Raw genomic sequence first — 144,179 nt, forward strand, 5'->3', positions numbered from 1 at the left:
TATCCTTTTCAAATACGGCCTAAATATGAGGACCAGAAAGAGGGCGAGAGTCGAACTTTCATTGTGAGTGCATATAACGAATAATAAGGCATCATGCAAGTAATATGTGAGACTTCGATCGCTTCTTGGAATAGTTTGATGTGGAAAAACGAGATAGTAACGGAGGATAGTACAAGCATTCTGCATGCATGGTGTCACGAGCCTACTTTGCAATTACAATACGTAAAGAGGACCGTGTGGCACTTGCTAGTAGGCCAGTCAGCCAAGTGAGTACCTTGCAAAGAACAATGAAAGTCATACGATATTAAAATGGTGTAAGCGACAAGCAAAAACACAATTATATAAATGTTGGGCAACCACGATGAACAAATGAATAATCGAAAGGAAAAATCAAGAAGCAATCTCATGAGGCACATATGATTGAATAATTCCTCTTTTATTGATGGTAAGACGTGAAGGGAGACAAAAGTACATGTGCTTACCTATACTAGTTTCGTAGTCCAAACTATGCCGACTAGGAACCCCTCCCTAAAGAGCATAATGAGCTTAAATGGCCAAGGCAGTGGGAAACATGTACTTGGCTGAGGAGACTAAATGCTAAATAAAATAAAATACATAATTTGTAAATGACCAAAACACCTTTAGCACACAAGCAACCAACCAAAGGCTTAATGACTGCCTTGGTCTTGAAGTCTTCAATCTTCTGCGTGAACTTCTTATTTAGGGCTTCAGCATTCTCCCAACTGGTCTCTTCATCTCCTAGACCCTTCCACTTGACAAGAAACTGCTAGCGCGGGCTGTCTGACACTTTGATCACTCTCTTTGCAAGGATCTCCTCCACTTCTTTTAGCTTGGGTGGTCAGATGTCGACATGCTCTCGAATAGGCTGGTTTCGTGCTTGATCTTCAAGGTCTGGCTAGTTCGGCTTGAGGTTGCTAACATGGAAGACGATGTGAACTCTCATTCAGGCTGGAATGTCGACTTTGTAAGAACACTTCCCCACTTTAGAGATGACAGGGAGTGGTCCTTCATACTTCCTGAATAATCGCTTGTCTCTGGAGAGTAGGAACCCGAGTTGTTCCGGGAGTAACTTGACAAGTACCATGTCCCCAGCTTTGAACTTTCTAGGCGGCCTTGATCTGTCCACTTCTTCATTCGCCTTGCCACTTTCTCCAGATAGGCTTGAGCAATATCTGCATTGGTCTTCCACTCTTTTGTGAAGTTGAAAGCATGGGGATTATCCCTTTGTAAACTTCTTGCACGGTATGAGGCAAGAGAGGCTGTTGACCAGTGACAACTTCGAAAGAACTCTTGTTGGTGAACGAGCACTTCTTTGAGTTGAAACAAAATTGTGCAACATCTAGCAACTGCGCCCAATTCTGTTGATTGGCATGAACGAAATAGCGCAAGTACTCCTCTAGCATCCTGTTGAATCTTTCTGTTTGTCCATTGGTCTGCGGGTGATAACTCGAAGATATGTTGAGCTCGGAACCAAGCAGCTTGAATAGCCAGGTCCAGAATGTCCCAGTGAACCTGGTGTCCCAATCACTAACAATGTTCTGAGGTACACCCCAATACTTCACAACATGCTTGAAGAAGAGGCTTGCTCTATCTTTTGCCGAGCAATACTTTGGGGTTGGCACAAAGGTGGCATACTTTGAAAACCTGTCAACCACAACAATGATGCCTGATAAGTCTCCCACTTTTTGGAGGTTAGTAATGAAGTCAAGGGAGGCACTCTCCCATGGGAGAGTCGGAATAGACAATGGTTCCAACAGCTTGGAACCTTGCTGATAAGTTAGGCATGTCTTAGTGTACTCTGTGACATTGCCTCGCATCTTAGGCCAATAGTAACCCTGTTTTATAAGCTAAGTGTGTAGGTTCTCTGCCAGCCAGGGTGATCTGCCCACAAGGTGTCATGATATTCCTTCATGAGCATCCTTCATAGTCCATCATCTCGCGTAACAAAAACTCGTCTTCCTATTGTCATCAACATGCCATCTTCCATCAAAAATCGACGATTCTTCCCTTCTTTCACCATTTTTATAAGGGATTGTGCCACAGGATCTTTCTCCAAACTCTTCTTGATACGCTGCCTAATGTTTATGGCAATGACACTACCAGACAAAGTGGACAGCAGGTGGCAAGGTCGGCCTTGCGGCTTAGAGCATCTGCAACTTGGTTAGTGCGACCAACCTTGTGTTCGAACTGAAAGTCAAATTCTACCAGAAACTCTTGCCATCGAGCTTTCTTCGAAGTTAACTTTGGCTGGGTCAAGAAGTGGTTGACGGTAGAATTGTCTATTTTCAAAAGGAACTTCAACCCCAACAAATAGTGTCGCCAAGTCATCAAACAATGAATCACGGCTAGCAACTCCTTCTTTTGGACCGTATACTTCCTCTCAGCTTCTGAGAGTTTATGACTTTCATAAGCAATAGGATGCCCCTATTGTAGTAAGACTCCCCTTAAAGTGAAGTCAAAAGCACCTATATGTACTTCAAAAGGTTGGTTCAAGTCAGGTAGGGCGAGCACCGGATCTTCCATCACAGCCTTCTTCAAATCTTGAAAGGCATTCTCACAATCACTACTCCAATCCCATGTTACTCCCTTCTTTAAGAGCTCAGTTAAGGGGGTTGTCTTCGTTGAGTAGTTCTCAATGAAACGTCAGTAGTAATTAGCCATCCCAACAAAAGAGCGCAACTCTTTCACATTATTGGGTATTGCAACTCCTTTATGACTTCCACTTTCTCGATGTCCATCCTGATTCCATCCCTTTCAATAACGTGACCCAGAAACTTGATGGTCACCTACACGAAGGAACACTTCTCGCACTTGACATACAGTTGATTATCTCACAACTGTTGGAATACAAGCTTCAAATGCTTTACATGCTCTTCCAAGGTAGAGTTGTACACCACAATGTCATCCAGATACACCACCATGAACTTGTCCAAGTAGTCATGGAAGACTTGGTTCATCAAAGTGCAGAATGTTGCTAGCGCTTTGGTCAACCCGAATGGAATTGCTTAAATTCAAAGGTGCCGTAACAGGTGACGCACGCGGTCTTGGGTTTACCACCTTTAGCATGCGAACTTGATAGTACCCCGAGCAAAGGTCTAGCTTGATGAAGTACTTGGCACCACTAAGTTGGTCAAACATATCCGCTATCAGGGGAATCGGGTACTTGTTGCACACTGTGACTTTGTTAATTAAGAGCCTGATAGTCCATAGATAATCTCCAGTTTCCATCATGCTTCTTTTGGAATAGCACTGGCATATCGAAGGTGGCCTTGGATGGCTTAATGAACCATGCCTTGAGTAGGTCTTCGAGCTGCTTTCTAACTTCTGCCAGTTCTGGGGGAGCCATCCTATAAGGTGCCTTTGCAGGAGGTTTGGCCCCCTGAAGCAGTTCAATCTCATGGTCCACACTCCTCCTTGGAGGTAATTCCTTGGGAAATTCGGGCCGTATCACATCTTCATAGCTCTCCAACACCCCCTCGATCTCCTTCGGAATCACTTCCCTTTTAATCTCATCCCTCACCAGGGGAACTGCTACATAAGTGGGCTCATGGTGCTTCACGCCTTTCTTGAACTGGAGGGCAGACAAGAGATGAGATTCGCTTGGTTGCTCGATTCTTACTGGAACCACACCCGGCCTTTCTCCCATAATGAGCAAATGTTGGGCGTTAGGAATGGGAATATCTTTGTTCGCCAACAAGAACTTCATCCCCAATATGACATCGAAGTCGTCCATTTGAACAACTACAAGGTCGGCCTTTCCTCGCCAATGATCCAACTTGAGAGGTACCCCTCGGGATATTCCAGTTGTGGGAGAGACCTTGGAGTTCACAGCTTTCATGTGGGTGAGCCAACGTTCTTCTCCAGCTTCAGCCCCAGCCTTCGTGCTTCAGTCTCCAACACAAAGTTGTGAGTGACCCCCGTGTCAATTATTATGCTCTTGACAACCTTCCCATTAATACTACCATCCACGAAGATCAAGCCCTTGGCCTAGGCCTTCTTGGGTGATTGTGGTTGCTTTTCCACTGCACCCAGGAATCTCAAAGCTCCCATGTGACCAAGTTCTTCCTCTGGCTCTTGCTGGTCCTTCATTTCTTTCAATTGAATATGAGCCTGTAGGGCAGACAGAGCCTTCTTGTGAGGACACTTGTTCACTCTATGAGGTCCTCTGCACAAGAAACAAGATAATGGTTTCGGAGTATAGCTTGAGAGATTAAAAGGTTAAGGGGTGAAGACCCTTGTCGAGGCAGTATGCTTGGACGTTGCTGTGTCCCTCGCATTAGCTGTTCTCCTATCCCCTTCTCCTGAGTTGGAAAACTTGGACTCCCTTCCCCCACTCCTACTATGTCCAAGCCTAGTATTTTTGTTGACATTTGCATTCGAAAAAGACTGAGTCTTCCTAGTAGAGTTCTCTTCGAATGTGTAGTCTGTCAACCTTTTAGCTACAACTTGAGTGGGTGCCATGTCTTGGACCCTCTGTCGTTGGAGTTATGTCCATGCCCATGGCTTTAAACCTTCAAGGAAATAGAACAACCTATCATTCTCTGACATGTCCGGGATGTCGAGCATGAGCACAGAGAACTTGTTCACAAAGTCCCCAATGTTGTTGGTGTGCTTGAGCTCTCTCAGTTGCCATCTGGCAATGGATTCCACATTCTGGGGGAAGAATTGAGTTTTGAGCTCCTTCTTCAGATCCTCCCATGTGTCAACGATGCATACCCCTATTTGGATATCATTTGTACTTAGTTCTCCATCACAGTTTAGCATCTCCCGACAAATACATTGTCACCATGTTCACCTTCATCTTTTCTGAGTCTGGCTTCATTGCTTAGAAGTATTGGTCCATGTCAAATATGAAATTTTCAAGCTCCTTGACATCTCGCGACCCTCCAAAATCTTGAGGTTCTAGTATCTTCACCTTCCTGTAGTCCATCATAGGTTGGTTTCTCATCGCATGGATGGTGAGGTTGAGCTTGGTATTCATCTCCACCAGCTCGTTCTTGAAAGCATCAATGGTGGCTCGGACATCTTCTGCCATAGTATTCACTGTCACCTAGAGTGTATCAAGAGCATCACTCATTGTCCCCATTTGCTCATTCAGAACATGAGTTTCTTCTTCATTTCTCTCCTTTCCACTTCCGCTTCCTCGAGCTTTTGATTTTTCAAGGGTCACAGCTCTGTCCTTCAGACTTTCCATCTCAATCACCTGCATTGCCATACCTTCTACGTCGACACGATCCAGCATGGCAGTGATATCAATCAATCTGTCATATACCCCCACAAGTTATCTAAGTTGTTGGTCATACCAATCGAATCGTTGTTGGCGCAGTCATCGTAGCAAGTGTCTTGAGCCGAGTTGGCTCTGATACCAACTGTCACGGGCCTACTTTGCAATGCGCAAAGAGGACCGTGCAGCACTTGCTGGTAGGCAAGTCAGCCAAGTGAGTACCTTGCAAGGAATAATAAAAGTCACACGATATTAAAATGGTGCAGGCGACAAGCAAGAACACAATTATATAAGCACAAATGATTGAATAATTCCTCTTTTATTGATGGTAAGATGTGAAGGGAGGTAAAAGTTCATGTGCTTACCTATACTTATTCTGTAGTCCAAACTATGCCGACTAGAAACCCCTCCCTAAAGAGCATAACAGGATTAAATGGCGAAGGCAGTGGGAAACATGCACTTGACCGAGGAGACTAAATGCTAAATAAAATAAAATAAATAATTATAAATTACCAAAACACCCCTAGCACACAAGCAACCAACCAAATTAAGGCTAACTAATGACACTGGACAAGGTTGCTTGCGGCATTACAAGTGCGCCCCCTAACACATAGTCAGTCAGCCAGCTTTCAACCGGTGAATTAGTTTTCGAGCACTGAACAAAACCACCGTCACACTATGCATATGTAGACAGTCATGGCCGAAGACCGAAGTTGTTACTTTAATGAGGATGCTATATGATACATCACCCTCGCATTTTGTTCCGGCAGTACGTCCAAACAATACTCCAAACTAATTTCAATAGAGAATGCATGTGTACTAGGGTTTCAATCAAGTCACTGGTCGATTTTGAACTCTTGAACAATTTCGTTAGTAGATTGATCTACTACCAAGGATCGAATACCTACTCTGATGCATACTTAAATCTCAACCTCTTTGCTTTAAGGTTTAGGCTTAGGCACTTCGAGTTTTACTATATTTTACGAAAAACCAAGCTGAGAAATGTGGCTAAATCAATGGCGAATTAGTAACATATAGCACCGCCAGCTAGATCCAGAATAGCTTTACTGCTCATGAAGCAGCGAAAGCACAAAACCATGGGATTTGTAATTTAGCAAGATCAAAATGGGACCTGTAACTCTGTAAGGCTAATTGATCAAACGAAAACCACCACAGAATCGAAGCTATGTTTTGGTTGCTAGCTAGCTGGCAAACTATAAGCCTTATATTGCTCTTTTTTCACAAAAATGGTCGTGTGTGTTTCAGCCTCATCTGGAAATCAACATCTAAACAGACCCAGCAAGTTGGCATGTCGAGCATAAACCCGCAAGAGTCCTATTCACACACACACGATCTACCACGATCTACTTTCTTCGATATGAGTTTGTCCAACCCATGCATGCTTATACAAAAGCTAGATGTTTGATGTCTATCTATTAGGGCCCATATGATATCAATTGTTTTGGCTTATTTCTAATCAGGTAGTTAATATGGAAATGAGCAAGTTTTATCCATTGTCAGCGTGCAAGGCATTACGTCCCCTTTTTCAAATACGGCCTAAATATGAAGACTAGGAAGAGGGCGAACCATTAGGTCACGTCCATCTCTCTCATATGCAAACATGTGCCTTGTTATGGCTAGTTTCAAGTTAACATTAACCACCAAGCGCTCGTGTGGAAATGACATGAGTTGGACCCAGATGCTCTTCCCAACAATACGATATTTATCTGTCTGGGGGACCAAATTGGGTTTTATCTTATAATTTTGAGTTGTAAGAGTCATAAGAACAAAGGGCCTATGAGTTTTGGGCCCTTCAAACTCCATTGAGATTCCTTCACTTTCTGTTGGTCTACATGATCCCTGTAATGCTTCAATCACTGCCCAACAGAATGTTGGTCTGTAGGCACCCTTGTTGGGGCTCACGTAACTTCAACAAAATCAACCGAGCAAAGTAACGGGGCCATTGATAGAGTCTTTCTAAATAGATCCGGCAAATATCTAAATAAATCTAACAATAAAAAAAAAAGTCATTTAATTTCCAGTTTTACCCCATATTGTCCATATTGCACCCAACACAGAAAGCAAACATCCTCCACTCCTCATCCCCACTACCTCTTCATCAGATTTCTCCGACCTCCAACCTTAATATTTCCCTAATTCGTCTGATGCAATTCTCAATTCCTTTAGTTATTATAGATTCTTTTTCTTTTTTCAATTGTCCAACTGAGAATTTATATATCCATCAAGAAAACCAAGTTCTTTCTAGGATGGTTCATCTAAATGTAGAATTTTCATTTAGATATTGAGGATTTCAACTATTGGAACACTGGGTCATGGGTTTCTTGTCCAGCAGAAGTGATCATATCCTGCTGGGTTATGAGACAAATTGAAGACTCTAACCTGCAAGCGCTGTAATCCAGATTCAAAGCCTTATTACTTGAGATTTAAGCTCCGGCCGAAATCGCCGATATCGTGATTCGATTGTACATTGTAGAGAACGAGAAATAATGAGTAATTGAAAAAGGCATGTTCTTCCCCACAAGGAACTCTCTTGATCTTCTCTTACATTAAGAAAAGCAACCAAACATTTTAGAATTTCCAGAATCGGGATTTGAGTCAATGATTTGATCTAATGTGAGAGAAATTGGAACCTGAGAGAGATATCAGTGTTGGGTTTTCTAAGGATAAAGTTGGAAATTTAAGGGTAAATTTTTTACTGCTGGGTGTATAAAGAGATTTGCTGGGTATATTTAGCTAGGGCTGGGATTTAGAACCGTAAAATCGGAGGAATCGAACCGAAAGTGTCAATTCGGTTCGGTTCTACAACATATGTGTTAGCATTTTTCTCGGTTCGGTCCCTTGCGATGTCTACTCGGTTCGGTTCCGGTGCTTGATTTTAAAACCTCCTTAGAACTGAAATACAGATGTCAGTGTATAATTGGATAATAAGGCTAAGCTTATTTCTGTAAAATAGACCCTTTCTCATGTGATCAGGCACTTCCAAATGCGATCAGAACCTTCCGTCTTATGTCATAATCTCCTATCCATTCGATCAAAACCCTAAAAATTATCTCTTCCCGAGTTTCCTCAAACTCTCATTCTCTCACAGTCTCAGTCTCCATCCTAGACGACTCTCGCTCTCTCAGTAATCCTATGATCAAAACCCAGACGAGCGAGACGACCTCCCTCAAAGTCTGGAACCCAGAAACATGCATGATTTAGTAGATCCTCTGCGTCTTCGATTTGTGTTTGCCATGGCTCAAGCCTCAATATAAGCTTTGTGTTGGCCATTGCATCTTCGATCCATCTTCGATTTGTGTTGGCCATGGCTCAATGCCTCAATGTAAGCTTTCATTTTTCTCTCATCGGTCTGCAATTTCAATACATGACTCTTTGCCCGTGAAATCTAACCACTTTTTCGTTTTTGTTTGAACCCAGTCCTGCAGTGAGTGCAGCTGTGCAGTCCAGCGACTTTAGCCTCTGATTTCTTCCCATGAGCACTTCGAGTGAAATTGGTAAGCTCCAGAGTCCATGAATATTGTTGATCGATTAATCTGCCTTTAGTATTCCATTTCTGCATTCAGAACTGCTTGGTTTATTGCTAAATAATACATTGTTATTCCATTGTTTTGGATCTGTTGTTGACTGAGGTCTTTGTATTGGTTTAGGTAATGAAGCTCTAGTCTTTGTATTGGTTTATTACTTAAGCATCTTATGTGAAGTATATAAATAGTCAAGAAAGGACATTAACTTCTTCAGAAGCTACTTATGTGAAGTATATAAATAGTATAGGGAGATTACCAATCTGCAACTTTCGTTGAAAACTGGTAGTTGTGTAGCAAATATACCCAAAACCAAAGACTTATTATTGACCTCTTGTTGATTATCAATGAGAAAGCCAACAACCAAAAGGAGAAAATAAAATGTTTATATTCACTCGAACAGTTATGTTTGGTTTTCCTAGCCTCGTCCCCCTAACACTACCTTCTATTTCTGTATTTAAGGGAGTTACGACAGTAGCTTTTGGTCTTTCTCTTCGACAATGTCCACACCACAATAATCCTTGCTCATCTCTCTCATTTTATCTCTGTATGGTGCAATTATACATTTGCTTTCGGGTTAAATTATATAACTTTGATTTGATCTTAAGCATTCAATTATACTATAGAAAATACAAGAAATAGAATCAATCAATTTATTAATCAATATATATCTCGTGTGCGAAGAGACTGTACTAGGCTAAATGAACAAGTAATTTAGACTGCAACTGCATTTATATACTTAATTAAAGCCATGGGATTAAGTCTCCCTTGTATATTCTTCCATACTATCACATATACAAGATTCATATATATATATATATATATATATATATATATATATATATATATATATAGGACAAAATACTGTTTACTCCCTATAATTATAGGGAGTCGACGTTTCAGTCCCTGACATTTCAATTTCACCTAAAAACTCCCTAAACTTTCTAACTTCACCCAATTGGTCCTTGCCGTCAATTCTCCGTCAAAATCTCTGTTAAATTGCTGACGTGGCATCCCTTACACACCGAAATGTCTATTATACCCTCACTTTTTTCTTTTCTTTTATATTTATTTTTTCTCTCTCTTTTTTTTCCTTTTTTCTTTTTACCTAAGCTGGAACTCTCCTCCTCTGTTTATCTCTATGTTCTTCTTCCAAAAACGAACCCAGCTCTCTCTCCATCTCCAGACATTCAATGAAGAAGAGAAAGATTCAAAACTCAAAAAAAAACAAAAAGGGTAGAGAGAGAGAGGAGAAGAGTGGTCAGATTATCTTTCTTCAACATGATCAGCCTCCATTAACTTCTCATATATTTCCACATCTGCCTCTCCAGATCCTCCATTGTTTTTACAGCCTAACTTTCATAGCTGCTAATCCACAACCCAGAGAATCATGACAATCAAAACCACTATAAGCCAGAACATATAATCCACAACCCAGAAAATCATGAAAATCAAAACCACTGTAAGCCAGAACATATAATCCACAACCCAGAAAATCATGAGAATCAAATTCAATTTCTACACTCGAATTCGAAGCTTATAGTGTGGACACAAAAGTCGAAAAGGGTATTCACCCAACTGAGAAATAACATCAAATCTGCAAAGGGGTGATACCCTTCTTCTCAAATGATCATGACCAGAACTTCGGAGCCCCGAAAGCCCAGGACTTTGAGAACATCTTCGGCGGCTCGGCCATGTTTTCCAGCAATTCTGCCAGCTCCGAAGCTTTCAATTTGGATTCCATGTATGGTGAGCCCACTGATTCAGCCTCCAAGGTCGCCGATTCCGACCCAGTTTTTAACAAGCCGGTTTTTGATGATGCCGGACGGCGACACCATGCCAGCAAATCCCGCCGCCGAAGCTCTGACCAGACGACCCCGTAGGCCTTGATCCTGGTGATGGCTGCCACAAAGATCGTCGTCAGGTTCCCCACCACCTCCTCAGAAACCTCCATTTGGTTTGAGAAAACAAAACAGAATACAGAACACAGATCGATGATTTGTTACCTGGGTTTGGATTCCTTTACTAGTGTGGAGGTTTTGGCCAGTACTAGTGTGGAGGTTGAATTGATGGAGAGAAAGCTGTGTTCGTTTTTGGAAGGACGGAGATAAACGGAGGATGAGAGAGCTGGAAGGAGAATAGGGAAAAAGAAAAAAAAAAAAAAAAAAAGAACAAAAAGAGAGAAAAAATAAATATAAAAGAAAAGAAAAAAGTGAGGGTATAATAGACATTTCGACATGTAAGGGATGCCACGTCAGCAATTTAACAGAGAATTTGACGGAAAATTGACGGCAATGACTAATTGGGTGAAATTAGAAAGTTTAGGGAGTTTTTAGGTGAAATTGAAATATGAGGGACTGAAACGTCGACTCCCTATAAGTATAGGGAGTAAACAGTATTTTGTCCATATATATATATATATATATATATATATATATATGAGATTAAACTTATTTGGTTTTCAGGTCAAGTTTGTTCTTTAGCTTGAGTTAGTTTTGTCTATAATAGAAAACTAAGTAAAGATGGTTTAATATGATTTTAAGAAGATGACTGTTGTTCCCAGTGGGAAGGCTAGGACTTCATTGATATTATCATATCTTACACCAACTTCATTGGCTCTGCCATTTTTTTTTTGTAACTATTGACATAGTTCATACTTTTAACAACTGTTTGGATTTTTCTTACAGATTGCTTCATGCTTATTACCTTGGAGATCTACTACCATGTCGGAAGCATCTGCTAGCTCCTCTGACCAATCCACTTCCAATTCTGAACCATCCGCTTGCAATGAAATTGTGGTTGCAAGCAACAACCCTGAAACAACTCAGCAAGCAGCCAACAACACTGTTCCAAAATTGAGTAAACCATGGAAAGCTTCTACAGCTCGAAGCTCTGCTGCCAAGAGAAAAAGAGGAGAGAAGAAGAAAAGCAAGCAAAGGTCGGACGTGTGGGATCACTTCACGAAGAAGGATCATCCTTTAATTGAGATAGTCAATGGAGTAGAGAAAGTGGTTGGCCATACTAAGAGAGCTCAATGTAAGTATTGTACGATTCATTTAGCATGCAATTCATATGAAAATGGTACATCATCTCTTAGGAAACACATTGAGATAGTATGTAAGAAATACCCTGTAGAGTTAATGTAGAATCCGGCCAATAGGTTTTGACTAGTGATGGAAGAAGAGGTCAGAGTAGTTTGGTTAGTGTAAATTGGTCACAAGACAATTGTGTGGAAGCTGCAACTCATATGATAACTGTTGATGAGCTACCATTTAATTTCATTGAAAAACCGGGGTTTAATTATTTTTGCAGTGTTGTTGTACCATTGTTTAAAGTCCCATGTAGGAAAGTCATAGTCAAAACCTTTCTAGGCATGTATGATGCTAAGAAGGAGGAGTTGAGGAGGGAATTGAAGTCTCATTGTGTTTGTTTGACAACATACACTTGGACTTCTTGTCAGAATATAAACTACATGGTGGTTACTGCCCATTTTATTGATCGGGGATGGCAGATGCACAAAAGAGTGCTTGCTTTTTGTGTCGTTCCAAACCACCAAGGTGTAACCATAGGAAAAATCTTAGAGAAGTGTTTGATTGATTGGTCAATAGAGAAGGTTTTAACAATTTCTGTTGACAATGCCTCTGCCAACAAGCATGCAATTGATTATGTTAGGAAGAAAATGTGCAATTGGGACATAAAACCGATTTGTAGCGGTAAGTTTATGCATGTGAGATGTTTGGCTCACATTGTAAACCTAATTGTGAGGAGTGGACTGAATATGATGGAGATGTCAGTTGCTAGCATAAGGAATGCTGTGAGATATGTTAGAAGTTCGGGTGCAAGGTTAGATGAATTTAAAAGTTGTGTAGAGCAGGAGAAAGTTGAATGCAATAAGATTTGCATCTTAGATGTTCCAACAAGGTGGAATTCCACCTTTCTTATGTTGGAAACAACTTTGGAGTTGAAAAAAGCATTTGATAGATTGAAGGATGAGGAGGATTCAAGGTACAAAAGCTACTTTGATGAAGATGAGGAAGTTGAAGATGATGATGAAACTGAAAATCAGAGTAAGAAGAAAGTGTCTCTAAAAAGGGTAGGGCCACCAAGTGATGTTGATCAATGCAGCAGTTTTTGTGAAGTTCTTAAAAGTCTTCTACGATGTGACCCTTAATGTTAGTGCTTCACTTACCCCCATTGTACATAAGGCATTCCATGATATTGTTACTATTGAAGCAGAACTTGAAGATCTCAGTTCTATTAGGGTAGGGCCTGATTCAAGTGAAGCAGACAAAGTCTTGTACGACATGGCAGTCAAGATGAAGGCCAAGTATTCCAAGTATTTTGGGAACTTAGATGACATGAACCAACTCTTCCTAGTTGCTTTGGTCTTAGATCCTAGGTATAAATTGAGAAACATTAGTTGGTTGTGTGAAACAATGTTGAATTTGTGTGATTGGGAGATCAAGAAGAAATGTGATGAAGTAAAGCAGCTTGTGGTAGACTTGTGTGACTTGTATGGGCAGTCTAATGGTTCTCATAGTGGACAAACCAAGGCTAAAGGTAAAGGTCCAATTACTAGTGATATAGCTACTAGTAAGACTAGAAATAGAGCAAGGATTCTTAGTGGGAAGAGGGTTGTTATGCAATAAGATTGGAATAGGCAGCTTGAACAAAATAACGATGTTGTGGTTGGACATGAAGTTGATAAATATTTGCTGGACCCTATAGAAAAACCTGCTGAAAATGATGATTGGAAGATTTTGGATTGGTGGAAGCTGAATGGAGGTAAATATCCCAACTTACAATCATTGGCTAGAGATATATTAGTCATACAAGTGTCCACAGTTGCAAGTGAGTCAAGTTTCACCACGGGGAAAAGGGTAATAGATCCATACAGAAGCTCTTTAACCCAAAAAAGTTGAAAAACTGATATGTCTTCAAAATTGGTTGAAGGCTGATGCCATTATGGGGTTGGAGTACATTCCAACTATAGAGGAAATGGAGACATATGAGCAGATTGAAGCTGGTATGCGTTTTTGGTGTTTTTAGTTTACTGTTTTTGAATCTGGTACAAGCAATTAGTTTCAAAATCTATGTGATTTATTGTTTTGAGTTTTGACATTGTGCAGACCATGAAAAAAAGGAAAGAGAGAAAGCTGAGAAGGCCAACAACATTACTGCTGCATCTGGATCTGCACCAAGTGTCCGAGTAACCAAGAGTTCTGAAGCTTTGGCTTCAGCCCCTACAACCAAGAAGATAAAGCAGAAAAAATGATCCAATTCACTCAACAATCAAGGCTGCATAAAGGTCTGAACATTTTTACTTCATTTGAAGTTCAATTTTTTTTATTTTTTAAATTATCCTATATCATTGACTGCAGATTTGTAATTTTCTATGTAGATTTAGTATTGATGGAAGGCTGGAAGCCTTGTTGCATTGAGGGAGAGGAAGGCATGCTGGAAATATGTTTGTAGTTGTGCACTGATGAACTATTTCAACTTTAGGTTATTTGTTTCAGTTTGAGACTTTGAATAGCTCAGTTTCAGACTTTCATTATTTTAGTTTGCTGCAAATTGACGCAGCTGCAATGTTCAAATTGGACAGTCTATTCACTCTATTGTTTATTTTTATTTGCTGCAATTTGCTGGGAATGTGTGTTATTGCAGACTTACAGCTTTGCATTGTTCTGTAATCTGCTATTTTGCAGATTTTGAGTTTGTAGTTGTATAGTTTGCAGGAAATTGCTTATTTCAATTTGTAGTTGTATTGCTGGAAATTGCTTGAGTGTTGAGTGTTTGACAGTTTGAGAGTTTTGAGTATTTGATGGTTTAATGCTTTCATCAGTTTCATCTTCATGCTTTGACAGTTTGGGAGTTTGCAGGAAATTGATTATTTGCTATGTTGATGTTGATTGTTGAATATGTAGATTGTAGATAATGTTGAGTTTGAATGATTGAATAGATTGTGCAATATTAAATCATTTGAATGTATGTATGGAAATCAGGAAAACTGGAAACTAGAAACTGCTGAAAACTGAAAAGCAGTGTTTTTATATGGAAAAACTGAGGAACCGAGTTTGGAACCGATCTGAGATTGGAACGGAAAAACCGAGCTAGGAACCGAACTGATATTGGAACCGAAAAATCGAAAAACCGACCCGAGAATGGTCGGTTCGGTTCTATATCGGTTCTTAATAATAAAAACATCAAATCCGAACCGATGATCACTTGTCGGTTCCGATTCCGGATTCACTACTTGAAACTGGAGAATCGACCCGAGGCCAGCCCTACATTTAGCAAAACCCCCATTAATATAAGCCCAAATTTCCACAAATTTTCTGGGACTGAAGTAAAGATTTCCCAAATTTGTTAATTGGTTTCTTAATTTCTTTCAAGAAACCTACTCTGTACATTTAATATCTAAAGCAATAGCAATGCATTGTTTGATCTAAATGCTAGCACATGTGTTAAAATAAATTATAAGATTAAGTGAATAATAAATTACGTACATTAAAATGTATCAGATACACTAAATAATTTTCCATAATCAATAAAAAGTTTTCATTTATGACCACAAAATTATGAGAATAAACTCTTGAATTAGCTTATCCACTTTAAAACTCCATAAACTGCTAGCACCACATTCTATTTTAGACTCTAGATCTCTAAGTCACTCAACTCAAATGAATTGTAGGCACTGACGAGTATTCCAGTTTGCTTTAAAAGTTCATACTTAAGAAAACGCTATGCAAACCCAATTGTACACAATATAGAGAGAAGTCTAGATAAGAAGAGTTTAACATATTGCTGCTTAGCTTGGGAGATGAGGATGAGAGAGTTTTACGATTTGACTGGGATATAGGGATGTCAATGCAAACTTCAGTATTATTTTGATCTGGTTTGAGGGTATGTGGGGTAGGCAGAATCGTGTTAAGAATAATGGTTCATTGCTTCACTTAATCATTGTATCCAGCTCACGAGGAAAAGAAAAACCAAAGCTCAATAATCTTCACCAGGTGTGTGTTTGATTAGCTCACGTACTTCCCTCTCGATAATGTTAATTTATCTCCTACATCCAATCCTATTATATCAAATCCAAAGTTGAAGACCCTTTGAGCTGTTAAATCTGAGATCGATGTTTATAAAGGGAAAGTGGTGCTGTGCTAGTCATGGAAAACATGTCAAACCAGTAATCATAGACGCTGAAAAAATACAGAGAATTTAGGGTTTAAGGGTCTGGTGGAGATGAAATCCAATTCTTCAAGCATTGCCTAAACATGAAGATATTTTGGCATTGCTTTATTCAGAAGCAAGATTAGTGTTCTAGTTTGACCTTTATCTTAGAACGAATGGAAAGCCATGGATTTAGGATAAACCACACCGACTTTGTTTTACTTTAATCATTCTATTAGTCTATTACAAACCAAATTTGGATTGCCCTTTCATTCCAAATGTACCAGACAATTAGGCATGTAATGTCACATGATAGTTAATCGGAACTAATCCTCATTTCCGGGACGCCGTAATAGACTTTACCAATGCATAAAGAATATCAAGGGATGTTGAGCTGTTGACCATATAGTACGATTTTATGCATATAGCCATATAGGGAGTGTAATTTTGATGACACAAACAACTACTCCCTTTTTGATACACAAGCAAGGAGATCATAAAACCGTGGGTTGCCACCTGCCGGAAATTACGAATCCATGAATTAGTTCTTGATCTTTTTGACGAGATAAGATTTTTGTTTGCTTAATTATAATGTGCATTCCTTTTTAAGTAGTTTGTTAAACTCATCATCTTAGTCTATACATTTTTCATCAGTATCATTTTTTATTCCTACTTATTTTTTTTCTTTTTGGGTGACGGGGGTCCTAATATATTAAGTTAAGCTAAAAAAAAATAAAAAAAGAAGGATATATATTACAATAGTGGCTGAACTAAAATTTGAACAAGATTAAGTGATGGCGAATTTTCATCCTCATTTTTTTTATTAGTAGAAACATTAATAAACAACTGATAGTGCAAATTAATGTACAAAACTTTTAATGTTTTGTACTTTGAGATTTGGTTAGTTTAGGCTAGTATTCATTTTCTTAAACATGCGAGCAGTATTAAAATTAGTGTTATATGCTAGGGATCTGTTTCCCATGCCAATTAGGCTGAATAGGCAAAGGCATGTTTATACTTTGGGAGCTTTAGGTCTGGTGTATGTAATATCTTGACATTGACTCAATGAATTTGTGAATATATCTATGGATATTTCTTCCCCTAACAAAAAACTTAGTGAAGTCGTGAATATATCTATAGATATTTTTTTCGGGTGAATATATCTATGGATATTTCTTTACCTAACAAAATGTACAAAACTTAGATAAGTAACTGATAATGTTATGAGTAAGAATGTATAATAATTCGTGAGTCAAACTCAGAACCTTCTGCTTACAAAATCACTAATGTTACTGGACCAAATGGTAATGGGCTTGCGATTCCTTACTAGCTTTCTAGTTTGCTTTTGTACAAATAAGGTTTCATCATTGCTTTGTTTTGGTTTCTACAGTGTTATTTGAGAAATTCTTACATACAGTCTCTCGTGCACGTCAAATACTCATGTAGTGGTGAAACCCACAAGGTATGTGGCCGACGTCTTTGTAATTGGGCGCTGTAGTCCATATACATGAAATTCTTAGTATTATACAGTTGCATTTGTTAATAGAATCAAGTGCTACTTATTCATTAGAATGATCAAATCACAGATAATTTCTTTTAAGGTCATTTGATGGACTTTCTTCTATTTAAATTCGAAAAATTGCTATACCAATCAATAGCTTAAGACAATAACTTCTCATATATCACAATACATGTTTCCGGAGAATACATGTAGGAAACAAATACATGCATAAAAAATATCGAGGTTAATTTTTTGTCTGTGTTACCATCAATTATCTAGTTTTACGAACATAATAAGAATATTTTGATCTAAATTCGATTCATTTGAAATTTGACCTTATCGTTAATTTTTATTATGAAACCATTTATCTCAAAATTTGAAAGACTTAACAAAGAATTGGTCAAATTGAAACTGATTAGCCAGGATTTGAAGGTGATTTAGCTTAATTACTCATATTTTTCCTAATGTTAGTTACCCTTGCCATTTGCCAATATCCATTATTGCTGTCCCAGTTCAATCAATATGTAAGTTCTGTACTAGATCCCCACCTTTCCATCGTCCCTTCCCTCTCTTGCAGAATCGTACTCCTACATTTCCAGTTACCTGACACACCGTCCTTCCCCTTCCCTCCTCCGTAGCTCCATTATCATGCCCAGTCAACCATCACCGATCACAAAGTACGCACATCTAACGGCCACAAACCCTCCAACGCTTTCATTTCTTCAATCACAAGCCACCCATTTCTTCTTCCCCTCTCTACCCTATCGATCAGTAAGTGACCAAGTGCCCGCTGGTTCCCCAGAACTGGAAGCCCTGAATTTACCAAACTAACCTCTTCGTATTGTCACTATCGCTATGGTGCAGAGCCAGTCCACCGCACTCATTATTTTTTTTTTTTTTCCTTTCACCAAATGAGAATTCCCCATCACACTCTCCCCCCAACTTAGTTAGTGCCTCCCACTCCCTCTCTTTCTCTCTCTAAACTCTGAAAATTGAATAACAGTTTCTTGTTTTCTTTCCCAGAATTATAAAACACAGTTCCTCCCTCTCCTTTCTCTATTTTATATGCCTGAACCTCCACAACAGAATATAACAGCATTCAATACACACCAAAGGGTAAACGCTTTTCCTCATACACATACACCCCAAAACCAAAACACCACCAATTTCCCAAGGTACCATTTGGGTACCTATCTCTTCTCTTCTCCTCACAAAACCCAGATTGAAGAAAACACAAAAGGGTTACAGAAAAGTAAAGAAACAAAACCCAATTTCTAATGGGTGGTGGTTGTGGTTGGAGAAGTAGTAGTAGTAGTAATAGTTTCTGTTATGTCTGTCTTCTAGTTGTGACTCTGTTTTGCGGCGCGGTTTTCCGGCAGAGCCTATCAGATCCGAGCGACGAGGCATGTCTAACCCACCTGAGCCAATCCCTCCAAGACCCGAACCACTCGTTGCAGAACTGGACCAAATCCACCTTCGCCAACCCATGTAGCGGCTTCACCTCTTATCTCCAAGGCGCCACCTGCAACAATGGCCGAATCTACAAGCTCTCTCTCACCAACCTCTCTCTGCGCGGCTCCATCACACCTTTTCTCGCCAATTGCACCAATCTCCAGTCCCTCGATTTGTCTTCGAACTTCATCGCTGGCCCAATCCCGCCTGAGCTACAGTCCCTGGTTAACCTCGCCGTCCTTAACCTCTCGTCGAACAGGTTATCCGGCCCGATTCCGCCGCAGCTCACATTGTGTGCTTACCTCAACGTCATCGACCTCCACCAGAACCTTCTCACCGGCACGATTCCCCAGCAGCTGGGTCTGCTCGTGAGGCTCTCGGCGTTTGACGTCAGCAACAACAAGCTTTCGGGTCCGATTCCGAGTTCTCTGGGCAACCGGAGCGGGAGCCTGCCGAGATTCAATGCGACGTCGTTTGCCGGGAACAAGGACCTTTATGGGTACCCTTTGCCGCCTATGAAAACCAAAGGGCTTTCGGTTCTGGCCATTGTTGGGATCGGATTGGGGAGTGGGTTAGCGAGCTTGGTGCTTAGCTTCACTGGGGTTTGTATATGGCTGAAAATCACAGAAAGGAAGATGGCTCTTGAAGAAGGCAAGATCACCCAGCTCATGCCTGATTATTGAAGACCCTAAACAAATCCCATTCAAGGCATTCAATTCTTCAGCTTCTATTGGGTTAGTTAGTTTCTGTCTCTGTTAATTTTGATGGGTTTTTTTTCGGGATCAATTTGCTTAGTTTGGTTTATCCTCTTTAACCATTTTGGGTCACTTTTTCCTTTTCTGGTTTGAATATCTCTATAACCTTTTCTCAACAATGTATGTATAAACCCCCCAATTCAAAACACGAATGCTTCTTCAGTCAAATTAGTGCAGCAGCTACCTCTATAATCTCTATTTTTCTTTCTTTCCCCTCCTCTGAGCCTCAATGATGTAATGTAATATGTAACCGAGATAATATAATGGAATTCTCATTCCTCTCTGAGTCTCTGTGTTGCTTTTGCTTCATTTTTACGCTACTCCATGGTATTGAAACTCCAATATCCGGAACCAAAATTGCAAAATAGCAAACTCTCGAGTACCCTAGGAAACCCCATATCTGACAAGTTTGCAATGGCCGTGAGGCTCTCTGTGCCTGTGTGTGTTAAGTGGGGAGAAAATTTGGGGCTATTGGGTTGGAGCAAATGCACCGTGCAATTTTGTCAGGCAGTGAGCTAAAATACGGTAAGCAAGTTATAATATAATGGGAGCTTAGGTTTCACTTGGTTTTGGAGGTCTAGTGCTTGGCCACTGTGAGCTGGTAGGAGACCAACAAAACCACATGGTATGGACATTGTCGACACATGTGAGCCTGTGAAAGCTTTTAATATGGTGATCACCTCTGCTCTGCCTAGGCCAACATTCTGCGCAACCTTGCTCCTCATTCTACTTGGGTTTTGAGTCTCACCACTTCATGTTACTACAAAAGTTAACAGTGCATAACATTCGAAACAAAACTAAGGGCACACTTGTTAGAGTGGATAATATGTTAAGAGTTAGAGCAGGAGTGACACACTAAGAGTGTGAATAACGAGTTGTAGGAGTGACCCACTAAGATTGTGAATAACGAGTGGTTTCGTCTGACGAACCAATTAATCAATCTCGTGGATGCAATACTTAAAATTTTGCATTTTGGGTATGAAAATTTAATAACAACCCTTTTCCCAAAGTTTAGTAATATTTCCCCAACTTGTATTGATGATTATGATTAGCTAACATGTATATATGTAGTGTGCAGTGGTTCACATTATTGCGGCTTGTGAGCTACTTGGGTATATTTTGTAGGATCCAAGCTCCTTTTGTCCCCACCCAATCAATTTTTGTGTGCTTATTTTACCACCGTAAACGTGGGTCTAGAGACTTTAGGATCCTAGCTAGTTTGGGATCTTTAAGCCCCTACCTAGGATTCAAGTTTGTTTGGCTTAGTTTTGAGTTTAAATTAATGACATTAAGATACTCGTAGATTTGTTTGTTGTGGAAGCTTTGCCTGTATCTATGTGCCACAAGGCCTAGATCCTTGTAAAGGATGAATTTTTATTCGAGTAAAGCTCTCCTCTCTTGCTAACCACTTATGGGTTTAGGGGCATAACGTGAATGAATCCAATTTCTTAAGCAACAAAGATGATTAGAATTTTGAGGAAAAGGAACTTTGCCTCCCATGGTTATACTCCATCATGATCAGAATTGTACAAGAGAGGCACATGTTTTGTGTCCAAAGAGGATTAATGACATGTTTGGTACTGCTTTTAAGTAGAGTAAAAAGCACTTTCACATAGGCTAAAGCTTTTTCTTTGCTAGGGAAAACAAATAAAATAGTTACAGAACAGTTTTAGTTGTCTGAAGACACAGTTGGTATGATTTTAGAAGCGATGTTAAGTGCTTTTAGATGAATACGTGTCAAAATATTAAGACTTCAATCTGCTAATGATAATATAAGCATGGGATCCAGCCACTGAAAAGAAGTATATTTGTCTAATATGTAAAATTTAAAACACATTTAAATTTGATCAGCTCGACCAAATTAGACAAAGATCCGAGACAAACATGATTGAATATTTGTCTTCAAGAATCATCATCATCATCAAAGGATGTCAAATTCATCTACATTATACCAAGACTTGTCAGTGTCTAATCAAATTATCAAAGACCACCTGATCTAATGGCTGTAACCCCATACAATCACTTTCTTCTTCATCTTCTTCTTCTTCTTCGCTTTCAATTTACACCGAAAGCAGAGCATGGTCAAATGAGCTTTCATTTCCCCCCATCAACTTGGTCCTCCGAGAATGGCATGCATTTCATCATGGTGGTTGGGCCCCTTCTCTCCCCCATTCAGGTTGTGCAATTGAGTAGGGGTTTTGATTTCTTCTCCAAAACAAAGTTGATGCATGCTCATCACTCGGGGAGTCAAGCTTGGACCAGTAGTCACAAGGGATATGTGTTTTGCCATCAATGTTTCTGCATGCTGCAAGCCTGCAACTTCGAACTGGTTCATTACCGGCAGAAGTCAGTGCGGCTTGGCTTGGACCCCACTTTGCGACAATGGACGCCATGGTAATACTGTAACAGTAGTAGAGGCTTTTGCATGAATTGACTGAAATGGTATATTCCGTAGTGTGTTGTGACTCGTTAGTAAGTATAGTTGTAAATAAGCTCCTCAGTCAACTTTGAGCTCAATATTTTGTTCGATAGCAAAATGGAGCCGAGTTTGAACTATCGTATACGGAACTTGTAAAAATTTGTGAACAACTCGTGTATCTTTAAGTTTGTAACCAACTCGTTTGCAAAATTTTAGCTAACAATAGTCAAATTTTTAAAAAATTAGTTAAAATATTAAAAACTTAGTTTCATTTATTTTGCCCATAGGGTTAGCCTAGTGGTAAGAGTGGGTCAGTGGGGTTGAGAATTGAGGTTTTTTATTTTTTTAATTTTTTTTTAGAGAAAGTTGAGAATAGAGTTAGAACTATGTAAGATTTGGGGTTCGATTCCCCTCTAATGTAACAAAAAATATAGCTGACATATGTAACTTGATCACTTTAGTATTCACCTCAACTCATTTACACCATGTTATTTATTTATTTATTTTATTTTTTGTGAAGAGGAAAATTTTATGTTCGTAATTATGGCCTAGATATATCTATAAATTACGCGTGACACAAAAAAGCGGTTTCATTGGAAAACTAACGCCTAGTTTGAATCATAAGCAACTGTAGCTTTTAATTTGTGAAAATTGTCTTTACCAATTTCTATAAGCAATAACTTAATAATATAACTTTTGAAATAAGTTGTTTTATTAAATTCTACCACACACTTTTTACTACTTAATTTATAAGTTAAGCAGCTTTTTTGACACACTATAAGCTATGCCAAACTGTGAAACTAACCTCTTGAAAAAAGAGGTGAAGATTGGAGCCAACACAATCCCTTGAACAATGAGGTTAAACATATGACTCTCTCTGGACAAATAGTCCATTGACCATTTGGGCATTATCTTGCCACAAGTATGGGGTTTGGATTATCTTTGATTGAATCCTTGAAGTTGGGTCACTTGGAGCCCAATTTAAACTGTGTTAAAGTCCAGAACCCCTTAAACCCTTTGTTTATAAACCCTGACCCATGAACCTACTGGGTGTGGATAGTGGATACGTGTCACTGGGCTTAGGTCTTCAACGAGCCAATAGATTCATTAGATTGGACTATGCGTCCCACGAGTCTGCTAGCACAGCTAAACTGAAAACATGAAAAACCTTGTTGAATGACTTGAATTCATCGATGGAGACTCATAGGCATTGCTTCCACTGTAATCAAAATTGCTTGCTCGATCTTTCAGTCTTCCATGTTGATGATACCCATCTCGATTGTTTTTGGTTTATAGGGCATATTATATTCCAAGCAAATGCAATTGGACTTGGCTCCAAAATCGTTTGAGGCATCAACGAAGAAGGAATGATCTCTCCCAAGATGGTGGTTCTACAGGGAATATTCTTGGAGTCTAGCACGTTGCAGTAGAACGATTTACTTCAGCTCTTTTCTGTTGGTTCCCTAGAACAACAAGGGCAATTGTATTTACATTTCACATGCCTTATAAACAAGAAAGAACACGAATATCTTTAACATAGAAGACGGAATGATAGAGCGACATTTCAATTTCAATTGTACGGTTGTCCTTCAAAACTCATCTACCTTCGTAGAATTAAACTGCTGAAATTGTTATATCATCACATTGTTATATGTAGTTTTAGTTTTTTAATGATCTGCCTCTATCTGTTTAGCTAGGTTGAAGGCTCGTTTTGAAGCTAACCGAAAGGACGTAGGTAACAAACTTATGTGGTTGAATGTATTCCGAGTCTTATGTTGAAACATGATGAGGTTCTGACTTCTGAGCAAGAAGTCCAGAGCTCCTCACCTGTGTGGTGTGCCTGATTATCTAGTGGACTAGAAAGCTAGCAAGAGAGTTATGTTAGAGATGCATTGGGAATCAACAACCCTGCTCACCACCGCCATTGTTGATTCAAGAAAAAAATTCAAGAAAGATAAGGACGTACTCCCTCTAGTCTCCCATGATCAGGTATACTCTAGCTAGCTTCTTCCCTTATTTCTTCATGATGCAGGTATTATGCTTCATGCCAATAGGCAGAGACTGGAAGTAGTTGCTATGGGTCTGTTATAATCTAATGCCAAGGACCCAAGGAAGGAAAAGAAGGCAATGACAACCATAAGAAAAAGAGGCAGAGTACCTAACTTAATCGATTTATCTCATCCATGTATTGTATAAACGGAAGGTTATCAAACGCCTTCCTGAATTTTTCATCAATTTATAGCTCAAGTTAGTATCTGGTTCTTAAAATAGCTGATGTTTTATGCAACGACTAACTTCTGAAACAAAGATGAGGTACAAAACAATGAGACAGATCGAGAAATCATCACATTACCAAACCTATGTGGACAGGGTCGTCGTTCGTCAAATGGTGGCCGTTCACGCAGAAAACCAATTTGGAACCTGTATGATAGTCATTTTTAGCTATTCATTTTTATTTTTTCTTTTGTATTTTTCTTCAAGCATTATGACCAATGTTTTAAAACGCTGAAGGCGTACCCGAGGCGTTTTCGGGAGAGCCTTGCAGCCTTGAGGCATAAGGCGCATAAGGCGTAAGCCTTTCGTATAAATCACATATATGCATGTAATTTCTACTCTTATACATACCACATCAAGAGTAACCAAAATAACATTACTAATGGTCATTCACTCACAATAAATTAAGTACTAGAAGCATATGATTCAACAAAATTACCAACATAAAATGAAATCAAGCATGATCTCATTGTTGTCCCCACTAGTACGTAGTAGTACTAGAACTCATTGTTACCTGCATTATAACATAGCATCCTAGCAATTACATATAGTATACGACTGCTATTGCACAAAATCATGCAATCTGCCAAAAATCACAACATTACTAACCGAGCAGCATATCAATTAACAGTTAACACTCAATTATTGTGAAATATGGTACTGGACTCTACTGGTATTATATAATTGGTATCATACACAAGAGACGATCAATATCTTCCTGCTGCTATCAATTAACAGTTTAACACTCAAATTCCCACTGTGCAGCTTACCAAAAGAAAAGAAAAAATCTCCTATTTTGATCTCTCTCCCCTGCAGCTCAAAATGAGTACTTGACTCATACACAAGAGACAATCACTCAATTAACACAATCATATAGCTAATCATATATCAATTAACACGAGATAATCAGATAGCTACTCGGCCTCAATATAGTAAACCCAGTTCAGCCCATCTCAATATCTTCCAGCTGCTATTTCAAAAGATGACTGAGAACAGAGCATCCAAAAAGGATGCTGGAGAAGAATCCCATCCTTAACAGGATCCTTCAAACCCCATTTTTAAGCTACTCACTCCCCGAGCCTTCACCCAATAAAAAAAGATGAAGTCTTTACTCAAAACTCAAACTGAATCCAACAAAATCTAAATCAATTCCAATGGGAACCCAAAATCTGCAAAATTGACAGTAACCCACAAACAAGAATATCTAAAAGTAGAAAAATCTGCAAAATTGAGTAATTGACAGTAACCCACAAACTCTTGCAACCAAATTAATGGGTTGCTGGACATATATGATTGTCTAGACAAGAACAACTCAAACCCAAGTAAATATAGACGGGAAATCGGGAATCATACCTTCAGAAGTTCAAATGGCCTGTTCCAAATCGACCTCCAATCAAGCTCAAATTGACTGCTGCGTAGAGAGGGGCAGAGGGCTGAAATCGGGCTGAAATCAAACTCCTAACTCGAACTCCTAACTCGAACTCTGGGTTAGGGACTTAGGGATCGAATTTACGAACAGAGAGGGGCAGAGGGCTGAAATCGGGGTTGAAATCGAATTTGGGGTAGCAGTCGCGACCTAGACAGCGTTTAAACTCATTCTATTTCAAAACGACGTCACTTCACTTTTTTCTGCGCGTACGCCTTTCGCGCCTTGGAGGAAGCCTTTCGCGCCTTTCACGCCTTGGAGAACGCCTCACCAGCGTCGTCGCCTAGCCCCTGACGCACACTCATTTTCAGTCCAGAAAATCGCTTTTGGCGCCTCAGGCGCGCTTTTTAATTCATTGATTATGACAAGTTGTCCAGACTCAAACTTAGGACCAGTCTGGGAACGGTTAAACACCTGGATCAATTAATTGTCATAACACTCTTCTTTCTCAAAAATATTGTCAGTGGCAGCAGCCATGGCCCATGGGGTATATGCATTTGAGGTCAATCAATATGAAAAGCCACACCCATGGCCGGTAGCTAGTATTGAAAAACCTCACCCCCCCTGCTGCAACTGTAGGTTATAAGTGAAGATCCACGTATCCACGTGTATGACTGTTCGCCAAAGTGTCAGTTTTTGAATGCCAATAGTTGCTTTTTTTGCAGAGAGATTCTTAGATAGGGTAGCTGTATCACGTGGCGGTAAGGCTGTCCAATCAGGACTTTGCATAGAGTGTTTTGGGTACATTGTTTTATTAAAAGAGGGTTAATTTCGGGAGAAAATTAGCTTTAAACCCAATTTTACAATGATTTATTAGGTTAAACTCAATCACTTTTTCTTTTCAATCTACACCCAATCCACATTCCTTACTAAGTAGATTGTTCAATTAATACAATCTTCATCCACTTTTGTGTTCCCATTGTACCCTTTAATAGTTTGTAGAAAGTCGTATGGAAAGAGTTAATCATATGGCTTAATTCGTGCATGCTTTGATTTCAATTTTTTTTTTAAAACTTTTATATATAGCACCATGATTTCAAAGTATAGAGATACTAGTTCATGTTCCTTAAGACCAAAAGAAAGAAGTTAGATAGGGTTAATTCCTGTTTACCCAGAAATCACATGTATTGTGCCCACTTACACCAACAAGTTTGTATTGTGCCCATTTACACAAATCTTAGGGGAAAAGACCGATAGGGGTAGTCTTTTCTAAACTAGTGCCTAATATGTTCTATGCTGACTTTTGGGTTTAACCTTTGCTTTTTCTTTAAAAAAACTGCTCACACTTTTGAGAAAAACAAAACTAGCCTTCAACATGCCCAAGTTTTTCACCTAACGGCTTCCTGCCTAACGGTTACTTTAACAAGCGGAATCACTGCTGCTTGCTTCGATCTTAAGCTGAGTTCCTTTTTTCTTAGAAAAAGGAAGTCTAAGCCTAAAAGATAGTACAGGAATAAGGCAAAACAAAAAATTTAAAACATAATTCACAAGGTGGATGAGCTATCTGAAATTATTTATTCAAACATAATTTACAGTCTACAGTTCAGAGCCTCATTCTCAGGTAAACAACTAAGAAGCTGTTTAGCTATTCATAAAGATGATGTACAAATACTTACTTGAAACAACGAAAGCACACTTCTTTCACACTAGACAGGAAGGAAAGAGCACACTGCAACTATGGCTTTCTTATTTCTTGAGAGAATATTCTTCTTCTCAAGTTTCTAATCTAAGACTGATATTGATATTTTTCGAATCTAGAACTGATATGGAAATTTTCGAATGCCTTCTAAGGGAAGCTAAAGCTCCTTATATAGGGAGCGGAACTCAAACTAGAATTCCAAACAACAAAATGTACAGAATGACTCCGTGATTTCCTGCTTTCCAGAGTGCTCCTGCTGGTGGAGGTCGGACGGGGAAAAGCAGATTCCTCTTGGTGAAATGTTTTTCACCTTTCTTTTCTGAAAAGCAAAAGTAGTTTCTGGGAAAGATCCAAAAGTACTTTCGGTGCTTTCTACACCTGCTGCTTCACATGTTCTCGTCTGTTTCTGAATTGTGACCAAGGACAAACGAGTCGTTATCTGGCTGGGCCATACGAGCAGTTATTGCATTGTCTTCGACATCTGTATCAACATACATCTTGTAGTGGTTGTCTGTTTCAAGCTTTTCAACCCACTGTAAGCATGCCAGTGTCGAGTCTATCTCATTTCTTGTGAGAGATAGGAAAAGGTTACTGCTGACTACGTCAGGATGATCGTACGCAGTGATAATTGTTTTTTCTCCTGCTGCCAGGAAAGTATTCTTGGTATCTTCAGAGATGATCTTCTTGATGTACTCTAGTGGCATGGCCTTCATCCATGGAATGCTTGAATTTGGCTGGCCATTGTAAGCAACACAGGCGGGCTGAAGATATCTTCTTTGAATGATTCTTACATAATGATACGGGGAAATATATTCAACTTCACCGTTCGTTTTCTGAATCCATTCTGGCGGGGTGGATCTGAACTTCAGTCTCAGCATACAGTCATTTTTTCTAACATTCTTGACTGTGTTGACAATGATAGGGGCAGTCCCTTGAGATCATCATTTGTTTTAGTCCATAGGTTATGGACAAAACCATTTTCAACAAGCCAAAGCTTGTGTTCTTGAGGATGTTCACTCTGAACATTGACTAAGTATCTTCCAACATAGGGTCCTGCAATAATGAAGAGAGTTGGAGGAATACAGGCCTCAGAATTATGCCTTCCTATCAGATTATGGAATTCAAACCATTCTGATTCTTTTAGTGCTATGATAGGAACTCTAGCACTTTCTGGATCTTCAAGGAAGTGAATTTTTTCATTTCTAACAGCACTTTGCTGCATATGAACTTCTTCAAACAGTGGTCTACCATTTTCATGGAGCTCTTCTGCTAATGCAAACAGAGCTGGGAACATGATGCCACTGTTTCTTTCTTGAAAGGCGAATAAGATGTTATCTAGGATTGCCTTCTGGTGATAAGCAAGTCTCCTGCCAGTTCTGAACACATGATGATCAAATGTTTGAAGTTCATAATTAAAAACATTTATTACTCCAGTTGGAGTTGGTTTGCTTTTTGGCAAAGCAACAGCCATCAAAGGTCTTGAAGAGCCTTTACCGTCTACCGTTTGAGACGGGCTAGTCAATCTTTTACCCTGGGATTGATCAGTTGAAGCTAGTCCTTTTGGACCTAGCAGGAATCTTTTGAGGATTTTCTCTTTAGGATCCTCATTAGGTTCATGTTCTTTCCCAGGTTTTCTGCTTCTGGGATTACGACCTTCGTCGTCATCTTTTCGGCTGAACATGGCCAGTTATCTGGTTAAGACGTCTGGAAGATAGTTCTTGTTTCCTGCAATTAATTCAACAATATAATCATATTGGTTAAGAAACAATTGACAGTTGGCTAATCTTCCTCTATCAGCAGCTTCATCAAGTTTAAAATTTTTGAAATTCTTTACTCTAGCACAATCGGTGTGGACAGTAAAGGGTTTTCCAAGAAAAGCTGGAGAATTAAAAATTGTTTTCTTGACAGCCAAAATTTCTTTTTCCCCTGTGGGATAATTTAGTTCTGCAGGGCTGAACTTGCCACTACAAAATTTACAGATCTTTTCAATGTTGGTTCCTGGAGTTTTTGCCAAAACAACACCGGACCAATAATTATCACTCGCATCTGTTTGGAGGATAATTTCATCATTTTCCTCTGGTTGTTGTAGAGGAGGGAGGTTTTTGCAGAGATTTTTTATTTGCTTCACAATTTTTTCATCATTTGCAGTGAAGTTCCATTTTCTTTTGGAACTTGTTTTAGGAGATAACATTGCTGTTAGTCCTGAGATTTTGGGAATGAAATCTCTCCCATAGTTTATACTCTTAAGAATCTCTCTAGACTCTTAGCATAAGGAATTCTATCTGAGAACTTCCAGATTTTCTCAAGGATGTGAGGTTGGAGTTTTATCACTCCATTCTTGATGTTTATTCCTAGGAAATCTACTTCATCGAGGATAAAGAATATTTTCTTTTCTCCTAGGATAATTCCATGCTGAACTATCATCTTTACAACCTCATGGAGGTGTTTCATGTGTTCTTATCTGTTTTTGGAGAAGACAAGGATGTCATCAATATAGACGACACAGAAGTCAGCCACATGCTTGAAGATGTTGTCCATCTTTCTTTGGAAAATTGAAGGGGCTTGTTGTGGACCAAAATGCATTACTAACCATTCGTAATGGCCTTGTGGTGTTCCGAATGTAGTGAGAGGAACACTCTCAGGATGCATCTTGACTTGCCAAAAACCTGACTTTGCATCGAATTTTGAAAAGACTTTAGCTCCTCTGAGCTGGTTGATCAGTACTCTTACTTGAGCAATTTGATAACCGTCGTTGACAGTCTTCTTGTTGACATCTCTGTAGTCAATCACCATTCTAGCTTTTCCTCTTAGGTTTTCTGCATGATTTCTCACGTAGAATGCTGGAGCATGATGAGGGCTAGTGGAGGGTTGAATTAATCTCTTGTTCAGGAGATCTTCAATATCTTTTCTGAATTCTTTTTGGTCTTCCTCTTTGTACTGAGGAATAGCTTTGACATGACAGATGACATTCATATCATGTAATCTTAATTCACAGACCACTGGATCTTTTTCCCAAAACTTCTGAGGGTCTACATCGATATTCTGCTCGAGTAGTTTCTTGATTTTGTCAAGAGTGAGAATTTTCTGAGACTCAAGCTTGTTCTGAAAGTGCTTGAGGTTATGTTCATGAATGAAACTAGCTTCTTCATCTGTGCTAGTTGTTTCTTTTTCTTCTTCTTCTTCAGAAGATGATTCTTCAACAAGTAGTTCTTCTTGTTGTTTGATTTGGAGGATGGTTTCAAATTTGGGTTTGTAGGGGGTAAGATCACCACTATTCTGTTGCGATCTCTGATATTGTGTAGTAAAGTTTGGACCTACTACACTTTTGGCCTGAGTAAGCCTGTCCGCCCAGAACACCCGTTCTCCTTTTGTGAAGCCTATCGCTTCTTCATCCTGGATAAATCTCTGTTGGAGAATAAAATCATTTCCCAACAAGAAATCTGATCCTTGGCCTTCAGATTGCCAAACATTGTGGATGATAAATGTTCCTCCACCAATGGTGATATGAACATTTTTTGCTACTTTATTCATGGTGAGATGGCTTCCATCAAATGTAACACCAGTAGCTGTTCTTTTTTTATCTTCTTTCCAGAGTTCTTCTGGAATTGCAAATCTCTTTGCAACAGTAAATTCTGATCCATTATCTACAAATGCATGTAGATGATATTTTTATGATCAAGGAATTTGAGTCCAATCTCTATGTAGTTACTGTATCTACTAGTAGAGACGACTTTCGATTGTTATAGCTCATTTTCTTGAGCTTGTTCCTGAGGTATGAATGGTTTACATTCTTTTGGAACATTTTCTGGTATTTCAACCAGTTCAATAGTTGCATCGAGTTTTTCTTCCTCGATTTGTTCAATAACTGTATCGAGTTTTTCTTCCTCGATTTTTTCTTCCTTTTTTGAAGAAGAGGGTTCCATAGTTTCTAATTCTTTCTCTTTTTTCTCAGAGAAATATTCTTCATATTCTTGTTCTACCAATTAGCTAACAAGGCCATTCTTGATCTTTCTTCTTGCTTCAGCTATGAAGCATTCTTTGTAATAAGTCTTTTTTGACTTTTCACAGAACATAGGAAGTCCATTCTTTTCATGACATAAGCAGTAGTCACAAACGAATGTACCAGGGCTTACCCGATAAGAAGACGTTATTGCCTCTGTCTTACTTTCTTCCCAGTTTTTGACATGTAGAACATTCATATGTCTAGGTTCGAAGTACTCTACTTCAGAATCTATTTATGAATCAGATGATTCTTCTTCATCAGACCAGGCAGAGTAAACTGACTTGTCATCATTTTCATCATCAAAATAGGCTATTTCGTAGCCCTTCATGTTTGCTATTTCTACTATAGGCTCATATTCTTCAAATAGAGTTTTAGTAAATCTTTTACCCTTTTCCGGGCATTCATTGGCATAGTGCCCCTCGGCTTTACATAACCAGCATCTGCAAGCTTTCTTGCCTGGTTGAGTATTCTGATGGTTGACTCTGTTATTCTTCTTTTTCTTGAAGAATTTCTTTTTAGGATCTTCATCCTGTTGTTTCTTGTAGTTGGAACTTTTCTTGAATTTCCAATCTCTTTTCTTATTACTCTTTTTGAATTTTTTCGAGTAATATTTTTCTTTTCTTTTTCTGTGGACTTGGATTCATGACATCCCCAGTTGGTAGGCATATCCAGTATTCCATAACAGAAATTTTCAACTCCTTTGAGTTGTTTCCTGGCCATCTTAGCTCTAAGATTGGCTTTTCATTGCTCTTTCAGTAATTGCCTAATTCTGTCGGCAATTCCTCCAACTGAAAATTTTTCAATTGGTTTTTCAGCTATGCTTTCTCTCATAGCTGTTCTCCATGGTTCAGGGAGTTTCCTGTGCAATAGGTTAACTAGATCAATATTTTCTAGTTCTCCGATTGTACAATAATATTCTTGAAATTCATTCAAGTATTCTTCAAAATATCTCATGTCACAGATTTTGAGAGCATAGATATTTGATTTGACCGTTTCTTTAGCCTTCTCACTCAGATTTGAGAGATCTCTACAGAACTGATCGTATAGGGGTATTGCAAAATCATACGGAGATTTTGAATTTTTTATCTCTTCGAGCCAGTCTTTCCCTCTGGCAGTCTCTTTGAAAGAGAAGTAACATTTTTTTGCTACTCCGGTGAGAGTAGTTTCATAGTACACCTGAAGATCTGGTGCTTCAAATTTTCCAAGGGTTAGAGCAGAAGCCATCATCAGGCTATCAACCCATTAGTCAAGAGTTTTTCTCTTGTCTAGAGCTTTGTCTAGATTTAGCCAGATACCATGAGTGGAAATTGGTATTATGGGTATATTGTCCTCTGGGACAAATCTTTGAGAATTTCTTTCTCCATTTTTGCCCGTAGGGGCTTTCTGTAAAGGGAGTTTTACTTTTCCCTTTTCTCTTGTGATGAAAGTTTTGGAGTTTTCTCCTTCTTCCTTTTCAATATCCTGATAGAGAATGAGTTTTCTTTCCTTTCCAGTTCGAAAATTTTCATTTCTTCGATTAGTTTTTCTAATCATTCAGGATTTTAGCAAGATTCTGCTTCTTCATAAAGATCATAGAGCTTTTGTGCTCTAAGCATATTGACTGGTCTGTTCAGATCAGCTTCTAACTCTTCTTCAGTGATGGACTCTGATGATTCTTCAGAGTATTTTGTACCACTAACACTAGCTTCTCTAGTGTTGTAGCATCTTTTGAGAAGATTGTTGTTTATCCTGACATTTTCAGGACAGACGTCACTTTTTCTGTGATCGTCGAATTTTAGATTGATATCTCCAGTCTTTCTGCTTTCATAAATTGCCACTTAGGCATTTTCTGCTGGTTTTTTCGGACCAGATAATTTCCATTCAATAGGAAAAGTTACTTCATTCCAAATAACCTTGTGAATCTGTTGTGAATGATTCTTTTGGCTGGTGAGGAAACCAGTAGTGAGACCTGGGATATTTGATATCCTGATTTTGGGTTCCACCGTGGTACTCATCAGTTTATAGTATGTTCTGTATACTATAGCCAATTCTTACATATCTTTTTTCATTGATATGCCATTTGTCTTGACTCTCAGTCGTAGACAGTGAGCTGCATATTTCAAGCTAGTTGAGAAATTTGGGAAGCAGTTGAAATAAGCCACTTGATTACATAAAGATGCCTCAAGGGTTCCCAACAGACTAGCTTGAAAATCTGTTAGTCTATTGTCTTGGAGGACACATAGAACTGAACAGTTTATGCCTTCTCGAGCAAGAAGTTTTATGCCTACTTGGACTGCTCCAATATGCATAAATTGATAATTTTTTGCTTTTGCTCAGGCAACTTCTGCAGGAGTGATCATCAGTATATCGGTTTCTCCTGTTGTGGAGGAGGTTGTAAATTCCAATAATTTGAAGTGATGGCTATCCAACACATCAAATTTTCCCCTTTTGTAGATTTGTTTAAAATCTAGCTTTGGAATTGTAGAGATTTTTTACCTCCTGTTCAATTTCGTTGAATTCGAATTCTTCAGCATTGAGGAGTTGTACTCCTTTCTTTTTTCCGAAGATGCTCATCATTTTGACATCTTTTTTTCTTCTTTCGGGTTTTCATACCGAATACTAGTTTGACTAGTAGATGGTCCAAGAAAAATCATGTTTGGAACAGGATTCTTCTCAGGTTTTTCTAATGGTTTAAATCCATTAGCTTTCTTTGATTTTACTGTAGGCCCTTTCTTGTCCTTCAGTATACTTTTCATAGAATCCAGCATTTTTTGCTGTTCATTGATTTTTCTACTAACACTTGTTAGCTTTTCTTCTTCCGTTTTTGGAAGTTCCTTGATATAATCTATTTTGTTTTCCAATTTTTCTAATCGGTAGATTATAGCAGGTAATTTTTCTAGATGATCTTGACATCTAGATAATTCTTTTAGCAAGATCTGATGTTTCTCATCAGAGGATTTTAGTAGAGAATTCAATTTCTCTAATATTAAATCAGACATTGTCCCCATTGGGGGATTCCCCTTTTGAGCTATTTTACAAGCTCTGATACCAGTGATTTGCGGATCTAACCAATGCTCAAATAATCAAGAGGTTTTTGTTCCTCTTTAAGAGTATATAAGAGATCTTCGATATCTTGTTCAACTCTACAGATTCTAGTCTGAATTCTATAGATGATATCCCAATAATCGGGAGCTCTTCTGTTGAGATTATCTCTAAAAGTTTTTAACTTTCTCAACTTTTCTTTTTCTTTTTTCAGTTCTTTGCTAGTACTATTACAAATAGCAATTAACTCAAGTCTATCAGCGATCGGAATTATGAATAGTGAAATTTTAACTGCTTACCTTTGAATGTAGAGGATGAATTATAGCTGCAATTATAGTCTAGACAAATAAATTCAAGATGGGCCCACCACACTTTATCAAAAATAATAAAGATGTAAAAAGAAAGAAAAAGATGATGGAGAGGGGTATTAGTGGGATGAATAGTGAGTGGTTTTGAAAAGTAGGAAGAAAAAGTGGAAAGTTTTGTGTGAGTGGGAATAAAAATAAGTTGGTGGGGTGTATGGGGAGTATATTGCTAGATTTGGGGTGTATGAGAATTTTCCCTAAGAAAAATTTCAAATTATTGTTGTGAACTTGTATATCACCTATGCATTCGTGATCATATTCTCTTTTTAATTTTTGGCCTTCAAAAGTGTGGTATCTACTAATAAGGTATGTTATTCATTAGATTTAGTTTTTTCAAATCTTTTCTTTTTTCATCATTTTGCCCTAAATCTTGTAGTAAACTGGTAAAGTATCTTGTTCTTAGTTTGAACTTTTCCTTTTGTATATTGTCATATTAATTTGATGGTTGTTCATTCCCAATTGTTACCAAATAGATAGGTGTATGCATATAGGGATAAGTTAGAGATTCAACCTAAAAAATATGGTCAAATCGCAATGATCTATAGAATACCTAAGAAAGAGGTTGATGTGAAAAATAAATCATAGGTTGATATGAAAATTCCTATAAGTAAGGTTAGTTAAACATACGCGTCTAATCTTTAGGTTGTAATTAGGAAAAAAAAATTCTATTAGCTAGGTTAAATTTACCTTTAAGTCAAGTTGCAAGTAAATGCATGGATGAAAAATATAAATCTAGTGTTGAGTTGCAAAACACAATAGATAAGAACAACTAATACTAAATAGTTGAGTTTCAGAACACAAAATCTACCTTTAAAATAGAAAGTTTAAATTGCCAAAAAGTAAATTCTAAATTCATTTAAATCTATAAAACATTTGAGTTAAAAAAATGTGCAAAGATAAACTCCATAATTCTAGCTATAATGATGAGTAGAAGAAAAATTGATGGAATAATGGGACTAATAAAAAAATCTACAATTAAGGTATTTAAAGAGGACGTTAATCTTGCTAGTTTTTTTTTTTTTTGAAATAGAAGGTTCATATTATTAGATGACCAGCCAACAAGCCAGAGTCTAACATACACTTAAAGACAGAAAAATGGCGAGGTAACAACCAATCCCTTATCTAAGTAATGTAAACTCATTACAAGTCAATTTGAGCCCGCTTTGTAAAGTGAACCTATAAACAAAGAACAACTCCGTGTCTTCTAGGGCAACATCATTGACTAGCATTCTCATTAGCCAGGCGCGCAATTGCGGTACCAAAAGAGAGCCACTTCCTAGCAAACAAATATGAGCAATTCCTTATCCATAAGCCGCTTGAAAAAGTGCCAAACTTATTCTAGATAATTACCAACTCCCGAAGCAGTCCTGATCCGAAAACGATTGATCTTAATCAAAACAAAGGAAAAAAAAAAGGGCTCTGCCACCCCCCAACAACCACCACAGGCCCGATCCAATAGAAAAGGAAAAGGGATGACCCACATCTCCAGGCCTAACCCAACCCTAGTGTGAAATTAGGAGTTCCGGCCACGAAACACGGAGACGCAGACCAGACGACTCCAGCCTCACCACCCAAGCCCCTCCCTCCCAGATCGGCATGCAGAAAATCGTCGGAAGAGCAGCGACCCGTCACCAATCCGGCGGTAGGCCCCTGTCTTCCACCATCGCAAGAAACCTGGACCTCGACCGGGACTTAAGCGACGATCAGACTACCTCCCTGAAGAAACAGCCCGCCGCCTTTCTCAAATGCTGCAACGCCGGTGAAGTCGCTATGACCGCAGACCCCGACACGATCGCCCCCCTCTGATCGCTCTAATCCAGAACCACCTAGACGCCGCCTATCCCAGCACCGTTCGAACTGGTTTAGGAATGAGGCCCCCAAGCAGAAGCTTCTCGCCGCAAACAAGATCGACGCTTGAGTACTTGCCCCCGCCGCCGTACCCTGCCACACCACGATCGCCGCCTTGTCATATGGAAGTGCATCGCCGCCTCGTCGAAACTGAGTTTCGAAAACCCTAGGTCGCTCCGAGAAGCTCGGAGACGCCTTGCTTACTTTTAGAGGCTTGTTTTGTTCATTGAGGGAAGTTCTATTTTTTGTTAATCTTGCTAGTTGACTTATGTTTATCAGATTTAAATAGTGACAATATGTGTAATTTTCAGAAAAAAAAAAAGGCAATATTTTATCTTAGTTGGCATAATTGGGTGTAGATTGAAAAAAAAAAAAATTGATGGGTTTTTCCACTAAATTTTATAGAAATTGGGTCTATAATGAATTTCCCCTAATTTCGGAATATGCGTATTACATTATTCAGCAACCGACACATTGATACGTCGGTGTATGTCATACATCGGTGTTTGATAAAAGTTTTTGTATTACATTATTCATCAATCGACACAGTGGTAAACCAGTTTAGGTGGAAGACCATAACTCCTTTCCCTACCTGGTGAATACATCAAATGACAATCTTCTATATCTGAGATACGCATTTTTGAGCAACAGCGTAACTTCTTCTTCCAAACTTATCTCCTCCATGCGAACCATATGAGAATGGACCATTACAATTAAACTAAAAGCTTCAGTGCCAACAGCCATGGGGCATCTGCTTTTGAGGTCAATCAATATGAAAAGCCACACTCTATGGCCGGTAGCTGGTATTGAAAAACCTCACCCCCCCTGCTGCAACTGTAGGTTATATGTGAAGATCCATGTATCCACGTGTATGGCTGTTCGCCAAGTGTCAGTTTTTGAATGCCAATAATTGCTTTACCAGATTTTTTTTTTCCAGAGAGATTCTTAGGTAGGGCAACCATACCACGTGGCGGTAGGGCTGCCAATCAGAACCTTGCAGAGGGTGCTTTGGGCATATTACTTTATTAAAAGAGGGCCAATTTCGGGATATGTGTATTACATTATTCAGTAACCGACACAGTGATACGTCGGTGTTTGATAAAAGTTTTTGTATTACATTATTCACCAACCGACACAGTGATAGATCATTTCCGGTGGAAGACTATAACTCCTTTCCCTACCTGGTGAATACATCAAATGACAGTCTTCTATATCTAAGACACGCATTTTTGAGCAAAAGGCTCTAATAATATATCTCCTCCACTCAAACCATATGAGAATGGACCATTACAATTAAACTGAGGCCTCGTTTGGTTCACGGAAATGAAAGTAATTCATTTGTCTTTCCCATGGGAAGGGAAATGAAATTTCCCAATAACTTTTCATTCCGATGTTTAGTAACGTAAGGAAAGTTATCAGGAAAGTTGTTAAAAGTTTGTCAATAATGTAATAAAATAATATGTTGTGAGTAATAAATGCAAGGAAAGAAGAGGGGAAAGTGATTCCTTTGAGATTTGGAAGGAACCACTTTCCCCCTTATTTTCCCTTCATTCAGAAAATGATTTCCTTTCCTTTTGCATCCCAAACGCATGAAAGAAATAAGTTCCTTATGCTTCCTTTCCACCAACCAAATGTGGCCTGAAAGCTTCAGTGCCAACAGCCATAAGGCATATCAATATGAAAAGACACACCCATGGCCTGTAGCTAGTACTGAAAAACCTCACCCCCTACTGCAACTGTAGGTTATATGTGAAGATCCACGTATCCACGTGTATGGTTGTTCGCCAAGTGTCAGTTTTTCAGTTTTTGAATGCCAATAATTGCTTTACCAGATTTTTTTTGTAGAGAGATTCTTAGGTAGGGTAGCTGTATCACGTGGCGGTAGGGTTGTCCAATCAGAACCTTGCAGGGAGTGTTTTGGGTATATTGCTTTATTAAAAGAGGGCTAATTTTGGAATATGCAAAATTCTTTCTTAATTTTGATTGAGCTGCCTTACCGCCACGTGGTAAGGCAGTTCCTACATAAGAATTTCTCTTTTTTCTGAAGACATTTTGAAATCGTATTAGAGTGTAATGAAATTGAAAAGACAAGTTTGCTCACTTAAAGGACAGTTTTAAGAGACCGTGAGGAACAAATGCATCTCAACCACAAGTATTAAATATAAAAGCAGAAATTATAACAACTTAAAACTGTGCATTTATTTTCAGCCATCAGATTCATTTATCATTTACAATCCTTAAAAATTGTCCCTCAAATGAATAGACCTAATTGAAAAGATAGGTGAAAATGAAACAAAACCCAAAGTAGAAAGTAAACATTTTGGAACTTTTTGTTTTTGTTTTTGAAAAGGATATTTTGGAACTATTTAGCGTCTACACTGCGGCTCAGTAATAACAACGGAGAATCAGGTAGATGTCTTAAATACACCATAACTGTGATCATTAAGAAGAAGACAACCCCCCAACCAACTGGTAAAATGCAACTACAAAAGCCAATCTTCCAGACCCATCTTCCACCACAACCAAGCTCACAGCTTTTTGCTCAGATCCATCTCCATTACCATAAACCTCACCTTCCCACAATCTCTCTCTGCTTCCATAAACCCACATCAACAACACCCGAAAGCTCTACCAGTTCCAGCTGCATTCCAACAGAAACAGATAGCAGAACCAAACAGGGACATCTTTCTTCTTCTTCCTCATCTGGGTCTTGTAATTCATCGATTAATTCAATGATGGCGACAATGGTGGCGATCGATCCGTATGTTGTGTGGACGTTCTTTGCTTCTTTATTGGGTTTTCTTCTTCTCTCCCTTCTCCGCCGACGTAATTACGGTAATGCCACTGCCGAGGACAAGGGAATGGTTAAAAACAAGAACAAGACGACCGAGAATCATGTTTCTGAAGAATGTGTGAAGAGCTCTGGCAACGGAGACTTCCGGCAGGAGTTCGGCTCCGGAACTGACGTCATCATCGTTGGCGCCGGTGTTGCTGGCGCTGCTCTTGCACACACCCTTGGCAAGGTAATAAAAATTTAAATTCACTTTTTTTTTTCTTCAGTAAATGGTTTGCTTCAAGATGGTTTTTTTTTTTTTGGTCACATCTCAGATGGGTTGCTTGTTTTGAATGATTGAAGTCATGAATTTGGCATGGTCAGTTTTATCAAATTGTTTGTTAGCTTTCTTGAGGTTGTGGGTTTGATTGTTTCTCTTTGGAAAGTTGATGACGCAAGTTCAATGATTGTAGAGGAGTCTAAATCGTCTACTTCACAAAAATGAAATTTGGTCTGTACAAGTATGGTTAAAGTTTGCACACGTAAAACAAAAGCAGTGGCATATGAATACTTGGGAGTTTGGGTTTCTAGCTTTGTACATCAGTGTCGTTTGTTCCACAAGTTATTTACATGTTATTTAGCATTGAGGTCCCTTTGAGAGAGATATTCATGTAGAGTTAGTGTGGAAGCTTACTTGATCTTGTGCTGATCTCAGGAGGGAAGACGTGTTCGTGTGATTGAAAGAGACTTGACAGAGCCGGATCGAATTGTTGGCGAACTTCTCCAGCCTGGGGGATACCTGAAGCTGATTGACTTGGGACTTGAAGGTAAGGAAAGCTAGTATTTATGAATTTTGTATGCTAGTTCTTATATATTACATAGCCCAATTGAAATGCCAAGAATGTAGCATGGTTTTGGTTGTGAAACACATACTAACATATATGAGCGTTGGCTTCAGATTGTGTTGAGGAAATCGATGCTCAGCGAGTTCTTGGATATGCTCTTTTTAAGGATGGGAAGAATACTAAACTGTCCTATCCCCTGGAACAGTTCCACTCAGATGTGGCGGGTAGAAGTTTCCACAATGGGCGATTCATACAGAGGATGAGAGAAAAAGCTGCTACTCTTCCCAAGTAATGTTTCTTGCCTCCATGTTTGAATAATCCCACTTTTTATTCTGTTACATTATCTGAGTTTTTCAATAAGGTTCAACTTTTATGCCACAACCCTTTTTAGATGTTCTCTTGTGCTAGAAAATTCTTGATCTCCTTGTAGGCTTGTATCCTTATGTGTTCAATGTATATTTCCAGTGTACAACTGGAGCAAGGTACAGTCACATCCCTGCTTGAAGAAAATGGGACAATTACGGGGGTTCAGTACAAAACTAAGGATGGTCAAGAACTTCAAGCTCATGCTCCTCTTACAATTGTCTGCGATGGTTGCTTCTCAAATCTGCGACGCACTCTTTGTAAGCCTCAGGTAAAGTTTCCTCTTTCAACTCTTAGACTCTCTTACTTGGTCTGATTAGGATGTACTTGCAGAAACAGTTGACCAATTTGTTTTTTCATCTCCCAGCATCACGACATTTAAGCTTGACTGACACTCCAATGTGCTAAATTTGTATCATAACTTTGCTCTGACTTTACACTGACAGATAATATCAATCTCATGACAGGTAGAAGTGCCCTCTTGTTTTGTGGGATTAATTTTGGAAAATTGTGAACTCCCATTTGCAAATCACGGGCATGTTATTCTTGCTGATCCATCTCCAATCCTGTTTTACCAAATCAGTAGTACAGAGGTCCGCTGTTTGGTTGATGTGCCTGGCCAGAAAGTACCTCCCATCACTAATGGAGCAATGGCTAACTATTTGAAGAATGTGGTAGCTCCACAGGTACTTAAGTTTTTTGAAATTGCAGTGCTTAAATTTAAAATACGGAAGCATGTTGCTTGATCCTATTGTACTGAAAGCAGTTACCTCAGTATGAAACTTTGGTTGCCATTCTATTACCTGCAATTAATTTATTTTGCTTCTTTTTCACCTGAGCCTGCTTCTTCTATTTTGGATTAATCAAGAAAATGTCTGTTTCAGCTTCCACCTGAACTTCACGATCCCTTCATAGCTGCAATTGACAAAGGAAGTATTAGAACTATGCCGAATAGAAGCATGCCAGCCAATCCGCAGCCAACTCCTGGAGCCCTTTTAATGGGTGATGCTTTCAATATGCGTCATCCTTTAACTGGTGGAGGAATGACTGTGGCACTATCGGACATTGTTATACTCAGGGATCTTCTTAAACCATTACGTGACATAAATGATGCTTCTTCATTGTGCAACTACCTAGAATCCTTTTATACCTTGCGCAAGGTAACCTGTGTTGCCATTCTTGTATTTCTTAATTATCTGTGGTATCATTGACAATGCGACTGTCTTGGGCTTTCTCTGTGATTGAAAGTAAATTTTTAGTGCAAGTATTTATATTAATCAAAAGAACTACATGAATATATACAGTTGAGTAATGTTCAAGGAAGAGTAGTTCGTGATGAGATTCTGTTTGCTCTTTTCACATTACTCATCAACTGATATTTGATGTTGCTTTTGCAGCCAGTTGCATCTACAATAAACACCTTGGCAGGTGCCCTATACAAGGTGTTCTCTGCCTCCCCTGACCAAGCAAGGAAGGAGATGCGCCAAGCATGCTTTGACTATCTGAGCCTTGGAGGTGCCTGTTCAACTGGACCAGTGGCTCTGCTCTCTGGTCTAAATCCTCGCCCGCTGAGTTTAGTTCTCCATTTTTTTGCTGTTGCGATATATGGTGTTGGACGTTTGCTTCTACCATTTCCTTCACCGAAACGCATGTGGATTGGAGTGAGATTAATCTGGGTGGGTTTTTCTGCAATTAATTTTCCTGAATTTCATTATCATCACCATAATTCTATACCAATACATTTCCAAGTGAAAATAAACTTCCTAAAGAGCTATCTTATTGAGAATGAATTGAATTGTTCTCTGTAATTCTTAATGAAGATCTTGTTCTTTCTTTTCTCAGAGCGCAGTACGCATAATATTTCCCATCATCAAGGCAGAAGGTGTGAGACAGATGTTCTTTCCTGCTACTATTCCAGCTTGTCATAGGGCTCCTCCTGCTAACTGAGATGCGAACAATAATATCCAAGAATAAGTCGATCTTCAGACTTGTTATTTTCAGGAGTCGAGAAATATCAGCTTCTACCTGCAACATTCTTTATTGATGATAGTTTCCTGTTGTATCTATTCTATTGATATAGGACTGTTCTCTTCAGTGTATGAACAATCATTCATGTAAAACTCCAAGTGTGTATATCTTGTAGTGCACAGTGTTGGAAAAGAATATAAACACGAAGTAATATATGGGTTAGATAAATGCATTGAAACTGCATATATATACTTCTTTCTTAAACTTCCATGTCCAGCACTCGCACTGTTATGTAGTAGCTAAATAGAAAAAAAAAATCCAAATATTTATTTATTTTTTGTTCAGAAAAATAGACAAAGATTATTGAAAAACAAAATATCAATATGGTCAGAAAATTATTGCCGACAGATACACATGGCCATCCTTTCGCAACTATTGAAGGGAGATCATAGATAGCTGATCTTATAGAGAAAATCTTAGGTGGGAGTTTCCCACCACGTGGCTTTAAGGCTCTCTAATTAAAAATCAGAATTTTTTTTCCTACTTTTCCGAAACTGCCTCTGCTTTTTAAATGTACAATATCCAAAAGACTTCCCTGCTGGGTGTTAGCCAAATAGTCACCCTCAAGTATAAGGGGTACATGGAATAGTATAGGGATTTAAGAAATGTTGTCGAACCCACGAGAATTGGATTCATTTTACTAGCTAGGGTGTGAACCTAATGAGAGCTATAATACGCAAATGTACAATCACAAACCTAAATTCATAAGGAAATCTAGGCTCATGGTGAGTATGTGCAAGATGGAGTAGTGATTTGATTTTGGTTTTTGAAGAAAGTTTTGAATCGAAAACAACTAGATGCTCAAATGTAAACTAAATTACTCTAAACTAAACTAGTGATCAAATTGATGAAAGTTAGGATTTAGATTGTCTACCACTAACCTCCCTTGTAAGTATTGATGCATTTCTATATAAATGATGCTAAATTAATTAACCAATTTCTCTCATTGCATCCCTCTCAGGTATGACAAGGGACATGCTCATTTTGTGATATCAAGCAACACCTCTCAGGTGTAGTACTTAACTACTTAAGTCATGCATTTCAATCCGGTTAGGTATCTAGTGCATTACCCTAAGTGCATAAAGTTTGGAGATGAAGAAATCATGCAAACCAACCAAGCTTGTCTCTAAGTGATTGTAATTCACAACCCCTACATGCACACCTAGTGTGCTTTCATGCTTTAACATTTAAAGGTTACCAATCTCTAAACATTATATCATGACATAGCAAACACACATACTCAAAGTGATAAAGTCTAAGCATATGCATTCAACTCTTGAACGAGCATGTAGACATGTTAAAGAAAATTGCATAACATCATATTATAGCATCAATCCATACAAGATTGGCTAGGGCTTTCAACTCTAGCCCCAACAAAGTAACTACTCACTCATATTCATACAAATTAACACCAAATCTAAAATACATCAAGGAAAATTAAGGAGTTTAAGGAAAGAGTGAACTAGTTGAAGCATGACAAATTGATGACTAGCTCCTCCATGGTTTTCCTTCTTCAATGCCCTTAGATCCTCCTTGATGGTGGAATGAATGTTGATGTTGATGATGAATGGAATGATGATGAAGCAAGGTTCTAAAAAACGCTAGGCGCTAGTTGAGCGGTGATCCAAGAGACTAGCGCCTAGGGGCCTAGGTGGTTTTTAATTTTTTAATTTTTAATTATTTTTATGACATATAAATATATAAATAAATATATTTAAAGTCCAACAATTAATTAAAACTAGTCCTACTTTATAAAAAATAAATCCTCCGTCTAATTTAACCGGACTTCTCCTCTATAATTAGGCCTTACCTCCCTTGGCCCACCAAATAATCAGAACTTCCCATCTTCCCATCTTCCCATCTCCCCGAAAAAGCAAAAGTCAACACATCACTTCTCTCTCTCTCTCTCTCTCTCTCTCTCTCATGTTCTTCCTGGAAAGCTCAAACCTTTGCAGTGCCATCTTTCAATTTCCAATCCCCAACGCCATCCCAGTAGCCTACCCAACACCCCTTATCACAATTAAAACAAAACCCAATCCATATTCACTTTCCCTCATCATAAAGTTTCAATCTTTGCATTGCTCTATTTGAAATTTCAAAAACCCAGAAACCAAAATCAAATCCCAATTTGTATTTCTTCTTTTCTGTGTTGCACAATTCAGCAAAGTTTTGATTTTGTTATCACGGTGTTTCTGGAAGATTGAAGATTGACCACCGTCAGTTCAGCTTGGTGTCACCGTCGAAGAGAGAAAAGGCATCCATGTGGCCATGCTGGAGAGAGAGAGAGAGAAAGAGGAGAGAGGGAGATAGGCGAGGTTTAATCATTGACCGCCCAGCGCCCAGTCAGACTCGCCCAGTCCGCCCAGGAACCGCTTAGACCGTCTAGGCGGCCGACTTTCAACCCCCCGCCTAGCTCGATCGACTAGGCCATAATCAGAACGGCATGGAGCCGCCTAGCACTCACTGCCTAGGCCGTTTTTTAGAACCTTGTGATGAAGATATGATGCTTCTTTGGCTAAGTTTGAGTGGTAGTGATGGAGTTTATGGTGGTGGAAGATGGTAGTTGTGGTGGTGGTGATGGAGGTTGAGGAGTATGGATATTATGTGTTTGGATTTTGGGAGGTGGATATGGAGGTTTTATGAAGGAGATGAAGAGAGAAAAAAAAATGTAATGGAATGGAATGGTTGATCCTTAAGAGTGTGATGAAAGGATGCTTATATAGAGAAGAGAGAGAGGAGTAAAATGATGAATGGAAGCAAAAGGGAGCTGCTCAAGCATTGTAAGAAACATGGAGATGGAGTATGAGAGTGATAATAGATCCTAAAAACAAGGGAAAATAGTATGGAAGAGATGGAGTAAAAAGAGGGAAGTAATTATGAGATATTAGAGTGTAGAGTAGAAAAATATGACTAAAGAGAAGAGAGGAACAGCTAGCTCTCTTTATTGTGCATGGGAATCATGAATTTGAAGAGTGTTAGGGTGGTTTTGGGTCACCAAAGTCAATGACAAGAATGGAGAGAACCCTATGCACCATGCTTATTATCCAAATGATAATATGATGGATTAATCTTATCATAATCTTGTAGGATTCTTCTAGAGCTCTCCTTGAGAAATACAGCAACATAACCTTCCAAAAATACATAACAAATCCGTCCAAAATGGATTCTTGGCCAAGTTACCCTTATTCAATCAACTAGGATTCATTTTCTGCTTCTGAAAATTTATTCAATTGAATCTTCACTGAGACTTCGGAATTGGCCTTTGATTTCTTCATATCAAATGTTTTTCAATAAGTGTAGATCATCCTGGTAAAATTTCAGAGCTTAGTTCACTGTGGTTTGGCCGGAAATGCTACCGGAATCCGTAAAGGTCAGATTTTACAGTTTTCGTCTTTTAGTCAGAAACTTGGACCGATCTTTTGAAGGCCTTACACTCCGAACTAGCTCTTGCACTCTTCATAAGAAATGATCCTTAAGATGTCTAGAATGGATATGAAAAGTTTCAACTCATTTAGAGTTCGTTTGGTCAGGCTTCCGCCTCTCATTCCTTGTCTAGCTCGCTTTCTCTTAGCCGGAGTATGAAAATGTGCTAAGGTTGACTTTTTAGTGCATTTCCATGCTTCTCCATCATTTCCTAGCATGATAAGGAAAACATAATAAATATATATAAATAAACACAAAAGTTAAGAGAAAGTACAAGATTAGGGGAATAATGGAATTGGATTAGTCAACATTAAATTGAACTTTGAACAAGTAATTTTCATGTTTTAAGGCACAAATATGTATATGAATTATGGTCCAACACTGGGCAGTGATTGGTCTGACGCACCACGTGGCTGTGTGGGTGCCCCACGCAAGTCTTTCTTGATCTCTTAATAGCAATAACAGGCAAACAAGCTTCCATAAGAGTAAGTCCACCCATTGAGGTTGGCAAGTCAATACTATTCGCTGCTTTTTGCCTTTCATTTCCACCATATAGGTTGCCATGTCAGATACTGTTCACAAAAGGTCACCGAATGTCAGTTGGCAGGTCAAGAAATTGACCCAGAAAGTGATCCAGAGTGACCTTTTGTGAACAGTATCTGACCTGCCAACCAAAATGATGAAAATAAAAGGCAAAAACCAGTGAATAGTATTGACCTGCCAACCTCAACGGGTGGACTTACTCTAATGGAACACAGCTGCATTCCCAGAGAGGGATCTGTAATACGTTGCGTAAGTCGAAGATGCTGATGACAATGGTGGTCTGCACCTTCTTTGCCTCTATGTTAGGTTTCCTTCTCTGTGTTCTCCGTCGCCGCGATTATGGTAATGCCATAGCCAAAGAGAAGGAAAATTTAAAAGGCAAGTATCATGATTCAGAAGAATGCGTGAAGGGCTCCAGCACAGACGTAATCATCGTTGGTGCCGGTGTTGCTGGCGCAGCTCTTGCACGCCCACACTCTTGGCAAGGTTAGAAAACAAAAATGCAACTTCTACTTCAGGAACCATTTCCTTGATTTTGCTTTGCTATATAGAGGGTTGCTTTTTAGTTATTATGCGTACTTTCTTTGTGTTGTGTACAACTGATTGAACTTTTCAAGGGGTTCTACTTCAGTATTGTTTGTTACACAAGTTATCTACATTTTATGTATCAGTGATCTCCTTTCAAGAGATATTCATGTGGAAACTATTTTATCCTGCTAATCTTAGGATGGAAGACGTGTTCATGTCATTGAAAAAGACTTGAGAGAGCCGAATCGAATTGTTGGTGAATATCTCCAGCCTGGGGAATACCTGAAGTTAGTTGAATTGGGTCTTCAAGGTAATGAAATTAAGCTATATTCAAACTTATGTACTTCACTTCTATACATACATAATTTGGCCCCATTGAAATGCCTAAGATCTTGCAAGGTTTTGTTGTTGACAAAGCTCTCTCTATATCGTCAAGACTCAAGAAATAGTTGGGTGTGACTATTAAAGATCCTAGCTGTAAGTATCGGTTTTGGTTCTGATTTTTGAAACTAACCAGAACATATACAAGCATTGGCTTCAGATTGCATTGATGAAATTGATGCTCAGCGAGTATTTGTATATGCTCTTTTTAAGGATGGGAAGAGCAGTAAGCTGTCCTATCCCTTGGAACAGTTCCACTCAGATGTGGCGGGTAGAGGTTTCCACAATGGGCCATTCATACAGAGGATGAGAGCAAAAGTTGCTACTCTTCCCAAGTAATGCTTCTTCCCTAGGCCTCCTCATTTGAATGATCCCTTCTTTTTACTGTTAAATTATCTTAATTGTTTTCTCTTTTTCTTTTTTCAAGTAAGGTTAGACTTTTTTCGTGCCACAATCTTTCTTAGGTGTTATCTTGTGCTAGAAAATATATTCGATCTTGATCCCCTTGCGTCCTTATGTGTTCAAAGTTTATTAATTCTCAGTGTACAGCTGGAGCAAGCTAGGTACAGTCACATCCCTGGCCTGCTTGAAGAAAATGGAACAATTAAGAGGGTTCAATACAAAAATAAGGATGGTCAAGCATTTAAATCTCATGCTGCTCTTAACCATTGTTTGTGATGGTTGCTCTTCAAATCTGCGCCGTACTCTTTGCAAGTCTCAGGTATAGTTGCTTTCTTGAACTCTGCAACTCTTCCTTGGTCTCATTACAAGAAAAGCACTTAAACCATTTGTTTTCGTAATATATCACCCAGCCAGCGTCACAAGAATTATGAGTTGACTTACCATTCAATTATCTTGCACTAGTAACACTAGTACACTACCATTTCCATTGAGTTTTCCTCCACACTATACATTATTACATTGACATAGCTAATATCGATCACTCCTCTTTTTAACAGGTAGAAGTGCACACTTGTTTTGTGGGATTAGTTTTGGATAACTGTAAACTACCATTTACAAATCACGGGCATGTTATAATAGCCGATCCATCTCCTATCGTGTTTTATCCAATCAGGAGTGCAGAGTTCCGTTGTTTGGTTGATGTGCCTTGCCAAAAAGTACCTCCATTGCTAATGGTGAAATGGCCAAGTATTTGAAGAATGTGGTAGCTCCATATGTTTCTCTTTCTCTCTCTCTCTCTCTTTTTTTATAGAAATTGCTGCTAGACTTAAAATTTCAAAATATTAAAGCACTTGCATCATTTGAATCTTTGCCTTGTAATTTTTCGCCTGCTTCTTCTATTGTTAATTAATCAAAAAAGTTATGTCTATTTCAGCTTCCGCCTCAGCTTCATGATGCTTTCATATTCGCTATTGACAAAGCCACAAAGGAAATATTAGAACTATGCCGAATAGAAGCATGCCAGCCAATCCACAGCCTACTTCCGGAGCTCTTCTAATCGGTGATGCTTTCAATATGCGTCATGCTTGCACTGGTGGAGGAATGACTGTGGCACGCTGTCTGATATTGTTGTATTGAGGGATCTTCTTAAGCCATTGCATGACCTAAACGATGCATCTTCATTATGCAAATACCTAGAATCCTTTTATACCTTACGCAAGGTAAGCTGTGTTGCTATGCAGGTATCTGTTTATTATAAGTGACAATGTGATTGTGAGTAGATCAACTTTCCAGGTAGACAAAGGAGAACATTTCTGATGTGATTGTTTCCATCTTAGGCTTTAGATGTGACCCAAAGACAATAATATTTGGTACAAGTAGTGTGTGTGTATATATATATATATATATATATATATATATATATATATATATATATATATAAGAAGGATCGATATGAACATGAAATGTATACAACACGTGCAATTGAGTAATGTTTTAGGAAACAATGCTTGTATTGGAGGAGGGAGGATTCAGTACACCGACGTGCACTTGCACCGACATAAATGGATGATTAGATTATATTAAATACACTCTTAGGTTATTAATAAAAATATTAATTATAAATATTAAGGGTTGAGATCATCTTATAAGTGTTGGATCATTTGCACCGTCGGTGCATAGAATGAGGTGCTCTTTCCACATTACATACTAGCTATTCGTTAGCTGATATATGATGTTAATTACTTTTGCAGCCAATTGCTTGTACAATAAATACCTTGGCATGCAGAAGCCCTGTACAACACCGACTCTCCTGATCAAGCAAGGAAGGAGATGCGCCAAGCATGTTTTGACTATCTATGCCTTGGAGGTGTCTTTTCAACCGGACCAGTGGCTTTGCTCTCTGGTCTAAATCCTCGCCCGCTGAGTTTACTCTTCCATTTTTTTTTCTGTAGCGATATATGGTGTTGGCAGTTTGCTCCTACCATTTCCTTCACCGAAACGCATGTGGGTTGGAGCAAAATTATTTTGGGTGGGTTTCTCTGCCCCTTAATTTACCTTCATCTCATTGTTTTCACAATAATTCTATAGAATGTAAAACCATTTGGTTAGCTCCTAGCAAGTACAATACGTTTCAAAGTGAAAGCTGAACTTTCAGCAGCATTCAGTCCCCACATTGAACTGATGTCTCTAATTCTTAATGAGGAGCTTATTATTTCTTTTCTCAGAGCGCATCCGGCTAATATTTCTCGAAATTTTCTTAGGTATCCGGGTGTTTGCCATACATCTATTTTGTTAAATATTTTGAACCATTGGATTAGTAATATATCTAATGGTCCAAGATATTTAAAATTTGGTATTCTGTTTTTTTTTTTTTTAAGGAAGTAGGTCAGTCCTTTCATTATAATTCAGCAAGCAATACAAAAACGAAACACCCCTATGGGGTCAATAGAAAGAAACATTCCTTAGAACCTCCTGAAACTCTATTCTAAAAGAATAAAATCCCAAAAAAATCCCGAGTACACCCACCTTTTGGTAAATTCACGCACTTTGATTCTAACAAAAACCTAGAAACCTCGAAACTTACATAAAATGATTCCAACTAAGGCACTGGTTTTTGCGACCCAAAACAAAAATTAAATAGCACTATGGGCCATAGAGACCCAATCCATCCAACCCCCTAGCAAAAGGGTAATCCAGCTCGCTTGAAACCCTAGACCAGTGTGCCTAAAACCTAAGGGTCACAAACCAGTTCAAGGCCCAGCAGGCCCAAAGAGTAGGGTACACCAAAGCCCAAACCCCTTGAGCCCATATGTGTTCTTCCACCCAACAACCACCAGATACGCCGTCGCCGATACCAGTAGAGGGGAACACCCCACAACTGCCGCCGCCAGCCCACCACATCATTCCTGGGCGACCAAGACGGATCTTCACTTCCCCCACCAACTTGCAGCAGAAGCCACTCCCGACCCTGAAGTCGACAGCCGGCTCCGATCCCGATCCCGATCCTGATCTCAAAAGACGATCCCAATCTCCGGCCAGCCGCCAAGGATACGAACTTCGCCATAGATGCAGCAGTTCCTCGAACCGAGGCCAGTCCCGCCGAAATCCACCATGAGCGTCGTTTCCCTTTTCCGATCCCCACTGAAATCCAACAAAAGCATCTGGAATACCAGCCACCAACCCATCCACCACGACATCAACCTCCAATAGGATCTCTTGGTTGACGACAGAAGAAGAAATAGAAGCCCCAGACCAAGGCGGCTTCCCATCTGAATAATCAAGAACAGCAAACAGTAAGAACAATAGAGCCACAAGGCTAAAGATGACCGTGGCCATCAAGTTTTGGGAATTTTGGGAGTTTTGTCAACAAAGAAAGGCTGCCTAGTAACCCTAGCAGAGCGCTAGGTCGATGGTTAGTCTACTTGACATAGACGAACCCTTGGTAATCTGTTTAGTCCTTAACTAATTACTATTAGTCAAATAGTATTTATTACTAATTAATTTTATCATTAGTCAATTAATGTTTGATTATCAATTAATAGTTACACTATTGACAATTACGTTTTTTCCTTATTAAAAATAAAAGACTTCTAATCTAGGCTCACAGAATTAATATTAATTAAATAGTCTTTGTTACTAATTAATTATAGCATTAGTAGTTTCCTTAACCAAATATAATTCTTTTTACATACATTTTACGACAATCACAACAATTAATGTAAAAATAGATAATCTTTGTTTTAGATGTAGTAACTACTTCACGTACAACTTGTTATTACTGTTTTGTGAACTAATTTACAAATGTTACCACCATGTGTTATCATATAGGTAAACCATTATATTTTGACTAAAAGTACATATGTTCTCATTGGTGTAATGAAGTTCTCCCTTGTGTAATTTAAGTAATATATTGTGTAATTTCCATTGTCGAAGTTGTAATTACTTTCAATCGACGTAATCTACCACAAACTACAACAATTTATGTAAAAAGGATAATTTTTGTTCTAATTGTAATAATTACTCCATCTACAACCTATTTATTAGTTTATGAACAATTTAACAAGTGTGACAAAAAATTTGTTGTCAGAGTGATAAGTCTTTATGTTTTTATCATTAATGAAATGATTACTTCAATGTGTATACATTTTACCACAATCCACGTCAATTGATGTAAAAAGGGTCATTTTTGTTTTATTTGTAGTAATTACTCCACCTAAACTAATGTACTAGTTTGTGGACAATTTAACAAGTGTGACAACAAATTTGTTGTCGGAGTGGTAAATCTTTATGTTTTTATAATTAATGAAATTATAGTTGTACAAATTGTTGAAAAAAATTTGAAAAAAAATCATCTAGAATGCGCCTCCACGTGCTTGTAACCTCATTTTTGGTTTTTCTTCTCCGTCCAGCGGCACGTCCTAGCGACTTTGTCGTCGGACGGGACCGGTTGTTGTGCGGCTTTCTTGGCTGCTAGTGTGGTTGGTGCTAGGACTTTGGGTCTGGACTCCAGTTAAGAATGGGAACGGTAACTTGTGATGACCAGAAGCGAGCACAGAGTCGATGGTGGTGGACGGGGTTGAAAGAAGGAGGCAGGCCGCCTACACTGCAACGCAGCGCTGAGGCTCGATGGAGTAGTGGGCGGCTCGGCGAAGGGAAGATGGGGTCGGAATTCTTTCTGCCCTGGGGAGATCGATCCGATCTGAGTCCATCGGTGGTGCCCTACCAGATTTGGTTTCAGGCCAACGATGGTCGGCATCTCAGGTTCGGCTAGTCGTTTGGCTTTAACTGCGGTGCTTTGATGACTGTAAGGGCTCAATGGGCGAATGGGGGTGGTAGTGCGACGGTGGGGATGCGGCAGGGGCTCGTTTGGGCCGGGTGGAGCCTTCCCATATTCTTGGACGAATCTTGGGCCTGGGTTCTGCTGTTGGGCCCAATCTGGGATGTGTTGCACTTTGTTTTCAGGTTTTTTGTTTGTTTAATTCTAGTTTATTTTACGCTTTCAATAAGTCCCAAACACTGTATGGTTTGGAGATGTGGGCTCTGTCCCGGCTTGCGTACCTTGTGTGCCATGTTTGCTCTAGAAAGGCGGTGAGTTCCTTACTTTGTCAAATGGTCGCAGCATCCTAGTGGTAGAATGAAACTTAGGGTCACCGGATTATATTTCTGATGACAACATACTGAGAAAGATGATAATATTAGTAACTTATGGCTCCGTGTGAGCATTGTCTTTCTGGTTTGTCACCACAATTCTAAAGCGAATGGAGTAGCCTATAGTGCACTCTTCGCAAAATGGTGCATGTTAGAATGCATTTGCTTAGGTGAGACGCCTATTATTATCTCAGGTAATTCTCCTGATGCTTATTGTAATTTGTGGTTAAGGCACTATGTCCTCCCCATGTATTCTATGCTTTCATTAATGGACAAGGCGTAAGGGCAGCCGCACCAGCCCTTTTTTTCAAAAAAAAAAAAAAAATTAATGAAATTATTACTACAATGAGTCAATGACTAAACATTTTACCACAATCCACAACAATTGATGTAAAAGTGGTCACTTTTGTTTTATTTGTAGTAATTACTTCAAAAACTATAATATTTACAAGATTATCAACTATTTTACAATTCTGACAACATTTGTGTTGTGAACATGGTAAAATTAATATTAGAGCAAAAGATATGTAAGTACTCAGTATTGTAAGGAGGTTCTCCAGTTGATAATCAATGTTATCCATTTGATAAAAGTTGTCCAACTATGATATTTACATCTTTGATCACTCAATTACAATAACCACAATAAGTATGGTCATGAGTCGTAATTTTAGTTTTACTAGGTGTAATTTATTATTTTGACATTATTTATTACTTATTTTTTAACAATATTACATCTCAAAAAAGAATGTGTTGTTAATATTGTAAATTTTATTTTTTAAAATGACACATGTCAACATTTAAGTGGGTAACTTGTTAACCAGTTCAATATGTTTCCACTATATTAATTTATTAAAAATAAAAAAATAAGGGTATGACATACATCAAGGTACCCTAGACAACCCCAATATTTCCCATAATCAAAGCAGAAGGAGTGAAACAGATGTTCTTTCCTGCAATTATTGCAGCTTTATATAGAGCTCCTCCAGCTGACTGAGAATTTTCAGATTTGTTGCTGTCAAGTACTCAAGTATATACAAGGCAAACCAGCTGTATGCAGCTTCACTCTTTGGATGATGGATAAAGAGGAAATTCCCATAGTATTTTATATAATTAATTGCACAATCATTTTTATTGTTTATACCATTGGCCAATCACACAATTGTAGTACCAATAGAAAGCCACTTCCAAGCAAACAAATAGGACCACCTTCTTATCCATAAGCCGCTTGAAAAAGTTGCCAATCTTATTTTAGATAATTACTAACTTCCTTAGCAGTCATGATCTAAAAACGATTGGTTTGGGACCATATATCGACCAAACTACCTAAGAAGGTTTACCTCTTAACCCAGGCCCACCTTCATCACTAAATGATAAATGAGAGGGTGGCAAAGCACCTTCCTTAATTACAACCGCACAAAAAGAGCCTAACAACTCAAATTTGAGCTCAGGCTTAAAGGCCCAAACCCAAACCCAAACCTTAGCAAAGTGGGCAGAAACCCTAATCCTCTTTTACCAAGCCATCATTGCCGTTGACCAGCTTTTTGGCGGCCAGTGTCACACCCCAATTTTTAAACACAATAAAAATCGATATGTAATCCCATAATTATACATGATGGTTCAGCCATCAATACAAAATACCTGAAAACCTTTTTCCTTTTAAACCAAGTACATACTGATGCCTTGAACTAGGGCTGTCAATTCCGACACAAAACAATAATACGACTCGAAACCCACACGAAATAAAGCGGGTTGAACCCGCACGATTAAAAGGCGGGTTGGCTATGGGTCCACCCTCCATGACCCATTTAATAAATGGGTTGGCCACGAGGTCAACCCCCAAACACGAAGTGAATCCGTATAACTAAATTATGCTATACTTCTTGAGATTTTGGACATTGGGAGTATTTGATCATAGGATTAGACAATTTGAAATATTTTGCTTTATAATTATTGGATAATTATATATAATTATTTATATTCTTCGTCTTGTGGAGTTTTTAGCGAATTTAGTTAAATGGGTCGCATTGTTAACCTTTAAATTGATCATTTTGTCTAACACGACATGACCTATTTATTAAATGGGTTAAGCGGGTTGGAAACAGATTACCCATTTAATAAATAGGTTGGGTTTTGAGTTTAAATATTTGACACGATTATTAAATGGGTTGGGTTTGGGTTTGTCTCTTTCAACTTGACAAATACCTTGACCCGATACGAACCCAACCCGACACGACCCATTGACAGCGCTACCATGAACCCACTATGTCAATATAGACTCACTCAGCAGAGTCAACAATTACACAAGTTTACGAATTAAATTGCCACAACAAAATAATAAGTAAATGCTCCTCAGAGCTACTACAACGGGAGTCTTAAGTCTTAACAACATTAAAGTCACAAAATTAGCTTCCTACCGTAAAGCTGCTTCTTTGGAATATAAGGCTTTCTCTACCTTCTTGGAACAAACTCAGCAGCTTTAGCTACTTCTGGATTAAACCCAGTTTCCAAAATTGCACAGTTCAGTTTTATTAGTCTTTGATTTGCTCCCGAAGGAACCATTGCCTGTCTTTAGAGGGATTTTGATTTTTTTAATGAACTGGAATTGTTCAAAATCCCATATGGTCAAAGCCATGAAATTTAAGAACGAAACTTTTACAAAAAAAGCATTATTTATGTTGTGAAAATTTAAGCATTAGCATTCAAGATTGGAACTTGGGCAGCATTGAAATTTTTCTATCAAATCAGAATGGAGGAAGCCTTGAATTATTGAACAATATTAGAAATTGAGTTCGATAGTGGCTTGGATGGTTTTGTTACACTAGATTGATATGATGATTTTGTTTTCTAGTAATTTTTAATTATCCTATTGCCTTTGGTCAAATGTAGCTGGTGCTGCTGCAATATCAAATGGGATAGCTGAGAGTGATGTGTTGAAATCATTGTCTCAAATCATTGATCCAGACTTCGGGACAGACATCGTCTCGTGTGGATTTGTGAAAGACCTGCAAATCAATGAGGCTTTGGGAGATGTCATTTAGAGCATTATGTGAAGATTTTCAATGACAAACATTAAAAAAGATGTCCTTACCAGATATATTGATTTTTCATCTCAGGTTTTAGTTCTCCTTTTGGAACAAGTAGGGTTTATTGCAGCTGATGTCGGAGACTGGAAGCTATGGAAGTATGTGGACGAAGCTTAGTTTAGGCCTGGGCCGCCCATCAATTCGGTGTGTGTTAGGGGAAAATTAGTGAATGCAGATCAAAATTTACAAGGTTTGCTTATATCACTCACACTTCAGCATTAGAAATATCTTTTTTTCGATTTTACTATCTAGCTTTTCACATGGATTCGATAATATGTTTTACACTAGAGAAAAAAAAAAAGGAAACAAATGTATCTTTACACTTGGATGAAAATGTTTTAGCAATGTATTGACAAGAGGATTTTTTGTTGTTGAACAAAGCGGTGGTTTTATGTTTGGAAGATTAGGCAAGTCCTGTACTTAATATAAATCGAAGGCTCTAGGAGAAATAAAAAAATGGTGAAAAATATGTTGTTTTGGTAAGATATGTGGGACTTATGTTAAATGTAAACATGCAGAGACGTGTAAGTGGATGTTGGTCGAAAGCTGTCTAAGCTGGCTTTAGGAAGTGAAACCAAGATGTGAGCGTGTGGGGCCTTTGATAGTTGCTGGGCTTCCAAATGAATTTGCACATTCAAGAGAGTTGCAGATCCCAATCGACCTTACTTTAATTAATTACCAGGTTTGCCTACTGCATTTCTAGATGGATTGAGTATGCTTTAATAAGCTTCAAGGATGGATGTACTTGGAAGCATTCATAACGAACCTTGTAATAATCCGGATGTTATTATAATTGCTTATAATGGCCTATGTTTACCTTTCCTCTTTTTATTGAAATTAAAACCCACTCACTAGCTATTGAACTTGAGGGAACCGTTTGGTGAACTATCCTGGCTTATTTCATTCTCCTTGATTAGATGCGTTTTGACCTTCAATATCTGATTTAACAGCTCTACTGAGAAAATAAGTTTGTGAATCTGATAACCATGGTGTTCAAGTACTGGTTCTGTTGTTTTAATTTACTGCACAATTTTTATCAAGCATAACAAATTCATATCTTTGTTTGTAGTCTTATAGAATTAAGGAGTAAAAATTTATTTTCAATTTAGGAGTACCCTCCTGGTGTTGTGCTTGTACCTATGGGAAGCAGGACAAGAAAACCTTTTCATACAACAAACCTGGTTGTTTTTGCACCTAAAAATGTTCCAAATGATTCTGGAAAGAATGGTTTTATCGCGTGTGGAGATGCGTTGATAGTGGATCCTGGGTGTCAGTCTAAATTCCATGAAGAGGTATGGCATGTTAGTTTTCTCTGTTGCGCCTGGAAAATGGTTTATTTTTAGCCATCTTTTACCAGGTCTGTTTAAGAGAAGAAACTCTTGTAAAAGAATTAGTGGTACAGATTTTATTGTGATAGTAGGTTTTGCTAAAACTAGAACTAGCTTTATTTTTCATCTGTTACAATTTCTACAAATTCTGTATAGAGTGCTTACCAGTTTAGTCTTAATATATATCGTTTTTCTTTCTGTATTATCAGCTCAGACAAATTGTAGCTGCTTTGCCGAGAAAGTTAATTGTGTTTGTTACAATGTATTTTCTAATCTTAGGTACATGATCCTAGCATTGACTGGTGAGAAAGGGTATAATTGAATTGCAGTGTTTCTGTTTTGGCATATGTACCCCTCAGTGAACTATTGATCCATATGCAGCTGGAACTACAGAAAGAGAGCAAAAAGCTCCTACAGAAACTTCTAAAGCTAGACTCCAATGAGGCCATGAGAGCAGCAAAGCTAGACTCCTTAAGTAAATTTCTCAATGTATATTGCTAGGAGAGTAGTATTAGATGTACTCCTTTTGTAGATGAAAGATTACATTTGCACAATCTATTTTGGTGCATGATGTGGATTATAACAATTTTGTTCTATATATTGATCAACTACTGTTAATTTGATCATTTTTTATTTCAGTTTCAGCATATACAATGCATTGAATCATTCTATTAGGACAACAATAACCACACAAAAACTGTCGTATGTGCACAATAGTCACAATGACCCAAAAATAAAAACTGTCATCTGAATGCAAAATAGATAATGGATACTTTGAAAAACTGTCGTCTGAATGAAAGTCACACAACGAGCATAAAATAAAGCGACCTCTGAATTGCAATCACACAACAGTTTCTAAAGTCGCCCGACGTCTGAAGAATAGTCACGCAACAGCTAATGCTGTCGACAGGTTGCCGGAATGCTGCCGATCCCTTCATATGACGGTTCCCTACAATCGACCTTCATCAGATGGCACCTCAATATACGACGGTCAGCCTCCATATCAGACGACAGTTTTTGCCTGTCGTCTGTTTCAATTTCTGTAGTAGTGACTGTGATCAAACTCAAGAAATAAATATATTGCATTTTAAAATATTATAACCAAAATTCCAACACATTCGACATCAAATTTTACTTATTTCAGCGAGCTTACAGACTATGCAAATGTTTAACGCCACCATTTCTTAGTAGTGCCTCCTCCTCCACCATTGTTGCTTGACAACACCCAAATACTCACCAATCACCATCGACGTTTTGATGTTTGCTAACAAACCCAGCACCACCAACGACAACGTTCTATCCCTTGTGTCACCGGTGGTTGTTGACAACATCAAACCTGCCCTAACACCTACCAGTCGCTGTGCGCCGTTTCTCACCGCGTCTCCTATAGATTAGCAACTAAAGAACAAAGCGCGACTTCACTCACCGCCATTATTGCAGATCAGAGGGTGACTTCACTCACCGCCTTGCGCTGTGATCAAGGAAGCTACCACTATCATGGATTATCATTCGGTTTTCCCATCACCCGCTTCTGGCAAGAGCCGCTCTCTACTTGCAAATCAAACCTTGCATACCCAATACCTTTTAGCCGCCCTCTGTGTGATCAGACCTGACCCGAATTAGTATGGGTATCCTTCCCCGCAATCATACTACGAAAGGCCTTACGACTCCAACACTGGAGGTTAGCTTTCTCTCGAAATTCCAACTTAGAATCTAGGAGTTCTTGATCTATCGATCCAATATAACAGGGAGGTTGGTTTAGTGGGTGTTCGAAAAAAAAAATCAGCTTTGGAGGGCTAAAGACACACCACGAAGTACGGCTGGATTCGGTTGAATACTTGAATGCCAAGCATGATTATCAACAACCGGCTACCGACCGATCGAGGTCGGTTTCTCAAATTTGCAATCAAAACCTAACCGCCGGAGGCTGTTGCCGACGAATCGGTATATCAGAATTTCGGTTGGAGATCGGTACGCCGGAGGATAGCCTGATCTGGAATCGAAAGATGAAGACGCAAGCCTGATTGGTGTTCTATAGAGGAACAACTCAAGATTTTTACTTCTTGGATTTTGAGAATTGGGGATTTTGGGGTTTTAAATCCAAAACAAGTAGTAGAAGTAGAGGGAGAGGAGGGAGACGAAGAAAGAAATGAAGTCTACCAAGTCCCAGAAGAAAGAAGACGAAGAGAGAAGAGGAAGAAAGGGAAGAGAGAATTCGCAATCTGCCAGAGTTCCTAAAATAGAAAACGATGGTTTCTCAAAAGATGAGAAACGATGAATGCTTACGTTTTGTTTTAATTTGATAGTAGGAACTACAATAAATAAAAAATTTGTGCTTACAATAGTAAGAGCAAGAGTTGCTCAAGTGGTTGGGATAAGAGGTTGTGTGTTAGAGGTTCAAGGTTCGAACCTTGCCTCTTACCGTTTTGTTTTAATTTGATAGTAGGAACTAAGAGACAATAAATATAAAATTTGTGCTTAAAATAGTAAGAAAACGAGCTGCTCTAGTGGTTGGGAGCATATTTGGTATACATATTCGGTATATATATGCATACGGTCAGTACGGTATATCGACGGTATGCGTATATTCATACCGCAGCTGAGCCGAAGAGGCAGCTTCAGTACAGCTCAGGTGAGCCGAATTTCGGTAGGCCGATGTTTCGGCCCAAAACTGGTTCGAAACTCGGCTGGTTCGGTTGCTTCGGCCCAAATTACCAGCCCTACCGCAAAGCATGGAGAGAAAATCTCCACTTAGAGGGGGGAGGCTGGCGTCGGCCGCCATAAGAGAAAACCAAAGCTAGGGCTAGTTGATTAATCAAATTTAATTAATGCCATTAAATCCTGTAGTGGAAATGCTTTTTTTTGCATAAGAGCATCTTTAGCAAACTCTCTATTTTGACTCTTTAGGTATTTTAGAAAGCATATTTAACTTTTTATCAATTTTAACAGCTGCATCAGCCTCCTAAGTGGCTCTCCATTTTAACTTTTAAATATCTCACTTCTAAATATAGAGAGTGCGATGAGATTCTCTATTATTTTTATTAATTTAAAACTTTTTTTTTTCAAGTTATTCTATGTAACTTTTTTTTTTGAATAAATTCTTTGTAATTTATAAATGCATTTAGATTATTTCTTATTCTATTAATAAATAATATAAATTAAAAACTAGCTAAAATAGAGAGAGAACTGATTTAGACATATTTTAAAAGTGGCTAGTCAAAATGACTTTTTAATTATTTTGTCTTAAAATTTAACTAAAAATTGTCTAACATTTGCTCTAAGATATTATTCAGGAACTAATGTTTGATGTCCTGTTGCATCGACATATAAATACCATTGCAGGTGCCCTATACAAGGTGTTCTCTGCATCCCCCAATTCTTGGCTATGTAAGCCTTGGAGGTGTCTTTTCAACCGGACTGATGGCGTCGCTCTCTGGTCTAAACCCTCGCCCGCTGAGTTTAGTTCTCCATTTAATTCCTGTAGCAATATATGGTGTTGGTCGTTTGCTACTACCATTTCCTTCACCGAAACGCATATGGCTTGGAGCAAGATTAATTTGGGTAGGGATTTCTTCTCCTTAATTTTCCTTGATATGGTGACCTGCTATGATTTCTAGATAGAAGCACAAATTTCATCAGTTTTTTCACAATAATTCTATAGTGTGAAACCATTTGGTTAATTTCTGGTAAGTTTGAGGCTTTGAGCAGTTATCTTACTGAGCAGAGCCAATGAGACTTTAAGAACACTAAACATGAATGGAAGTAGGTTCTCTAACTCTTCACGAAGAGCTTTGTTGTGGTTTTTTCCAGAGTGCATCAGGAATAATATTTCCCATCATGAAGGCTGAAGGAGTGAGACGGATGTTTTTTCCTGCAACTATTCCAACTTATCATCTTCAATCTTTTCTGAGAATGAATTAAGTTAATTTCAATCCTATTGTATCTGATTACTCTTACAGTTAGTTCTATCGATTCAGGAATGTTCTCGATGTATCAACAACTATTCGTGTAAAACTCAACATTCGTACGTCTTATAGTGGCCATTTCCAGAGAAAATAAAAGCTGAGTAATATATGTGAAAGATTTGTATTGAAATTGCAATATTTCTTTGTTACTTTCCATGTCCAGCCTCTACAGGTGAATTTCACTCCTACAGTCCTACATGGTTTTATGAATTAATCCAACTGCATCCAGGTGTCTTCGCCTTCCCAGTTGCGTTCATTAATTCTCTCACATTAGCTGCTTCTTCCCATTGACCAGCGGCTGCGTATATACTTGCCAAAAGCACATATACTGATGGATTATTTTGTTCAGTTTCAAGGAGATATCCAGCAACTATTCTTCCTAGTCTTAAATTACCATGTGATGCACAGGAACTAATTAGTGTCCACCAAATATTTGGATGTGCTTCAATTTCCTTGCTGTTTATCACTGTTTCCGCCTCATCAAGGTACCCGGCACGACCTAGAAGGTCAACTATACAAGAAAAATGATCCACTTCTGGCATAAAGCCGTAATTACTAATCATGGAATTGAAAATTCGTGTACCATCATCAACTAAACCGGCATGACTGCAAGCGGAAAGAACTGCAGTGAAGGTTGCCTGGTCTGGTGTGATGGAAGACAAGTCTTGCATCGCCTCAAAACAATCAACAGCTTCCTTTCCTTTCCCATGTTGTGCATAAGCTGATATCAGGGCATTCCAGGAGACTAAATCCTTTTCATTCATTGCTTCAAACACTCTTACCGACCAATCTAAAACCCCGCATTTAGCATACATCGTAATGAGGGCATTACCTAAGCACAGTTGTTGAGAAAACCCAAATTTGAGAATGTAGGCATGAACTGGTTTTCCATCTCTCAAGGATGTTATGCTTGCACACATGCTTACAATTATACTCAGGGTACACACATCTGGACTGAGTTCTGACACAAGCAGCTCATGAAATTGCTCTAACCCTTCATTTACCATTCCGTTCAACAGGAATCCAGAAATAATAGCATTCCAGGTGATCAAATTTTTGTATTTGATATCTTGGAATGTCTGATAGGCTAGATTCATCTGACCCTGCCTAGCATATGCAGAAACCATTGCATTCAAAACTTGGATTTTAAGGATAAGCCCATTTTTGTGTGCAACAGCCTGAATCATTTGCATGGTCTCAATATACTCAGAGCTTGCCAACAAACTTCCATAAGTAAACTCATCTGGTTTCTCTCCTTCCCTCTGCATTTGCAGATAGACCAAAACGGCTGATTCACTGTCATTCACTTGAGCATAAGTCGAGATCATGGCATTCCATGATATAAGATCCTTCTCTTCCAATGTCTGAAAAACCAGGTAAGCCGCTTGCCAATCCCCACAACCAGAAAACATGGTAATTGCTGCATTGCCCACAGCAGTGAAAGCTTCAAAACCCAACTTAATCGCCTGCGCATGTACATGGTTAGCAACTCTTGCAGCTGAACATGAGCTCATGACACTCACAAAAGTCAGCTCAGTAGGCCTAAGACACGCCTCTTGCATCCCTTTGAACATTGTCAAAGCCTCTTCATCTCTTCCCACACCCACCAAACCATCAATCATCACATTAAAAGTAATCTGATCATACACCCCATCTTCTGCTTCTTCAAACACCTCAAATGCCTCCGCAACACTTGCGCATTTAAAATACATAGTAAGCAGAGCGTTCACAACAGAAGCTCTTCCCAAAAACCCGGTTCTAATCACTAAACAATGCACCTGCCTCCCAAATCCCAGCGACTCCAAACAACACAAACTCAACACACTAGCAACACTAAAATTATCATGCTTAACACCCATCCTATGCATTTCACAAAACAAACTAAAAGCAACCTCCTCATCCCCATTCTCCGCGCACCCGGTAATCATCGCATTCCAAATCGCCACATTACCCTTCTGAGGCATTTTATCGAACACCTCACATGCATAGTCCACATGCCCCAATTTAACACAAGCCGACAGCAGCGTCGTCCACGAATAAACATCTGGGTCTGCAATCTCATCAAACACCCATCTCACAGCATTCAAATCTTCCGCTTTCGCATAAAGCGAGAGCAGCGGATTGGCCACGTGAGGAAAGGCTTTGAGGCCGGACCGGACGGCGTTGCCGTGAAGTTGGGTGCCGAAAACAATGTCGCGTAACTTCGCGCAGGCGGTGACGGCCGCCGAGACCGTGTAGTGGTCTGGTCTAAGTGACTCGGATGAATGGATTTGGGTGAAAAGCTGGAGTGTCTCTGCGTAACAATGCGAGCGATTAAGCTTAACAAGCCTCTGGTTCACCTTGAAGATTTCAGCGGCGGATTCAGTTATACTTGTTAAGGCTTCTCTGCAGAAGTTGAACTTCATCGCTCATTTTTCCTCTTCAAATTCATGTTACTACAGAGCATTTGAGTTTTTTTTTTTTTTTTTTTAAGAAGAAAAAATTGCATATTATTAAGCAATTTAGATAGGTACACTATATATAAATATATCGGATAGCTAATATGATCTATTCATTACTCTAATTTAAAATGCAGAAAACAAAAGTACTATTTAACTAAATTGTTTAGGATATATGTGGCCTTTATGTACAAATAACTGTAGGAAAGAAGTAGAAAAATGTCGTCGCTTCTTTTATTATAATAATTGTAATTCAACGTAGAAATAAATTAGATAATGAAAAAATAACAATGTAAAAAGTATAGCGGTAACAACAGAAGAAGACAGTACAAATTTGCGAAGGCAGGCAGCTTCATATTAGAGGAAGATTCCCAAGCATCGAAATCAAATACCAAAAACCATACAGACATCTGACTAGGTTGAAGAAGACTCTCCCGCCATGGTCTAAAATTATAAATAAGATCCAACGACGTCGTTTACTCCTGTGAGAATAATACCAAAACGCACCGTTTGGCTCTTTCTTCTCCATTGATACGAAAACCTTGAGGTTAGGCTAGAGACTAGAGAGTGAGAGACGTAAAATGCGAAGGTTGTATCAGAAATCGATCTTTCTCTACACCAAACCCAATCTCTCAATTTCAATTTCGTCCAATCCAAACAGCCCCTTACACCTCTTTCACACAGTTCACAAACCCACCAAACAAACCAACCATGTATCCACCGAACGAAGATCAGGTCTCGGGTTGGTCCGTCTCGAAACCGACCCGGAACCAAACCCAGACGACCCGACCCACTGCGAGTTCGCCGCCGACGTGGAGAAGATATACAGAATATTGCGCAAATTCCACTCCCGGGTCCCCAAATTAGAGCTCGCTCTACATCAATCCGGCGTCGTTTTGCGCTCCGGCTTAACCGAGCGAGTGCTGAACCGGTGCGGCGACGCCGGGAATTTAGGGTACAGGTTCTTCGTCTGGGCCTCGCAGCAGCCCAATTACAGACCCAGCTACGATGTGTACAAAGCCATGATCAAGTCCCTAAGCAAAATGCGGCAATTCGGCGCCGTTTGGGCTCTGCTTGAGGAGATGAGGAGAGAAAATCAGGAGCTAATTACTGTGGAAATGTTTGTGGTTTTGATGCGGCGTTTCGCTTCGGCGAGGATGGTGAAGAAAGCAGTGGAGGTGCTCGATGAAATGCCCAAGTACGGGTGCGAGGCGGATGAGTATGCTTTTGGGTGCTTGCTTGATGCTCTGTGTAAAAATGGGAGTGTGAAAGAAGCGGCGAGTTTGTTTGAGGATATGAGAGTTAGGTTCAAGCCTAGTATTAGGCATTTTACTTCTTTGTTGTATGGGTGGTGTAGAGCAGGGAAGCTTATGGAGGCGAAACATGTGTTGGTGCAGATGAGGGAGGGAGGGTTCGAGCCGGATATTGTGGTGTATAACAATTTGCTTGGTGGGTATGCTCAGGCTGGGAAGATGGCTGATGCGTATGAGCTGTTGAAGGAGATGAGGAGGAAGGGTTGTGAGCCCAATGCGGCTTCTTATACGACTGTGATCCAGGCGCTTTGCGGGCAGGAGAAGATGGAGGAGGCGATGAGGGTGTTTGTGGAGATGGAGAGGAGTGGTTGTGAGGCTGATGTTGTTACTTATACTACTTTGATTGGTGGGTTTTGTAAGTGGGGGAAGATTGTGAGGAGTTATGAGATTTTGGAGAGTATGGTACAGAGAGGGTTTACGCCCAGTCAGATGACTTACTTGCAGATTATGTTGGCTCATGAGAAGAAGGAAGACTTGGAGGAGTGTGTGGAATTAATGGGGGAGATGAGGAAGATTGGTTGCATGCCTGATCTTGGTATTTACAACACGGTGATTCGGTTGGCTTGCAAATTGGGGGAGGTGAAAGAAGGCGTTCGGCTTTGGAATGAAATGGAAGAAGCTGGGTTTTCTCCGGGGCTTGACACCTTTGTCATTATGATTCATGGGTTTCTCGGGCAAGGTTGTTTGATCGAAGCTTGTGATTACTTCAAAGAAATGGTTGGCAGAGGCCTTCTATCTGGGCCACAATATGGTACCTTGAAGGAGTTAATGAATGCTTTGTTGAGAGATGAGAAGCTAGAAATGGCTAAAGATGTTTGGAGTTGCATTGTGACCAAAGGGTGTGAGCTTAATGTGTATGCATGGACAATTTGGATTCATGCACTGTTTTCAAAGGGGCATGTGAAAGAGGCTTGCTCATACTGCTTGGACATGATGGAGGCAGATGTAATGCCACAGCCGGATACTTTTGCGAAGCTCATGCGTGGTTTAAAGAAACTTTATAACAGACAGATTGCTGCTGAGATCACAGAGAAGGTGAGGCAGATGGCTGCAGATAGAAAGATCACTTTCAAGATGTATAAAAGACGCGGAGAGAGGGACTTGAACGAAAAAGTTAAGGAGAAGAAGGACGGGGGAAGGAAACGGAGGGCTCGAAAACGGCAATGGCCTAGTAAAGCTAAAGCCTTATAGTTTGAATGGGAAAGCTGTGAAACAATTGACTTCAGTATGCAGGTTCCGGAGAAGAGGAGGCATCATTAACATGAAAATGGCTTCCGGTTCTGCTATGATGTGTATTTCATTCGAGAAATGGCCTACAAGATTCAAGCGTATGTGTGGAAACAGTGGCCTATTCAACTATGAGGTGCAGATAGTATCCCAAGTTCTTTAAAGGGAGAAATGAGTTGAGCGCCTTCATGTTTAAGTTTGTATGAAGGCATAATGAGGTTTCTTGGTCCGGCTTGATTTATAAAAGAAGCTGTATTTGCTAAACTCATGACTCCATCATTCGATAACTTCTTCTCCCATTGAATCCTGCATTTCGCCTCTGAGAATGTGATTGAATCCCTGTTCAATACAAATCACACAAAGAATTAATAGTTAATTACAAATATTTTCTTTTTTATGATACAAAAAATGAACTCACAGAACAAAGAAAAATTACAACTGAAAACCCCTTAATACAACATTAGTTCCTCAATTCTTATTGGATTCCTATTTTTGACCTCCAATTCTTTTATTTTTATAAAAAAAATTGTTGAAGGGAGTCCACATCATGTGTGCCTCTTCAAACTAGGGTTTTAATCGTAGAATTGTAATAGGAGAAGGTTCTAGATTCATAGTTATGATCGGATTCTATTACCTTTCATGTACTCTGTAACTCTCTATATAAATTAGTTTGGGATGGTGGTCAATTCAACCCCATGCATACAGTGACCTGGTCTATGCATTTGTTACATGAGTATCAGCGGTTCCATCCTCGTAGAGAAGTGGGGAGGGACAATAGGAGGATGACGACAAAATGGGTCTACCCTCCTCGAGGCCGACTAAAGATCAATGTGGATGGGGCATTCCGGGGTAATACTGAGGCTGGTGGTGTTGGGGTGGTGGTCCGTGATGAGCGGGGCAGGTTCAAGGGAGCATGGTCCTGATCCATCTCTAATCTATGCTCAGCTTACCATAGTGAAGCAGAGGCCTGCAGAGTGGGCTTACTGTTGGCTATTCGCCAGGGTTGGAGACAGGTTGAGTTTGAAAGTGATTGTTCCACCCTTGTTGAGGCTCTTAACAATCAAGGGGAGGACAATTCTGAGGTAAGTCGTATTCTAGACGATTGTAGAGAGTTTATGCAAGCTTTTGATTTTATTAGAATACGTCATATCTTTCGTGAAGCAAACAATGTGGCCCATAGGTTGGCACATTTTGCTAGCTTTGATCGTGTTGTGGATCTCTCTTTAGCGGAGGCTCCTGATTTTTTACAGGATGTCCTTTATGAAGACAATTGTAACGCAACTATGCATGCTCGGGGTATAGGTATTACGTCCCCCCGATGCGGCAAAATTTAAATAATAATAATATGGGCGTGGGGATGAGCCCCCCAGCCTGACTGGGTTCCAAACCCCTTTACTCAAAAAAAAAAAAAAAGGCTCCTATTATCAATAATAGAACACAATTCTCTATGCAATTCCAATTCTCTATAACATGTTATCAGCACGAGTCCTAACCCTAGCAAAAAAATAATTAAAAAAAAACCTAAAATCCCCTAATCACCAAAACTGCCAAAAACCCTACCTACAGTCCTAGCCGCAAGCCTCCTGCCGCAGCTCTCAACCCTAGCCGCCTGCGCCACTGCCTGCACTGCTGCCGCATCCTCCTCCTGCTACCGCAAGCCCTGCAGCCCATGTAGCCCTGCTTTCCTGCGCTGCAACTCCTACCGCAAGCACCTAGCCCGTGCTAGCCATCATCCTTACTGCTGCCCTGTACGCGGCCCTCGCTCCCTGCCGTGCCCGCTCACCCTAGCGACCAACCTCGAAGCCTCCGCAGCCTGCTGCTGCTGCCTACGTCCATGCACACCACCTGCTGCTGCCTACGTCCATGCACACCACCTGCTGCTGCTGTTGCCAATCGCAGAAGCTGCCACTTATTGCTGCTATCCCAAAACACGCCTGCTCCAACACGCGCATGTCCTCAAGCCCCAAATCATCACGTATGTTTTTGTAATTAAAGTTGCTGCTTTCTTGTATTTTAAATTCCTTTTATTTTCTGCAGAATTTTGAAATATATGAACATGGTTATGAGTATTTAACAAAGCAGAATTGTGGTGATTCACGCTTAACGAACTAAGAGCGTTCGTAACTAATAAACTAAGAGTGTTCATAATTAAACGAACTAAGAGCGTTCATAATCAATGAACTAAGAGCGTTCATAATATTCAAACTAAGAGCGTCCGCATTGTGACCATATTAAAACATCATTGTTTGGTCTAATCCAAATATTCTTGGAAATTGATTTCTTGGTAGCATAGCTCGGAAATCTTATTTTAATTTTTGTGGAAGTTTAGCTCCGAAACTAATATATCTTCTCTTCTTATTTTTAGGATGTCAAATGAACCTAGACTCGACTTTCCCATGCTTGACTCAACAGGCTCGGATTACCATAGCTGGGTAACCGATGTTGAGAACCAGCTCACTTCAAAGGGAATATTACCCATAATCCAGGAACCTAACCCGGATCTCGTGTTCACACGAACACCTACAAAGCATGCTCAAGCAGTTACCTTGATGCGACGTCATATGGACAAAGCACTCAGATTGGAGTATATGTCGATCAAGGATGCAAGAGAGCTATGGGTAGCACTAGAAGAGCGCTTTGGAAATGTCCAAGATTCCCTCCTCCCTGACTTGAAGGTTCAATGGAACAATCTGCTTTGCTGACTTTAAGTCTGTTGCTAAATATAATTCAAAATCTCTTCGCCTACAATCCATGTTGAGATTTTGTGGACAACCTGTCACAGAGCAAGAGATAATTGAGAAAACTCTCTCCACCTTACCCGTTTCAGCCATTGAGTTATCAAAGCAATATCGTACCGAGGTCAATGCTGGACGAATCACGAGGTTTCATCAGCTTATCAATGTTATATCTGTAGCTGAGAAACATGATAACATACTCGTGAGGAATTATAATTCAACGCCCATTGGAACTAAGAGCGTTGATGAGGCGAATTATAATGCACCTAAAGGAGGGCGCAAGAAGCGGAACCCTAAGAATAAGGGACATGAGGGACGTATGGGTCCATATAACCGCCCTAACCAAGAAGAAAACCGCAAGTTTGGTGCCTATACACGTGGTGCCAATGCCACACATGGGAGAGGGGGTCGTGGTATCCCTGGCCGTGGTGGTGGCGCCATGGGTCGTGGTGGTGGCACCAACCCTCCAAGGGAACTCCCACAACGTGCATCTCAATTGAAGGGAGGCAACCACAATGATATGTGTCATCGATGTGGATCAAGTGAGCATTGGTTCAAGCAATGCAAGGCAAGTGAGCAATTAGCTGCAAGATACAGGGCATACAGGGACCTGAGGGAGCAAGAAGTATACCTTGTAGAAGAAGAAGAAGATAGTGAAGATGTTAATCTCACCATAGAGGACTTCAAAGCTGAAGATGAAGTGCACAAGGATGCCGCAGACTTTGATTAGAATAGTCCTTTCATTTTCCAAGAACTTTGTAATGGCAATATGCCTTAGTCAATAAATGACAATTGTATTAACTTTTTCTCATGTAGCGCACCCAATGAAATGTGATGTCTAGGAAAGTAATGGAGGTTAGTGGTACTTAAGAGAGCCTCGCTCCACCAACATCTCTCTCTACTTTCCTGGTCATATTTGATTGGAGTTACCAAACGGATAGAGTGACTACAATGTGTCTCAGTTTGATTTTATTTTGGATTAGGCTTTGGAAGCTTTGATGTAATCATTGGCTATTTTTATTAATAAAGTATCGTTTTATTATTGAATGTCTTGGACATGTCTTAATTCTGAACTTTATTATTTTTCAGTATGTTTCCTGGAGAGTTGGAATGCCGTGTTGATAGTGGCACCACACATACTATATTGCGACATAGGCAATTATTTTTATGGATGACGCCTAGTCGATCTTCTATGACTACGATAGCTGGACCATCACAATTGATTCATGGTCGAGGACCAACTCAATTTATGTTGCCAAATGGCACAAGTATTAATGTCACCAAAGCTCTATATACTCCTAGGGCTAGAAGAACCCTGTTGAGTTTTAAAGATATAAGAGCCAATGGTTTTCATGTGGAAACACATTGTGAGAATGGACAAGAGTTCATTTGCATCACCTCTAATGACTACGGACATAAACGAGTATTAGAGAAACTTATGTGTCGCTCTAGTGGGTTGTATGCAACCACTATTCGAATCATTGAATCCAACCATGTCATAAGAGATGACTTATGGGATTCTGACACATATAGGCTTTGGCATGACCGTTTGGGGCATCCAAGTCGTGATATGATGATCTGTATATTAAAGACTTCACATAGACATCTATTTTTCAAAATGAAAAGAAGTCAGAACTGAAATTCGGTCCAAGGTAGGGTTGGCGCCGCCTACCCCCTGCGGCCCAAAAGTGGTATTGTCGCCACCAATGCCTCCTTGGTTCCTTTTTCTACTTCTAAAGTCAATTGTGACTTCGTGGCTCAACCAGATTTTTCCCTTGTTGCTTCTAAAGCCCATCCTATGCAAAGGACACTAAGAAAAATATTTCATTCTTACAAAGAAGCAAAGGTGATATTTGTGGACCTATTCAACCAACTTGCGGACCATCCTACGCAAAGGACACTATTCAAAATTAGGATCGAGACCATCCTATGCAAAGGACACTAAGAAAAATATTTCATTCTTACAAAGAATCTAAGGTGATATTTGCGGACCTATTCAACCAACTTGCGGACCATTTAGATATTTTATGGTGTTGGTTGATACATCGACACGGTGGTCACATGTCATGCTCTTGTCCACAAGAAATGCTGCATTTGCTAAACTCCTAACACAAATCATTAAATTAATGACCCACGACCCTGCTCATCCCATTAAGTCAATTTGTCTTGACAATGCTGGAGAGTTTACATCAAAAACCTTTTATGACTATTGCATGTCCATTGGGATTGAGGTTGAACACCATGTTCCTCATGTTCACACCCAAAATGTTCTTGCAGAAGCTGCCATTAAAATATTTCAAATGGTTGCTAGAGCATTGGTTATGCACACCAATCTCCCTTTTTCTGGTTGGGGCTATGTAATATTGCATGGAGCTGTGCTTATTCTTCTAAGGCCTACTGCCACTCAACCCTTTTTTGCGTCCCAGATGGTTACTGGATATGAGGCTGATGTCTCACACTTAGGCATATTTGGGTGTGCAGTTTATGTGCCAATTGCGCCACCACAGCGCACCAAAATGGGTCTTCAAAGACGATTAGGCATTTATGTTGGATATGACTCTCCAACCATTATCTGCTACTTAGAACCCTTGACAGGCGATCTATTTACCGCTAAATTTGCGGATTGTCACTTTGATGACATAGTCTTCCCGTCGTTAGGGGGAGATAAGAACAAGAATGTTCAACAGGAATCACAGGAATTGTCGTGGTCTGTCCCCACTTTGTCTCATCTTGATCCCTGAACCGTATAGTCCAAAATTGAGGTGCGGAGAATTCTTGATCTTCATAAAGTAGCAGACTCTATGCCTGATGCGTTTTCTGATATCGCTAAAGTGACAAGATCACATATATCTGCTGCAAACGTGCCTGCAAGAATTGATGTCCCTAAAAATCAAGGACATGGCGCCACCCCTAGGGGTATTAGGCATGGCGCCGCCACCACTAATGGTGATGGCAATGTGGCTTAGGCCGGGCTCCCAGGAAGGAAGCATGGGAGGCCCAAAGGTTCGATGGATTCTCGCCCGAGAAAGAAAGCGAGTTTGGCACAAAGAGATCCATTAATCATCGACATAAATAACCCGTCTCATGAAGATATTCCGGATTATGGTTATGTCTAAGAGACATCATTGGGGGACGCTCCAATGTTAAAACCAATTCCAAAGAATAGGTTGATCTCCATGAATTACACTAGTGTACATGAGACGTTGAATCAAGATTCTATTATCCTTGATGATGTGTTTGCATATTCTATTGCTCAAGGAATTATAGAACACGATGATATTGAACCTCGCTCTGTTGAAGAATGTCAACGAATAGTAGATTGGCCTAAATGGAAAAATGCGATCCAGGTTGAATTGGATTCACTAACAAAGAGACAGGTATTTAGGCTTATAACGCTGACACCCCTAAATATAAAGCATGTTGGCCATAAATGGGTCTTTGTTAGAAAAATTAATGAGAAAAATGAGGTTATTAGATACAAACCCCGCCTTGTGGCGCACACTACTAGAATTTTCCTCATATACATCGGCCAGAAACCGATGTAAAAAAAAATTTGTACACGTGTTAGTGGGTGATGTAAAAGATCGGAAAAAAATAGACATCGGTTAAAAACCGATATCCCATATAATAATAAACATCGGATTATATTCCAGAATCGATATTAAACTGCTATTATGATCACAAATTGGTGTTTTTAGATATTGTTAAACCTTCATATTTATGCATTTAATGCTTACCAAAATATAGGTCCAACAACACTAGTATTCATTTTAACATCGTTACTCATTCTAGAAACGATGTGTTATATTCTCTTACACATCGGTGTTTTTGAAGTTTGCCTACTGTTTATAAGTTTCACGGGTACTTGCCATATATCACACTATTTAAGATTGAATCTATATTCTTTTGTATTACGCGACCGATGTTCATTAATCTATTAAACATCGTTTCCTTTTATGAAGCGATGTCCATTTTTCTATTAAACATCAGTTTTTGAGGTTGGCACCGATGTTCATACTTATACTAGACATCGTTTTTAATTTAATAAATTGATGTCCATTGATTTGTTTTACATCGTTTCTTACACAATGTCAATGTCCATTGCATTGTTTTACATCGTTTCTTACTTAATAACTCAATGTCCATTGGGTTGTTTTACATCGTTTCTTACTTAATAAGTCGATGTTCATTGGGTTGTGTTACATCATTTCTTACTTAATATTTTGTTATCCACTGGCTAATGGGACATCAATTTTTTCTTTTAGAACTTATATGGCTTCATTTTTATAGTTATAAACTGATTTGTAACTATTGCTAGGAAATCTAATGAGAAACATATCGTAAGTAAATAAATTTTGATTAATATTGATGCTCAAAGTACATAACAACATCCCAAGTATTTCTATGCATAACATGTCGAAATAAAACAAAAATTTAAGTCAAAATGGTACATGATACTAGAAACATAAACGAAAGCAAGCCTCGCCATACTTATATCCCATTTGTTCTTTTGTTTTCACCTACAAATAAAATGAAATGAACAATTAGCTATAACAAGAAAAACAGAAGGAAAGAAAGGAAAGGAAAAGGGAAAGACAAAAAAAGACATTGAGCTTACAAGACATTCCTATCCTAGCATCCATAACTACTGCTGTACTCGTCATATTATAATGCAAACCAAGTTTCTCACTATGCCTGCTATCTGCTGTGGTAGTATGGTTACAAAATATAACCAAGGAGAAGCTAGAAAGATTGGCGAGTAGCTGACATATTAATTAGTTGGCTGTTTATAAAAGTACATAGCAGAAACTAATACCATTATGGTATAAACACAGTTTGTTTCGAGAGATGACTAATTAGGCATCATACCCACTTCTGATTGCTCCTAATTATTTGAAGTTTTGTACTAATTTAATCACACCGAAAGAAAGAAGATGAAATTATACTGACCACTATATCCATGAAAGCACCGACATTGTCCCAATTCACGATTACAAAAACCTCGACCACTGCAGTCATTTTTGCAGCCACTCCCACCTATTAACTGCCAACAAAACAATTAGTTAACACGAATACTCTTCCCATAAAAATTGATATTCACCTCACATATCTCCAAGGGCTTATAAAAATAGAAGAATAATAATAACATTTTTGTGTCATCTGGTTTCATAGATTAACTGAGTAAACACCCATTCACTCCCACTTCTCTTCCCACATCCTGATTCAAACTTGCAAGGTATTCATCTCTATGTTTCTAATTTTCTTTATTCCTTCTGTACATGAATTAACTCCATTATAAGAAATCTACTTCACTCATTCAGAAAAAAAAAAAATTATGTTACAACATGTAAAAGGTTGTTCTTATTACCTCCACAATGTTGACTTTATTAGAAATTGAGCCACAACCAGTAAGCCACCGGCCAATCTCTGCCTTCCATGGTGCTCCACGAAAAACAACTGCCTTGTGCAAGTCAGCTGGAAAATGATTTTCTAAGTCAATAGGAGGTTCTTAATTTCCCCTAAAATGATCCGTAATTGCTTCAGTGGAAGCATTGATTGGGACACAAGAGTTATGAGTTTGACTAAAGTACTCGAAAGAAGGAACTAATGGAAAGAAGAACAGATGAACTTTTGAAGCCAACATTAGTGAAACCAATCCCACAATAGAAGTAATCGCCGGTATCATAGAGTCATAGACCATGACCATTTCCATTTCAGAATAGAAAACATTATCTCAGAAGACTCTTCAGAGAGAAACCCACAACTATATCTCCATCTTCTTGACCCTGAGCCCCTCTATATGCACCTGAAAAATTAACACTTCAGTCTATGACAAAGCCCTATAACATGAGTCAAAGAGAACCTACGCAAATGAATCATATCAAGCACCATTCCTTTTACCTTCTCCTTTTCGATAATCATATCAACCACCATTCTTTAAAGGATAAGATAAATTATAATAAAAAAAACTTTCTTTAGAATTCTATCATCAAACTATTAAGATAATGTGTGCAGAAAATTAACATATGTAAATCAATTGGAGTAAACAATCTTTACAGGAAATACTACTAAGTCACTATAAGTCTAGTGGTTTTTCTCATCCATTATGTTTGATAAGGTCCCAAGTTCAAATCCCCACTTGCCCGCAACATCAAAAAAGAATGTATGCTACAAGAATTAGCAGGAAAACCTTACTAAACAAAGAGCAGCAAAGAAAGTAAATAGTAAACAAGTTTAAACTCCACACAGAACTAGAAAAAAAGTTTCACCTGGAAACCCACTGATTACACAAAATTAACAAAAACCACCACTAGTTTGTAATCAAAATAATTCAGAAAACACCTTCAAACTTCTGATGGGTTGCTGTGGTAAAGTTCAACAACAGTTCCTAGTATGTAAACACCAAAATTCTATCAGCTCTACACTGATCAAACATTTTCTGCTTCCCACAAAATGACAAACCTCAGTAAAATGAGTTCCAGCAATCAGAGAGCATTGGCGGTTTTGGATTTTGAATCAGAGACATTAGTTCTTGAACTAACTTGCTTTGTTCAATGAAACACAATGATATATATATATATATATATATATGGGTCCTGTTCTTTCCTATTGTTCTTGCTATTGGGGAGATTGAGTTCAAGGACATTGAAAACCAACTATTCATAAAAACATTCAGATCTGCTTGACCCTTAGCAACAAGAGTAATCTACTGCTCAATAAACTGCGGATATCTGGCAAACAGAGATCTGGATCAATACATTGATAGCCTCTTATTAGAGTAATACCTAAGGCAGTTGGAACCAACTTCCTGCCAGATTGTACCTGCCAGTTAAATGTAAAGCAAAACAAAAGTCTCGTAAAAACCAGTTTAAATGATATTAACAAATTTTCAGCAGAGAGAGGAAAGAGAATAGAAACTTGCACATAATTGCGCTCACATATGTTGTTAATATGAACAGATATTGATGCATCTGTGTCGATTCCATTCTTCTCCATAAGCAAAATTAGCTCACTCTCACTTAAATATTCTGGAGGTGAGGTCATACCTTGCAGAATTTAAAGATTCAAAATTGACAAAATACCAGCCCACCAGGATATTACAGTATGTTATTTCTGCCTTTTTTTCTTTTCTACCCACACTTATTTCACATGCATCAGCCAAGAGCATAACCCTTTCTTCTAAGCAGAGGGGTATTAAATTGAAATTTTATCCCCCTCCACAAAATCAGACTAAAAGAAAAACAAATGAATAAAATCCAACACAATGCAGATACCTCATGAAGACTCAATATAAGAATAAAATTTAAAATGAGAACATACTAACAAGTCTATAAGAATTCAGTTTTCCAAAAAAAAAAAAAATGAAGATAAAATATAAGTGAAAAATGAAGGCTCATCCCATTTACCTCATGAAGGTCCACTCTGGCAATTTCTATTTTCTCGCCTTCTGTAAATTGAGGAAGATTTTTCTCATTTACTGCTAACCATGGCATAATAGAAGTAAATCCCTTCACCAAAATATGTTGTCCTACATAATGGAAGAACTCTCCACCAATTGAAAATTCTGCCTTTGTTCTGGAATGGACATTGAGATGCAAATACACAGGGTCAACTTCAAGCAACTTTATAGAAATTGTCATAACCTTGCTGAAACTTGTAACACTTTATGTTAATTTCCTATCTCTAACAGGAATTTGAACAAACTGCAGTTATACACAATGGTGCAGCTTCTCAATAATTAAGAACCAGAAAATCTAATCAAAGAGAGTACGCTGTAAAATAGCTTAATTATTCCTGATGTTCAGCTAATAAGCCCAAGGGAAGAAGCACTCTGAATCCAAGTGTCAATTAAGACTGTATATGCAGTTCATCAAGTTGCTTAAAAAGAAACAATGAGCAACAATGAAGCTTTACCTTACATACTTGCAGTCAGGAGATACAGTCCCTATGAAGTGTTTACAGACATACTCGTATAATCTCCACGCATCATTTCCCAGCATATCCTCAGTGGCAGACCTCAATGGAGTAACAGGAGGATGATCACCTGCATCTGTCCCAGATCGTGGTTTTTGATAACCATCAGTGAGCAGCCTCTGTACATAACTACCCCATACGGGATTATTTACTTGTGCACCAAGCGTGCCTCTAAAGTCAAAAGAAGAAGGATAGGATGTGCTCTCGGTACACGGATAGCTATAGAACGAGCATAAACATGTATTGTCAGACAACTATCAGAACCCTTTAAACAAAAAGAAACTTAACACTATCTGGACAGAGCATTCCAACACAAAAACTTAAAGCAAAGTGGCCTCTACGTTTGCCAATTTACCAAAATGTAATTCAAGCAAAACATGGACCCAGAGCCACTGGCCACGCTAGCAGAAATCATTTTCATGACATACAGAAGACCACACTCACCAAGTGTGTTTAACTAGCCATGCATTAGTACTCTACCCAAACCAAGACCTGATGAATCTTTATTCTGGACTGGAGGCTACTTTTAGCACGTAGAAAAAATCTTTATACTGTCTGTATTTCAACCTACTTTGTGAATAAACAAAACGTAAATAATCAACTATTGTATGAAGAACATCAACAAACCTGATGAAGCCTTGAGTATACAAGCGTTCATGAATAATCTGCAACTTGTACAAGCTGCTGTCTTGGAACCAAACAAAGGAAAAGAAATTACAGAACTATAACTAGATATACAGAACACAAATGAAAGTATCTGATTCTTTTCTTTTTATTAAATTAAATTCTTTAGCATCCAAGATTTTCAAAAGATATATAAATGAACTTCACATTTCAGAACAACATACAGTGTTGAGTACAACTAAGTATCAATATGCAATTGACAACACAAAATCATTTACGCATAAACAATTTGAGATAACTGCTATTGACATGACTTATGCTTATTTATATGAATTAACCCACCTCCAATCCACCTAATAACCTCCATTTTAACCAGAGGGATATCAAACATTAACCCAAAGACATTGAAAACAATCGAATATCAATATCCAGTTACAGTACTCAAAATCGAATTAACCCAAACCAAAATACCTGAATCGAACCCGTCTTTAACGTTAGGGCTCGACGAGGGAACAAGGCGGAGCTCCGACTTTGGGTGGAGAATGGTCGGATTCGGTGAATTAGAGAAAAGAGAAGAGAGAAAAGGTACGTCGAAGTCAAACTGGATGAGAGAAGTGCTGCTCCGACATTGGGTGGAGAACGGTCGGAGCAGGAGAAGGAGGATGAGAGCCGTCGGGTGTTGGTCGGAGGAGGAGGATGAGGATGAGGAAGAGGAGGTCGGCTGTCGTGTGGTTAGGGTTGAGAAAGAAAATTGATTAAGTCATGCTAGTCAATATGAGTAGTGGGAAACTGACCAGTGTGTTGGAGGGAATTGGAATTTTAGTTCCCCTACATAAAATTTTGTCACTTAGTCATTTCCGCGTGTTTTTAAAATTTAGGAAACTAAAATATAGACATCAGTCAACAGTAAAAATCGATGTTTATCATATCAATAGAAATCGTATTTTTAAAAACTGATGTTAGAACATTTTATAACATCGCGTAAAATCCAAACTGATTTAAATGACGTGATGTCTATTAGCATTATTCTAGTAGTGGCAAGGTTTCTCACAACGCCCTAGAATCGACTACGAGGAGACATATTCTCCAATAATGGACGTTATAACGTTCCGTTACCTTGTCAGTTTGGTAGTTTCCGAAAAACTTGACATACAGCTTATGGATGTGGTTACAACATATCTCTACGGGGATCTAGATTCAGAGATATATATGAAGGTTCCAGATAAACTTCAATTACTCAAATTAAGTGGCTCTAAACCACGGAACGCGTTTTTAATAAGATTGAGATGCTCACTATATCGATTGAAACAATCCGGACGGATGTGGTATAACCGTCTAAGTGACTACTTGATTGGGAAGGGATATGTCAATAATGAAATATGCCCAAGCGTGTTTATAAAAAGGACAAGTTCCGGATTTGCAATTGTAGTAGTTTATGTCGATGACATGAACCTAATTGGAACTCTAGATGAGTTAAAGGAAACTGCTAAATACTTGAAATCTGAATTTGAGATGAAAGATCTTGGGAAAACACGATTTTGTCTCGGACTAGAACTCGAGCACCGTAGTGATAGGATTATGATCCCTCAGTCAGCATATACTCAAAAATTACTGAGGCGCTTCAATGAAGATAAAGCAAAGCTTGTGAGTGCTCCCATGATCGGCCATAGTCTTGAGCCCGGAAAAGATCCATTTCGTCCAAGGGATGAGGATGAAGACTTATTAGAGGTTGAAGTGTCATATCTAAGTGCAATAGGCGCATTATTGCACTTAGCTCACGGACATCTCGTTCGCAGTAAACTTGTTAGCTCGACATAGCTCTGCTCCAACACGCCGCCATTGGATTGGTATAAAGACAATCTTTCGATACTTAAGATGTACGATTGATATAGGCTTGTTTTATCCCTACAGGGAGAAAAGAAATAATGGAAGTGTGGGATCAAACCCCACAAGGAAAAATCTGTGATGTTGACACCGGTGACACCGTCCATGGTGGCCGACGTCCTCCTCCTTCCCTCCATCAAAATGACAACGATGTCTTGATGGATTTTGCAGATGCAGGGTATCTCTCTGACCCTCACAAAGGTCGCTCCCAAACGGATTATGTCTTTACCATGGAAGCACAGCGATATCTTGAAGGTCTACAAAACAGACCCTTGTTGATACTTCCTCAAATCTATTGCTCTACATGAAGCTGTGCGAGAATGCATATGGCTAAGGTCTGTAGTTAGACACATTCGAGGAACTTGTGGTTTGAAGTCTACCATAGATGAACCTAGCTACATGCATTTATGAAGATAATGTAGCTTGTATTTGAGCAAATGAAATTAGGTTTCATCAAGGGCGACAACACCAAGCATATATCACCTAAGTTCTTTTACAATCAGCAACAACAAGCACTTCTAAATATTGAAGTGAACCAAATCCAATCAGAGGATAATGCAGTGGACTTATTTACTAAGTCGTTACCAAAATCCACCTTCGAGAAACATGTGAAGAGCATCGGATTGAGAAATTTATCCGAACTCCCATGATTGTAGCAATCAGGGGGAGATATTGACATCAAGGGGAGGCATGATGTCTACATGTTCGATCTCGAAGAGTAAATGACGTGTTCTGCTCTTTTTGTCCTTCGACCAGGGTTATTTTTGTCTCACAGGGTTTTTGTTACCTGGCAAGGTTTTTAACGAGGCAACAATCAAAGCGTCATCACCAAATTTGAGTGGCACAAGGGAGAGGCATAATGTCTACATGTTCGATCTCGAAGAGCGAAGGACGTGTTGTGCCCTTTTTGTCCTTCGACTAGGGTTCTTTTTGTCCCACATGGTTTTTGTTACCTGGCAAGGTTTTTAACGAGGCAACAATCAAAGCGTCATCACCAAGTTTGAGCGGCACAAGGGGGAGTGTTGAAGGAAGTCGACATCATGTGTGCCTCTTCAAACTAGGGTTTTAGTCGTAGAGTTGTAATAGGAGAAGGTTCTAGATTCATAGTTATGATCGGATTCTATTACCTTTCATGTACTCTGTAACTCCCTATATAAATGGCTCCTATTATCAATTATACCACACAATTCTCTCTGCAATTCCAATTCTCTACAATAATTTTTTATTTTTTATTTGTGGATGCTCTGATAGTATCTAGAAAAGATACTTACACTGGTTCAACTAGCCATTCTGATCAACCTTCTGGTGCTATGTTGTTTTCCTTTTACGTCCCTGAATGCCTATGTCCTGTGTGCTTTTCCTAGGAAGATATACATGGAAATCTTTGAACACACACCCAGTGCAGTCCCTGCTAACGAATTCAACTGACATGTGTGTTCGATAATATGAGAAAAAGCAAGGAATATCACCTCATAAATTGACTGGCCATTGCCTTAAAGTGTATAGCACCTTGAAACATTGCAGTCGTAAAAACAGTGACCACCTTTGGCATCACTCAGTGTATTCTTCAAGCTAATGTAAGTACAGTGATAAAAACTTATTTCGTAAATTGCAGCAGGAGGTGCTCCAAGATCTGCTTCCCATTGGGATCCAATTTGATAAGGTGGTTCATATGAATTCTGTTGGAGCCCACAGTACAGATTCAATGAAAGACATACAAAAGAGGATGACTTAATCCATACTCAGTCTAAAATTTTGGCGATTGATTCATTTTTGACCAAATTAACCGTCCTCCCCATCTTTATTAATTAGCTTGGTTTGCTGAATAGTTCATGCTAAATTGACCTGTCCTCCATAATTTAACTAATAACAAAGGTAGCTCCACTGTAATAGTTCCAGACAGAATTCCTAGCTTTTGCAATTGCTCAATCTGTGTGAATCTCCATGGACGGATGTTGTTATTAATTTTTCAGCTCTGGGTTCTGACCATTAATGTAGTTGCAAAACCGGCCAATTTCATGAATAAAAAACTGCTTAATTTCGTAATTTGGATACCTATAATTGCATGAACACTACTAGAATAACTTAATCACACGACAGCCATCAGACGACACATGAGTTTTTGCTGTCGTCTGAGTTAGTCAGACCACAGATTTTTTAAACCTGTCGTCTCATCTCTACTCATCCAACACATGATCCTTTCGTAAATTTGAGAGATTTCAGACAACACTATCAAGGATATCTGTTGTCTGAATAATGAAAAAAAAAAATCATTAATTTATATTTATTTTCTTCCCCTCTCAAAACACCCAAAACCTTTCCGCCAAAAAAAAAAAAAAAAAACACCCAAAACCTAGTAGCAAACCCGAGTTCCCTCCCTTAGCTAAAAATTTGGGTCAAACTCTCCCTCCCAAATTGCTCTCGGCCTCCCTCCGACTCACCATCGCTCTCACCCTCAATCACCATCGCTCTCGGTCTCCCTCCAACTCACCATCGCTCTCACCCTCAATCACCGTCGCTCTCACCCTTAATCCCCCTCACCCTCTCAACCTCACCGACCCTAGCTCTCCACCTCCCTCTCACTCGATCTCAGCGGGTTTTTCTTACTTCAAGCTCTGATACAATAAGGCCCAGCATTAGACATCTAGATACTGGCCAACATAAACCCTAACTTTCTCTTCCGGTGGATTGAAGAAATGCTTCCCTTAGCTGGGTTTGAGTGTTCGCAGGCACGAGGTTTGTTTTTCACTTTTCTGATTTTTGTTTTGTGTTCATTTTTGATTTTGATATCATACTCAATAGCAAGTGTAGAGAATGATTTTAATTAGAAAAATTGATTATTTTTTTTTGTTGGGATTGATTGCTTTTGGTATGTGGATTGAGCTTAATAAAATTAATTTTTTTTTTGTTTGGTGAATTTTGGGGGTCGGATTGGTGTTTTATCTACATTTGCTTTGTTTTGGTAGTGCAAACAGTTTCTTGCTGGTCTACTTGAGCGCGGCAAACTTACACAGCAACAATTAATGGACAGAGCCAATCAGAAATCCAAATCAAATAGCAGTCAAGGTATTGCTTTAATGTTTGACCTATTTGATATCGGAAAATGATGAATTCAATAGTGTTCTTTTGTGGGAAGGAAAAGAGAATTTAATGGGATGTTGTGATTAAATGTACTTTTTTTTTGTGCTCTCCATGCCTATACATGCTATTTTCTATTGGGGATAGTAAGTACTGTTTCTGGGTTTTCTTTCTGCAGTTCAGAATGCTGCTCAAGATAACTTTGTTAGACTTGTGACTGCTCGTTTTGTTGAACATTTCCCGGCCCCTGAACCACTTCTTGAAGAAGCACTTGAACAAGAAGGTCCAAAGAAGCCATGCTCTAAATCTGCTAAGGTAATGCAACTAGATATTTTGTGTCAAATATAATATATTATGTTTCGGGTAGGCCTCTTTGATGTGGGGTGTTTGATCATTAAAACTTTTGTTACATCTGTTGACAGAGATTGAGTTGTATCGGTGTTTGAATAGTGTGATTTTAGGCTCCTCTCAATTATTAATTACATGATTACTTATGTAGTGACATCAATTAACTTAATGACAAGTTGGCTCATTTGTTAATGCTTTTGTGTTTGGCTCGATACATATACCCCTTATGTCTATATCAGATAACTCTAACAGACCCTTAATAATAAAAATACTCCAATCAAACAACAAATTGGGCAGAATCAAACAACAGACTTATCTAATAAAATTTCCTGTCAACTATGTTCCTGCACCAAAATCACTATGGCACACATTTTTTGTTGTTCAGTACTTGCCAGATCCCTTGTGGAGTGCAATGACAATTCTACTTGCTTTTCTCACAATGTCATTTTTGTTTCTGCAATAAAAGAAGTGCTACCTTGTTTATATGATATCAGGACCTGTCTAGAGTCTCTAGACAATGTTCTTTATATCTTCTTCATTATCCTTTGACCTAACAGAACCTTGATGATGCTCTCATGCTCTTCCATGACTTCTGATTTAGGAATTATGACCACAATATTATTGCCACTTCTTCATATAAACAGAGGGCATGCCAATATTATTACCAAAATGGCGGAGGTATTCGGCGGTGGCGGGGAGGCGTTGCGGTTGAGAATTGGAGCTGAGCGCGCCATTGTTTACATCGACAGAGCCTCTGTAGGGATTTGAAGGAGATAGGACTCGACCTTGGCTGCGATTTTTCATCTCCGCTGTGCAGGTAACTGTAATATCTTTATCGATTTGAAATCGATTTGTGTAGTTGTGCTATTGTGAAGTTTGTGTTTTTTTTTTCTTATATTTTTTTTACACAAGTTTGTATTTGTTTTATGCATAGACGATTTCCAATTAACATTCTCAACATTGGAAACCTCATGCAAGAACTTCTTTATGGTTGTTAACTATTGGAGCTTGAATGATAATAATCCTCGTTCTTCACTGTGCTTAATATGTTGTACACACTACAAAACTAAAATTTTATGTTCTATCTCTCTATTGACGTAGTTGTATGAGCTCTTGGGCTGTCTGGGTTATAACTCATTCCATTCAAGTGTTTGTCTTGTGTTTTCATGTTATGCAGAATATCTGTCTTGTACTAGTGCATTTGAAGAGAGACAAAGAGTTGGTTATTCAAATCACTAACAGTTTCAAATATAGACATGGTGTTTTGATTGAATTTTGATTGCATGCCAAAAGTATTATGTTGGCCACACCTAAGATTGAAGCTGAATAACGAATACTTTGACAGAAATGATTTGAAAATCATTTTTTCATTGATTCAGACTAGAACCAGATGATCACAGTTCACTAGCCATCACCACCTAAATTCAGTGCAACAAAGTCCAGTTTTATTATATATCTTATGCTCTAATAAGTTGAATTCTTGTTTTTTCTTTTTGAAAATTGAATTATTGATCTTGATACTTGTTGGTGCATAACAACAGGTCAGTCCAGACCTCTATGGTGACAGCAACACGATGTCAATATACTTGTCTGGAAGGTAAAATCATATTAGTTGCTACTTCCAGTTAGGTTTTTATTTGGACTGCAACTTGGTGAGGCACAAGAAGTTGTTATGGGTTATTTAGTACTATGGACTGAACCCTTGCTTTTAGGACAACTTGGTGAGGCACAAGGAAGTTATTATGGGTTTAGTTCAGTTCATAGGGCTGTGAGTCTTGTGAATTTCTGCAGTAATTACTTTCTGGAGCTCTCTCGCCTTCATCTTTTACAGTTAGGTGAGTCTTGATCACTCTAGTTTTGTCTAGTTATTAGTGGACTCCCCAAGTTATTTCCAAATAACACTATAAGCTTACTTGCATAACCGATATTTTTAAAGTAGTTTTACAATAAACTGAATTGCCTCTCTGTAGTTAGTTGATAGAAAGCCATATAAGGCTTCTTATATTGATTATGGTCTATAAGCTATCAGTACAGTTGTAGGCTTGCACATTAATATTATACTTATATACTGTGTACCCATGTAAGATGGTGTGCTGTTACAGAGAAATTTTAAGTAACCTTGCATTGCATTCTTAGCAATTTGTATGAAATTATGTGGCTCCCCTTGAAATGGTGATTGGGCCATTTTATACAGTAAACCAATAAAATGTACGGATGCTTAATTTTCTTTGGAAGTCCATACTTGTACCATTGGAAACATTTTTTTGCAATTTATTGGTACAGAGTTATGCCATCTTATGTTGCCATTAGCCATCGATTCTAGATTTCTAGAGTCCATAAGACCATAAGAATGCATTGATTGCACCAACGGCTTGGTGGCTTGACATGGACAGCAAATTTTCCGTGCCAGCACTTTCCACTGAACTGAGAGAGTGTGCAAATCCTTTCCACTGAACTCAGTTTACATTAGATGTTGCTCAAGTATCACTTAATTATTCTACAATATAGTTACTATTGAACAAGTGTTTTGTTTTTGCAGGAAGTCCTTTCTCTTTAACCCACACTGGGTGGTCAGAACTGAGTGGGAAAAGTTTGTGGTTAAAACATATATGTAAGATTTGTGTTGGTACTTCTTTGAGACCTATTTTGTTATTTCAGTTCAAAGTTTGTGGTTACGTTTTGGTTGGACATGAATAGCTAGTACTTTGAATTGATATATATGTAAGAAATACTTCATACAATTGGGTACCCTATTTGTAGTTTCGGTGTGTTTTGGCAATGTATGACAATGATGTGCTAGTAAATGACATTTGAACTAATTTGTATTTCATATTTGCCTATTTCCAGAAATCAGTTGTGCTTATTCAATTCAAAGAACATATATAAGGCTATTAACTGTGGTAGTGCAATATCATCAGACAACACATAAATTTACGAACACATAATATCTATTGTCTGAGGAACATTCAGACAACAGTTTTAATAAAGGAGACATTGTGTGCAATTCCTTGCAACGACATAACCAAACTATCACTGATGTATGAGTTTCATTCAAGACAACACATGCATCCAACACATTGTTATCTTAATGGAGTTTCAGACAACATTATCATCCAGCAACATGTTATCTTAAATGAACTTCAGACAACAGAAACAAAAATTATGTGTTGTTTGAGGTTCATTCAAGACAACAGATGCATCCAGCACATTGTTATCTTAAATGCTTTCAAACAACATTTACATCTAGCAACCTGTTATCTTAAATACATTTCAGACAACAGAACAAAAATATGTGTAGTCTGAGGTTCATTTCAGACAACAACATTCACATATTGTTGTTGTTGGAGATTCATCAGACACAACACAACATTCAGGAAATAGTTGTCCTAAAGTAATTTCACTCAACACCAAAATAACAAGCTGTTGTCTAAGTCAACACACATTAGATTTTGGATAAATTCAGACAACAAATATTTACTTATATGTGTTGTGTGACTGAGAAACAGACAACTGTTATCGACAGTTGTCTGAATGAAGTCAATCAGACATCAGGCTACTAGACAACAGCAGGTTTTTCATTCAGACAACAGTCGTTTGACAGTTGTCTGATTAACTTTGTGGTATAGTGGAATTTGATAGCAAGCATGCTGTAATTATCCCAAAGGACGGTTAAACAGATTCTTTATTATTCAAAGATTGATTATTGATATAAAGGGCCTTTACGTTTTAGTTTGTTCAAGGTTTATGAGATGGATTACATATATAAGGCTTAATGTGGTTGCTTTTCTAACCATCCATCTTGATTTATAAAAGAAGCTGTATTTGTTAACTGTTCGACTTCTTCATCCGATAACTTCTTCTCCCATGCAATCCGATGAGACATGTCCGCTCCAGGTCCACTGCATTTCGCCTCTGAGAATGTGATTGAATCCCTGTTCATTTGTGTCAATAATTAAAACAAAGAAGTGAAAAATTAACTAATGGTAGGAACTAGGAAGAGAGCGAGAGAGAGAGAGAGAGAGAGAGAGAGAGAGAGAGAGAGAGAGAGAACATTAGCTGCGGGTAAAACTGTATGTAAAAGTCACTAACCCCATCAAATTTATCATTATTCATCACTTAAGATCAGAAGTTTAATTAAATGTTAGATTATGGTCTCCCCCTAAAGAAGAGAGATAAACCCTAAATTCACACTATTTTAATTATAACCAAAAAGAATTAACCATATTATGGGTATGGATACGTCAAGCTATGCTATTTGCCATGCGTGTTAGTAAACAAGTCGATCATCGATTCCCAAAGCATCAATGTTTAGAAAAACTTACACTGGTTTGACTTGCCATTCTGACCAGCCCTGGGGTGTAACAATGTTTTCCATATATGTCCCAGAAAACAATACTCTTGCGTATGCTCTGTATGCTCTTCCTAGCATTATAGGGCCTGATCCACGTACATGGCAATCTTTGAATACAAACCCAGTAGTTTCCTCAGGTCTTTCGCGACCCTGTGCAGTGATATAACCACTATTCTGGCCTAGTTTGTGGACTAACGAAGTTATCTGACATTTCTGCATGGACGAATTTGATCAGGTGTAAATACATACATGCAGCTAAACGTGTTTGTTATATATGAGAAAACCGAAAGGAGTTTCACCTCGTAAATTGACTGGCCATTTCCCCAAATAAAGTCTATAGCACCTTGAATGTTGCAGTCATAGAAATAGTGTCGACCTTGGGCATCAGACAGTGTATCTTGCAAGCTAATGAAAGTGCAGTTATAGAAACTTGCTTTGTCTCCATCTATTGCAGTAGCAGGTGCCCAAGTAGTTTTCCTTCCATTCGGCTCCAATGTGATAAGATGGTCGTAAGTATTCTGTTAATAAGAACCAAAATTATATATTCAAGGATAGATATGAAAATGGCTCAACTCATATCTCTGATCTGTTTCAAGAAAAGAAAATAACCTAATATATATGCTTAACCTTGAATACTATATTTTTTGCCACAAAATTATCTGCATGTGCCTTGAATGTAGGACTGTCAACAACACTGCCAGCATCTCCAAATTCGATTGTTGTAAGATGATTAGGGTTCCCTTCAAGAATAATGTACGGTTTGTCTTGAGGGATTGTAACCTTTTCACTTGACATGAAAATAGCAGGTTCATTAGAGCTTGGAATTTATTGGATAGCTTGAGAATGAAAACTTTAGAGAAAAAATAGTTTACTTACTAGTAGACACCATGGTTAATAAGGATCCGGATCCACCATGCATTATTTGATGGTATGGAATCAATGGCTTGTTGTACAGTACTAAATTGCCCTCGACCATTCTTACTGACAGTCATTGTTCTCGACACATCACCTTGTAGATCATATCTAATTGCATCAAATTTAGCAAAGAAAAAGAAGAGAACCAATATTACGAGAAACTTCATATTGCAGAACAGATTCAAAATAAGCTTCGTAGATTTTGCAACACAGTTTTCTTTCCATCAAGGAGAGCAGTGGCGGACCTATTAATAGGCCCAAAGGGGTCCGGACCCCTCCCCAGATTTTTTGGTATACTTCGATTTTAGTTACTTACTTACCTTATTAATATTAAAAATAGGCTTAATTTAAGTATTAGATCCCCCAAAACTTCTATAACCAATCAATTTGAATAATAAATTAATCATATTAAGAAACATAATTATTAAATTGATTGGTCGTAATGTCTGAATAAGTAAAGTAATTGATTTGTTTTATTTGAAAAATAGTAAGTAATTAATCTACCAAGAAAAGTAAAGTAATTGATGAATAATCTATTACTTTCTTCACATGAACATTTGTAATCTTTATATGAGTTTAGGAGATGTATAAAATAGAATCTTGCTTGATTTGAAGATGAACATTTTCTATAAGGGAAATATACAAAACATTAATTTTTTGCGAAATCTTAATATCCCATATTCCCATATACATTAAGTTGAAATCTTACAAAACAGATGCTTTACTATTATTGTTTGATAAGGAAGCACCAAAAGGTTATTTCATTCATGCTGCTAGCATCTGCTTACTTGGATTGTATAGAAAGGAGCCAACTTAACTAATTGGCTCTAGATACCTCTAACCCCAGCTAATGTGTGTCTGTTTACATTTTTCTATTTTGGTTAGAGAACGTGATGCAAATTGGACAAGCCTTTGAACTGCCTCATTATAATTGCTAAAGCAAACTGGACAAGCTAGCCTACGAACTGCCTCATTGATTATAATTACTTGCAGTGTCAAGAAACATAATCCAGGGAGAAAAGCTAAAGCAACCCCTGGGAGATTTGGCTCTAACAAAATCTCATATATGTAATCAAAGTTGTTTCCCTAACAAAATCCCATATTTAGCTAGGTTGTTGCCCTTCGCTTGCTTTTGTAATTTTCATCAACATACGTACTTCTGATTCAATATTTTGTTAGTGATGCAAGATGAAAGTTGTAGCACGTAGGGTTTGGATGAGACCAAATGAAAGTAAGGAAAGAAAGTAAGGTTTAATGAAAAGGGAAAACGTACATTTTTGGATCATAATTCATATATATTTTTGTGCCCTAAAACATGGAAATTACTTGTTCTAAGAGTCCAATCTAGTATTGACTAATCTAATTTCATGTTTTGTAGAAAATCTTGACAAGAGGAGAAAAAGTGAAATTCTGGCAAATTTTCCATGCACCACCACTTATGGTGGCATAAGTACTTCGTGAAGCAATTCCAGAACAATAGAAGTTTAAATGGAGCAATGAAGGCATGGACCATATAGTACTGATGCAAATGACTAAGTTTGATCACTCCTTTGGCCAGAAATTACAAGGGAATAGTTCACGGAAATCGTAATACAAAATAGTTGCTGCACTGCAGTTTCAAAATAAGCTTTTTGGGAACAGTATTGGAGAGTGGTTCTTACATTCTTTCAATTGCATCTTTACAAAAAGGGCCACCATTCTTTAAAGATATAATGTTTTACTTCAACATGAGCTAAATAACTTGTCAAAATCATCAATGAGGCAGCAGGAAATCATGTGCAAAATAGGATTCCCAATAAAGCAGAAACTGTCAGCTATTCACTAAACTTTTTTGGAGACCTTTTCCGACAACTTACTTGGAGTTTTTCTAGAAGGTTATTGATCATTCTTCAACATATGATGTTATAGATCATGGATATCAAGAACCATCCAGAGTCACAGCAATATCAAGTCAATCCTTGTCTTAGAAGGAAGCTTCAGAGAAAGAAAATGAATCCTAGTCAAAACAGGCAGTTTGGCCAAAACTCTTCTTTGGGCGGATTTCTTGTGCATTTTTGGAAGGTCTATGATGCTGAAATTATCAAGGAGAGTCCTAGAATAATCCTGCAAGATTATGGCAAGATTAATCCATCATATTATTATTTGGATAATAGACACCTCTATGTACTTTCTCTCCCATGCTTGTCACATTGACTTTGGTGACCCAAAACTACCCCAACACTCTTCATTTTCATGCTTCCCAAGCACAATAAAGAGAGCTAGCTGCTCCTCCTTCTCCTAAGTTATCTTTTTTTTACTCTACACTCTCATAGCTCATCGTTATGTCATTCTTTCTCTTCCCCAACGCTTCACCTCCTTTTGTTGATTTTTTCTCACTCTTTCTCCCTTGTTTTCTTACTAACGAAGAGAAGGCTAGTTGCTTCTCTTCCTCTTCTCCCTCTCTTTAAGGCTCTCTCTTCCCTTTTTATCATCATCTCATCTTCCTACAAGTTTCCTAACACTCAATGACCCATTACACTCCTTTCTATCTCTGTCTCCCCAACAAAACCTCCATCTCCACCTCCCAAAATTCAAACCCATAATATCCATACTCCTCAACCTCCATCACCAGCACCACTACTCTATCACCATCACCACTACTACATCACTACCACTCAAAGTTAGCCAAAAGAGCATCATATCTTCATCACCATTCAATTTACTATCAACAAGAAGTTCATCAACCATCTATATATTCCACCATCAAGGAGGATTCAAGAAGCATTGAAGGAGGAAAACAAAGGAGAAGCTACTCATTGATTTGTCAAGCTTCAACTAGTTCATTCTTTACTTAACTCTTTAATTTACTTTGATGTACTTTATAGATTTGATGCTAATTTATATAATTATGAGTGAGTAGTTACTTTGTTGGGGCTAGGGTTGGAAGCCCTAGCCAAACTTTTATGAATTGATATTTTAATTTGCATTTTATGCTATTTGTGATTTTCATCTTCATATGCTAATTCAAGAAGTGAATGCATTCATTCAAATTAACTTAACTATTTTGAATGTGTTGTATTTGTCATCTTACAAAAAAATGTTTAGGGCGTAGTTAACTTTGAACATTGATAGCATGATAGCATCCTCTATGTGTATGTGAAGGTTGTGAGTTAAAATCAACCAGATCTAGGATTGGTTTGCTTGCATGATTATCTAAACTCAAAGCTTTATGCATCTAGGAACAATGAATTGAGACTTAACCAGTAATAGGATTTGTTCCTAGGTAGTTAACTCTAGACTTATCCGGTTGGAATTGATAACATTAAAGGAGTTTAAGCCTTTGTACGTAGTCTTATCCGGATGCAAAGAGGGTAATTGAGAAATTAGAATAGCATCACTTGTATTTAAACTTCAATACTTGCAAGGGAGGTTAGTGGTAGACAATCCAACCCCTAACTTCATCCATTATATTACTAGTTTAGTTTAGAGTAGTTTAGTTAACATTTGAACATTTATTTTAATTTGGTTCACCACTCTATCCAACACACAATTTCACTACCACCACAATACACATACTCACCATGAGCGTAGATTTCCTTGTGAATTTAGGTTTGTGATTGTACATTTGCATATTCTAGCTCTCCTTAGGTTAACACCCTAGCTAGTGAAAGAAATCCAATCCTCGTAGGTTTGACAACCTTTCTTAAATTCCTATATTATTACTTGTACCCCTTATACTTGATGGGTAGCTATTTGGCTAACATACATGCATGCATATAAGATGCATTCAATTATCACTTTTATAACTCAATTACTCAAACAAGAATCAATTTTACTTTATGAAAATTTTATAATGCATACCCGTATGTTATAGACACATTTATAAATGTGACAACAAATTTTTGTCAAAGTGATAATGTTGAGTCCTATTTTGTGTAATCTTAGTTTTATTAATGGTAATTTCACCACCAACAATCTTGTTACAAATTTTTGAACAAATTCGTTGTCAATATTGTAATTTTTGTTTAATTATATGTAAATAGTGTAAATGAATATTTTAACTTTGTTCTCAATTTTGATTTATATAAATTGTAATTTTTGTTCAAATAGATGTAAAATGAGTATACGATAAATATCACAGTACCATAACTTGTTTCTTTATTAATGGAAGAAATCATAAAAAAAAATGTTACATGAAAACCAACTTCTCTATGCATATACCACAACCGTATACTTTTTTTTTTTTTTTTTGACTTTGTCAAGGGGAACCCAAATGCTTCCTAGGCCCAAGATAAAACCCCTTCAGCGCATGTGAAATGCTCCAACTGTGCATTGCAGCACAGTGCCTGGCCACTTTGACAGCTTCGAGATTCAAATCTAGGTTATGGAGCATACCCAACTAGACAAGAACCACTAGGCCACTTGTAGTAGTTACCACAACCGTATACTTGGTTATGTTTAATCTGTAAATTTATTTGAATTAACATATTTGTTTAAGGTTGGACACATTGGAACAGTTTCTTTATTATGTTTTTTTGTCTACAATTCTTTATTATGGTTTAGTTAGCTATACTACGATATCTTTTCTTTACATCTAGTATATATAAAACTAGTAAATTTACTGACCAAGGGATTTTAAAGATCAACTTAATGCGCGCGGTTGCTTTCCCAACCAGCCATCTTGGTCTATGAAAGAAGCTGTATTTGTTAAATTAATCACTTCCTCATCTGATAGCTTCTTCTCCCACCAAATACGACGGGACGTATCTGCTCCAGGTCCTCTGCAATTCGCCTCTGAGAATGTGATCACATCCCTAATCGGAGAAACAATGAATCAATAATGCATGAGTACTTTCCCTTTGTTAATTTTCAACAAGATTCACGCAAAAAAAAAAAAAAAAAAAAAAGAAGAAGAAGAAGAAGAGAAAAACTTTACGCATGTTGAATTTGTGGCGGTGTCCAAAGGGACCAACCCTCCGGGGTAATAACATTTTCCATATACGTCCCTGAAAACAAGACTCTTGAGTAGTCTCTGTATGCTCTCCCAAGAAATGCAGTGCCCGATCCACATACATAACAATCTTTGAATACAAAACCAGTAGTTTCGTCTGGACCTTCACGACCTTGTGCTGTAATATAGCCAGTAGTGCCAATTAATTTGCTCAAAGACATTATCTGACATTTCTGCAAACAATTTGATCGAGCATAAATACATGATGAACGTAGCTATATGCTCTCTAGAGTGTCTAGTTAACTTAGCAGCCAAGTTTGAAATAAATATTGCACTCATACCCGCCTATAGAATTCAATAATCGGAAACTCGTCATCTTTTAGATCGTTCACCTTTGAAGGAGACCTAGAAGATAGACGGTTCAAGCTATTGGACATATGCGTGTTTTCATTTATCTCATTATCATTTGTGGAGGACGTTGGAGAAAGCCTCATAGGTAAAAATTCAACTAGGGTTTATTGATGGAATATGGCAACAAAACTTAACCTCATAAATTGACTGGCCATTGCCCCAAATAAAATCTATAGCACCACGAACATCGCAATCATAGAAATAGTGACGACCTTTGGCATCCCACAGTGTATCTTGCAAGCTAATGAAACCACAATGATAAAAACTTGCTTTGTCTCCAACAATTTTAGCCGCAACTGCCCAAGTAGTTCTCCGGTTATTAGGATCCACTTTGATAAGATGGTCATATGAATTCTGTTACAACCAAATTTCCAAAATTATGAATATGAGGCTAAAGAATAAGTAAAAGTGTTTTAGAATTATACGTATAACAACAATTGCAAGTTCTATCCTTTAACCTTGAATAGAATATTCCGAGCTACGAAATTATCTGCAAGTAACGTAAATGTAGGACTCTTTGAAACACTGCCAAAGTCTCCAAATTCTATTGCAGTGAGATATTTAGGGTGACCTTCAAGAATAATGTATGGTTTGTCTTCAGGAATCAGCACTTTTTCACTAGATAAAAAAGAAAAAGTACATGAATGAGCTTGCAATTTACCACATAGCTTGGATTAAGGGCTAGTTTGGGATTGCTACGACTTTTAAAAAAAATCGAGGCTGCTGTGTTGTGAGAATAATCAGCTGTGAATTAAAACAGTTTTGTATTTGGTAAATAATATTTTTAAAAGTATTGTCAGTACATCAAACAACTGCAGAGCGTGTTTTGATCCACAGCAGCTTCTAAAAGCAACCTTTGGGCTGCTTCTAAAACCTGCTGTCAGTACCTATAACTTTCAATTAAAGCTGTTTTTTATTTATTTACCAAACACGATAAAATCCAAAATTTTGAATAAAAGCTGATTTTTTTAAAAGCGAAGCAATCCCAAACGGGGCCTAATTAATTACATTAAACTTCAGACAAATAGAGATGTGTTACTTACAAGTAGAGACCATTGTTAAGTTGGATTCGAATCCACCAAGCGTTATTTGAGGGTATGGAATCAATGGCTTCTTGAACTGTTCTAAAATCTCCTCGACCCTTCATATCCACTGTAATGGTATGTGATACCTCATCATTTAGATCAAATTTCATTGCATTAGAACATGTACCCAATTTAGAGAAGAAATAGAAGAGAGCCAATAATGGTATTATTGATATGAGAGACTCCATATTATTATTTAGTAGTTGCAATGGACTTTTGACACAAGGAGATGGTGAATATATGAGGAATTTAAAAGTTCCATGTACAACTTTTAGGATTCAGCTGATCTATCAGAATCTAACAATATTAGTCTGATGTTTGTTGAAAAGTTATTTTCATTGAAGTGAAAAGTAGGAACCATTCATCCACAAAATCTTCAATTATTACGAGGTGATTTAGAGGAGACATTAAATAAGCTGTTTAGTCTATACACAATCTGGATTTTTTTACTTTTATGATTAAGGTAGGGTATTTCTATTGGGATCTCTAAATCTGCTCACTTGACTTTAAATAAGTTCTATCCTTTAACCTTGAACAGTATATTCCGAGCTACGAAATTATCTGCAAGTAACGTAAATGTAGCACTCTTTGAAACACTGACAAAGTCTCCAAATTCTATTGCAGTGAGATTACGGTGACCTTCAAGAATAATGTATGGTTTGTCTTCAAGAATGAAAACCTTGCCGAGTAAAGCATTTATATCACCTATTTTTGCAGATGATAGTTTTCTCTTTGGTGCAGCCACCTTGAATGAATCTCTAAATAATGTATGGTTTGTCTTCAAGAATTATCACCTATTTTTGCAGATGATAGTTTTCTCTTTGGTGCAGCCACCTTGAATGAATGTCTTACAATTAAAGAAATTATGAATACCTATGCAAGTGCTTATGGCCAAAAAATTAATTTTCAGAAAAGCAGTGTGGTTTTTAGCAGAAACGTGCCAAATAGCCTCCAAGCAGAATTAGCTTTGATTTTAGAAGTGAAGTGTGTAGATGAGCATGACCGTTATTTAGGCCTCCCTCTGAGAATTGGAAAATCTAAAACTCAGATTTTTCAATACATCAAAGAAAAATTAGACAAGAAGTTGGTGAATTGGAAGGCCAAGATTCTCAGTTGTGCAGGTAAAGAGATTTTGATTAAAGCAGTAGCTCAAACCATGCCTTTGTATGCTATGAACTACTATCTTTTGCCTAAAGGTTTATGTGATGACATACATCAGCTTTGTGCGTCTTTCTTTTGGGGAGCCACTGATGAGAAAAAAAGAATCCATTGGAGGAGTTGGGAAAAACTTTGTCTTACTAAGTAGGAAGGTGGAATGGGGTTTTAGAACATCTACGCTTATAACTTGGCTATGTTAGCAAAACAGGAATGGAGGCTTGTTACCAATCCTCACTCCCTCATTGCTAGGTTGTACAAAGCTAGATACTTCCCACATGATTCCTTTTGTGAAGCAGAGTTAGGGGATGCACCGTCATTTTCATGGAGAACTATCCTTGGAGGCAGGCCGGTTTTGAAAGCAGGTATTAGATGGAGAATTAGGGATGGTTCTGAGGTACATATATGGAATGATAATTGGGTGCCAAACTGTCCACAATACATGATTCAGAGGCCTGAAAATACAACTCTAGATAGGGTTGCAGACCTAATAAATTCTTATGATCGTTTCTGGAATTATGGGGCAGTGTATACCTATTTTCATCCTCAAGTTGCTGCACAAATTCTAAAGATCCCTCTTAGCAGACGTGCGATGCAAGATAAATTTTTGTAGAGCATGGAGAAGAGGGGTTTCTTTACTGTTAAAAGTGCTTATTGGGTGGCTAGGGAGCAAGTACTTGGTAATGTCTTAACTACAACTTCGAATGGTGATCCATTTAGAGAATTATGGAGGAGACTGTGGAAAGCAAATGTCCCTGGCAAAGTTCACATCTGTGTTTGGCGTGCCTGTAGCAATCTGTTGCCCACAAGAGACCGCCTGCTTACTAAAGGATACATGGGAGAAGTCAACTGCATGCTATGCACTCATAGACTTGAAGACACAGCCCACATTTTTTGTAAGTGTCCAATAGCTCTTGAATTATTATTTGGTGCTTCCTTTAATATTCAGAGCTCTCTTCTTCCTAATCTTAACTTCAAAGAATGGACGTTGGAGCAAGCTTTGAGTCTTAAGGCTGAGACCTTCGAGAAACTCATGATGATCATATGGGCGCTGTGGAAGAATAGAAATCTAAAATTATGGGAAAATAGGTCACAAACTGCAACTGATATGCTCTTTAGTTGTGTAACCTGGCTTGAAGAGTTTCAAAAGACCAGAAAGCCTGCTGTCTTGCCGGTTAAACAGATACGACAGAAGTGGAAGCCTGCTGCTGCCAATAGAGTAAAAATCAATGTTGACGGTGCTTTTTTAGAGCAGATACCACATGGAGAAATTGGGGGAATCATGCGGGACTCAAGCAGCCAGTTCATTGCTGCTTTTACTCAATCGGTGCAGCATGTTACTTCTGTAAAGCATGTGGAACTGTTAGCCATTAGAGCTGGTATTGACCTCACCAAACAGCTGCAACTACACCAAGCAACCATTGAATCTGATTGCCTGCAAGCAGTTCAAGAGATTGCATATGCAGATTATCAGTCTTTGGACTTTGGAAGTGTCATTGACGACATTCGAGTTGGGATGATGGACATTCAGGGGGTACAAATCTGTTTTGCGCCTAGAACGAGCAACAAAGTTGCTCACAAACTAGCCAATATGGCTTTTGATTCAGGTCAACATGAAACTTGGTTTGGTTCTGTTCCAAATTGTATTCTGGACATTGTACAACAAGAGACTCATCCTCCTATTTGATCTTTGAATAAAATCTCATTTTCCTAAAAAAAAAAAGGATAAAAATGATATTACTGTTTAAGGAAAACTGAAATTTGGAGAGAATTGAGTCGTGCTTTCATTGATAATAGGGGTCTCTTTATAATTTATATAGAGGATTACAAGACATAGAATTAGAGTTGTACAAGGAAAGATAATCGTACAATTAATCGGATATGTATGAATATCTCCAAGAATATCTCTAACTCATAACTCTCTTACAACTAGGTCAAGTAACCTAGAGTTTGGCCCAGACACATATTCTGGATTTACTTGAACACTCCCCCTTGTGTGGCCCAAACGTGGTGCTCCACTCGTTGCCTCATTAAAAACCTTGCCAAGTAACAAAAACCCCATAGGACAAAAATAACATCGGTCGAAGGGGAAAAAGAGCACAACACACCCTTCACGTTTCGAGACCATACATGTAGACATACAGAGAGATACCCAATATCAGCAAAACCTTCCAAAACACATGTCATTCTGGGATGGGGATAGAGGACGCAGGCCAGTGTTGGTGGCGTTTCTAGTGTGAGATGGGTCTGAATCCATCATCTCTCTATAGGGATAAAACATGCCCATATCAATCGTACATCTCTAGTATCAAAAGATATCTTTTACACTAATCTAATGGCGTCGCGTTGGAGTAGAATTATACCTTAGCTAACAAGTTCACTACAAATAAGATGTCCAGTCTTGTGCATTGAGCTAAGTACAATAATGCGCCTATTGTACTCAAGTTAAGCACTCCTGCCTCTAGCACATCTTCGTCATCATCCTTTGGACGAAGAGGATCCTTTTCAGGATCAAGACTACGAACGATCATGGGGCTGCTTGAAGGCTTGACCTTGTCAAAATGCCTAAGCATCTATCAACATGGTGCTCAAGTTCCAAACCGAGGCATAATCATGTTCTACTAAAATCCTTCATCTCAAACTTGGATTTCAAGTATTCAGCAGTTTCCCTTAACTCTTTAAGGGCTTCCAATGAAGATCATGTCCAACATGAACTGTGATAGAATCTGAAACTTGTTATGGAAATGCGCAGGCATATCCCTTCTCAATCAAGTAGTCACTTTAGTGAGCGTTTTAACCTTATTGTAAACGCACTCCGTGGTCTAGAGCGACTTGACTTGGGCAAATGAAGTTCACCATGAATCTTCATGTATATTCCATATCTAGATCCCCATAGAGATACGTAGTGACCACATTTGTAAGCTACATGTTCAGTTTTTCAGAAACTACCAAACTGACAGGGTAGTGGAGTGCAATGACATCCATTACGAGAGAATATGTCTCATCGTAGTCGATTCCAGGGCATTTTGTGAGAAGCCATGCTCCATAAGGCAAGATTGTCATCTCTTTTTCTTATCACGCTTTCTAACGAAGACCCATTAGTCCATAGGTTTTATGTTAGGAGGTGTTGGCATCACTGGCTCGAAAACTTTCCTCTTGGTTAGAGAATTCATCTTGACCTAGATCGCATCTTTCCATTTAGGCCAAATCTCTCTACATTGGCATTTATTTATCAACGGAGCATGGTTCGATATCATCGGACTCAAAAAACTCATGCGCAACGAAATGAGCAACTACATCATCAATTATGATGGAGTTTCTATCCCACTTCTCATGTACACTAGTGTAAGTTTCATAGAGCTCTATATTCTCAGGAATAGGTTCTGACGTTGAGGCATCCCCCAACGATGACCATAATCTGGAAGATACTCATGAGACGAATTTTGAGTGTTGATGATCAAAGGATTAAAATGTACCAAAGTATCCTTTAAACCCACGGGCCTCCCACGCATCGGTCATGGCCTATAACGCCAGAGTGCCACTTTCTTTGGCGTTGGCGCCATGCCTACCTCCCTGTAGGGTGGCGCTACGTCTTCTCGTAGGGACGTTCTTCCTTGCAGGCATGTTTGCAGCATATTTGTGTGATCTCGTCATTTTAACGGGGATCGATATGAGACATAGTGGGGACATGTCATGACAATTCATGTTGTTCCTGCTGAACATCCGTGTTCTTATCTCCCCTTAACGACTGGAAGACTATTTTATCAAAGTGAAAACCAACAAATCTAGCAGTAATGAGATCGCCTTGCAAGAGCATTAAGTAGCTGACAATTGTTGCAGCCTCAAATCCAACGTAGTTGCCCATTCGTCTGTAAGGACCTGTCATAGTGAGTTATAGCGGCGCAATTGCCACATACATGGCTCACTCAGATGTGCGTAAGTACGATACTTGTACCCAGTCACTAGCTGTAACGCAGAGGTAGATTGAGTGGCGATGGGTCGTAGACGAATTAGCGTAGCTGCATGCGATCTTGCATCTCCCGAAGAAGATATAAGGAGATTAATGCGTATTACCAATGTCTGGACTACCATCGTATTCATTTCCGTGATACCAATTGGGTGTGTTCATGGGAATATGATGTCCAACATTAGTCCCAATGCAATAACCATCGAAAGTCTTCGATGTGAACTCTCCAGCATAGTCAAATCCAATTAACTGAATAGGATGATTCAGGGGGTGAGCCCGTTGTCATATGATATGTGCTAGGAGTGTAGCATAAGCAGCATTTACAAGGGGACAATGACATAACATGTGACCATCATGTTTGTGTGTCAACCAACATCATGAAATATTTAAATGTCTGCAAGTTGGTTGAATCAGTCCATAGAATCCCCATGGGTTCTATGTAAGAACAAAATGACTATTTTCATATCATTTGCATAAGAAGGTCTCAGTCCTAATTTCCTTAAGGAACGGGCTTTGTAAAACAAGTGAGAGGCTATAGAAGCAACTAATGAGGATTTTGATTGGGCTTGAGCGTCTGAAACGTTATTTGAAGTAAAGTTGGTGGTTGCAACATCACCTGGGGCGTCACCACCATGATGTACGCTATCCATGGAGTCATGGATAAGGACTATGCCAGCCCTAGGCTCGTGGTGGACGGCGGCAGCAATCACACTTAGTCCAAGAATCAACTTTTGATTCATACTTCGTTTCGCTTGAGAAAATAGATGTCTGTGTGAAGTTTTTAGTAGACGGAACATCATATCATGACTAGGATGACCTATCCTGTCGTGACAAAGCCAATATGTGTCTAAATCCAAGAGATCTTCTCTCATAACTTTTATTGAATTTAATAGCTCGGATAGTGACATAGAGTCCACTAGAGAGACACATAAACTTCTCTAAGATGCGCCTTTATTGGCAATCATTAGAGGTATTGCAAAGGAACTCATTTTAGTTCTCTACATGCGTTTTCGCATGGAATCCGTTGGTTTTTCATAGGTGCGACTTGCCCTATGAGCGTAGAGAGATTTTGTGACAGTAATCAAGGTTCCATTTGGCAAGGAGAACTTGGGCTATTCTATGTCCTTGAATTAATACTGATGTCCTAGCCATCGTAGTCACAAAGTAATATGCTCATAATCAAAATGGAGTCATAATGAAAAGAACTCAAAATTTTATTCATAAGCCAACGGAGTACATCATTGTCTCTTAACCATTAGGAGAATCTAATCCAAATGCTAGCTAATGCAAAACAAAGGTAGTCGATTGACTTCTTTCGGTAAATCCAAAATAAATATGACCAGGTGAGTAGAGAGATATCGGTGGAGCAAAGCTCGCTTAAGTACCATTTATCTCAAAACCTTCCTAGACATCATACTCATTTTGGATGAGCCTATGTGAAGAAAAACTAAACCAATGGCATTTACTACAAAGTATATGGCAATTGCCTATTACATTTCTTGGAAAAATAAAGACTTAAATAGAATTGGCGATCTATTGATCCCAGCCAGATTTGTAGTCTTCAACCCTTCACTCTAGATCATCTTCATGATCTTCTTGTTCCATATAGTGAACTTCTCTTGCTTCACAACATGCTTTGTAGGCGGTGACAATTTCTTCACGAGCTCTACAAATGTGTGCCCAATGACCGGATACTCTACATCGAGAACGTACATCTCTTCGCTCAGATCCCATTGATTGAGGCGCTTTGAAAGCATAATTTAGATTACTCTTAGTGTTGGTGGTGCCACCAACATGGCCAGAGGCGTTGCCTCCCTCTCTTTTTCCACGTTGACCTCTTTGGTTCTGTGTTCTCCTATTTTAGCGGTTGTCTTCCCAAGTAGAGCGATTATATGGACCAGAACGTCCAAAAATATCCCTAAGATTAGGGTTTCGCTCTTGGCGTCCTCTCTTAGGGGCGCGACTATAATTGGATTCCGGAATATGCTCTGTTTCCACGGATCTCGAATTATAGTTCTTCACAAGGATGTTGTCATGCTTTTCAGCGATATTCATAGCTCCAATGAGCTCATGAAACTTTGTGATCCGTCCTGCAATAACATCGATTCGATAGTTCTTAGCAACCATCAATGCATAGACGAGGAAGGTAGATAGAGTCTTCTCAGTCAACATCACATTTGTGATCTCTTTACCACAGACTTCCATTAAGGATTTAATGCGAAGTGCTTCCGAGTTATAGTCAAGAATTGACTTGAAATCACAGAAGTGGAGGCTATGCTATCTCACTTCTAGCTCAGGAAGCATTGAGTCACCGACGTTGCCAAATCTTTCTTCGAGTGAGACCCACAGCCTTCTGGAGTCTTCTTCATTCATACACTCGTACTGGAACTAATCATCCATATGACGAGTCATTAGGATGATGTCTTTCACCTTATTTGCCTCTAAGGCTGCTCTATTTGCTTCCAAAGCTTGAGCTTGCTCAACAGTTAGCACGTTCTGGCTAGGCTCGAGAATCGTATCCAAGATTCCATCGGCCTTGAGATGCTGGCGCACATCACGAACCCACCTGTGATATCTAGAGCCAGTTGTTCCCAATTTGTTCAGGTTACTCATCCTGAAAGAGAACAAGAAAAATGGTTAGTTTCAGAGCGGAAAAAGCTACCACGAAAACATATAAAATTTCTGAGTGTAATCGCTTCCAAGAAATTAGGAATTTCTGAGCGTAATCGCTTCCAAGAAATTCAATTCCAAGAGGTATTGGATTAGATCGAAACAATGACGTAAGTGGTCGATCATAAATTCTCTACAAACTCTAAGTTTGGAGATCTCAACAAGCTCCAGGCCTGGAGTGAACACAAACCCCATAGTTCGGCTTAATTAGGTCTCCCCTATGATAAAGAAATGGGGATAGAAGAAGGGAGTTTGCAAGTCCTCGAGAAAAAGAAGAGAAATTGAAATAAAAACTCAAAAATGGGACCTTTCAGTAAAAAATATCTTGAAATTGGTCGTCGAAAAATTGGCTGGAAAACTGCCGGAAGTCACCAGAAAACTGCCCTAAATTGTTGCCTGAAATCGTTGACTGGTGTTGCCGGGGTTGACTGACTTGCTGATGTGGCAAATCCTCTGACGTGGCTACTAACTATCTGATGACATAGCTGCTGACATGACACCTTAGTGGGCCTACCGGTAGTGGGTAGCTTGGGCTCGGCTTGGGTTCGGCTTAGGCTGCCTCCTCCTCCTTTTTCTTTTTTTTTCTTCTTCTGCCGAATGTTCTCGTTGCTAGTTCAGGATCTTTGAGACAGGTTTTTGGGCTGTTTCTTCCAGTTCCTGAATTGTTGGTCTGAGGGGCTTCTGCTGGCAAAGTTTGGTAGAAAGTACGTAGAGGTCTGGAAGATGGTAAACCGGTGGAATATTTGCTGCGGGGTGTATGGAACTTCTGGTGGCCGGTTCGGTAGGTTTCCAGCTGGTTCTGGACTCCTGGGATCGAGTACTTCAAGGTGTGAGGTGGAGGTAGAAAAGGCTTCAAGGTTTTGTATTCGGATTCAAGGTTTTTAGCTTCTTAAATCAAGACTTGGCTATTTGTTTCAGGGTTAGGGCTTCGTGCTGATAATGTGTTTAAGGAAAACTAAAATTGGGAGAGAATTGAATTGTGCTTTCATTGATAATAGGGGTCTCTTTATATAGAGGATTACAAGACGTAGAATTAGAGCTGTACAAGGAAAGATAATCGTACAATTAATTGGATATTTATGAATATCTTCAAGAATATCTCTAATTCTAAACCCTATGACAACTAGGTTAAGTAACCTAGAGTTTGGGCCAGACACATATTCTGGATTTACTTGAACAATTACAAGGCTAAAATAGTAAATAAACAAAATCAGTTTTTCTTTTCAAGAAATTACAAACAAAAAATAAGGAAAAAAAACCCACGTTTGAAACTATCAGTGATAATTTACTGCCTTCAAAAAAAATTGGGCTAAATACAGATTACTACCCTGTAGTTTGGGTCAACAATCAATTCAGTCCCTGAATTTCTAATTTCATCAAAAACACCCCTGCACTTTTAGTTTTGATATAATAGGTCCAATTTGTTAGTTTTCCTACAATTAAGTTATTTAACTTGTTAACGTGGCTCATATATGACCTATGTTTTATGATGTGGTGTCGAGGTGGCCTACATAGTCAATTTAGGAGTGAGTCCTACTATTAAAAATAAATAGTTTTTCAACAAATAATCCAACTAGAACTTGAACCCATAACAAAATATTAATGAATTGGACCTATTAGATCAAAATTGAAAAATGCGGGGGTGTTTTTGATGAAATTAGAAGTCTAGGGACTGAATTGATTTTGGACCTAAACCACAGGGTAGTAACCAGTATTTAGCCCAAAAAAATTTCTATCTGTTTAATATCCTTAAAATTTTCAGTTTTTAAATTTTTTAATAAAAGTAAATTGGCAAGCACGAAGTGCATGTCAAGAGGCTAAGTATATTTAATAAGAATTAACACTATGATTAAGATCATGTGACTGAAAAATGTATGATAACATGATGAACGCATATTGGTGAGGGAAAATAAAATAACCTAAATCTAAGTCTATCCATTATATTTGTAAAAAATAAAATAAAAACAAAAAAATGAGTTAGCAATTAAAAAAACTAAACAAATATTTAAATAATTAATCATGAGGTATGGAAAATAGAGAAAATAAAATAAACATTAAGAAAAACTTATTAATCTTTTTTTTTTTTGCACAGCTAAAACAGAAATAAAAAAATAAAAAAAAGTTTTCTTTTAAAAAAACCACAGAATAGTTCATGTTATTTTCTTGTTGATTAGAAATTAATTTTTGAAACTCAATACCTTGTATTTAGGATCTTTTCTTACGCAAACAAGTCCGAATTTCTTGGAGTGACCTCGGTTTACGAAACCTGGTTTCGTGTTGTTGGCGGTGGTGAAGCTTCGCTCCCCAGACTAGGCAAGGATGCGGCGCACTCTTAGGCGCTACAACGTTGTGGCGGCAGTGCGGAGATTGGTCTGGTTCGACAGCAGCGGATTGGTTCCGGGTTTGTTCCAATCAAGTTCTCCGAGTTGGTGTAGGTCGGGATCTGAGCAGTTGGTCGTGGTGGTTTCTGGTGTAGGGCTCAGCGGTTTCTGGGCATAGCACATCGGCGGTCCTGAGCATGTGTTGCTTGGACTGGTCGGGTCCGACAAGAACAGAGGGCGACGAGCAGTGGTCCTTCTTGCGAAGAAAAAGGGGAGCAGGGTCGATTCGCTTCCAGTGGGTCTGATTGCCAGCTTGGAGCAGAGAGGCAGTGAACCCAGGAAGGGGATGCAGTGTTGGAGTGGCTGGTCACCGGAAAACTATGCGACGACGCAGTGACTGGGCAGAAGCAGAGACGGGCTGTTGCTCACCTTACTCAGATTTGGGCTTCGGCCTGGGCTCAAATTTGAGTTGTTGGGCTATGTTTTGGGCTAGTAGGGAGGATGCCTTGTCACCCTCATTTGTCACTTAGTGATAAAGGTGGGTCTATCCTGAGATGTGGACCTTTTTGGGCTTTCAGATTGACTTATGGTCGTTTCGGATCAAGACTGTTATGAGAGTTGGTAATTATCTGAAATAAGATTGGTGTTCATTTTCAAGCGGCTTATGGATAAGGAATTGCTCCTATTTGTTTGCTAGGAAGTGGCTCTTTGTTGGTACTACAATTGCGCTCCTGGTTAACGGGGATGCTAGTCAATGATGTTGCCCTAGAAGACATGGAGTTGTTATTTGTTTATGGATTCACTCATAAAGCGGGCTCAAAATTGACTTGTAATGAGTTTACATTGCTTATATAGGAGCGTGGTTGTTATCTCGCCATTTTTATGTCTTTAAGTGTATGTTAGACTCTGGCTTTTTGGCTGATCATCTAATGATATTAAACTTTGCTTAAAAAAAAAAAACCTTGTATTTAATTTTTTTATTGAAAAAGAGATTTATGTTGTCTAATTAAGGAATAGATATGCAATCAAGATTTATAGAGTAATTAAATCATTCAAATGACTAAGTTTTTTATTTTAAAGATAATAATTTGTTTGCAAATTATATGAGTGAGGTTATTTGAGGAACTTTAGTGAGATTTAGTGAGTAAATTTAGTATTCAAAAACTTGATATGAGGTGTAAAAAGTATAGGAGATCAAGTGAGTATATTCCGAGGTCCCAATAGAAAAACTCATCAAGGTAATGCAAGTTTAATTTTATGCATCAAGTCAGAGAAAAGCATCACAAAAATATTTGTATGTTTACATAATGAAATAAACTATCTTTAATCTGGTCCAAAAATTGTAAGCAAAAGTAGTATATTGGTTCTTTATGTTTTTATCTTTTGGTTTTTTATTTTAGTTAGGTACGATAAGTCCTTACTTTATTGAGTTAGGGTTTAGGTGTTCTGGTGAAGGTGTTGAGCCATTAGTATGGTGTTATACCCAAGAACTATTTGCTTTAATCTTGGTATCTTCTTGTTGACAAACTGGGGAGCTGCTTCTGCATTTGATCTAGTGGTAATTGGGTCATGGTGCAGAAGGGAGTAGAGTTCCTCTTGAGGTTGGCTTTGAGGATGTATTATAACTCTTGGGATTAGTTTGCTATCAGTAACCCAATCTTAGGGCGATTATTGTGGTTAGACGTTAGGCCTTATTGGCTCATGATGTCCTTAACCTCTAGTTCTATCTTATGGATATGAGTAGTTCATCTTCTTCAATTGGAGTGGTTATGAATTTACGTAGTCATTACCATCTATGTAATCTTTTTAGATTAATGAATGAATTTATCTTTCTCTAAAAAATAAAAACAAAAATAAAAAAGTTTTAGTAGGCCTGTTAAAGGAAAAACACATTATGTGTCTTCGTCAAAGGAAACAGACGAAGAGGGAATTAGGCAATTACAAATCACAGCTCAATCAGCATTTAGTATCATCAATGTAATTAATATTTCCGTTGTAATCCTATCCCTATATAAAGGGGTTATGAATGAAATGAGTAGACCAATTCCAATCCATTTTTACTTTTACACGTTATCAGCACGCTCAGAGCAAATAAGCCCTCAAAACCCTAGAGATTTTTTTTTTCTTTTTCTGCCGCCACCAATAAAAAAAAAATTCTCCCTAGGCCGGCCCTGCCCAGACCGGCCTCACCTCCGCCTCTCCGGCCGAGCACCACAGCATGCTTGCAGCCCACTACCTAGCACAGGCCACCACCCACCTGCGCGCACAGACCGGCCTCCATCGAATTGCTAAGGGCACCTAGACGCTTGGGTACCCAACTCATCCAAGACAGCCCACTGCCCCTGCGTCCACCCACCGAAATCTGCAGCACAGCTCCGAAATCTGCAGCACTGCGGCCTCCAGCCAGCCCCTCCCCCCGCCACGACAGCAGCCCCACAGATTGGCCTCTCCAAATCATTCTTCCGGCCTCCACGATCAGCCTCCCTCCCTACTGCCCAGCACCTGCGCGCACACCCACCGGCCCTCCCAGCCTGCAATACCCCGCCTTGCCAACCTCGCCGCCTGCCACACCTGCAGATCACAGTCGCAGCAGCCCAAACCAGTCTGCTCCTAAACCAGAAGGAAGGAAAGCCGGAGGAGGAAGAAGAAGAAGAAGAAAAAAAAAAGGGCAACTCGGGCCGAAGTAAGGAACCGGCCCAGAAACGAAAAAAAAAAAGGGCCCAAAGAACAGAAGGCCCAGAAAGGGCCCAAAGAACAGAACAAAAAAAAAGAAAAAATAAAGGAGCAGGCCCTGCAGGCCCAGAAACGAAAAAAAAAAAAACAGAAAAAGAAAAGAACAAAGAGAAGGCCCAAAGAAAAAACCAGGCCCAGAGAAAAAAAAGAAAAGAAAAAAAGGGGGATCAAAGCCCACTGCTGAAAAGGGAGAGGAAGCGGTCCAGTTTTTTTTTTTTTTCTCAAGCACACAAACATCGCTACGCACGCCTGCATCAACACGCGCGTGCGCTAGGATTGTTTTATTTTCTCGAAATCAAGTATGTTTTCTTTATTTTATTTTATGATTTTTAACAAAGCATGTGAATTTTATTATATTTTGTTATTAAGCATGTTTAGTCGATAATTTTTGATCATTTGAAGCATGCCTTGTTATTTATGTTTTAGATAATTACCTTTAAGCATGATTATATATTTCATTGTTTATGGTTTATTTATGAAATTTTGAGCATGTTTTTATGTTTATTTATCCTTATATAAATTATTCCTAAGCATGCCTTTATATTATGCTATTGTTTATATTTTATTTTACGCATGATATATCATTGCTATTATTATATGTAGCATATATTTTGTTGTATATTTGTGCAATTTGAGCATGTCATGTAGTTTATTTTTATATATGCTATGTTTTATTTATTATTAAATGTGTTATAGTTATTTTTGTAATACAACATATAAAATTCCATTTTGCCATGATAATGAAAATTCATGCGCATTATACACACACTTACTGTGATAAAGTATTTTCACATAGCATCGAAAAAATGTGACCATTACTAATCTTGGTTCTTGAAATCTAATTCATATGTTTGGAAAATAATTTACGTAGATGTCTTTATGACTGTGTAATTTATATCTTCTCTCTTGTTTTATGTAGATGGCTGATCCAACTCGACCTGAGTTTGACATCTTGGACTCAGAAGGACTTCAGTACCATCGTTGGGTTTCCGATATGGAAACTGCCTTTGTGGCAAAAGACTACACTGCCACCATTACTGATCCCAAAGATGATGAACTATCTAATAAGGTGAAAGCAGATGCCTTAATTTTTCTGAGGCGACATATTGATCCTAGCCTACGCTGGGAGTACCTTCAGTTGAAGACACCCAAAGCACTGTGGGATGCCTTTAAAGGACGTTTTGGAAACATTCACGATACTTTGCTTCCAGGACTGGCTGTTCAGTGGAATAGAATCCGCTTGCTTGATTATAAAAAGGTCAATGACTTCAACAAGGATATGTTGCGCTTAAAGGCACGTCTCAATTTCTGTGGAAGGGAAATCACAGAAGATGATATGATCTACAAGACTCTTACCACCTTTCCTAATTCAGCTTTTATACTAGCGAACCAGTATCAGTTGGATTATGACAACAAAAGAATCACAACCTTCAATAAGTTGATAAGCCTACTGCAAGTGGCTGAGAGACAAAATGAGATTTTCTTGAATAACAATGCCAGGCCCACTGGGACAAAGAAAATTCCCGAGGCTAATTATGGCAAAATGAAAGGTGGAAATAACTCCAATGCAAGGGGGTTTAGACGTGTTGATCCCTACCCACGTGGCAACAATGCACCACGTGGAAAGGGACATGGGGATCGTGGAAACAAGATGAAAAAGGAAAGAGTTGACAATGAACCATGCTATAGGTGTGGATTCAAAGGGCATTGGTACAAGAACTGCCAAGCAAACAACAGAGTAGCAGCTAATTACAAGAGGTATAGAGAGTCTAAAGAACAAGAGGCTCACTATATGGAAGAAGGAGGTCATGACCTAGACGTCAACCTTACAATTGCAGGCTTCAATGGCAAAGAGGAACTTGCTAAGTTAATGGATGCTCTCAATCTTGACTGACCTGTTTTTATTTTCCAAAGACAGTTGTGAAGGCATAATGCCTCACTTTTAATTAGACTATTGTTTGGTCTTAAAGTTTATTTTCAATCATGGATTGATGAATAAGATTTCTGAACAAGACCTTGATTTGATTATCGTTGGCTTATTAATAAATTTTGAATTTTATTCTGAAGCACTGAATTTATTCAAATTTATTTACCATACACATATTTACATGGTTCGACCTAGCACTATAAAGATGTAAAGCAATACATCTAGAGAAAAATTATTAGAATGAAAAGAATACCATTCTACGCAAATAGAAATACTCTAAAGAATATAAGTTATATTTTCTAAATACTTCCCATTTATTTGTATGAATGAATGGAGGAGAACTTGAGTGCTTAGATGATAGTGGGACTACCCACACAATATTAAGAAATAGGCAATTATTTATTGAATTAATAGCCTATAATTCCTCTGTGACTACGATGATTGGATCATCACAAGTAATAAAAGAGCGAGGAATTGCCAAAATTTTTGCTGCCTAATGGCACAACATTTAAAGTCACAGATGCTCTATATGCATCAAGAGCTAATCGAACCTTGTTAAAGTTTCAAAGCTATTTGTGCCAACGGTTATCATGTAAAAACACACCGTGAGAATGGAATTGAATACCTTGATATTACATCTAATGACTGTGGAAGGAAACACATCTCACTACTACAAAAAGTTAATCACACAACACTAATCACACAACACTAATCACACAACGGAACAGAAATCATCCGTTGTGTGTTTAAGTAAGCTTTATTGCACAACGGTACTTGTTATATTCCGTTGTGTGAATGCCAACAAAGTGATAACTTTTTTATCAGAACTACATTGCACAACGGATTTAAGTAATGTCTGTCGTCTGAGTCTTAAAAAAATTAGCGGCAGATTTCCCTCCACTTTGGAGCCTTGGTTGCCTCTTGAAATCTGAAATTTGTGCTACTTGATACAACGGTGCTTTATAATTTCCGTTGTGTGATTGAAAACTGGATGCCAAATTTTGAGGACGCTTGATTGAATGTCTTCCATAAGGTAAACCTAGTGCAAGCTGTAGAAATCAGACAACAGAAGTTATACTTTTCTGTTGTGTGAAAGTGGGAACATATAGGCGGCAACATTTTGAGCCAAATTGCTGTATGCGGCAGATTTCCCTCCATGTTTTGACATTTTGATACTCTTACAACAGTTTGTTAGGTTTCTGTTGTGTGAGCAACTTTAGAATTTGTTGGAAGTTTAATTGTTCCACATCGTGTCGAAAGAAAAATGAAACAAATTCTCTCGAGCTCTCTCAGTTGTGAAACCCCGTCTCTCTCCACCACCCCTCCCCACGACTCTCCCAATCGGGAAACCCATCCCCCCCCACGAAACCCCTCTCTCTCAGTCTCTCGATCTCTCTTGTCTCAATTTCATGCTCTCTTCTTCTTCAATCTCATCACCCCCTTTCAAACCCCAACCCTAAAATCTTCCTCCCCCAGCAATGGCCTCCTCCCTCGACCACAACCACACCCTGAACGGCGATTCCAACACCCAGCAATGGCCTCCTCCCCCGGCCATTATCGGACTCGGAGCCTCCAACTCCACTCCCCGGGTCGGGTTCTTCCGCCACTCCAACCCCAAACTCGGCGAGCAGCTCCTCTACTTCATCCTCTCTTCCCTCCGTGGCCCAATTCAATCTGCCAAGGTAATAATATGCTTTGAAGCGAGCTGAAGGTGAGCTGTGGTTGATTTAGGGATTGTTAGCTGAATATAATTCGTTTGATTGTTCTGTTATGGAAATTTTCATTGCTATTTGGAAGAGTTAAGTGTTGAATTAAGTACTTATCTTTGTCAGTATGTTATCGAAGAGTAATAGAATTAAATTGGTTCAGGATTTGATGTTCTTGTTGAACAGACCTTTTGTTATAGCAGACATGTTAATTTTTTGTTGAGATAGATATGGTGTATTGGTTTATTTGGTGGCGATGAGTGCCCTTTTGTATTTGGACTGACGGTTATGATGTGTGGATGCAGAGTTGATCAATGTTGGGCAGAAGCAAGATGCATTGCAATCGCTTCATGATCTTATTACATCAAAGAGATATAGAGCATGGCAGAAGCCACTTGAAAAAATTATGTTTAAATATGTGGAGCTTTGTGTTGACTTGCGCAAGGGTAGATTTGCCAAGGATGGTCTGATTCAGTACCGTATTATATGTCAACAAGTAAATGTCAGTTCCTTGGAAGAGGTGATCAAGCACTTCATGCATCTGTCAACTGAGAAAGCTGAGCAGGCACGTACCCAGGCTCAAGCATTAGAAGAAGCACTTGATGTTGATGACCTCAAAGCAGATAAGAGGCCTGAAGATCTAATGCTGAGTTATGTCAGTGGAGAGAAAGGAAAAGATAGGTCTGATCGTGAAGTTGTTACTCCTTGGTTCAAGTTTTTGTGGGAAACCTACAGAACAGTGCTTGAGATCTTGCGCAACAACTCAAAGTTGGAGGCCCTTTATGCGGTACTGTATTTCTTGTTCAGATAAAGATTCCAATTGGTTGTTTTGATCATATTGTTCATTACCATTTGTGTTCATAAAGTTAAAATAGTATGTAAAATCTATATTCATGGGTCTCTATGGTTCTTATACTTTGCTTCCCTTGCCTTCTGATTATTTTGTGATCTCTATGTGTTCTCCAAGTTTCTGTTACTTCTACAGTTCTACTGCTATTGAGAGGATTTGCATGGCTTGTTCACGGGCTCTAGTTTTTCCTTGTGCTTTGATGTTGTTTAGATTAATTTTTTAAGTATTAATGTTGCCATTTTAATGGCCTTCCACTTCATGCACTACCTTGAATCATGCTGCCATTTTTGCTTATGCTTTTACCATCTGCAGTAATGCCGTGTATAACATAACATATGTTATATTCGATTAAATTGTCTATTTTTATTAGCATCATCTGTTGTCTTGGCTGCACTTTCAGTTCCCCCCTATGATCAGACACGTGCTGCCTCTCACTTGGAACTTGAAAATGAGAAAGAGCGCAATTTGAGGATGGCTAATCTAATTGGCTTTAATCTTGACCCCAAAATCGACAGAGGAGATGTGGTATTGCAAGTTTGTTTGTGTTTATTTTTACAGTTTCTTCTTTAGATTCAACTTATAATTGTTCCCCAAACTGATAATGTGCTTTATGGCCAGCTTTCAAGATTTGCTCTTCTATCAGAACTGGTAAGTTTGTTGATTTCTGTTTTATTTTTATTTATAATTTATTGTATTCACTTTTCCTGTGATAAACATAGACAATTATTACATTTTTAAGGAGGTATTATGGTTTAATATACCCTGGGTCAAGCTTCTTAAGGTGCTGTTAGTTGATCATCAACTATTTATGAATCAAATTATATTCAGGCCACCTTTTTCGATATTTTGAAATTCATATATCATTTTCCATAAACCTTGGCACTTATTAATATTGGTGTGAATGAACGACTGTTTTTCTGGGCTAGTCATGATGCTTGTCCAAAACAGTATTTACTAATAATGGCTTGCAAATTGAAATTTTCTGCTTCTTTGGAAATGCTGTCTTTTTTTTTAATTGTTTTTTCAGTATGGTCTTATTTGTTTTTGTGTTTTCAGGTCTCCAAAGGTGTCTTGAGCTGTGCAACCCAGGAAGTAAAGGATCTCTTCCATCTCCTGGAGCATGAATTTCTACCTCTCGACCTTGCTGTAAAGATACAACCACTGTTGACTAAAATCTCAAAATTTGGGGGTAAGCTGGCTTCAGCTTCTTCTGTTCCTGAAGTGCAACTGTCTCAATATGTTCCTGCACTTGAAAAGCTTGGTACTTTGAGGTTGCTCCAGCAGGTGAGTTGATTTTGTACTTAACTATACCTCTTGTTTGCATAAATTCTGAATGGATTTTAAATTCCTCCTTGTACATATTACAGGTGTCTCGGGTGTATCAGTCGATGAAGATTGAACATTTATCTCGGATGATCCCATTTTATGACTTTTCTGTTGTAGAGAAGATATATGTGGATGCTGTTAAACATAACTTCATAGCTATGAAAGTCGACCATATGAAGGGTGTTATGATGTTTGGTAACTTGGTAAGTTAAGGGTGCTATATCATCTTTTTTGTTATGATTTCATTAGATATGTTTACAATTTGAATCTGGAACTTTCATCCCAATGTGGTCAAATTTGGCTCATGAAATGACAGCAGAGTTTCGTGGTCTGTGTGCTGAAGAGGTATAGGAGTAACACTGAACAGCTTATTTTTACTGGACTTAATGAAAATTCTAGAAGTTTGCAATTCATATCCAAGTTTATCTTTTGTGTTCTGATGTGTCTCTTCGTAAAACATGAATCCCAGGCTTATTTGCAGCAAGAGCTGGAAAAATTACATGATCTTAGGAACAAAGTCAAGTTGGAAGGGGAACATTGGGATGACCTTGTATCTAGTTCGAGTCAGAATTCTCATTTAGTATCCAAGGCTACTCGTTTGTGGGAGTCGATATTAGCCAGTAAAAGTAAGTCCAATCATCATCCTTGTAGTAGTATTATCAAATTGTGTCACACAATTATGTATTCATTTATTTAGTTCTTTAATTTCTGGTTAGATTCATACTCAGTTAATCAGTTTGATAATTCAACTCAATCTCCATCACTTGTAGGTCAACATGAAGTTCTTGCTTCGGGCCCTATCGAGGATTTAATCGCTCATCGGGAGCATAGGTAATATACTGTCAAATATCATTTGAATTCACTAGAGGTCAATCAGCAATTTACCTTTACATGCATAATTTTCCTTTATAGGTACCGCATTTCTGGATCTTCTTTGCTTGCAGCTATGGATCAGAGCTCTCAGGTTCCTTATGCAGATGTCTTATCTGTCCAGTCTGGTGATTTTACTCCTACACATGTTGATGATAAAGAGCAGAGTGATGGTTCATATGTCAATATTAACAGAGAAAAGATGAAGAATAATTTAGATTCATCCCATTCACAAGTAAATGATGAAACTCTTCATCGAGCAGATGAGAGAAGTGGAAGAGTCCACCCAACTGTTGACGTGGCAGAAATTATCAGGCGTTGGACACATACTTTACAGCGTATTCATAAACAGTCACTTCATATGGTAAGCACTTGGAATTATGTTTTTGATTTTGTTGGGAAAATGATTTGAAAGATTGCATTCTTTTAGTCGTGCTTATATGCTGACTTGGGTCTATAACCTCTCAGTAATTGAATCTGTATTGTGCAAATGGTAATTTGTAGGCAAAAGCTAATGAGGGAGAGGGTCCAGAAATTCTAAGAAGTGCGCATGAAGGCAGTTCAAGTGGTCATGCCGAGTCATTAGCTGCAACACTAGCTGAACATCAGCAGCACTTGGTTAGCTTTCAGGTAAGCTTATGCTTTAACTGAACTGGTTATGGCTAAAGTGCTTCCAGCTTCTCAGTTTGGACTTATGTAGAAGTTAGAACCAATTCTTGTCTAACATGGTAGACATTTAACATAAACTTGTAATGAAGTTGTTATTCATTTGAATCTTCATATATGACATTAAATTAAGTATTTCAATTTGAGTTATTTTTGTTGGTATGAGGGGATGTGGGATAGTGAATCCTAGTATGCTTGGACTCCTAGAACTGAATAGACATCGTAAGGCAGGCAATTATGAAATTGAGACACAAGTGGTGGATACGCCTTCTGGAATTCCCGCGATGCAAAATTCATTTTTCTTGAATGTCCTTGTATAATCATCTGATGCTGTGCTGAAATTTTCCAATTGTAACTTGTATAGGTTCTCATTAATCAACTAAAGGAAGTTGCTCCAGCAATACAAAAGTCAATATCAGAATGGACAGATAAAGTAGATAGCATTTCCTCTAATCTGCCTCCAATGATTAAGCATCCTGGCCAGATGGAGAAGGTAACAATCAAGGCACTATGAAAGCTCGTTCTGTGTAAGCACAGTTGTCATCTTATTTTGTTAATCATAAATTGCTTTCTTCCTTTAGGGACTTGCCTCACTACTGAGGAGTGCCTGCTAGATAAAAACAGGAACCTAATTTGACGAAGGAGTAAATAAAGGATCAACTTAAGGCAAATCTTGGAGTGACGAAGATTTTTGTAGAAGCGAATGGCAGCTGAAGGTTAAGAGCCATCGAGAATAGGAATGTTTTTTTATTCATGTGTAGCTAGCTAAGAATGCTCTTGTTTGGTGCATTATCTTGTTACTTGAATGTATTGATGCTTGAATAATGGTACTTAAATGATATATATGGATTAGAGTATTGTTTATATGGTAATATATTGAGCATTATTCTGGACAAACATTTATATCGATATTCTTCTTGTTGTTCAAGGGTTAGTCATACAACACAATACAAAACAATGTGTTGTATGAATGTAAAAGAGTTCAAAATTGAGGCTTCTCCTACAACAGTCACTAGTTGGTACCCAATTGATTACAGTATTCACACAACGGATAACCAAATATAGTTGTTGTGTGAACTAACAACCAACAACAAAAGAAAACAAAATTATGTTGTGTGAGATTCATAACACACAACAGAAATAAAATGATCACTGTTGTCTGAGTAATCAACAAACAAGGGAGATCATTTTACTTCAGTTGTGTGTTACTTACCTCAGACAACAAATATTAAGTTATATCCGTTGTCTGTTAGTAGTCTCAGATAACAAAGAATGAGTTATATCCGTTGTGTGTTATGAATCTCAGACAACAAAGAATAAGTCATACCTGTTGTGTGTTATGAATTTCAGACAACGGCAAAATTTAATCTTCTGTTGTCTGAATGTGCCGAGGCATCGCCGCGCATGCCATGCCAGGCACATGCTGCGCAGAACTCACACAACGGAAATAGGTATTTCTGTTGAGCAAACTATTATCACACAACGGTGAAATCACCGTTGTCTGATTTTTCAATCACACAACACTCACTTAGACCACGGTGAGCTTGGTCATCACACAACACAAATCCACCGTCGTCTGATGACCTTTTTGTAGTAGTGTCTTACAGAAACTTATGAGTCAATCTAGTGGACTGTACCTCACTACGATTCGGATCATTGAATCCTATATTGTCACCAACAATGAAATGTGGGACACTGACTCATACGGGCTTTTGCATGACCGCCTATGGCACCGAGGTCGTGACATGATGATCCGTATTTTTAAAGAACTCACACAGACATCCCTTCTTTTGAGTGAAAAATAGGAGAAAAATCCGCCACACTGCAAGGTGTCAGTTCTAGTATTGCTCAAATGCAGTCATTGCCTTCTGAAGTACCAGAAGCACTACCTCCCTCCCATTATGCCTCATTGACTATTTCAAAGGCACATCACTCGTTTTGCAAAGCCTGCTCTTTAGCAAAAACAGGATCGAGACATTCCTATGTTAAAGATACAAAACAAAACATTCCATTCTTACAAAGGATACAAAGAGATGTATGTGGACCTATCCATCCAGAATGCGGACCATTCAAGTACTTTATGGTTCTGGTGGATGCTTCGACAATCTGGTCACATGTCGTTTTATTGTCCATAAGAAATGCTGCAATACTCCTAGCACAGATTATACGTTTAAGGGCTCATCACCCTGATAACCCTATCAAGTCTATAAGGCTTGATAATGCTGGAGAGTTTACATCAAAAGCATTTGATGATTATTGCATATCTATTTGGATCGATGTAGAACATCCTGTACCCCATGTGCATACACAAAATGGTCTCGCAGAAGCCACCATCAAAAGGCTACAGATGGTGGCTAGGGCATTGGTTATGCGCACCAACCTGCCTATATCTGCATGGGGTTATGCAATATTGCACGCAGCTTTACTTATTTGTTTCAGACCCACAACTAGCCAACCATGTTCTGCGTACCAGTTGGTAACTGGATATGAGCCTGACATTTCACACTTAGGGATGGCAATGGGGCGGGTTGGGGATGGGGATCACAATACCATCCCCATCCCCGGGGTCATTTTCTACCCCCATCCCCACCCCAGTCCCCAATAAAATTATGTTGGGGATTCCCCGTCCCCATCCCCATTGGGGACTAAGCCTCCAAACCCGCCCCAAATCCCCAATAAGAATTTAATAAATAAAATAATTTTTTCTTATATTGTCTTTTTTAAAATCAAAATCTACAACAAATAAATTGAAAATATGATTAAATTCATAAATCATAATTCAGTGAGTGCAAAAGTCAAAACACCATTAAAGTAAAACTGTAGCTATTAAAGTAAAGTAGTAAATGTATATATTTATGATTTATATTATAAAAAATAAATTAAAATATATAGAAGTTAAATATATGTATATATTATTGGGGCGGGTTTGGGGATGGGGATCATAATATCATCCCCGCCCCATCCCCAATCTTAGATAGCGGGGATTGGGGATCTCCATCCCCATTCCTCATTTGTCCCCAAATTCTCCACCCATTAGGGGCGGGTATCCAATGGAGCTCCGCCCCGCTGGGGATTTTTGCCATCCCTATTCACACTTACGCATATTTGGTTGAGCAGTATATGTGCCTATTGCACCCCCACAGCGCACTACAATGGGTCCTCAGAGACGATTAAGTATTTATGTTGGATACGAATCCCCAACAATTATCCGCTATTTGGAAACCTTGCCAGGTGATCTATTTACCGCTAAATTTGCGGACTGTCACTTTGATGAGACGGTCTTCCCGTCGTTAGGGGGAGATAGGAAAAAGGATTTTCCAAGGGAACGACAGGAATTGTCGTGGTTTGTCCCCACTCTATCTCATTTTGATCCCCGCACTTCACAAAGTGAAAGTGAAGTGAAAAGAATAATCGATCTTCAGAACGTAGCAGATTCGATGCCTGATACGTTTGCTGATATCACAAAAGTGACGAGATCACATATACCAGCTGCAAATGTGCCTGCAAGGTTAGAAGTCCCCAACAAGGGGCACGGTGCCGCAGATAGAGGCACTGCAACCGCACTTAGTGGAGGTGTGGTTGAGGCCGTGGCTCCCCAAGGAAGAGGGGAGGTCACTTGGTTCGATTGACACTCACCCAAGGAAGAAGAGGGTGAGTAAGGCACAAACCAATCATCAATGTATAGAATCCCTCTCATGAGATTATCTCTGATTATAGTTATGTCCATGAATCAATACTGGAGGACGCTCCGATGTTTGAAATGATTCCAGAGAACAAAGAAATCTCAAAGGATTATGAGAGTGCGTATGAGTTGATAGAAAGATCTTCCATACACATTGATGATATATACTGTTGCTCAAGGAATCATAGAGCACGATGATATCGAACCACGCTCTGTTGAAAAATGTCAACAAAAAGCAGATTGGCCTAAATGGAATGAATCAATCCAGGTAGAATTAGATTCTCTGACAAAGAGACAGGTATTTGGTCCGGTAGTGCTAACCCCACCAAGTGTAAAGCCTGTAGGACATAAATGGACCTTTGTCAGAAAGCGTAATGAGAAGAATGAAGTCCTAAGGTACAAGGCTCACCTTGTGGCGCAAGGTTTCTCACAACGCCCTAGAATTGACTACGAGGAGACATTCTCTCCCAAAAATGGACGTTATAACGTTCCGCTACTTAGTTAGCTTAGTAGTTTCCAAAGGACTGGAAATGCAGCTCATATATGTGGTTACTGCATATCTCCATGGGGATCTAGATTCAGAGATATATAAGAAAGTGTCTGATGGCCTTACATTACCCAAGCCAAGTGACTCTAAACCACGGAGTGCGTTTGCAACTAGGTTGAAACGCTCATTTTACGGATTAAAACAATCCAGGCGGATGTGGTATACCCGTCTAAGTGACTACTTGATTGGGAAGGGATATAAGAACAATAAATTATGCCCCTGCGTATTCATAAAGAAAACAAGTTCCGGATTTGCAATTGTAGTAGTATATGTCAATGATATGAACATAACTGGTACTCTTGATGAAATAAGAGAAACCGCGAGCTACTTGAAATCCGAATTTGAGATGAAGGATCTTGGGAAAACTCGATTATATCTAGGCCTTGAACTAGAACACTGAGTTTGTGGAATATTAATCCACCAGTCTACATATGTCCAAAAGTTAGGCGATATAACATGGACAAAGCACATCCTGCTAGCACTCCCATGATCGGTCGAAGTTTGGATGCAAGGAAAGATCCATTTCGTCCAAAGGAAGATGACGAACAAGTGTTGGGAGCTGAAATTCCCTATCTAAGTGCAATACGGGCATTATTGTACCTAGCCCAATTTACTCGACCAGACATTGCATTCTCAGTGAACTTGTTAACTAGATTTAGCTCAGCGCCAACGCAGCGTCATTGGAATGGTATCAAGAACATTTTCCGATACCTAAAAGGAACCATTGACTTGGGACTGTTCTTTCCCTATAGAGAGACAAGAGGGACCGCATATGGAACTGCAATTCCTAAAGGAAATGTTGATAGCGAAAGCGCCACTCACTACACTGAAACACCAAATGACGTTTTGGTTGGTTTTGCTGATACTGGGTACCTCTCTGACCCACATAAAGGTCGTTCCCAAAATGGTTAGGTATTCACCAGTGGGAACACGGCGATATCTTGGAGATCAACCAAGCAAACCCTTGTGGCTACCTCCTCGAACCACTCAGAGATCATCACTCTACATGAGGCGGTCCGTGAGTGTGTATGGTTAAGAGCTATCATCACACATATTCGAGGGACTAGTGGTTTGAGTTCTACCACTGAAGAGCCTACTTGCATTTATGAAAATAATGCAGCTTCATCGAACAGATGAAGCTAGGATATATCAAGGGTGATAATACAAAACACATATCGCTAAAGTTTTTTTACAATCAGCAACAATAGGCCCTCCTCAAGATTCAAGTGAATCAAGTAAGGTTTGAGGAGAATGTGGCAGATTTGTTCACCAAATCATTGCCTAAGGCCATATTTGAGAAACATGTGAAAGGCATAGGAATGCGAAGACTTTCCAAGCTCCCCTGATTAATGTAAGTATCAGGGGGAGGTGTAGACGTCAGAGGGAGTCTAACACACACATGTCATACTCAAATGTAAAAGGTGCATTGTGCTCTTTTCCTTCGACCAAGGTGTATTTTTGTCCCACAAGGTTTTTATTGTTACTCGGCAAGGTTTTTAGTGAGGCAACAACTCATGCACCATTTCGTCTTTGACTTGGCACAAGGGGAGTGTTAAAGGAAAAGCACATTATGTGCCTTCGTCAAAGGAAACAGACGAAGAGGGAATCAAGCAATTACAAATCACAGCTCAATCAGCATTTAGTATCATCAATGTAATTAATATTTCCGTTGTAATCCTATCCCTATATAAAGGGGTTATGAATGAAATGAGTAGACCAATTCCAATCCATTTTTACTTTTACAAGGCCAAAAATTTAGTAGGTGGCGTTGGTAGTAAATTCATTTTTTCTTCAAAAGCTTTTTTTATATCATTTACTAAATCGATGCACTAGTTATTACAATATATGTTATCAAGTTGCTGGTTACCCAAGTATAGGAGACTCCTAAACGAATTGTGTCTAGGAAAAAAAAGTATTAGTATACGAAGAGAGAGGCTTCTCTCTTCGAAGTTTTCTCCTAGACACGTCTTTCAGCGTATTCGAACAACGCTCATTCAGTGGTGATGTCAGGGCTGCTGTCGAACGGGCCTCAAAGGCTTGCTGATAGGTTCTCAGTTTGTCTCTTGGCTTGGAGGTTGATGGCATCGGTGCCTGATCTTGGTCTGTTGGGTGCTATGGCATGTGGGATCGACAGCGACATGGTGGATCAAGAAGCAATGCACAGGTGATGGCTTTGATGGAGGCGTAGGCAGCAGAGTTTTCTGGTGGTGACTTGATGCAATGGAGATCAATCCGGGTTCGATTGGATCGGGTCTTCTCCTATGTCGCATGATGATGGTGGTGGTGTTCCTCGTGGTGGCGGTGGGGCTGCTATATTTTACTGTTAGAGGCTTGGCGCAGTGCAACACCGGGTTGGGGTGAGCTGCTTGCTGTTGGGCTCAGACTAGGACAAATTGTGGGCTCTTAAGCTGTGGCCTTTATTTTAGGTTTAGTTTTAGCTAAATAATTCCCTATTTTTTAGGGCCCAATGCTTGTTAGGTTAGGTTACTTAATGAACCCTAATGAGTGTAGTTTGCTTGTTTACACACTATGTTTTGTCTCATAGCTTATGGGCTCACTTTCAAGTGAGCACTAAGTTCGTATATGGTAGGTCTATTCTTATGTACCATTGTGGTTTCATCACGATCCTTGATCTAGTCTCAACTCGTCAGTGAGAGGGTATGTAATGACCTATTAATTGAATTATCATTTATTAAAAAGTATAGGACACTCCTTAAAGTCAGCCAAACTTAGAGTTGGCATTCATACCCATTGGGTAATACCCACCCAATAATAGTTTGTGGGTAAATCCCATAAAATAATTCGCGGGTATGAGTATTTACCCAACCCATTTCTAAACGGGTAAACTCATACCCACCCATTTACCCGTTTTCAATATGAGCAGGTTTTTTATTTTATTTTTAATTTAAGGCCTTTAGCCTATTAAAGGCTGAGATTTTTTTTTTTTTTTAAATGCTCACTATTTAAGCTCCCTCATTCCCAATCTGGGGATATTTTCAAATAGTCGATTGAGTATTTCAAATACTTGAGACAGTGTTTAAGAAAGCAATTGTTAGTTTAGTCATGAGGAAGCAAAACGTTTAAAACAAATATTTATTTCCGTAAAACAGTTTTCACAACTTGGTGATTAAATGTAAAATAATAAATTTCGGTTCGTAAATGAACCATCCTCACGGATTACCTTTTGAATCGTCCTTTCACAATTATATGATGATCCAACAGTCAGATCCTCACGGATCGCGTTCTGAATCGTTCTTTCACAATTATACGATGATCTAGCGGTTGGATCCTCACGGATTGCCTTTTGAATCGTCTTTTCACAATTATACTATGATCGAACGGTCGGATCCTCACAAATCGCCTTCTGAATTGTCTTTCACAATTATACAATGATCCAATGGTCGGATCGCCCTTAAGATCATCCTCTCAAAATTATACGAAGATCCAACAGTCGGATCCTCACGGATCTCTTTTTGAATCATCTTTGTACAATTATACGATGATCCAACGGTCAGATCCTTACGGATCGCCCTTAAGATCATCCTCTCAAAATTATATTAAGATCCAACTGTCAGATCCTCATCTGAGACCATACAAAGTCATCAGAACACTTCTACGATCAATATATCAAATCTACAAGTCGATCAGATGGCATGATCCTCACGGATCAAAACCCATTTATGCTAGTATATCAAAACTACATTTCATAACAATTGAGACTTAATTAAATTTATGCCAAACAAGAATTAATACCAAAAATCTCGATCATTACATTTTGGGTCTTAGAGTTTTGGCTGCACAACACCTCCAATCATGGCGGCTCATCTTGTTGAAGACTTGAAGGTGTATTCTGGGTGGGAAAGAGAAATCCCCCGTATAGGGTTTCTTTTTTTCTTATTCTTTTTTTTTCTTTTTTTTTTTTTAGAATAAGAAAATTATAAAAATCCCCCATATGTTGGTTGAAAAATAATAGTTCTCAATTAAAAAAAAAATTAGGTGTGGTTTACAATTTTATATGGGTATTTGGGTACCCACGGTATACCCATACCCCACCCATTTTTATATGGGTATTTTGTAATTACCCATACCCATAAACTATGGGTATTACCCATTAACAAATACCCAAAAAGAAAAATTACCCATGGGTTTTAATGCCATCCCTAGCCAAACTAGCATGATTCAACATCAAAATTCACAAAGATTAGGGAAATTTTGTTAGGGTTAATATATTGAGAGAAAAAGTACTACCAATTGGACTAATCATAAGAAAAAATCATTTGACATTTTGAAAAAAAAACCTTCTTATGATTTTTTGTCCTCATTTGCATAACTTGGTGAATGTGTACTCTAACTTACAACAAAAAAGTTTTACCGCTGGACTAAATTGCATATTGTGTCAATGCATGTAATGAATTCCTACCATTATATGATTTCGCATTATAGAATTTAATCACTTCCAATATCTCCTATGCATATATAATAATAATTTTATATATAAAAAAAGATCATGAATATTAAGAGCATATGACAACTGATATATATATATAGGCTAATGTCACATGAAAATGGCCTAAATCGGTGGTAGTCCGTCTCATGTTAGTTTTATTTCAATCTTTCCACAACTTATTTTATGTTTCCAGAACTTGTTTCATGCAACATACATGTATGTGATAACCATTTTCATGCACGTTCATAATTAATTGATTATTGAGGTTAATCAAGTGTTTAAGGGCTTAATGTGGTTGTGTGATGCCCCGGAAATTCGTATTTATTTTCCGAGAAATTTCCGGAATCTAATTTATGGTTGTTGGACGGTTTCGTGGCTCGTGGATGGAGCGGAAGTGTTTCGGGCGAATAATTAATTGAAAAATATGGTTTTAGGGGGTTGCCAAAGGTTGACTTTTTATTCGTAGGGATTCTCCGAAAACTTCCTTCACGAAAGTTGTAGAGCGCATCAATACGAGTTCGTGGATATGTGGAACGCGAGAATCGGAGTTCGTATGAGAAAGTTATGGCCATTGGAAGGAATTTCCATTTTGGTATAAATAGAAGTTTCCCGAAGGAGAAACTTACTATTTTCATTTGTTTCCTTTTCCCGAAATCCTTTCTCTCTCTCTTCTCTCTCGTCCGCGCCTTCAGAAACAAAAATCTTCGACTGACCCGACCCGGACCCGGACGATCCGACCCGACTTTTCCGGCGGACTGCGGCTGTCTCCGGCGACGAAACTTTCCAGATCGGTTCGTCTCCTCCGTCTGGTCGTCCCTGTGGTGTCCTCTAGCACCGATTCTCGGTGGTGGCGGCGGTAGAAGGCGGTGCAGGTTGGCGTTTTCGGACCCGGCCGGAAAACTCAACTCCGGCGACTTCATGGCTTCAGGCTTCCTTGGTTGAGTTCAGAACAAGCTCGTTGATCGATCCATGGTGTTTGTTTTGATCAGTTGACGTGGAAATCGGTTCAACTCAGTTGGGATCACTGTTCACGGCTTGTGAGGTAGTTTTCGATCCCTTAGGCTTGTTTTCTGACTTCGAGCTAGTTATGAGAATTCACAAGCATGTTTAGATGAAGAACTTTGATGTTGGGAGTTTTGTGAAATAATGTGTTTTGGCCGGCGGTGGTGCACCACCGTCTGTGGTGGCGTTCCGGCGGTGTTCCGGCCACTTAAGGAACTGTTTTTGGTATTATATATGTTCTACTCGTTGATACGAGCGTTTCGATATATAATATGCAAATTTTGGAGTTCGTATGAAATAGTTATGATTTTTGCAGTTTCATACCGACCAATTTATGCTATTCCTGAGGATTTGAGCGTCCGATCGACTTGTGGGTTGGTCACATCGATCGTGGACGTATTCCGGAGACTTTGGGAGGTCTCGGATGTGGTTTTGCCTCGATTGGCGCCACTTTGGGGATTTTAGTTCAAAATAGGGGTTTCGAACTTTAATCAAATGTGAATCGTTACTGAATTGAGATCATTGGTGATTAGGTGCTTCTAAAGGTGAATTGGACGAGTTGTTGGTGATAGTGTTAGTTCGGTTCTGTATAGAAGACGCAGCGGGAATCTGAGGTGAGTAATCTCACGAAGTTCATATCACGAACGGGCTTACCTTTATCGTTTTGAGAGTTATTTAGTTAACTACAAACTATAGTTGGTATTAGTAGGCATTCCTGAGCGGATGACTACGTATATATATATTTACGTGAAATATATATGTTTTGGTGGTTTGTGAATTTTGAAACAATATGCATGAAATGATGCTTTTTATTGTTTTGGGTTGTGGCTTTTGGAAAACAAATTATTGTGGAAATGTTGATTTCGATTTGTTTTGAAAAGCATTGAGATTTGTGTATTTGAGGAACATTTTAGTTCGCGGGTGGTTTATTCAAATATGGGTTTTTACCGGGAGTAATTGATAGGGATCAATTACGGGGAATCTTTCATTTTAGATTCGTGTAACATTTTGGGTCCATAGTGACTCCTTTAATGTTTTGGTATTTATACCGCGGGTCCAAAAACTTACGAGTTGAGGATCGTGGGTGGGAAAATCGGGACTTCACGCCTTTGGCCGGGTTAGTGAATACGATCAGTTAGAGCTCTAGTCTGTCCGCCGTGCTTTGTTTCTTGATTGAAACGCGTTTGTTTATTCATTTAAACGTGTGAGTTTATCTCGTGATTTGAGTGAGTTTATCTCGTGCTTTGTTTCTTGATTGAAACGCGTTTGTTTATTCATTTAAACGTGTGAGTTTATCTCGTGAATTGAGTGAGTTTATCTCGTGCTTTGTTTCTTGATTGAAACGCGTTTGTTTATTCATTTAAACGTGTGAGTTTATCTCGTGAATTGAGTGAGTTTATCTCGTGCTTTGTTTCTTGATTGAAACGCGTTTGTTTATTCATTTAAACGTGTGAGTTTATCTCGTGATTTGAGTGAGTTTATCTCGTGCTTTGTTTATTGATTTAAACGTGATTTGAGTGAGTTTATCTCGTGCTTTGTTTATTGATTTAAACGTGATTCGTGTGAGTTATTCTCGTGATTGGTGTGAGTTGTGTGTGGTTTGAGTTACTCATACGGGCTTGCAAAAGCTTACCAGGTTTGTTGTGTGGCAACCCGGTGCACCATTCAAACGGTGTAGGGGTTAATCCTGCAGGTCAGGAGAATCGGGGCTGAAGTTGGGGTTGCATACTTGCAGCTAAACGGTAGGAAGAAAATTTTGTGACTTTACCGTTATTTGGACTTCCGTTGTAGTGAGCTCTGAGGAGCATTTACGTTTTATCTTGTTGTTGACAATTTAATTCGTAAGCTTGTGTAATATATAACTCTATGAGGCGAGTGTATATTAACTTTGAGGGTTCAGGGCATCAATATGTGTGCAAGTTAAGGAAAAAAAGATTTCAGGTATTTGTATTGATGACTGAACGTTCACGCATGTATAATTATGGGATTATATATATCGATTTTCATGTGTGTAAAATCAGGGGCGTGACAGGTTGCTTTTCCAACCACCCTTCTTGGTTTATAAAAGAAGTTGTATCTGTGAAGTATCTCACTTCCTCATTCGATAACTTCTTCTCCCATTTACTATATACTAAAGCGCCTGCACTATTCATTTTACTGTTCATCTTGGGGGTGGGAAATGACGCTTTTGCCCTCTGTTTTCCCTCAACTTACGGCGCTGCCATCGTTGTACAAATATCTGTTTTCAGTTGTTCGGGAAGCCTCCACTTACACCGACTTCAACCTTCGACTGCACCTCTTTCTTCGGGAATCATCTGTTTACAGCGACTGCTCATTATCTCCTCTAATCTCAGGTACCCAAAACAATTTCTTTAGGAATTCACTCTTTGTGGTCCTATATTATCAGTATTGAACAAGCGAATTCATGTCTGGGTTTGTTTTGGATTGTTCATCGGCTTATTCATGTCTGTGTTCATGCTTCAATTACTCTGATTTGTTCATGCGATTGGTTTTGTTTTGAACTGATTCATAGATAACTGATTCAATTGATAAAAGGTAACTTTTTATGTAAATTTTTTGGTCAATTTTGTTCGGTATGGGCTTTTGGGATTTTATTCGATTAAGGGTTTTGTGTGCGATTTAATGAGCATGGGTTCTCAGCTCATCATTTAAGTACGAGGTCAATTGGGTTTTGATTCATCTTATTTTTGAGATTTCGTTCCCACCTTTACTTTCTTTCTGACTCATTATTCAAATTAAATGTTTAGAAAGAAGACATGAAATTGGGTAAACAAAGTCTTGCATAGATAGAGAGACCATGAAACATGCACTCTAATAAGTCATCGGCCACAAAACAAAAGAGCCAAGTAAGTCAAATAAAACAAAATTGCAGACATAAATTTGTTTAGCTCTGTTGTATTTGTTTAGCTTGCAATTTGTAAAGTTGAATTTGGTTTTTGAGTGAAAATGATGATAGTGATTGTCGCCCAGTCTTATTTGCATCCAAGAGATGCAAGGTGGTGAATGACTTACTTACATCTTATTTCATTCATGTAGAAATTGATAGAAAGTTTTGATAGGGTAAATCAGTTATTGTTTTTCTGATGTGGTACTTCAGTTTGCTGGAAGTGACTGGGTTATTTTTACAAACCATTACTCTCATGTGGGTCAAATGATATAATCCATTAGATGAAAATGTAGTGGATAATGGATATTGACGTGACAAACCATTTGAGGGTTTTCGAAAACAGGGTCTTCGAATTCAATAAATATGCTATTTGAGTTTACGGTTGGTTGTAATAATTCCTTACTGTTTATTGAGGAGGTTCAAAGGCAATCTGCCTTAGTAGTGATACCTGCTCTAACACTAAAAAATCTTCAAAAGAACGTTTCAAAATAAAGCGGTTTAAACGTAGAGAGAGGATTCTAAATGTGTTTTGATAAAATTCTTTTGACTTTTTTCTTTCTTTGGATGAGGGCAGTTTTTGTAAAAGTTCTAGCGCTGGAGTGGATTTTGATTGATAATATTGATTACAAGAAGTTGAATATGTTTACCTTGATAGTATTGAGTTCGTCCATACGCTGCTTTCTTTGTCTTCTACTTTGGATTTTGATCGACAGTATAGGGTAAAAGGGAAATTTTTGTGGAACTACTGGGATTACGATCTGAAAGTTGTGTAAAGGATATTCTTTTTTGTTTATATATATGACAGATATATATGTATTAGCTGTTTTGAGTCTTTTGGTCTCAATTCTGGAGCTGATTGTTATTGTTCTGGGTTGTGGTGTTGGGTGCAGTTGGTTCTGAACTGAGGAAGAGGAAGCTGTTGTTCTGTGTGTTACCAGATTAAAGGTACTATGTTTTCGAGATTTTATTTTTGTTGTGGTATGATTTAATATCTTCTGGTGTCTGATTTAGATTTTTCTTATTCCTCCACTTTGGTTTTTTTACTTTCTAATACAATAATGAATGCTAAAGAAGAGTAGCAGTAGTATTGCTGGGTTAAGTTGGCTTGGCAGATTGTGTGAAAAGAGTATGTGAAGAGTAGTCATTAAATTGGAATGAGTAGAGTCAGACACCCATTTTGTTTGTATTCCTTGATCTTGATGATATCAGTCGCTCTTAATTATTAAAACCAAACCTCACAAATCAATATAGATGGGTACTGTGGTATCTTTTTATGTATGTGGAGTGCAGCTTTCTTCTGAAGCTTAAATTATTTGTCTGACATTTGCATTTGCTTTATTGTGCATGCCAAATAAAGGAGGTCTTTGTGGTGCTACACTGCCAAATTAGTCCAGGTAACAATTGACCAAAATGACCAAAACTGCATATGGTGGAGAAACTTCTTAGCTATAGTGATTTGTTGTCCATATTGGGACAAAGTAGGTGAATTGAAATGAATGTAAACAAACTTAAATTCAATATTGACAACAACCAAATAACTCAAAAGAGTGAGAATAACCACGGCCCTAAACCTTCACTGTAATTAATTATAGAGTTCTTGACCGAAATTTCTCGACTTGGATCTAATGGTATAGGTTCATATTATCACTGATACATTGGTGACAAGTTTGACATTTTGCACATCTATGGTCAACAAGCTCTTACTTTTGCAGCTCATTTATATCAATTTTCCTTTGATCTGCACTTATATATATATGAACGTGTGTAGGTTTACATTATTTCTATTTGCTTTGCTTGGTTTTGTTTTTAGCTTCAGTTTTACATGTACTGTTGGTAATTTACATTTTGTAGTTTCAAAGAAGTATCTCATAACATAAGATGATCTCCCTTCCAAGAAAAGAATAAAACTAATTTATATTATTAGTGTGTGAAATCTATGTAGTATACATAAATACTTTGTTTGCATTTGTACCACTGCCTACATCATAGAGGTCAATCATTATACCTTTTTTCTATATATAGGTTGCAGTTAGAGGTGGCAAACGGGCCGGGCCGGCCCGACCTGGACCATTTTAAGTAGGCCTAGTCGTGCTTCTTGCCGGGCTTGGGCCGACCCATTTATTATAGTGCCGGGCTCGTGCCGGCCCATTTACTTAAACATTAAGCCCGGCCCGGCCCATGGCCCGAGCCCATATCGTAGCTAGCCATGCTCGTGCCGGGTCAATAACGGGCCGTGCTCGTGCCTACCCACTATAAAGCACGATTTTAAAATCTTAATTTGAACAAATAAAAATTAATTTTATTTAACTATTTAGAAAATTAAAATAAATTAAGTTCTACAACGTTTTTCTTAATCTTAGCTTTTTAAGATTAGATTTCTAATAATTTTTTATATTCCACTATAAGAAAGAAAGAAAGAAAAAAACTCAAAATATATTGTTTTTAGTATATTATTGTGAGATTAATCTTTATTAATATAATGAAGATTTAGTATCTATTATTATTTCATTCATTCTATAGTTGTATTATTATGAGATTAGTCTTTATTAATAAACATATATTTGTTCAAGTAAACCCTAATTTGTGTTTGGCCATAACTCTAGGTTACTTGATCTAGTGGTAATAGGATTAAATTAGAAGGATCTAGATTCCTATTCAATGTAAGATTACTTTCCTTGTATGATTGAGATTCTATGCATTGTAATCCTCTATATAAAGAGACCCCTATTATCAATGAGAATACACAGCGAATTTCTCTCAATTTCAATTTCTCTACAACACGTTATCAGCACGAGCCCTAACCCTAGCCCTAAAAACCAAAACTCTTCTCACCAAAACTACCGCAAGCTCCTAGCCCTTGATAGCCATGCCGTACGCTTCCCCTGCAGCCCTTGCGCACCCGTGTGCAGCCTACTGCCCCTGCAGCATTGCCGCACGCCTGCTGCCCCCTGCAGCACAGCAACACGCTCGTTCCTGTGCAGATTAGGTTGCTTGCAGGCCCCGAAACATCTTGTTAGGGACCTCTGATAAAAATCCTTTCTTCATCAAAGTTGTTCATCTATGTCTCTTCTATCTGATCTCCAAATTTCAGCCATATTTGAGTCTTTTTGGGACCTGTACACCGTTTGACGTGGGAGCTGTTCAGCATGCTCTTTCCTGTGCATATCAGTCAGATTGCAAGCCCCGAAACTTCTAGTTCAGGACTTCAGATAAAAATTCTTCCTTCACCAAAGTTGTTCACCTCTTTCTCTTCTATCTGGCCTCCAAATTTAAGCCCAATTAGAGTAGTTTTGAGACCTGTACACCAATCGGAGTGGGAGCTGTTCAGAAGCGAATCTGCTCCGAATTTCAACAAGTTTGATTCGCCTAGGACTGAAGCTCGTCTGCAATCCTACAACGAGGATCGAATACGATTTGCAATCCTAAGAGGTATGGTTTACTAAAAGTTCCCGTTTTTGAAGTTTTTTTTATTCTTTTTCGCTTCTTTTTCTCGGGGACTTGCAACCTCCCTTCTTCTACCCCCCTTTCTTCATCATAGGGGAGACCTAATTAAGCCGAACTATGGGGGTTCGTGCTCACTCCAAGCTTGAAGCTTGTAGAGTCCTCCAAACTTAGAGTTTGTTGAGAAGAAACGATCGACCACAAACATCATTGTTTCGATCTAATCCAACCCCTCTTGGAATAGAATTTCTTGGAAGCGACTACGCTTGGAAATTTCTAATTTCATAGAAGCGACTACGCTCAGAAATTTTATTTGTTTTCGTGGTAACTTTTTCGCTCCGAAACTAACCCTAATTTCTTGTTCTCTTTCAGGATGAGTAACCTGAACAAATTGGACTTTGCTCCATTAGGAACAACTGACTCTGAATATCACAGGTGGGTTAGTGATGTCTGCCAGCATCTCAAGGCCGATGGAATCCTGGATACGATTCTCGAGCCTAGCCAGGACGTGCTAACTGTTGAGCAAGCTCAAGCTTTGGAAGCAAATAGAGCAGCCTTATAGGCAAATAAGGCGAAAGCCATCACCCTAATGAATCGTCATATGGATGATTCGCTCCAGTACGAGTGTATAAATGAAGAAGACCCCAGAAGGCTGTGGGTCTCACTCGAAGAAAGATTTGGCAACGTCCATGACTCCCTGCTTCGTGACCTAGAAGTGAGATGGCATAGCCTCCGCTTTTGTGATTTCAAGTCAGTTCTTGACTACAACTCGGAAGCACTTCGCATTAAATCCTTAATGGAATTCTGTGGTAAAGTGATCACAGATGCGATGTTGATTGAGAAGACTCTCTCTACCTTCCCTTTCTCTGCATTGAATGTTGCTAAGAACTATCGAATCGATGTTATTGCAGAACGAATCACAAGGTTTCATGAGCTCATTGGAGCTATGAATGTCGTTGAAAAGCATGACAACACCCTTGTGAAGAACTATAATTCGAGATCCATGGAAATAGAGTATATTCAGGAATCCAATTATAGCCGCGCCCCTAAGAGAGGGTGCCAAGAGCGAAAACCTAATCTTAGGGATACTTCTGGACGTTCTGGTCCATATAATCGCTCTACTTGGGAAGGTAATCGCCAAAATAGGCGAACACGGAACCGAAGAGGTCAATGTGGAAAGAGAGAGGGAGGCAACGCCTCTGGCCATGTTGGTGGCGCCACCAACACTAAGAGCCATCTAAATGACGCTTTCAAAGCGCCTCAATCAATGGAGTCTGAGCAAAGAGATGTATGTTATCGATATGGAGTATCCAATCATTGGGCACACATTTGTAGAGCTCGTGAAGAAATTGTCACCGCCTACAAAGCATATTGTGAAGCAAGAGAAGCTCATTATGTGGAACAAGAAGATCAAGAAGATGATCTAGAGTGAAGGGTTGAAGACTACAAATCTGGCTGGGATCAATAGATCGCCAATTCTGTTTAAATCTTTATTTTTTGCCAAGAGATGTAATAGGCAATTGTTATATACTTTGTAGTAAATGCCAATGGTTTAGTCTTTCTTCAAAGTAGGCTCACCCAAAGTAAGTGTGATGTCTAGGAAGGTTATGAGATTAGTGGTACTTAAGCGAGTCTTGCTCCACCGACATCTCTCTACTCACCTGGTCACATGTATTTTGGAATTACCGAAAGAAGTTAGACGACTACCATTGTTTTGCATTAGCTAGCATTTGGGTTAGATTCTCCTAATGGTTAAGAGACAATGATGTACTTCGTTGGCTTATGAATAAAATTTCGAGTTCTTTTCATTATGACTCAATTTTGATTCTAAGCATATTACTTTGTGACTATGATGGCTGGGCCATCAGTATTAATTCAAGGACATGGAATAGCCCAAATTCCCCTTGCCAAAGGGCACCTTGATTACTGTCGCAAAAAAAACTCTCTACGCTCTTAGGGCAAATCGCACCTATGAGTAGCCAACGGATTTTATGCGAAAACGCATGTAGAGAACGAAAATGAGTTCCTTTGCAATACCTCCAATGATTGCGAACAAAGGCGCATCTTAGAGAATTTTATGTGTCTCTCTAGTGGACTTTATGTCACTATTCGAGCTATTTAATCCAATAAAGTTATGAGAGAAGATCTCTTGGATTTAGACACATATTGGCTTTGTCACGACAGGATAGATCATCCTAGTCATGATATGATGATCCGTCTACAAAAGACTTCACACGGACATCTTTTCTCTCGAGCAAAATGAAGCATGAATTAAAAGTTGATTCTTCGACTAAGTGTGACCGACGCTGCTGCCTAGGGCACTACCTCCGTCCACCACCAGCCTAGGGCTGGTGTAGTCCCTATCCATGACTCCATGGATGACGTCCATCATGGTGATGGCGCCCTAAGTGATGCTGCAATCACCAACTTGCTTCAAAATAGCGTTTCAGACGCTCAGGCCTAACCAAAATTCTCATTGGTTGCTTCTAAAGCCTCTCGCTCGTTTTACAAAGCCCGTTCCTTAGGGAAACTAGGACTGAGACCGTCCTATGCAAAGGATATGAAAATACTCATTATGTTCTTACATAGAATCCATAGGGATTCTCTGGACTGATTCAACCAACTTGCAGACGTTTAAATATCTCATGATGTTGGTTGACATGCAAACACGCTGGTCACGTGTTGTGCCATTGTCCACTTGTAATGCTGCTTATGAAACACTCCTAGCACACAGCATATGACAACGGGCTCACTCCCCAAATCATCCTATTTAGTCAATTGGATTTGACTATGCTAGTGAGTTTACATCGAAGACTTTCGATGGTTATTGCATTTGGGACTGATGTTGGACATCATATTCCCATGAGCACAACCAAATGGTCTCGCGAAAACGACTACGATGGTAGTCCGGACATTGGTAATGCGCACCAACCTCCTTATATCCGCTTGGGGTGATGCAATATCACATGCAGCTATGCTAATTCGTCTACGACTCACTGCCACTCAATCTACCTCTGCGATACAGCTAGTGACTGGGTACAAATATCGTACTTACGCATATTTGAGTGTGCCATTTATGTGCCAATTGCGCCGCCACAGCGCTCTATAATGGGTCCTTACAGACGAATGAGCAACTACGTTGGATTTGAGCTTCCAACAATTGTCCGCCACTTAAATGCCCTTGCTAGACGATCTCCTTACCGCTAGATTTGCGGATGTCACTTTGATGAGACAGTCTTCCCGTCGTTAGGGGGAGATAAGAACACGAATGTTCAACAGGAACGACAGGAATTGTCATAGTTTGTCCCCACTATGTCTCATCTTGATCCCTACTAAAATGACGAGATCACACAAATATGTTGCAAACATTCCTGCAAGGATGGGCGTCCCTACGAGAGGACGTTGCGCCACCCTACACGGAGGTAGGCATGGTGCCAACGCCATAAAGAGTGGCACTTTGGCGTTACAGGCCATGGCCCCAGCTAGGATGCGTGGGAGGCCCGTGGGTTCGAAGGATACTTTGGCACATTCCAATCCTTTGATCATCAAGACTCAAAATCCGTCTCATGAGAATCTTCCGGGTTATGGTTATCGTTGGGGGACGCCTCAACGTCAGAACCTATTCCTGAGAATATAGAGCTCTATGAAAATTACACTAGTGTACATGAGACGTGGGATAGAAACTCCATCATAATGATGATGTAGTTCGCATGCGCATGAGTTTGTTGAGTCTGATGATATCGAACCACTCTCCGTTGATGAATGAATGCCAACGTAGAGAAATTTGGCCTAAATGGAAAGATGCGATCCAGGTTAAGATGGATTCTCTAACGAAGAGGAAGGTTTTCTGAGCCAGTAATGCCAACACCTCCTGACATAAAACCTATTGACTAATGGGTCTTCGTTAGAAAGCGTGATGAGAAAAAGAGATGGCAATCTCGCCTTATGGCGCAAGGTTTCTCACAAAACGCCCTGGAATCGACTACGATGAGACATATTCTCTCGTAATAGAAGTCACTGAACTCCACTACCTTGTCAGTTTGGTAGTTTCCAAATAACTGAACATGCAACTTACAAATGTGGTCACTACGTATCTCTATGGGGATCTAGATACGGAATATACATGAAGGTTCATGGTGAACTTCATTTACCCAAGTCAAGTGGCTCTAGACCATGGAGCGTGTTTGTAATAAGGTTGAAATGCTCACTAAAGTGACTACTTGATTGGGAAGGGATATGCCAAAGCGTTTCCATAACAAATTTCGGATTCTATCGTGGTTCATGTTGGACATGATCTTTATTGGAAGCCCTAAAAGAGTTAAGGGAAACCGCTGAACACTAGAAATCCGAGTTTGAGATGAAGGATTTTGGGAGAACACGATTATGTCTCGGTTTGGAACTTGAGCATCGTGTTGATAGATGCTTAGGCATTTTGACAAGGTCAAACCTTCAAGCACCCCCATGATCATCCGTAGTCTTGATCCTGAAAAGGATCCTCTTCGTCTGAAGGATGATGATGAAGATGTGTTAGAGGCAGAAGTGCCTTACATAAGTGCAATAGGCGCATTATTGTATTTAGCTCAATGCACAAGACCGGACATCTCATTTACCATGAACTTGTTAGCTAAGGTATAGCTCTGCACTAACGCGACGCCATTGGATTGGTGTAAAAGATATCTTTCGATACTAGATGTACGACTGATATGGGCATGTTTTATCCCTACAGAGAGATGATGGATTCGGACCCATCACACACCAAGAACGCCGCCAACACTGGTCTGCGTCCACTATCCCCATCCCAAAACGACATGTGTTTTGGAAGGTTTTGCTGATATTGGGTATCTCTCTGACCCACACAAATGTCGTTCCCAAACTGGTTAAGTGTTCACCATGGGAAAAGACCGTGATATCTTGGAGGTCTACAGAGCAGACCCTAATCGCTATATCTTCGAACAATGAAGAGATTATTGCTCTTCACGAAGTGATTCGTGAATGTATATGGATTGGATCCATAGTTACGCATGTTCGAACAATTGTGGTTTGAAGTCTACCACAGATGAGCCTACGAGCATATAGGATAATGCTGCTTGTTTTGAAGCAAATGCTACATCAAAAGCGACAACACTAAGGATAATCAGCAACAACGGACTCTCCTTAAGATCAAAGTGAACTAGGTTCAATTTGAGGTCAGTATGGCAGACTAGCTCACTAAGTCATTGCCTAAATTCCACTTTCGAGAAACATGTTGGTAACATCGTTTGCGGAAGTTATCCGAACTCCCATGACCGTAGTCATCAGGGGGAGATGCAGACATCAGGGGGAGATGTCTACATATATGGTCTCGAAACATGAAGGGTGTCTTGTGCTCTTTTTCCCTTCGACCGAGGTTATTTTTGTCCCACTGGGTTTTTGTTACTCGGCAAGGTTTTTAACTAGGCAACGAGAGAAGCACCGCGTTTGGGCAACACAAGGGGGAGTGTTCAAGTAAACCCTAATTTGTGTTTGGCCCAAACTCTAGGTTACTTGATCTAGTGGTAATAGGGTTAAATTAAAAGGATCTAGATTCCTATTCAATGTAAGATTACTTTCCTTGTATGATTGAGATTCTATGCATTGTAATCCTCTATATAAAGAGACCCCTATTATCAATGAGAATACACAGCGAATTTCTCTCAATTTCAGTTTCTCTACAACAATATTTAATATTTAGAAAAAATACTTATGTCAAAACAAGGATATAATGTTTTGTTTCATTATTTTGACAATATAAAAGAAAGCATTGGTGGAATTGTCATGAGATTTTAAATAAAAATGTCTCATATTCAAATCTCATCATTGTAGTTTTTTAATATTTTTTTTAAAAAAATGAAATTTTGTGTTTGTAACGGGCCGGCCCACAATATGTCGTGCTCGGGCCGTGTCGGGCCCATTACGGGCTCGGGCCGGGCCAGGCCAATAGGCCAATATTTTTAGGCCCAGCCCGACCCGTTATTCTAATGTGCTCGGGTCGTGCCGGGCCTCTTTTAAGCGTACCGGGCCCGTGCCGTGCTCGTGCTTAGTGGCCTGTTTGCCACCTCTAGTTGCAAAATTTTTCTTTTTTCCTTTTTTTTTTTTGGCTTACAGAAACTTTGTGTTGAAATTAGTGTTTGTAGTTTTACAATTAATTTCAGCATTTCATTGCTGTTTTATTTGGTTTCCACAGATTTTATGCGAAAGAATCTTGGCACCATTTTGCTGCTGCTGTTCCTCTGTCTATTCATTAGTGTTTCCTTTCTAACATTCAATCATTTTCAAAGACAAGTTTTTCTTTTCTTTGTTTCTCCTTACTATTTCTTTTTTCTTTATCTAACTTTAGCCACTGAAAATCTGATGCAACTAGAAATATTAGCACTGAATTGATTCAGTAGCATGTGTTTTTGATTAATGTTGACACTATTTTGCAAGTTTGTTGACTACTCAGCATTTGATGACCATGGTTTCTACTGTCTTTGGCAGAGTCAACAAATGCCTTGGTTATATCTAAGCAGACCATTCTACTTCGTGTAGAGGTAGTGAGTAGCTGCTCATGTCTTTCAAGCCAACATCCATCAAACGGTTCTCATTATTGTTTTTCATCTATTGCTTTATTAGACGATACATACCAAGTTTGATTTGAAGTTATTGATTCCACTGAGAAATTCGTGTAACATGTTTTAATCATCATTTAATGAAGGTGTACAACATAAACATTTTGCTATGTAATGTTATCCCAGTAACGTCTAATAGTAATTCCCGCAGCAAAGCGCGGGCAAATATTACTAGTGGAACACGATGAGACATGTCTGCTCCAGGTCCAGTGCAGTTATCCTCGGAAAATGTGATTAAATCCCTGTTAAATAGTTTCAAACAAATCAAGCCAGAATTTACTCATATTAGTATGCATATTTTCTTAATCGAACATCAAACAACGACAAAGAAAAACAAAATAATACAAGACCACATCATGTACCACATTTAAACCACATTATCCAAATCAAAATGATTTCAAAAACACTTACGCATATTTAATTTGCGGTGGTGTCCAGAGGGACCAACCGTCCGGTGTAATAACGTTTTCCGTATACGTCCCAGAAAACAGTACTATGCTCTTCCAAGAAATAAAGTGCCTGATCCATATACATGACAATCTTTGAAAACAAAACTAGTACTTTCATTTTGACCTTCACGACCCTGTGTTGTATTAATTGTTTGTGCATTCAAGATGACAACTTATGCATGGAAAATTGGTGCATGGTCAAGTGCATGCATTGGGTATAAATGCATGATCAAGTTAATGCATTAGGAAGAAATGCATAGTTAAATTCATGTTTTGACCTTTTTAGTCTTTCTAGGGAGTTAATGTGGGAGAAGGGTGGTTGATTCATGTATGAGCATTGATGAAGTGAGTCTAGAGACTTCTATCAATAGTATAAATAGATGAAGCTTGTGTGGAGGGAAGCAAAGAGGGGTCTAGAGCAACTCTAAGGGTCTTCGTGTATAGAAGCAAAGTGAGTTGTGTTCAAGAGTATGAATAGCTCTTGGGGTAGAGTGATCTTCTAGAGTGAGAGATGGGTGTACAGGGGGTATCCTATTGGATACAAGGGCTTGTGTTGGGCATAAACTTGAGCAGTGTAATCTTGTACTTGTGTAATTCTCTCATTAGTGAAGGTAAAACTCTCCGAGGACGTAGGTAAGGATATTGGCCGAACCTCATTAAATCTTGTTGTCTTCTTGGCTTGGTTATTTTTTCTTTCTATCTCTATTTCTAATACTTGCGGAGGGATTAAATTCCCTAACATTACCATCCTTGTTGACCGTGATGGTACGTGAAACATCATCTTTCCTTTCATCATAGCAGGAACCCAATTTACCCAAGAAAAAGAAAAGGAACAAAATTATTGATATAAGAAGAGACTCCATGCATGCATAACAGAACTTCAATACAAGCCTTGCAGTCTAAAAAATGAGGACACAAAACACTTTTGTTTAACGCAGGAAGATGATGAAACTTGTTCGTCTTATACAGATAAGAGTACAATGGAAATTGATACTTTGGTTGGGATTAGATAAAGTCGAATCTACTCCCAGTTCTAATTTTGGAAGAAAATAAGGCAAGGTGACAATGCCACTCATGTTCATCAACAGAATCTACATATAATCAATTGGGATTTTCCTAATTACCAGCTATGGTTTGAGAAATGATTCCACATATATATTCTCCTTCTTACTTAAATTGAATTTTTAGTGACCAAAATCATTTATCTTCTAAAGCGCTGTCAACTTTAAAAACTATACGTGTAAAATTCTTAAGAAATTGAAAATAATTCAACAATCGAACTATTATAAGTTTCGACATGAGCATTAATCGAACGTCGACTTAGCTTATAGTACAACATGTTAGCTACCACACTGTTTAGTAAGCAACTTAGCTTAATTAGAATACACAGTCCTGCTCATGTGATCAGGTGACTTCGTTCTCAGTCAAACTCAACTGTTGTTGGATTTAGAATTTTTTTTTTTTTTTGGAAACAGGACCAGTACAGCTGATTATAAATTAAATTAATTGTCTACTATAGCATGATTTAGAAATACAACGTCTTCAATTCCCTACTATAAATCAATTGGTTGGTGCATTTAGGCCTGAAAATTCAGCCCATGACTCATTAACCGACCGCTAAAAACTCATTTATTTCCGCTCAATAATTTAACCTGTTAATGGGCTGCCAATCTGTTAGTTAACGGGCGGAAACGGGCTGCACGACGGAATCCATGAAGCGCGGTTAGAAGGAAAAAAAAAAAACCTCGCTTAGATTTTGAAGGAAAGCCTCACTTCCTCGTCAGTCGTCAGTCGTCACTCAGTCGAGTTTGAAGAAAAGCCTCAATTCCTCTTCTCAACCTCACTTCCTCAATTCCTCTATCGAAACGTCGTCGCTTCCTGAAGGATTTCTCTTTCAATACTCCGACGCCATTGCTGAAACCCTCAACTCGACCACTTCAGTCTTCAGGTACTGCTCAATTTGATATTGTAATACTACTCGATGGTTTGATCTTTTCTATTTTGGGTTCTAATTCTTGACCCTTTTAGGCTTTACTTACTTGCCTCACTTGATTGGTATTGTAATGGCGCTGAATCGATGTGGGTTTTGTATTGGAATTTTGAGCAAGTAGTTGATGTTAGCTGATTTAGAGTTTAGATAGATTTCTGGGTTTTTGTTGTGATATTTCTGGCAAACCCGATGTTAGCTTGGGTTAAATGAGGTGTCGTTTCTCTTTGTTTTCGGATTCTTGGGTGAGTTTTCTGAATTGGGTTCTGTTTGCCTCTGCATTTTATTCAAATATAGGTGCTACATCTGAATATCGATATGTTTTTGCTTTGCCTGAATAACTTCAGTGATTAATTCCTGGTATTAGGCCATATGGAATGGTTTGAGTAGTTTAGATCGTGAGGAACTAATTGTAGGTGCTCAAGACCCATGTAGAGATATATTGCACCTTTCAAGACACATTGCAGAGCTTTAGAAATTTCAATGTGGAGATATGTTTCACTTCTCAATCATCCATGTCTCCTCTCTTATCAAACATTGCAGAACTAACAGTTATAACTGTTACGCATCTGCAGAAACTATTGAAGAAGCATGGTTTGATCCGGTTGCAATATTGGAATCTCACTGTGATGAAGATTACCCAAGTGTTCATGATGGTCAAATTTTACAGATGTCTATTTTCAGTCTTATATGTATGTCTATTTTCACCATGCATTAGGCAATCTGTTACCAAAATCGTATTTATTCTGGTTTGGAATCTGACTGTGATGAAGATTACCCAAGTGTTCATGATGGTAAAATTTTACGGATGTCTATTTTCAGTCTTATATGTATGTCTATTTTCACCGTGCATTAGGCAATCTATTACCAAAATCATATTTATTCTGGACCCAGAGGGTCCAATCCATCTAGGCCCAGCCCAACTAAATGTCCTCCAGTAGCCCGCTGGGCGCTCCCTCCTCCTTCCTGTTCTGTTCTACTCTTCATAAACTCTTCTTGTTTCATCGAGTAATTACTGTGAGTTCAAGACTCAGGTATATCTCTCATTCTCTTTTTAAGTTGTTAAATGCTCTCATTTCTGTTCAGTTCAGTCTTTACTAATTCCAAGAAATTTCTCACAGTTCTGTTTCATGTATTTCTTTGATTCTTTGGTCGAATTGCTATGCCACTCTCTAGAAATTCTGGATTTTTTTATTTTTATTTATTTGCTGATTATACGCGACTTTGTTTCAATTCGATCTTTTGCTTTCTGGGTTTTGCCCGATTGAGCTGAAAGATTCAAGCTTTATGATTTTCTATTGGGCATTGATTGTGTTCTTGTGCATGTTTAATCTGATTTTTGAGGGATTTGTCTGTGCATTATTGGAGGTTTTTATCAGGGTTTTGTAATTATTAAGTCGATGTTTTGAGGCCAGTTCTGACTTCGTGGATGATGTGTATGTGTATCATGAATTTTTCAAGTACTTGACAAGCTCTAGTTTACAAGTAAATTGATGAGTGCTGCCTTGTACTGATTCTTAAAATACTGAACATAGTCTAGTCTAATGACTATGTTTTGCTGCGTAGTATTATGCATAGCCTTCATCTGAGGAAGGTGTTTGCCTGTAATTTTTCTCGTGTTATACTATAGTTATAGAATTGCATTTTCCAGTTACCCACTACTTTACGGAACAAGGCTAGTATTGTATTGGTAACTATATACCCTGTACTGCCCTGCATTTCTTTTAAGCAATTCTCTGCTTCAAAATTTAGCTACAATTTGTGGTAATCTAGCTAGTTCACGTTTTTAAAGTTTCCTTTTTCTGATTGTTCACCACTTCAGTAAACAAAGCTAGTCTTGTATTAGAATAATGTAAAACCTCATTGTTTGTTTTTTGGTCGTATAGATCATGTGGTGTGCAATAATTTGTTGCCCAGAGTTAACATATGTCTATTTCACCAATCTTGCTATAGTTTGTAATCACATCCTTCTCAAATTCTTCCGCTTATGTGATTGGACCAAAACCTTTTATACGGCTATCCTTTGTTTTTGACTGAAGATGATGTGTGTGCATGAGTGTGTATTCAGACCATCCCTGCAACTTCATTTGTATGCATGATCCCTTTTCATATATTCTATCAAACTCTTGGTATAAAGACAGCAGATGTTGCCGAGTAAACTTGCAAGTTCCTTGGTAGCCTGGTGTTAATGTGCTACTGTCAATCTCAATTAGAGCTTGAGGTTTGACTGGCATTTATAAAGACTTACTTAGCTGGACATTCTCGTGTATATCTATGCTTATTTGTTTTATAACTAACTACTCTTGAAAGATATGAATTCATTGTGAAGTGACCAATGTGTGACCAATGTGTGTCGAAGCTATTCCAGCTTCCAGAAATGAGTTGAATATCATGATACTTGTAGCATGTCATTGTCTGGAGATACAACATAAAACATCTGATTTGTCTGCTGGGGCTCTTTAATTTTTTCTTGAATATCCATTCCAAGAGAAAGCCACATCAGTTCTACACTAAATAATCTTCGTACTTAGGGACCCTAAGTACAAAGATTTTTGTTTGGGAAGTAATACTACACACTGGATGTGTTGGTTCATTGAAAGAATGTCTTGAGGAAATTTAGTTGGTCATTTCATACAGCCACATCCCTAAGTACGAAGATTTTTATTTGGGAAGTAAATACTACACATTGGATATGTTGGTACATTGAAAGAATGTCTTGAGGAAATTTAGCTGGTCATTGTAGACAGCCACATCAGTTCTACACTAAAATTTACCAAAGGAACCATTTTATGATCACAGCATTTTATAAAACACAGTTTACAAAACACTGCTGAGTTATTTCATCACTGATATTTCGCAGGTGATTTTTCTCACATCAATACCGAACTGGGCCTAGAACGACGAAGAAGAAAGAAGATTCACCCAATCTATTTGAATGCTGAGAACCATTTCTATCTCCTGGACTCCTCTGAGGTCCCTCTTCCAAAATCGAGCTCCTCATTGTTCAATCCCAAACCAAACCCCATCACCACCATGTACCTCTTCCAGTTTGATCTCCTATTCTCTTTACTCGACGTCATCAAAGCAAGAGAAGGAGGACAGAAATGAGGTCGTTTCGCTTTTCAACAGAGATCCAGCTGCCCCTCCAAGGCTCTTTGTGGTCCAGCCCCGGCTTCGTCCCGATTCTATCTTGCACGCTAAGCTCAACGAAGCTCTCAGCCTTGCTAACTCTCTTGAAGAACAGCGAAATGGATGCTTCGAAAACAATTTGTGTGATAAGGAAACACCACCGCACGTTGTTGTTCAAAACCCAATAGTGAGGCACCAAACTCGTGCAGGTCAGCTTTCACAATCCTATGTGATTCAATTCAGTGATTCTTTATTTCAATTTTGATTTAATGGATTGCAATAATGTCATCTGTTTAGTGTCTGGAAAAATTCACAATTACACCTTGTGCAGATACATATTTTGGAAAAGGAACTTTGGAAGCTGTTAAGTGTTATCTGAATGCTGCGGAAGAAAAGGAAAGACATTTTTAAAATTTTTTTTTTTCTCTTCAGTTGTAATCCACATCGTTATGGAATGTTAATGTGCATTTCAAATTCAACAGGATCAAGTGGATGCTGTTTTTGTGAATACAACTCTGTCTGGAATTCAGCAGAGGAACTTGGAGGCAAGTATTTATTCTTATTCAATTTTGTTCTTTCGTTTGGTGGATGGAGAGATTGATTTTTAGTCCTGTTGTTTTGAATGGCAGAGAGTGTTGGGCAAACCAGTCTTGGACCGTGTGGGTCTAATAATAGAGATTTTCAATGCTCATGCCTGCACAAAGGAGGGAAAGCTTCAGGTATAATTGCAATATTTGGTTGAGTTAGTATCTTAGTGGGACTTTTGAATGACCTTTGTATGGTCATTGGCCCCTTTTTTCAGGCCGAGTTAGCAGCACTAATGTATAAGAAAACAAGACTTATACGAATGCGTGGTCCAGGTGGACGCTTAGGTTTTGGAATGGGTGGAGAAGCTGAAGTTGTTAGTGCCCGAGGGTAATGTATTCTTTAACTTGGAAAAATAAATAGACTAAACATTTAACCAAGTTTGTGGCACAGATAGCA

General features: G+C 38.7%; 8 protein-coding genes, 1 long non-coding RNA gene and 1 other non-coding gene across 24 annotated transcripts in view; 8 read left to right on the top strand and 2 right to left on the bottom strand.

Moving 5' to 3' along the window:
* The first annotated feature begins 18,360 nt into the window (after nucleotides 1-18,360).
* Nucleotides 18,361-19,954, top strand: LOC112190855 (receptor-like protein 44). Its single transcript, XM_024330362.2, has one exon. It carries the CDS (start codon nucleotides 18,739-18,741, stop codon nucleotides 19,594-19,596), a length of 858 nt encoding a protein of 285 aa, XP_024186130.1. The 5' UTR covers nucleotides 18,361-18,738; the 3' UTR covers nucleotides 19,597-19,954.
* A 19,146-nt stretch (nucleotides 19,955-39,100) lies between these two features.
* Nucleotides 39,101-42,855, top strand: LOC112183737 (squalene epoxidase 3). Its single transcript, XM_024322076.2, has 8 exons — nucleotides 39,101-39,686; nucleotides 40,152-40,263; nucleotides 40,395-40,569; nucleotides 40,747-40,915; nucleotides 41,112-41,330; nucleotides 41,529-41,804; nucleotides 42,042-42,320; nucleotides 42,487-42,855. The coding sequence occupies exons 1-8, from the start codon at nucleotides 39,141-39,143 to the stop codon at nucleotides 42,589-42,591; spliced, it is 1,881 nt and encodes a 626-aa protein (XP_024177844.1). The 5' UTR covers nucleotides 39,101-39,140; the 3' UTR covers nucleotides 42,592-42,855.
* A 17,989-nt stretch (nucleotides 42,856-60,844) lies between these two features.
* Nucleotides 60,845-63,944, bottom strand: LOC112185441 (pentatricopeptide repeat-containing protein At3g49740). The gene has a single exon (XM_024323695.2). The coding sequence runs from the start codon at nucleotides 63,876-63,878 to the stop codon at nucleotides 61,677-61,679; it is 2,202 nt and encodes a 733-aa protein (XP_024179463.1). The 5' UTR covers nucleotides 63,879-63,944; the 3' UTR covers nucleotides 60,845-61,676.
* Nucleotides 63,945-64,400: 456 nt separating this feature from the next.
* LOC112185191 (putative pentatricopeptide repeat-containing protein At5g65820) lies at nucleotides 64,401-66,871 on the top strand. The gene has a single exon (XM_024323397.2). It carries the CDS (start codon nucleotides 64,493-64,495, stop codon nucleotides 66,413-66,415), a length of 1,923 nt encoding a protein of 640 aa, XP_024179165.1. The 5' UTR covers nucleotides 64,401-64,492; the 3' UTR covers nucleotides 66,416-66,871.
* Nucleotides 66,872-73,527: 6,656 nt separating this feature from the next.
* On the bottom strand, nucleotides 73,528-78,568 carry LOC112184170 (DNA topoisomerase 3-beta). Of its 13 annotated transcripts, none has more exons than XM_040513165.1 (8): nucleotides 78,256-78,568; nucleotides 77,788-77,841; nucleotides 77,101-77,236; nucleotides 76,593-76,761; nucleotides 75,972-76,008; nucleotides 74,555-74,661; nucleotides 74,137-74,223; nucleotides 73,528-73,706 (listed from the first exon to the last, which is right to left on the bottom strand). In XM_040513165.1, exons 2-8 carry the CDS (start codon nucleotides 77,816-77,818, stop codon nucleotides 73,644-73,646), a joined length of 630 nt encoding a protein of 209 aa, XP_040369099.1. In that variant the 5' UTR covers nucleotides 77,819-77,841; nucleotides 78,256-78,568; the 3' UTR covers nucleotides 73,528-73,643. The 13 variants fall into 13 exon arrangements, 10 of the variants coding, with proteins under 10 accessions (XP_040369099.1, XP_040369105.1, XP_040369098.1 ...); XM_040513171.1 differs by having other exon boundaries at nucleotides 77,101-77,379; XM_040513164.1 differs by having other exon boundaries at nucleotides 77,788-77,844.
* Nucleotides 78,569-82,985: 4,417 nt separating this feature from the next.
* Nucleotides 82,986-85,803, top strand: LOC112190526. The gene is made up of 4 exons (XR_005807004.1): nucleotides 82,986-83,061; nucleotides 83,696-83,911; nucleotides 84,636-84,929; nucleotides 85,634-85,803. It is a non-coding gene; the product is annotated as an uncharacterized LOC112190526 (long non-coding RNA).
* Nucleotides 85,804-96,557: 10,754 nt separating this feature from the next.
* On the top strand, nucleotides 96,558-97,628 carry LOC112183874. Its single transcript, XM_024322189.1, has one exon. The coding sequence runs from the start codon at nucleotides 96,558-96,560 to the stop codon at nucleotides 97,626-97,628; it is 1,071 nt and encodes a 356-aa protein (XP_024177957.1).
* Nucleotides 97,629-111,037: 13,409 nt separating this feature from the next.
* Nucleotides 111,038-115,784, top strand: LOC112183876 (eukaryotic translation initiation factor 3 subunit A). The gene is given in 13 exon segments (XM_040513297.1): nucleotides 111,038-111,153; nucleotides 111,248-111,270; nucleotides 111,571-112,640; nucleotides 112,734-112,763; nucleotides 113,172-113,399; nucleotides 113,483-113,644; nucleotides 113,911-114,067; nucleotides 114,212-114,272; nucleotides 114,354-114,439; nucleotides 114,575-114,675; nucleotides 114,816-114,941; nucleotides 115,342-115,470; nucleotides 115,559-115,784. Coding segments are annotated over 13 exon segments (2,322 nt in total). The 3' UTR covers nucleotides 115,592-115,784.
* Nucleotides 115,785-127,618: 11,834 nt separating this feature from the next.
* On the top strand, nucleotides 127,619-127,701 carry LOC112191099. The gene has a single exon (XR_002932819.1). It is a non-coding gene; the product is annotated as a small nucleolar RNA U31b (small nucleolar RNA).
* Nucleotides 127,702-139,839: 12,138 nt separating this feature from the next.
* The window catches only part of LOC112187953 (GTP-binding protein At3g49725, chloroplastic), a 7,313-nt gene continuing 2,973 nt past the window's right edge, over nucleotides 139,840-144,179 (top strand). Inside the window, exons 1-8 of one of the 3 annotated variants that reach the window (XM_024326933.2) lie at nucleotides 139,840-140,027; nucleotides 140,642-140,685; nucleotides 140,817-140,860; nucleotides 142,927-143,404; nucleotides 143,527-143,591; nucleotides 143,678-143,740; nucleotides 143,825-143,914; nucleotides 143,998-144,110. In XM_024326933.2, the coding sequence (XP_024182701.1) occupies nucleotides 143,002-143,404; nucleotides 143,527-143,591; nucleotides 143,678-143,740; nucleotides 143,825-143,914; nucleotides 143,998-144,110 (734 nt within the window). In that variant the 5' untranslated portion in view covers nucleotides 139,840-140,027; nucleotides 140,642-140,685; nucleotides 140,817-140,860; nucleotides 142,927-143,001. Of the gene's footprint in view, nucleotides 140,028-140,641; nucleotides 140,723-140,816; nucleotides 140,861-142,926; nucleotides 143,405-143,526; nucleotides 143,592-143,677; nucleotides 143,741-143,824; nucleotides 143,915-143,997; nucleotides 144,111-144,179 lie in introns of all 3 variants that reach the window. The other 2 variants (XM_024326932.2, XM_024326934.2) reach the window with 2 other exon arrangements.

This window comes from Rosa chinensis, chromosome 2 (assembly GCF_002994745.2).
Source record: "Rosa chinensis cultivar Old Blush chromosome 2, RchiOBHm-V2, whole genome shotgun sequence".
In the NCBI taxonomy this organism is placed as follows: Eukaryota; Viridiplantae; Streptophyta; class Magnoliopsida; order Rosales; family Rosaceae; genus Rosa; species Rosa chinensis.

Excerpts from the sequence above, each read along its gene's own strand:
- LOC112190855 (XM_024330362.2), top strand. The coding sequence starts at position 18,739 with ATGGGTGGTGGTTGTGGTTGGAGAAGTAGTAGTAGTAGTAATAGTTTC.
- LOC112183737 (XM_024322076.2), top strand. The coding sequence starts at position 39,141 with ATGCAACTACAAAAGCCAATCTTCCAGACCCATCTTCCACCACAACCA. Across the intron at positions 39,687-40,151 it reads TTGCACACACCCTTGGCAAG|GAGGGAAGACGTGTTCGTGT; the intron begins GTAATAAAAATT and ends TGCTGATCTCAG. Across the intron at positions 40,264-40,394 it reads GATTGACTTGGGACTTGAAG|ATTGTGTTGAGGAAATCGAT; the intron begins GTAAGGAAAGCT and ends CGTTGGCTTCAG.
- LOC112185441 (XM_024323695.2), bottom strand. The coding sequence starts at position 63,878 with ATGAAGTTCAACTTCTGCAGAGAAGCCTTAACAAGTATAACTGAATCC.
- LOC112185191 (XM_024323397.2), top strand. The coding sequence starts at position 64,493 with ATGCGAAGGTTGTATCAGAAATCGATCTTTCTCTACACCAAACCCAAT.
- LOC112184170 (XM_040513165.1), bottom strand. The coding sequence starts at position 77,818 with ATGAACGCTTGTATACTCAAGGCTTCATCAG. Across the intron at positions 77,237-77,787 it reads TATACTCAAGGCTTCATCAG|ATGCAGGTGATCATCCTCCT; the intron begins GTTTGTTGATGT and ends GATCTGGGACAG. Across the intron at positions 76,009-76,592 it reads CCAGAGTGGACCTTCATGAG|GTACAATCTGGCAGGAAGTT; the intron begins GTAAATGGGATG and ends TTTAACTGGCAG.
- LOC112183874 (XM_024322189.1), top strand. The coding sequence starts at position 96,558 with ATGGAGAAGAGGGGTTTCTTTACTGTTAAAAGTGCTTATTGGGTGGCT.